This window comes from Lissotriton helveticus, chromosome 1_1 (assembly GCF_964261635.1).
Source record: "Lissotriton helveticus chromosome 1_1, aLisHel1.1, whole genome shotgun sequence".
Taxonomy (NCBI): domain Eukaryota; kingdom Metazoa; phylum Chordata; class Amphibia; order Caudata; family Salamandridae; genus Lissotriton; species Lissotriton helveticus.
The window spans coordinates 2,089,139,780-2,089,259,202 of NC_136057.1; the positions used below are offsets into that span (position 1 = coordinate 2,089,139,780).

General features: G+C 43.3%; 1 protein-coding gene across 1 annotated transcript; it reads right to left on the minus strand.

Moving 5' to 3' along the window:
• Positions 1-25,222: 25,222 nt before the first annotated feature.
• LOC144756128 (vitellogenin-A2-like) lies at positions 25,223-105,577 on the minus strand. The gene is made up of 34 exons (XM_078645684.1): positions 105,453-105,577; positions 105,160-105,180; positions 104,881-105,032; positions 103,072-103,323; positions 100,290-100,451; positions 100,053-100,201; positions 97,481-97,631; positions 90,393-90,550; positions 90,140-90,305; positions 89,547-89,672; positions 87,548-87,766; positions 85,646-85,869; positions 85,443-85,540; positions 76,699-76,823; positions 76,297-76,398; positions 68,097-68,216; positions 67,816-68,005; positions 67,590-67,683; positions 63,231-63,416; positions 60,997-61,144; positions 59,973-60,192; positions 59,663-59,835; positions 55,991-56,542; positions 55,561-55,611; positions 54,741-54,848; positions 47,879-48,091; positions 47,617-47,759; positions 46,363-46,501; positions 46,139-46,274; positions 40,433-40,619; positions 29,630-29,718; positions 26,342-26,439; positions 26,067-26,248; positions 25,223-25,499 (listed from the first exon to the last, which is right to left on the minus strand). Exons 1-33 carry the CDS (start codon positions 105,490-105,492, stop codon positions 26,084-26,086), a joined length of 5,157 nt encoding a protein of 1,718 aa, XP_078501810.1. The 5' UTR covers positions 105,493-105,577; the 3' UTR covers positions 25,223-25,499; positions 26,067-26,083.
• Positions 105,578-119,423: the final 13,846 nt, after the last annotated feature.

A 119,423-nucleotide genomic window follows, 5' to 3' on the forward strand; every position in this document is an offset into this window, starting at 1 on the left:
GTGGTGTGACACAGTGGCAGTTGCATGCCTATGGAAAAAAAGAAAACGAAACCTTGTTTGTCCTTACTGTAGCATTACAACGGTTACGGTACGATCGAGAATATAGCAGGTGACAGTACACTAGAACAGTGCCATAATGTAGCCTAACAAATGGTAAAGTATTTGCTTGCAAGTATAACTAGTACTTGCGTTGAATTTATTTGACATTGGCTACTACTACTAGAAGATATAGTACTGAAGCTGAGTAAGTCTAGAAGATATCCTCGTATTCCTTCACCAGCCTGTTGCTATGACCTTATCCTCCCCAGCAAGTGTGTGGAATTATTGATGTCATTTTAGTCAGACATCAAGCAAAACAACACAGCCCGGGGGAAGAGGGTTAGGGTTTGTAAAATGGATGGGAATGGGGGTTTCTTTTTGGGTAGGTTTTGTTGAGAGAAGAAAAAAAAAGCAGAGCATGGACAAACAATAATTGAAGATAAAGACAATCTTTGGGTACAAACTAAAGCTAAGCACATGCAGTCACACTCATAGAATAAAACAATGGATACTGTATCTGTATTGCGTATGTTGTTGGAGTTGTCCTGTTGAATTTGGTAAGTAAGTTGCATGCAGCAAACAATTCCTCTTATTGGCGGCACTCCTCCATTCCAGCTGACGCTTCGTCCATCAATGTTGGTGACCACTGACAGAAGACACCCTGTCCACTGCCTGCCTGGCGGATGTTGACTGAAACCCGGCCTGTAATTATTGAACGGAAAACAGGAAGTGCTATTACAATACCACTGATAAATAAATAAAAGGTATGTACGCTGTGTGGTTCAAAAAGTGACACTTTGATTTCCCTAATAGACAGTACAATATTTTTGAAATTGCGTGCTCTGTCTGAGTCACCTTTTTAAGGATAAATAAGTATGGCCAAAATATTATAGCGGATCTTTCCCCTCAAGGTAGGTGTACTGTAAACTGTGTTTTAGAACAAAATTTGACCTTCCCAGCAATGCTCCCACCAAGACCCTTACTAAAGCCAGTCGCAAAAATGTAGAAGAACCCCAATCAGATCTCCAAAAACGATGCCTAGCAGAAAAATGGTTACAAAACGTACTTTGAAAGTAACAGTAGGCCCAAATACAGACCGTGGATTGTATTCAAACCACTTGCAAGCAAGCAAAAGTATCCATAGCCAGCATCGCTCCAACAGTGCTCTACAACACCAGAACTGCGTTGCAATAGAACCCCCCGAAACACATGCAATCCTGCTGCTAGGGCTAACCCTAACGAACCCTAACTTACAAAAAGTGCCAAAACTGGTGTTTCCTTATGGATTTTGTCCAAAACACTTCTATCCGGTATTAGACCTTCCCAGGAATGCCCCAGGCAAGACCCGCCAACCCACCCGGAAAAAACCACCCGACAACACCCCCAAACAGCGAAAAAGCTAAATCTCATACTTACAATATCTCTCGGCCTTCGGTCCAAACGCGGCGCTGTGCAGCTAGGTCATCATCATCAATCATCATAACTCCTGTTTTCAACCACGGATTTCCTGAAAAGCAAATGCAATCAAGATTAGATTGTTGCAGCAGTGCTTCGACAGAGACCCCGGCCGCAACCCACCCACGAACAGCAGGAAGACCCCCAAAACGCTACATTGAGCAAGATGACAGAAGAAATAGCCAAAAAAAGGCTGTTCCTTAAGGATTTTGTCCAAAACACTTCTATCCGGTATTAGACCTTCCCAGGAATGCCCCAGGCAAGACCTGCCAACCCACCCGGAAAAAACCACCCGGCAACACCCCCAAACAGCGAAAAAGCTAAATCTCATACTTACAATATCTCTCGGCCTTCGGTCCAAACGCGCCGCTGTGCAGCTAGGTCATCATCATCAATCATCATAACTCCTGTTTTCCACCACGGATTTCCTGAAAAGCAAATGCAATCAAGATTAGATTGTCGCAGCAGTGCTTAGACAGAGACCCCGGCCGCAACCCACCCACGAACAGCAGGAAGCCCCCCAAAACGCTACATTGAGCAAGATGACAGAAGAAATAGCAAAAAAAAGGCTGTTCCTTAAGGATTTTGTCCAAAACACTTCTATCCGGTATTAGACCTTCCCAGGAATGCCCCAGGCAAGACCCGCCAACCCACCCGGAAAAAAACACCCGACAACACCCCCAAACAGCGAAAAAGCTAAATCTCATACTTACAATATCTCTCGGCCTTCGGTCCAAACGCGCCGCTGTGCAGCTAGGTCATCATCATCAATCATCATAACTCCTGTTTTCCACCACGGATTTCCTGAAAAGCAAATGCAATCAAGATTAGACTGTTGCAGCAGTGCTCCCAGACACCAAAAATCACCCACAAACACCCGGAACCCCGCCAAAGAGCACCCCAAAGGCAAGCAAGTCAGCAAAAACGGCAAGAAATTTCCACCTCATATTTGGTCCAAAACACTTTTGTCCATTATTAGAGCTTCACAGCAATGGGCCCAAATCCGTCAACTCACCCGCAAAGAAGTACAACACCCCCACAAGTGCTGAGTCTTTCTTCATTGGGCGTAATCCAGCACTCTGCTTTGAGGGAAATCGCAGTCTGGAGGAGGAGGATAGAGGAGCATGTTCTTCAGAACTTGTGAACCTGAGGAATGTAGACTGCGGCACCTTCAAATCAATAAGCAAACAAGTGAAGACAGTTCTGCTGATGGTCTTGTTTTTGGGATTAGGTGATTAAAGTTTGAATTAAATTAACTGTGCACAACAAAGAAAGAGAGACAAACAGGAATAAAAGTGAATAAGGACGAAAAAGAAAGTTCTTGGTTCATTGTCTCATTTTCAGGGCTCGGTGTCAGGGAATAAGAAGAAGATTTCGTCATCATACTCTGCGAATTCAGGCAGGATGAGGTCAGTGCCACCGAACAGAGAACAAATCCCCTCATCTATGTTGCCGTCCTCCTCGTCTTCATGCGGCGTGCTTTCTCGTACTTTGTAATCTGGTGGTATGAGGTGCTGATTCATCTTGATCATTGTCAGCCGCTCCACATTTTTGGGCGAGAGGCGGCTCCGTTTGGGAGTTACAATGCCACCAGCAGCACTGAAAACACGTTCAGAAGACACACTTGCGAGTGGGCAAGACAAATAGTTTATAGCCAGGTTGGAGAGCTGTGGCCACAATTGTTTTTTGCCATGCCAATACTGCAATGGCTCATCATTAAGAAAGACCTCTGTTGAGTCATTCATATAGTCCTGCACCATCGACTCAAGGTCATCAACGGTTCCTCCACTTTGCTTACTTTTTGCTGTGCCTTTGACATTTTTTCGAGAACCATACCCAAACAAACTTAGCCAATCCTCCTCAGCAGCCACTGTTAGTGTTGTGTGTGGTGCAGATGATCCAGTTGCCGGTGTCTTTAACGGCTGAGAGGTCACTTGTGCCCCAGCCACAGGTGCAGAAGTGGATTCTTGTGACTGGGGATGGCCTGCTGATGCTGATGTACTGTCTTCTCCTTCAATAACCTGCCGTTCTTTTTCAAACCTCTTGGCGGACCAGGCTAACCAATGTTTGTACTTTTGAACATCTGCATCAGCAAAAGGAAAGAATGCTTCGCCTGCCAGCGCCTTTTTGTAGCGTGGATCCAGAATAGTAGCACAAATGTAATGCTGTTCTGACTTGATCTTTTGAAGACGTTCATCACTATGTAGGCGCTCTAATAATTTCTCAGACAAAATAAAATGGTCTTTTTTTTGTACATCTTTTTCAAACTCAGAAGACACCGCCATCAGTTGGTGCTCCAGCATGCACAACAATGGGATAGCTTTTCCCAAATTACAGTCCTCCTGGCTGACTGCACGCGTGAAGAACTCAAAAGGACGAAGCATGTCTGTCAGGCTTTTAACTATGTCCCATTGCGCCGCACTCATCCGCAGGTCCTCCTTCTGAGATGTACCCTCTGTGAAGAAATAGTGATCGAGTACCGTATACTGCTCATACAGACGCTCAAGCATGTAGAAGGTTGAGTTCCAACGTGTTGCCACCTCCTGGATGAGTGCTTTCACTGGTATTCGACTTTGAAGTAGCAGCCTCCTCAGATGCTTCCGGGCCTTAAAAGAATGGCTGAAATGGTTGCACATTTTGCGGCAGGTGGCCATTACCGCGAACGCTGCACTGTCTCTATCACTCAAGAATTTTTGAACTACCAGGTTGATACAGTGCGCCAAACATGGCACTCTGAAATAGCCACCCTCCGACATGGCCTTAACTACATTGGCGCCATTATCCGTGGAAACATAACCAATCTTGCGTTTTTTTGGGGATAGCATTTTCAAGACCTTTTTGTCAAACTCTCCCAAAATGTTTTCTGCTGTGTGACTTTTCTCCAAGCCAAACATGGCTAGTGTTGCATGTTTCCGAGCAGCTTTGAAAACTTTGTCCGGGTCAACACCTGCGTTTAGCTTTGCTTTAACACCTGAAAAAGAGACCCAGTGTGCAGTGATGCACATGTAATCAGCGCCTGTGCCACTGGTCCACATGTCTGTTGTCAGATGTATTGTGTGAACAGCACTCTTCTGCAAAGCTGCCCCAATCGCCTCCAGCACATCTTCATGTAGTGCTGGAACCGCAACTCTGGCAAAATAGAACCGGCTAGGAACCTTCCATTTAGGGCAGAGCGTTGCCACTAATTCTAGAAAACCTACCGCTTCTACAAAAGAAAAAGGGAGAAGGTCCACAGCTAGCATTTTAGCCAGCTTAGTGTTATGCAGACGCGTCAGTGGGTGGTTGCGTTCATATGGCACGTCTGAAGTAAGCATTGTTCTAATGTTGCCCTGGACCAAGCATTTACGGGCTGATAATGACTTCGTTGACCCAATTTTGCTCGCTGGTGAACTTTTGTGCGTTGGTGTCTCACTCGCTCCAACACTCTTAGTGTGCCTCACATTGGGTGTGCTGCTGACAGGGGTACTGGGTGTAAGGGAAGTGTTTGACACGTCTTCTTCCTCCTCGTCATCATCAGATGAAACATCAACGTTTCCTTGAATTCGGCCTTTCTTGATCGCATCTAGGTGCGCAAACCATTTGACAGTGTGCTGTCTCCTAAGATGACCTCTCTGGCCTCCGGTACCATAGTTGGTACCTGGCTTACCACGACTAACTGCAACCTTACAAAGGGTACAAATGGCAAACTTTGGATTTTTTTGACAAACAGTAAAGAAGTCCCAAACTGGGGACTTGAAGTGTCTGTGGGACCTGGAGGAGGCGGCGATACTGGTGGTGGTGGTCATGAAGCTAATGCCAGATGAAGTGGAGGATCTGGATTGCCCAACTTTTGTACGTTGTGCACTTTCACCGCCACTAATTAAGGTCGAGGTGGATGGAGGTCTCTTCTTGCCAGAAAGAAATATGGAAGCGGGACGAGTTGGTGTACTACTTAACTCCAATGATTGTGGTGTTTCCACTGCCTCCTCATTGACAACATCATCATCATCATCATCACGCTCAGCAGCTCTTCGGGCTAGGGTCAAAATGTCTGTTTGCTGCATGCCCGCTGGGGCTGCAGTGACCTTTATGATGACTGGGTCGTCGTTGGCAGAGTCTTCATCAGCAGCAGTATCCGCCACTTCTTGTTGAGCCTCATCACACTCCATAACTCTGAGACTTTGGACGAGCTTCCTTTTACGCTTAACTACCTTTGTCGGATCATGGTGTGCCTCACTCTCAGACGGCTGTGGTGCTGGTTCCCAAGTTTGATCCGTATCATCAGAAGGAGGTGTGCTTGAAGAAGATGTAGACACCACCCTTGATCCCTTCCTTGCTAGGGGTGTGGAAGACAATGAAGGATCATCAGGAGGAGTGGCTTCCTCAAATGATACCTCGCCTTGATTGTCGATTTCCTGATGTGCCCCTACTTCGGGAGGAACAACTATTGTGGGCACTTGTGACCCTCCATGCACCTCTGCTTGCGCATCTCCTTGCGCTGCCTCTCCTTCCACATGTACTTGGGCTTGTACTTGCACATGTGATTGTTGTTGCGGCTGTGGTTGTTCAACACTCGTCAGATGAGCTACAACAACCTGTGTTGATTGAGGGACATTGCTGCTGCTTTCTTGCGATGAGCCAACATCACTGGTCGATGGTGATTGAAGAACTATACTGGCTGCCTCTGCAGCACTCAAGGGCTTGGACTTAAGTTTGCGTGGTGGTGGTGGTGGCACTGAGCCCAATGGAGCGGGGGTGCTGCTGCGAGCTTGGTCCCCAGCAGATCCCGCTGCTACTGCAGGCATACTTTTTTTTTTACTCCCAAAAAAAGGGGCGGGCGGCACACCAGTGTCCGTGGTAACTTGCTTCTTCTGCTCCTTACTGGCACCTTTCTTGCTAGAGGAGCTACGGGTTACTTTTTTTGGGGCCATCTTCTTCAGAGCAGGTCAGCAGGCAGCAGTTGCACGAGTTGCAGAGGGTTCTGTGTCCAGACGTGACGTCGCGTGACGTTATGCTGCACACACACACCGCTGCAGGACTTCTTCCTGGCACTGGTGGTTCTCTTGAGTCTTCTTGTGCACCTAAAAGCAATGGAAGACAGAGGAACATCAGTTCAGTTATACACCCCAAAAAATCGACAAAACACAGAAAAATGAGCACAATCCCATGCCATTCATGATGTTTACATTGAAGACACCCCACAGAAAGACTAGGGACATGCAAGTATGCAACACTCACTACCCCTGGGCATAATGGATGAAAAGTAGGCAAAATAAGTGCAGGCCTCAGACACTGCCTCTCCTCAAAATGGCCCCTTACACCCCAAGCACATGTTGCCTGTACCAGCCAGCACTCAAGATGGCCACCACCACCACCCACATGGCCAGTCCACATCAACAGTACACCCCCAAAAACAGAAAAACAGCCAGAAATCACCACAATCCAATGCCATCCATGATGTTTACATTAAAGAGAGTGAGACCACACCACAGGCACACTCAGTCCATGCACCACCACCCCTGGGCAAAAGGCCACACCAGCAGCCCCCAAAAAACGACAAAAAACAATAAAATAAGCACAATCCCAGCCCATCCATGGCCTCAATTATGTTTAAATTCAAGAAGACACCCCACAGAAAGACTAGGCCCATGCAACACTCACCACCCCTGGGCAAAGGGCCCCACCAGCAGGCCCAAAAAAACGACAAAAAACAATAAAATCAGCACAATCCCAGCCCATCCATGGCCTCAATGGTGTTTAAATTCAAGAAGACACCCCTCAGAAACACTAGGCCCATGCAACACTCACTACCCCTGGGCATAATGGATGAAAAGTAGGCAAAATAAGTGCAGGCCTCAGACACTGCCTCTCCTCAAAATGGCCCCTTACACCCCAAGCACATGTTGCCTGTACCAGCCAGCACTCAAGATGGCCACCACCACCACCCACATGGCCAGTCCACATCAACAGTACACCCCCAAAAACAGAAAAACAGCCAGAAATCACCACAATCCAATGCCATCCATGATGTTTACATTAAAGAGAGTGAGACCACACCACAGGCACACTCAGTCCATGCACCACCACCCCTGGGCAAAAGGCCACACCAGCAGCCCCCAAAAAACGACAAAAAACAATAAAATAAGCACAATCCCAGCCCATCCATGGCCTCAATTATGTTTAAATTCAAGAAGACACCCCACAGAAAGACTAGGCCCATGCAACACTCACCACCCCTGGGCAAAGGGCCCCACCAGCAGGCCCAAAAAAACGACAAAAAACAATAAAATCAGCACAATCCCAGCCCATCCATGGCCTCAATGGTGTTTAAATTCAAGAAGACACCCCTCAGAAACACTAGGCCCATGCAACACTCACTACCCCTGGGCATAATGGATGAAAAGTAGGCAAAATAAGTGCAGGCCTCAGACACTGCCTCTCCTCAAAATGGCCCCTTACACCCCAAGCACATGATGCCTGTACCAGCCAGCACTCAAGATGGCCACCACCACCACCCACATGGCCAGTCCACATCAACAGTACACCCCCAAAAACAGAAAAACAGCCAGAAATCACCACAATCCAATGCCTTCCATGATGTTTACATTAAAGAGAGTGAGACCACACCACAGGCACACTCAGTCCATGCACCACCACCCCTGGGCAAAAGGCCACACCAGCAGCCCCCAAAAAACGACAAAAAACAATAAAATAAGCACAATCCCAGCCCATCCATGGCCTCAATTATGTTTAAATTCAAGAAGACACCCCACAGAAAGACTAGGCCCATGCAACACTCACTACCCCTGGGCATAATGGATGAAAAGTAGGCAAAATAAGTGCAGGCCTCAGACACTGCCTCTCCTCAAAATGGCCCCTTACACCCCAAGCACATGTTGCCTGTACCAGCCAGCACTCAAGATGGCCACCACCACCACCCACATGGCCAGTCCACATCAACAGTACACCCCCAAAAACAGAAAAACAGCCAGAAATCACCACAATCCAATGCCATCCATGGCCTCAATTATGTTTAAATTCAAGAAGACACCCCACAGAAAGACTAGGCCCATGCAACACTCACCACCCCTGGGCAAAGGGCCACACCAGCAGGCCCAAAACAACGACAAAAATCAGCACAATCCCAGCCCATCCATGGCCTCAATGGTGTTTAAATTCAACAAAACAGTTGTATCATGCACCCCTAACCAACCCTGGTCCTACTGGATACTGTGGCTACCCACAATATAATTTATTTAATGTTCTGAAAAAGTTCCAAAATTGTACTTGCAGCAACTGTAATGCCCCAAACAAACTTACTTGTGAAAGTTGATTTCTAATCCAAAAGTGATCCAAAGACAGTCAAAAAGGCCTCAAATCCAAATATCCAGCAGCACCCACAAAAAGTAATCCTTCCAGCTCCAGATCCAAATGAAAGTGACCAGGAGATGGACAAAGCACTGGGAGGAGCCTGCTGGACAGGAACAAGAAGTTGGAGACTGTGGGGCACTTCCTCCCCCCCCCAAAAAATGGACTCCTTGCAAAAAAAAAGGCCATGCAAATGTCAACCTGAGGAGTGATTCTGATAAAAATCATAATTTTCTGAAGGTTTATCCTGTTTGCTGGTGATTTTCTTGTGCAGAATTGCAAAAGCTCTATTTCGCGAGTGCGAGATTGTTCCTTTCCGCCGCAACTACGTGTTTGCAATTGCGAACTCTCGCGAGGTGTGCTGTGCAAGGTGGCAAGCCGCGATTACGTATTCGCGGGCGCCAAACTCCCGCGGGATCACGCAGCAAGATCCAAAATGGCGCGGCACTCGCAAAGAAAAACAACTCGGCAAACGCTAAATGACGGAAAGTGAACGCCGTGCACCACGCCGCGCGCCTCAACCAAGCAAAAAATACGCCGCGAGCGGATTCACGGATTTTCGACAAATTCGCGAGAGTTCGCGGATTGCGAATTTGCCGAAAATCCGAAAAATCCGCGATCGGAGCGGATTTTACGCCCATGCTTAGTCATCTCACAGCATTTATTACACCTCAGGGATTATATCAATTCAAACGGATGCCATTTGGTTTGGCATCGGCAGCCTCAGTTTTTCAGAGATCGATGTATCATATTTTTAAAGACATGAGTGACTATGTGAAGTGTTTTCAGGATGACATTTTAGTATTTTCTAAGAGTGATGAAGTACATATGGAACACCTGAGTAATGTGTGTAAAATGTTAAGTAAGTTTGGTCTTACCATTAAGAGTAAAAAGTGCAAGTTATTTCAAAAGAAGATAGAATATTTAGGGCATACTATTTCTGGGAATGGTGTTGCTCCTAAGAAATCGTTAGTTGATGCAATCCTGAAAGCTCCTGCACCCGATTGCAGAGATAAATTGTTATCATTTTTAGGACTCTGTGAATATTACAGTAAGTTTATAGTTGGTTTCGCAACTAAAGTGGAGCCGTTAAGAGAACTAACCAGGAAAGATGTTGAATTTTTGTGGGGAACTAAACAACAAAACGCATTTGACAGTATTAAACTTGACATGGTGTCAGCTCCTACAATTAGACCGTTTTGTTTGAACAAACTTTGTGTTTTGACCGTGGATGCTAGCCTTTATGGCCTGGGTTGCGTGCTTTCGCAACGTTCGGGTAAGGAGGACTGGAATGTTGCATTCGCATCTAGATCTCTAAATAACACTGAAAAACGATAAGCTGTAATCGAAAAGGAATTATTAGGATGTGTCTGGGCTGTTGAACATTTCCGGAATTATATTTGGGGTGCAAGATTTTTCATACGTACTGATCATAAGCCTTTGGTGGGTATTCTTTCACCCGGTGGAGGTTTTAGTGCGACTGCTCGTATTGCTAGATTGATGTCACGATTACAAGAATATAGTTTTGACATAGAATATGTGCCTGGGAAACTCAATGTGACTGCAGATTGTTTGTCAAGATTACCATATCCCAGTGTCAGTGATGATGAAGATACTGAAGTCGTAACTAGCATTTCAGAAATATTGTCTGAGAAATTCAGTATCATTTCAGAAGATTTATGGATGAAAAGCATGAGTGAGGATGATGTCTTGTGCAAAGTGAGAGATTATGTGAGTGTGGGTTGGCCTTCTAAGGAATTAATTCCAGCTGAAGTTATACCATTTTACAATGTTGCTGATGAGTTAGCCATAGAGGGAAATCTACTATTCAGAGCTGGAAAATGTATTCCACCTTTTGCGGTAAGAGATGTTATTTTGCGAATGAGTCATGAATGTCACATGAGCATGTCGTCCATGAAAAGATTAATTAGGTCAAATTTCTGGTGGCCAGGAGTGGATAGGTTTGTAGATAAATGTGTTAGAGAGTGTCCTGAGTGCATTGAAAGTGATAAGACGTGCAAATGTGATCCGGCACCTTTGACTCCTGTGAAGTGGCCAGATCATCCATGGCAGAAAAAAGGGAAATATGTACAACATTGGAATTTGTATTAAAAGGGAAATATCTGTAAACAAGAATTCTACAGGCTACCCTAGAGGTGATTGAGGAAGATCTTAGGAGAACCAATTGGTCATCACCCACACCTCCGAGCTTCATACTTGAGTGTGCCACTCTGGCTCTAACAGAGAACTTTATTGAGTTCAAAGGTCAACTGTACCATCAAACCCAGGGTACATCCATGGGTAGTACCTTCGCGCCCAGTGTGGCCTGCCTTTACATGGCATCTTTTGAGGAACGCCACATTCATGATGTTCTGAATCCATACCGCGACAACATCCAGTTATGGAAAAGATTCATCGATGATATCCTCATCTTCTGGCACGGTGACATCGAGACCTATGAGAACTTCTTTGAATGGGTCAACAACCTTGATCCCTACTTGAAGTTCACGATCCATGCCTCACCCTCTGAAATACCATTCTTGGATTTAACAATCAAACTGAAAGGAGGTCTCCTAACGTCAACAATGTACAAAGAGCACGGACCGTAATAGTCTTTTGCTCTTTAACAGCCACCACCCAAGGGCATTGAAAGAGAACTTGCCCTTTGGACAATTTCTCCGTATACAGAGAAAGTGCAGCTCACTGACTGATTTCAAAAGTGAATCGGCATCTTTGGAAGAGAATCTTGCTGACAGTAATTACCCTCTGAGAGACATCACTCTCGCAAGAAAGAGAGCACATAACAACAACAGAGAGAGCCTACTGGAAGCTAGAGTCAAAGACAAAACAGAAATCTTGATCTGTGTGACAACATACACACCAATGTCTAACCAACAGACAAGAGTGTTGAAAAAACATTGGGACATACTGAATACAGGTTTAGTACAATTTGATCAGCCACGTTTTGCGTTCAAGCGCTCCAGAAATCTTAAGGGCATGCTCATTAGCACCAGACCCAAAACCAAAGCAACTAACAGACAAGGAAGACTGTGGGAATAACCAGCAGTAATTGGCCACTATCCATGTGGCTCTTGCACAGCATGCGCATTCACTTCAGTACAAAAGAACATCACACTGAACAACAACTTTTTATGGGAAATGCGCTCACACACTAACTGCAATACAGCCAACTGTGTATACCTACTGAGATGTCCTTGCAACCTATACTATATAGGGATGACGACATGACCCAATAAACTACGAATTTCTGAACACCACAGCAATTTCCGCTGCCATAAAACTAACACAAAGATGTGCACCCACTACCTGGAGAAGAAACATATACCGGACTCCCTCAAATGGGGGATCCTTGAAGCATCTCCTAATATCTCCAAAAGAAACTTGTTCTTCCGAGAGCAGAGATGGATACACCGTCTGTCAACACATTATGTTGGTTTGAATGAGGATATACTATGGGGTGCTCTCTAACACACAGTAACCGAGAACTTGATATATTTCATCCAGAGGACCATATACACTCCAGAGAGACTGATTCCTCTGATCACTAGGTCTAGCCGCACTTAACTCAGCACACCTACTGAGTTTGTCGTACCTCACTCGAGAACTAGTGTTTCCCAATGCTTTGATTAGAGAGAATTACTCAATCACTTAGTATTGGCCGGCGCAGTAACATAGGTATGACCAAATCACCAATAACAGTTAAGCGGAAACATCTACTTCATTAAACTTAATTCAGAACGGGACATGTCCGTGTACCCAATTGAGGCTGTTTCCTTTGAGTTAATACCTCAGCTTACACAATTACATAGATCCATCTTCCTGATTTCGGGACGCATTGCCGTGTAAGACCACCCTTTAACAATGGCCACAACGGTAACAGAACTTTGCACCTCATTAACTAAACACAAGCTGCCCGGGACACGTACATGACGAGTCATGTGACCTATCACATGATAATTGTTTCACCTTGAAAAGAGAACTCCGCAGGCTTCCATGTTATCTCCCGGACCCGGTGGAGGAGGGTAGATCTGAGGAGGCCCACATTGAGCTACAACCGTAAGTAAATACGACTCGATGGCCCAACCCATTTGCTAGCTAGACCTTTGCTTCTTATATTTCTAGACCAATACTCGGCCTACGGTGCGCTTTAAATGTGACGATCAGTACCTGTCCACGTCACACGCCAGGCATTTATATCGAGTTAATATCACTTTTAACAACAAGCTAGGGTCTTGGGTAATGTTGGGGGATGTCGTCAACCAAGAAGGATTGCCCTAGGGGAGTGGGACATTACCTTGCGCTTTCGTATTTATATTTATTTTTACTTCTACGCTCCTTGCCGACCACCCCTTAGGAGCATGGCATCTAACTGAATCTAGCCCTGCTCTCTGACCAGAGACCGGCAATATTCCAACGTGAGCGCGCTGCACATGACTTAGCAACCTACACTGCCTCCGCCTTAAAGCAGAGCACTTGGGGAGAGAGCGTAAAACGTTTCACTATCAACACGAAATAGACTGCACAACAAGTACATCTCGGAATGGGGTAGTGATTGATGGAACACAGGATGGTGCTAACACAACTCACGCCCTAGTTTTTAGATGTTTAAATTATGCGAGAACAGGTTTCCAAATGCGCGCCACCTAGCAAGTGGTATTACACCCTCCTTTTAATAAAGATCTTGCGGAGAGCACGCACCTTCTTTTTTCATTAATACTAGACTGCATCACAAATCCTTATCACAATGGGGTATCGATTCACTGAAAACGTGACTGGCCTAACCAATAACATGCCCGAGACTACAAAGGATTAAATAAGGCAAAAACATTTATCTTATTATGTCACAAACCACTGCATGTAACAGTAGGGTAGTTACTTTAGAACATTATCCACAGTAACCGAACAATGGTACAGTAGACTGTTTATTACACTATCTCTACATATCAATGTCTTAAAATACCCTACAAGGAGGCACACCCTCCTAGTTGTGTCCATAATTAGCCTGCGTAGACTTATTGAATTAGGTATATGTTTTTGTATTTTTAATGCTCACACTTAAGTTCAGTGAAACTAAGTAAGGATTATCTTTTCCAGTGTCACAAGCAATGTCTGCATAGAGATATATGCCTCTCTTTTTTCCCAAATTACCAGCTTGCTCACACAGGAGCAGAGCCGTGTGTAAGGCTCCACCGGGCACTGTTGAAGCCTGGGGACCACAAAGAGTGGGTGAGTCCTTCATCAAATGACCTCATGTATTCTGTACTGTTTTTCCACAGGGGCAACATTCACCTTAGCTCACTGTGGAACATCACCTGACTTTAAACTTAAAGTCTTTCTGGTACCTTTCTTCCGCCAGTGGGCGTTCACACTAGAACATAATTAGCATGCTTTGGAGTCACCATGGAATGTTGTTGGTGTTGGTGAACGAACTGTTACATCAGAATCGTTTCCCCTTTAATGCTTTTTTCTCCCCCACAGGTAGATCCAGGCAGGTTTAAAGAAGACTTGGGGTAAAAGTGTTATCCCTGATTTACTCAAACTTTGTTTACCTTTTACATTTTTGTAGATAGCTCTTTTTCTAGGTCCTGAAGAATTGCAGGGTTAATACACTATTAGCGAGAAACATGTTGACCCACACACTTTAACAAGGGCACATAGGCACGTAAACTAGTCGTGACAGCGCCTTGTTATACTGCTTTTAATTAGGACAGGAGACCGCCAGAATAAAGTTTGGTCGTTCTAGGTACTCCCAGTCCTATTTTATTTTCACATCACAGCATCAACACTACAACGGCCCCACACCCGCACTTCACCATAAAGCAGTTGGATAGAAGATCTCCGACAAAGAGCCCCTCCCTAAGGAGCCCGTTGGGGATTGCACCACCGCCCCAACGAGGAGTAGCCCAGATGATGAAGCATGACACCTGAAAGGGTGTGTGAGGGCATTATGATCCAACATACGGATCTCCACTACCGCCCTTTCTAGGGAACAGTGAGATCCAGCCACTTGGCATCTCCAAACAGCTTCAGTTATTAGAGAGGAATAACATAGAAATCCTTTTTGTATAGAAATAGGGCCCTCAGACCCACTCTTCAGTTTACTTTCTGGAGCTGCACTAGGGCTCTCAGAGGAGTGCCTGCTGCTGTGGTCTACTGTGTAATTCAGAAGACTGATTTGCTGCAACTGAAAAGACTGCTTTGTGGCCGGGGCCTGCAGAAAACCCTCAGAGGCTATCCCTGCTGCTTGAGGCTTGCTTTATCACCTGACCCCAGGACTAGCAGAGTGACACCAAGAGCTAGTCTGCTAGCCTCCTGTTCACAGCTTCATACACATAAAAGGTTAAAACCACACCAAAACCCAAGCTGGGTGAGTGCTAAGCTCCCAAGTGTTGCCCCTCCAGCTCCTGGACCCTTGGTGGTGGTGTTAAGGGTGCCCAGATAGCAATAAAATCCAAACTCCTGCTATGTTCTTCTATGTGCATCACATCCTGATCAGTGGTCCTTCACTAAAGGGGTGTACAGCTTTGTGGTACTCTTGTCAGCTCCAACCTCCAGCCTTGTCTCGCTGGAGGTTTTTGAGTTCCAAAAAAGTAAATCTTCAATGCGCCTTTGTCCAGCAGCTCTCTGACGATGACACTCACTTCTCGGTCACTGCCTGCAGGCTCGCCCCCTAACGTTTACCTTTGAGTAACTTTTTTTTTAAATGTCTTCTCAATTTGAAGGTAATCGCTGACCAGACCCAAACTACTTGTATACGACACATGCTGTATCACGTTGGCCCATGTTTTTTTAAATTGAGCCAGTCTCGCGCAACTGGATGTCAGCAGTTGGTGCTTTGATCTATTAGGTGCTAGAATTTTATTTAAAATGTAAAAATTCATAACTATGGTTCTATCAACTGAATGAATTTCATTTTGGTGTCAAATAATGTATTACATTTTAGTCTATTTTTCTAAATTGGTGTGTGGATTTTTTGTGATGTGCTTTAAATTATTAGTATTTTTAGCTGCATACATATTTACCCAATTGCCTATCAGCTAAGCCTGACTACTTTTATTCCAGACTACCAGATAGTTGAACACAAGTGACCTTTGTCTTTCACACTGAAGGGGACTGTGGCTATTGCTTGACCAGGAGTCCCACCCATTAGAACGAACTACCCAATTTCTCATTGCAGGGGTGATTATGATGGTAAAAAGACCCTCACCGCAGGGCCGGCGGTGGCAATAGCCGGCCCTGCAGTGGCGGTACTTCCGCCATTAAACATATTTTTCCCATCACCGGATTATGATGGCGGTGGGTATCGCGGCAGACTTTTGCTTTTCCGCCGGTCAGCAATCATTACGATGTGGGTTCTTACAGGCCTTTCCATGGCGGTGATGCCACCATGGAAAGGCTTTGTACCGCTTTTGGCTGCCATAAGTGTGGCAGGGTATGCTCAGACGTGAGTCCCTTGCTCACTTTGCCACTGGATTCAAGCAAGCCGGGCTGAAGACGGCTGTAATGCCAGAAACCGGTCCTCGGAAGCTTGTTTCCGGTCCAGGGAAGGCATGGCTTGGCAGTTCGGGCTGGACTGTTACTATGAGGCACAGGGTCAGACTGATTTGCATATAGCCATGTCTGAACTGGGGTGGCAGAGTGGGCTAAAGAACGGTGATGGATTAAACCCAGATCTTTTGACTGGGTGTGAGTGTTTGATTGGTTCAGATGCTCCGTCCATTACCACCCCCTTTTGTACCACCATGGAAAGGCTGGCGGGGATTGGCTTTGGGGGCCTGTTGCATGCCCCCTGCGGGGTGAGGGGGTGCACTTGGGGGGTATCCATGCTACCCCCCTGCAGTTCCCTGCACCTAGTGGCAGGCACCACGTGGTGCCTGCCACGTGGTGTAGTGAAATGCTTTGCATGTCCTTTTACCATTGTGGACGGTGCTGCAGCCAGCGATTCAGAAAAGGGGGTGGTGATGAACAGAGTGTCTGAATTAAGCAGACCACTCTTACCCAGTCCAAAGATCAGGGCTTGATCCATCACCGTTATTTAGCTCACTGCCCCATCCCAGCTCAGAACCTGGCTATATGCAAATTAGTCTGTCCCTGGCCCAGTGCATCATGGGAACAGAGCAGACCAAACTACCAAGTCAATTCTTCACCAGAAAGGAGACAAGCTACCGGGGACCGGTTTCTGGCATTTCAGCCTCGTCGGCCCGGCTTGCTTGAATCCTGATGGAGCAGTGAGCAAGGGACTCATGTCTGAGTATACCCTGCCACACCTATAGTGGCCAAAAACGATTCAGAAAAGGGGGTGGTGATGAACAGAGTGTCTGAATTAAGCAGACCACTCTTACCCAGTCCAAAGATCAGGGCTTGATTCATCACCGTTATTTAGCTCACTGCCCCATCCCAGCTCAGAACCTGGCTATATGCAAATTAGTCTGTCCCTGGCCCAGTGCATCATGGGAACAGAGCAGACCAAACTACCAAGCCAATTCTTCACCAGAAAGGAGACAAGCTCCCGGGCACCGGTTTCTGGCATTTCAGCCTCGTCGGCCCGGCTTGCTTGAATCCTGATGGAGCAGTGAGCAAGGGACTCATGTCTGAGTATACCATGCCACACCTATAGTGGCCAAAAACGATTCAGAAAAGGGGGTGGTGATGAACAGAGTGTCTGAATTAAGCAGACCACTCTTACCCAGTCCAAAGATCAGGGCTTGATCCATCACCGTTATTTAGCTCACTGCCCCATCCCAGCTCAGAACCTGGCTATATGCAAATTAGTCTGTCCCTGGCCCAGTGCATCATGGGAACAGAGCAGACCAAACTACCAAGCCAATTCTTCACCAGAAAGGAGACAAGCTACCGGGGACCGGTTTCTGGCATTTCAGCCTCGTCGGCCCGGCTTGCTTGAATCCTGATGGAGCAGTGAGCAAGGGACTCATGTCTGAGTATACCCTGCCACACCTATAGTGGCCAAAAACGATTTAGAAAAGGGGGTGGTGATGAACAGAGTGTCTGAATTAAGCAGACCACTCTTAACCAGTCCAAAGATCAGGGCTTGATCCATCACCGTTATTTAGCTCACTGCCCCATCCCAGCTCAGAACCTGGCTATATGCAAATTAGTCTGTCCCTGGCCCAGTGCATCATGGGAACAGAGCAGACCAAACTACCAAGCCAATTCTTCACCAGAAAGGAGACAAGCTACCGGGGACCGGTTTCTGGCATATCAGCCTCGTCGGCCCGGCTTGCTTGAATCCTGATGGAGCAGTGAGCAAGGGACTCATGTCTGAGTATACCCTGCCACACCTATAGTGGCCAAAAACGATTCAGAAAAGGGGGTGGTGATGAACAGAGTGTCTGAATTAAGCAGACCACTCTTACCCAGTCCAAAGATCAGGGCTTGATCCATCACCGTTATTTAGCTCACTGCCCCATCCCAGCTCAGAACCTGGCTATATTCAAATTAGTCTGTCCCTGGCCCAGTGCATCATGGGAACAGAGCAGACCAAACTACCAAGCCAATTCTTCACCAGAAAGGAGACAAGCTACCGGGGACCGGTTTCTGGCATTTCAGCCTCGTCGGCCCGGCTTGCTTGAATCCTGATGGAGCAGTGAGCAAGGGACTCATGTCTGAGTATACCCTGCCACACCTATAGTGGCCAAAAACGATTCAGAAAAGGGGGTGGTGATGAACAGAGTGTCTGAATTAAGCAGACCACTCTTGCCCAGTCCAAAGATCAGGGCTTGATCCATCACCGTTATTTAGCTCACTGCCCCATCCCAGCTCAGAACCTGGCTATATGCAAATTAGTCTGTCCCTGGCCCAGTGCATCATGGGAACAGAGCAGACCAAACTACCAAGCCAATTCTTCACCAGAAAGGAGACAAGCTACCGGGGACCGGTTTCTGGCATTTCAGCCTCGTCGGCCCGGCTTGCTTGAATCCTGATGGAGCAGTGAGCAAGGGACTCATGTCTGAGTATACCCTGCCACACCTATAGTGGCCAAAAACGATTCAGAAAAGGGGGTGGTGATGAACAGAGTGTCTGAATTAAGCAGACCACTCTTACCCAGTCCAAAGATCAGGGCTTGATCCATCACCGTTATTTAGCTCACTGCCCCATCCCAGCTCAGAACCTGGCTATATGCAAATTAGTCTGTCCCTGGCCCAGTGCATCATGGGAACAGAGCAGACCAAACTACCAAGCCAATTCTTCACCAGAAAGGAGACAAGCTACCGGGGACCAGTTTCTGGCATTTCAGCCTCGTCGGCCCGGCTTGCTTGAATCCTGATGGAGCAGTGAGCAAGGGACTCATGTCTGAGTATACCCTGCCACACCTATAGTGGCCAAAAACGATTCAGAAAAGGGGGTGGTGATGAACAGAGTGTCTGAATTAAGCAGACCACTCTTGCCCAGTCCAAAGATCAGGGCTTGATCCATCACCGTTATTTAGCTCACTGCCCCATCCCAGCTCAGAACCTGGCTATATGCAAATTAGTCTGTCCCTGGCCCAGTGCATCATGGGAACAGAGCAGACCAAACTACCAAGCCAATTCTTCACCAGAAAGGAGACAAGCTACCGGGGACCGGTTTCTGGCATTTCAGCCTCGTCGGCCCGGCTTGCTTGAATCCTGATGGAGCAGTGAGCAAGGGACTCATGTCTGAGTATACCCTGCCACACCTATAGTGGCCAAAAACGATTCAGAAAAGGGGGTGGTGATGAACAGAGTGTCTGAATTAAGCAGACCACTCTTACCCAGTCCAAAGATCAGGGCTTGATCCATCACCGTTATTTAGCTCACTGCCCCATCCCAGCTCAGAACCTGGCTATATGCAAATTAGTCTGTCCCTGGCCCAGTGCATCATGGGAACAGAGCAGACCAAACTACCAAGCCAATTCTTCACCAGAAAGGAGACAAGCTACCGGGGACCGGTTTCTGGCATTTCAGCCTCGTCGGCCCGGCTTACTTGAATCCTGATGGAGCAGTGAGCAAGGGACTCATGTCTGAGTATACCCTGCCACACCTATAGTGGCCAAAAATGATTCAGAAAAGGGGGTGGTGATGAACAGAGTGTCTGAATTAAGCAGACCACTCTTACCCAGTCCAAAGATCAGGGCTTGATCCATCACCTTTATTTAGCTCACTGCCCCATCCCAGCTCAGAACCTGGCTATATGCAAATTAGTCTGTCCCTGGCCCAGTGCATCATGGGAACAGAGCAGACCAAACTACCAAGCCAATTCTTCACCAGAAAGCAAGCCGGGCTGAAGACGGCTGTAATGCCAGAAACCGGTCCTCGGAAGCTTGTTTCCGGTCCAGGGAAGGCATGGCTTGGCAGTTCGGGCTGGACTGTTACTATGAGGCACAGGTGCTAGAATTTTATTTAAAATGTAAAGATTCATAACTATGGTTCTATCAACTGAATGAATTTCATTTTGGTGTCAAATAATGTATTACATTTTAGTCTATTTTTCTAAATTGGTGTGTGGATTTTTTGTGATGTGCTTTGAATTATTACTATTTTTAGCTGCATACATATTTAGCCAATTGTCTATCAGCTAAGCCTGACTACTTTTGTTCCAGACTACCAGATAGTTGAACACAAGTGACCTTTGTCTTTCACACTGAAGGGGACTGTGGCTATTGCTTGACCAGGAGTCCCACCCATTAGAACGAACTACCCAATTTCTCATTGCAGGGGTGATTATGATGGTAAAAAGACCCTCACCGCAGGGCCGGCGGTGGTAATAGCCGGCCCTGCAGTGGCGGTACTTCCGCCATTAAACATATTTTTCCCATCACCGGATTATGATGGCGGTGGGTATCGCGGCAGACTTTTGCTTTTCCGCCGGTCAGCAATCATTACGATGTGGGTTCTTACAGGCCTTTCCATGGCGGTGATGCCACCATGGAGAGGCTTTGTACCGCTTTTGGCTGCCATAAGTGTGGCAGGGTATGCTCAGACGTGAGTCCCTTGCTCACTTTGCCACTGGATTCAAGCAAGCCGGGCTGAAGACGGCTGTAATGCCAGAAACCGGTCCTCGGAAGCTTGTTTCCGGTCCAGGGAAGGCATGGCTTGGCAGTTCGGGCTGGACTGTTACTATGAGGCACAGGGTCAGACTGATTTGCATATAGCCATGTCTGAACTGGGGTGGCAGAGTGGGCTAAAGAACGGTGATGGATTAAACCCAGATCTTTTGACTGGGTGTGAGTGTTTGATTGGTTCAGATGCTCCGTCCATTACCACCCCCTTTTGTACCACCATGGAAAGGCTGGCGGGATTGGCTTTGGGGGCCTGTTGCATGCCCCCTGCGGGGTGAGGGGGTGCACTTGGGGGGTATCCATGCTACCCCCCTGCAGTTCCCTGCACCTAGTGGCAGGCACCACGTGGTGCCTGCCACGTGGTGTAGAGAAATGCTTTGCATGTCCTTTTACCATTGTGGACGGTGCTGCAGCCAGCAGCACCTTCCGCAATGGTAAAAGGGCAGGATGTGCCTGCCAGTATGGCGGGCGCATGCTAATTGGGCCGGTGAGACCGCTGCACGTCTGGCTGTCGGTCCCATCACCGTTATGGTGGTGGACGGACTGATGTCCGCCTGACATCATAATGAGCCCCTGTTATTTCTTTTTCTTGGCCTCATCAGCACTGGCTCAAGCACCTGAAATATATAGACGTAGGTTGGGTTTATGTTAGATTAAGTAGATGTATGATATAAAGGAAAAAACAGTTTGTGTTATGAACTAAATAGTTAATAGACGAACCTAGCGCTTGTAGCAATGAGAATTTACTGCAGCAGCTGGTTGGGGTAAAACCTTGCTGTTTCTGAATCACAGACCGACTAACCCGGTACCCTGGCAAGCCGATGGACTTTATTTGACTCCGCGGCCGCCGCCACTCGATTCTGGGTGATCGCGTGCTATTCTATTGCCCGAGGAGCCAGCCTTTATCTCATGAGGCGTCCTGGCATTTAGAGGCTTAATTAACCTAAGGCTTTTCATTGTATTTGTCCTGATGATGGTCCCTGATATTTAATAGGGGTCCGAAACGCCGTCGACCTTTAATGCACTGGAACCTAACTGTGATTACTACTGAAATGTCAAGTGCATGACTGTTATACTCTGTACAAATGTACTGTTTATAGAGTAATGTTTTTTCGCCTTACAAAGCCCTTCTCTGCTGTCTACATCACCTCTTGTACTTGCTCTGTTAGTACTGGACACAGGCTTGTGGTCCACACTGGTTGATTGTTGGATGGTATCTTTATGTGATCTCAATACATAAATCCTGAGTAAAATCTCTGAAAGACCACTGTCCGGCTGGACATGTCTTTTTGAAAATATAGATTGACTCTGTCTATATTTTATTCATGTGGTGATATTCCTTAATGTTGGGGACATACATGCCCTTAGGGCATGTATGTGCAACACAAGGGCACACATGCATACTTCAGGGGTGCAACAGGGTGTCTTTTTGGCACCCTTGCACCCTTGAAATTGCATGCACAATTTGCGAGTACCTATTGGGTACTCGCAAATTGTGCATGCACTTCCCATTCATTTTTATGGGCCTAGAGGCCCATAGAAATGAATGGGAAGCCATTTCTTATTTGCGACTCGTAAATTGTGTATATTTAGTAATCTCCTTTTTTATTTGCTTTTTTTATTTTTATAACTGCATTTTTTGAGTCCATAATGGCGAAACGGTAAAATTCGCTATTAAGGACTCGCAAAATACAATGTTGATACATCTGACCCTTAATCATGTGGCTTAAAATGTCAGTCCTTCATATACTTTGACCTGAAATGGCCAAATATGGTGCCGTATCTAGTACCCTATTTTAATTTTGGCACTTACAATCTATGATATTTTTGAGATTGAGACTAGCCTGAGAAGCTTCAAACGAATTGCACAGATTGCTCTAAATGAGAGGGGCTGGCCTAGGTGAAAATCATTGACATTTGCTCTTCAATAAGACTGATTCAACCTCAGCCTTGTTTCGGAAGGGGTCTATTCCAGGTTCTTCCACTCTGCTGCTGTGTGGGATATTTTGGCACCTGGTTGCCAAAGGATGTCCCGAGGAGGCTGGAAAGAATTCAGCGGTTGGAACCATACCACTTGGACGATTGCTATAAAAGGATCTTTGAATTATCATAGTTACAGAACACTTTTTAGAGGAAAGTAAATCCATGCAGGGAATGGAGGAATGTAGAATATTCGGCCATTTTAGCAGTGGGGCTAGAGGCACCGGTAACAGGCACACTCGATATTTCCTTACCATTGCGCAATCCTGTTTGGCCATGGAAACTAATGAACGAGCTTAGAAAAGAGGGTGACTCCATGCAAGAAAAACATGGCCGCTATATTTATTTAAATCACTTTTCCAGGGCATGATTTTGAGAAATGAGAAAGCCATTTCCCTGCCCTCACCCAGAGGAATATTTAAACATGGCAGAGATGAGCAATCCTGGAATCTTAGGGAGAGCCTCATGTCCAAGAGTCCCAGCCCCAATGCCAATTTCGAGCACGTGACAATTCACACAGGATGGCAAATATGCGCAGCTTAGATCGATTCCAAAGTTCATGCCACCAAACAGAGGGGGGCCGCAGGGCTCAGCTTTAAGCCCTACCCTCTTCAATTTGTATGTTCAACCACTGGCGATGGTGACTAAGAACAGAGGGCTCAGGATAGTAGTGTATGCAGACGATACTCAGTTGGTAGTCACACTCTCCGATGACATCACTCGGGACACTTGTACGTTTCGGAGCGATCTCGAGGCCATCGCAGAGTGGATGACTGCCAACTGTCTCCAGCTTAACGCCAGTAAGTCTGAAGTACTGCTGGTAGGGAGAGACTCTGAGCTGTGGAATAAGCATTGGTGGCCTGCCATGTTGGGGTTGGCACCTGCCCCTAAACAGGTGGTAAAAAACCTAGGTGTTTGGATCAATATTGCCCTTAGCTTTCGGACCCAAACCAAGAAGGTGGCAGGGACCCGTTTTGAGATATTGAGGGGGCTCAAACCATTGTTAGGTGTTTTTGATTACCCTATTAGGCAGCTCATCGTGGAGGCTTTGATTCTGTCAAGACTGGACTATGCCAGTTCTCTTTATCTGGGGGCTAACAAGTCTGAAATTGTCAGACTGCAAAGGGTCCAGAATGTGGCGGCTCGAGCTCTCCTTGGCCTCTCGAGAAGATGTACTACATCTAGTGCCATTTGTTGTCTTCATTGGCTGTCTGTGGCAAAACTCTTGAAGTTCAAGGCTCTCTGTATTACATTTAAAATCCTGACCTTCTCATCCCCAGGTATTTTGGCCAATCTGCATACATTCTACATCCCTTCCCGCCAACATCGTTCTATGGGGCAGCATCTAGTGGTTGTCCCTCGGGTGAAAAGGGTCCGTTCTGGAGGGTGCTCCTTCGGTGTTTTGGCTTCGAAACTTTGGAATGCGCTAACTACATCCATCTGCAGCCGAAAGACCAATTTGACATTCCGTAAAGCTGTCAAAACATTCCTCTTTAATCCATTGTAGGCTGTCTCCTTGCTACAAGCTGTGTAGTTTTCTGCCATCAGCGCTGGGACGCCTCTTTGCTGGGGCAGTAGTGCTTTTACAAGTGCATATAACATAACATAACAAAAGATACAACCAGTGGCTATGTTGCTGGCAAATTTTACCATGGCAAATGTATATCGTTGAGAATGGAGCAACACCTGTGACCCACATTTCAAAAGTTATGGATAGTAGAAACATTGATTACATTATGTAGCACAAAAACATTTTAAACACATAGTGCAGTTTTTAACAAAGAAATATAAATTTCTTAGTATCTCTACTCGACCTAGCTCTCTCTGCGGGGTCACAGCAGATTTTTCTCAGCCTTCCTTTGCTGAACCTGTTTTTGTAGGCTTGTAAGTCCCTAGCATATATTATTCTTCATGTACCCAGGGCCTGTAAGTTAAATGCTACTAGTGGGCAGCAGCACTCATCATGCCACCCACTAAAGTAGCCTTTTAAAAGTATGTCTCAGGCCTGTTAGTGCAGCTGCAATGCAGTTTTAAACTGCCATTGCGACCTGGCTTATTAAACATTTTCCCAGGTCTACTCAGCCTTTTTAATATTTGTATGTCACCCCTATGCTAGGCCCCAAGGATCGTAGGGCAGGAGGCATGGTATTTAGAAAGTAAGTATTTTCTCTGGAGCACATAAAGGATACTTTTGACTGTATTATTTCCGAGAAAGTGTACAATATTTTTTCATTTGTTTGTAAAACCACACACAAATGAATTCAATCACTCTGATTTAGTGCAGAAGGTAAAATACATATTTCTCACAAAAATGTTGCTGTCAATGAAGTGAAGCCCATGTGGTTCTTTTTGAATGAATGCATTGTTTATTTTGAAATGATATATTTACAGGGATTTTTGTACTGATCATTTTTAAAGGTTGACTGGTAAATTAACGGTTTCTAGGCACATTTAGAACATGTTTTCTGTTTCTACAATGACACATTAATGAAGAAAGATGATGAAATCTAATCTTCTGAGTGGTTACTCTATCCCGCACACTGCAGTTCTTCAGATATGGAAAGCGAAACTTCATCCACGTCTAGTTCAAAATGACCATCAGCAGGAACTAGTTTAGAATCTGTACAAAAAGAGTACTATTACTAATATGGAACTTAGAGGTCAATTCATGCAGTGTTCACAGTCAAAGATCTCAACTTACTTTTTCTGACAAAACAATTTAAAGTGTTTGTTGCTTTTCTATGACAACTTTTGAAATTGTTTCAAACCATTTTATATGCCATCATTCATCCAACTGGAGAACAAGAGACACTGATGCATGTCTAATTAACAATCAGTACACTTTGTATCTATTTCAAACGTGTCCTGTATTTAAAGCTCTAATATTTATGTTTCCTAAAATTGAGAAAACTCTCATTCGTCATCTTTTAGTGCTATCTGTTGTCGTACCATTTGCTTGACTTGGATAAGTACTGGAATTAGGCTTATCATGTAGCTTTCTGGACACTGTCCAGAAATGAGCACAAACTGTGTTTGAATATTGAGGTAATATATTCACTAACGACATGTAAGAAACTTGGAAGGTAAATGTGGAGAAAGTGCTCCTCTGTCATTGGATAGGTGGACCCCCTATCACTCTATGGGATAGACTTGGTATTTAATTGATGGTCACATGATTGTCACTTACTGGTTGTGGACCTTTTCTCATTGGCGAACAGAACAAGATTCCTCTGTAATCCAAGACTGGACAAAACTCTCCTCATCCTTGGCAACAAATCCATCTGGCATCTGATATTCCTGTTCGCGCTCATCATCATGATGGCCACAAACGCCACAAGTCTTGCCCTTCATCCACAAAGCTGGTGTAACCTTTATGATAAAGCATGAAAGAGACATCTGATATAAATATATGTAATCTTGTCAATATGGTCAAAAATGCAATAGGTGAATGCACAAGAATACCTTGCATGTGACTCTGTCATAGTAAAGCTTCTCAATGCCAAAGTCAGGTGCGATCAAAACGAGCCCATCAGCCTCCTTTTCCATCCTCAATTGAGGCTCTGGAATGAAAAGAAGTGTCTTATGTTTAAAATTCAAAGGAACAGGGGAGAGGATGTGGCCTAACGGCTAGGGCGGTCCATCTCAAATCTGGGGAACTGGGTTTGAGTCTCGGGAATGACGCTCAACATTCTGTGATTCTGGGAAAATCACGTAATTTCCCCGTGCCTAACACAAATGAATGCGTCCTTGTGTAATGCAACTGGTGCTCATGTAAATCACTCTGATACCTTATACTTTCGGGTCAAGTTCGCGCTATATAAAAAAAGGTGGTTTATAATGTACTGAGGAGCACAAGTTGCAGATATCCAAGAAGTGCTAGAATTAGATCTAATAAGTAATAGAAGAAATGTGCATGTTAAGAAATAGGAGGGCTTGGGTCTTTAGGGATAATCGTGGTCCAGAACTGACTCATATTGTATATTAAGTTGCCCATGTAGTCTTAATTTGAAATATCTGTGTACAACTCAATGAGTTGGCTAATAAACACAGATACAAAATGGCAGGTGGTCTACTGATCTGCAAGGATTATGCATTTTCTGGGTGTTCCAAATATTAACAGTCCTTTCCTACCCCTAATCATCCTAGTTATACACTGAATGACCTGAAGTTGGACTGACTGAAAAATGGCAAAAATGTATTTTAATAACTGAGTTATGGTGTGGTTCTAGACATGCAACTCGACAAAAATAAGATGTTTCTTGGAAATATGATTCCCACTTCGTCCAGAGAAAAGCTGCTATTTTAGCATCAACAGAGCAAAATCAAATATAGACCTTGGGCTCAATCTCTCTGCTTTACATAAACCTAGATTAGCCATAAAAAACAGTGCTCAACATTTTGAAATTACTAGAATTTTAGGGATAAACATTTTCAGATTTGTTAACACTTCTTGCAAAGAGGGAAAGTAAAACAATCAAATGAGTAACAAATGAATATAATAAGTTGTTAAGTGCATATATTTACTCAAGCACATGTGTTGATTAGGCATTTTGTTTGTGGATTTTGAAAGCCCAAAGTGCACTTATGTCTGGAAAAAGTCTAAAGAGCTATTTATTTATTTAGTATACTTATAACGCGCACTACCACCTCGAGAGGCATCCTGGCGCTGGAGAACCCAGGGAAAGGTGTGATTAGTTACAGACTACAGATTAATCCCGGATGGGAAAGAGCAAGGTTTTTAACTGTCTTCTAAAAGTGAGAATGCAGTTGATCTTCCTCAAATCAATAGGCAGCGAGTTCCAGAGCTTGGCCGCAGCCATGCTGAATGACCTGCCACGCTCTAGATCTTCTAAATCTCGGTACAATCACCGTCCTAGCCGAAGCGGAGCGTAGATTGTGGACCGGCACATGCCATGAAAATTTCCTTTGAAAGCAGGCCGGGCCTAACCCATGTAGGGCTTTAAAGGTCAGACAAAGTGATTTAAACATCACCCGTTGTCTCAGAGGGGGCCAGTGCAACTGAGCCAGGGCCCCAGAGGAGGAGGACCTGGTTGGCCAATCTAAGGCGAGTTTTGCAGCTGTCGACTGGAGTCTCTGAAGTCTGTCCAGGAGATAGCTGGGAGACTCCAGCAGCAGGGCGTTACAGTAGTCTATCCTACTTAGCACGGTGCAACTAACCACCTCTATCCTTGCCAGGGACGGTAGCAGGGGTAAGATTTTATTCAAGAGGCGAAGGATGGCCATACAACTGGCTACCACCTTAGAAACCTGGGCCTCCAAGGAGAGGTCACTATTGAACATCACACCCAGATTCCGGACTACCTTCACAGGCTGGATCTGGGGCGAGAAATCCTTTGGACAAAAAGTGCTAGGTAGAGGAGAATGTATCCTAGGCCTAGGGCAATAAAGCACTTCAGTCTTCCCTGTATTGAATTGAGCTAGGGATGGCTAAGGGTTGTTATAATGCTCCTTTTTGTTTTAGCGGACTAATTCTGGTCCATATATTTGACCCATGCTCCATTGCCGTCCACCTGAACTTTTGGATTTGACCCGGTTAGTACGACCAGATAGCACAAGTTGGCACTTCATGCTTTTAAGCACTACATTTTCATTTAGCCTTTAAATATTCTTAACTCCAGTTATCCCCACTCCAGTTATACTTATTGGATTTTTGTCATTTTGATCCTCTTTTGTTAAATTAATTAAGCCTATTTTTCTCACTAGGTATATTTTTTGTGTGGTGTTTTCACTGTTTTACTGTTTGTAGTGTTACAAAAATACTTTGGGGCAGATTTATGTCGGACTTGTGCCACGTTTACGCCGCCGTTGAGTCACGCAATGGCGCGGAAACGTGGCGCATCCCTGCAACCTATTTACAACGTGACTCATCTAGGCAGATGCGTCACGTTGTAAAGCCCTGCACCACATGAAACCTGCGTCAGGTTTCATGTGGGCGTTCTGTCGCAGGGTGGGCGTTCCCTCGTAGGAAAGCCCCGAAAAACTGACGCAGTGAAATCTACAAGATTTCACTGAGTCAGTTTTACGACGCTGCTGGGTCAAATCCTTACGCCTGCTTGAAGCAGGCGTAAGGAGTGACGCACCACGTTATGTATGGGTGGCCTCTGTACATTGCAGGAGTTGCGTTGCACTTGCGACTCTACTGCAGCAATGCGCCGCCCGTAAACCACAAGATGTGTCACGCATCTGCCCTTCCTAGCACCATGGTGCGCCGCATTGTAAATTGAGAGCATCTGTGGTGCCGCAAGGAGGGAATTGCGTGATGCATCAGTTCTGGCGCATCCCTGCTGATTTGCAGAGATGCGCCAGAACTCAAATCTGCCCCTTTAAACTTTGCCTCTCAAGTTAAGCCGGACTGCTCTGTGCCAAGCTGCCAGAAGATGCAGAAAGGTTAATTTAGGGTATGTATCTCACTTACAGAGACTGGGGTTGAGGTTCCTTCCTTGACATGGTGCATACCACTGCCAACCAGAAACACAATTTCTAACAGTAGAGAAGGGAGCAGGGTCAAAAGAAATGATATTGAAAGTAGAAAGAGTGACCAGGAGACAGTTTGAATGCAATGATACAAAGCAGAGGGCTAATGGAGATCTACGAATTGTACGTGAGCATTATGCCCTTATATTTGAATTGATATCATACATGAATATAGTACACGTAAGCTATTAGTGACATTTCTAAATATAAGCTCACAATGTTTTTATCAATAGGGCAGGTTCTTTGATTACGTACCAGAATGAGATTCATATGGCAGGCTATTCACCTCAATACCATTTATGGTCAGCTTCAGGGAGTCAGCAGATGGATACATGTCAATATCGCTAAAGAGGGAAAAGAACAAATTATATATATATATATATTTGTTAAATAGCTGTTGTCTAGATAATAAAAATCATCCCTCACTTTATGAAAAGTTTGTAGCCATTCGGTACAACACTAAGGGTCTTATTCAGGTTTGGCAGATGGCTGCATTATCACAAACATGAAGGAGATCCTTTATGCCTCATTACAAGTGCCTTAGGATATAATGCACTTTTAATAAGACAGGCGGGACGGCCAGAGCATATTGTTAAGTACGCCGGAGTAATCAGAATAATTTAAGTAATTCTGTGTCTGTCTTTGGGAGGAAATTACCAATATGTACACAGTTACGCTTCTTGTTTGATAAGGAGTAATTTTGGGTGGGGAATTAGCAAAGAAACTAGTTTAGCAAGTGCTGCTCTTTGTGTTGCTTTGCATTTAGCACAATTTCTTAGTGTTACATGCATCCTTGCGTCCGTTTTGGAAGCAAGGGTGCATTTTGCCCCATGGAAATAAAGCTAAATGCAGCATTAAGTTGGGGGAGAATCCTACCCCAAAAGCACATTTAGCTGTGCACGCTGCTATTCTTGTTCTATTGCATTCAGCTATATTTCTTAGAGTAAAATGCATCCTGGAATCCACTTGGGAAGTGAGTGGGCATTTAAACACTGTATGCAGAATTACTCTGCTTTTGTAATCCTGCAGAATTTCATAGAATTCTTAGAGTAGTCGCATGATCAAGCCACATGGAATTACGGGAGTTTAGCCTTCACATACTCTAAATCAGGCACTAGGGGGGTCATTACGATAGCGGTGAATCTGCCACCGACAAACTGTCATTTGATAATGGCGGGCGGGTCCGCGGCTGGCAGAAAATCAGCCTGCCATGCATCTGACAGGCTCCTTGAGCCCACGGGTGTGGCAGAGGCCTTCCCATTCCTAAAAATGGTGGCAGTTCCTACCTGGCACCGCCGATGGGATTACGGCCTGCCTCCCCGCAAGCCTTTCCATGGCGGTTCATCTACAATGGAAAGTCTGGTGGGGATGGACTTTGGGGGCCCGTAGTTGGCCCCCTCTGCCCCCTGGCACTGTGATTTTGGTTTTGGGGGGTAGCTACTGTGCTCCCCTACATTTTCTTGCACCGTTGTGCAGGGAAATGCAAAACGTGCATTTGTTCCATTGCGGTGGGAGCTGCAGCCAGCAGCTCCCGCCGCAATGGAAAACATGGCACTTGCAGCCGCCGTGTTGGCGGCCACATTGTAATTCTATATGTGGGACCGCTGCCTTATAGGTAGACGTTCTCCAACCCCGGGACAATGGCGAATGGACAGACGTCTGTACGCCATCATAATCAGGCCCTTAGTTCTGATTGCAAGGTGGGCTTGCACTATGAATTTTAGAAAGAGACACAAAACCCTTTCATCAAAAACAAAGGTGCTGCTACCTCTGAAGCATCAACAAATTCAAAAGGTGCTCTCCATGAATTGCTGGGACCAGACTACTCACTAATCGAGGATTTCCTTTTGGCCTGGTGCACATTCCTATAAAAGAACATGTGCCAGACTGATGTTCCAGAAGGGTAAGTTGCATAATAGTGCCCCAGGATGTGGACTTCACCTACCTCCTACACCACTGAGGTAAACAATCCTGTTCGCTGACTCAGTATTAGGCAGCGTAGACAGAAGTACACAGGTTGGCTTGAAAGGACCTCTTGCACCATGTAAGCATTGTCTGTGTTCTTGTTTTTTTGTTCTTGTTTTTTTGTTCTTAACATGATAACAGTTTTCCTTGTGATGGCGTGGATCTTGCCTGTGTCTTCAGTGTTTTCATGTTGATTGTTTGTTGCAGTTATCTACTACATTTTTACATATGCTACATTCCTCAGTTCACATTTTGTCATGCTGTTAGTACTCATAAAAAGGCCAAATTCAGAGTTAGATAATTACAAATGTCAGATGGATGTCCTATGTCTGATTTTCCGGGCTGCAGTACAATCTACCCCAATCTGAAGCAGCAATGTATTTTAAGAATTCTCTCAGCCCATATCCTCTATTACATGACATTGAACTTCAGGAGGTATGCAATTAAATCCACAGATCAGTGCAGACGATGCTGGCAAAATCTCAGTCAACACTAAAAGATGGCGGGTTTGGTAAAGGGAAATATTGCTCTTTGGTGGCCTTTTTGGATGCCTCCACTTCATTTAGTATTAACCAACACAAATCATTCTTGAGGTAATAAAATGCAGTACTTTGGCACTATGTTCACATAAAAAAGTATGCTGTTGAAATAGTTTGGGTAACAAACAGAAATACAGCGCTTAAAAGACACATTATTTTTTTTTACAAATACATTTTTATTGTTGCACTAGGCGCATCGCCTGAGAATATATGAGGACACGGGCTGGCTTCAACATTCAGCCAGGATCCGTCAGTTCCGCAACTTTTCTTTTGCCCATGAGGATTACCCCCCCATCAACCGCGACAGTGCAATTCAAACCAAAGCATGTTACAACTGCAGATAAATGAGAAAAAACAACCCCTAAAAAACAGCTCCTGCATGCCCGCCCCCCACCCCCACCCCAGAGTTCGTCCATCCTTTCCTGATGAAATTACCACCCTCGAACCAACACAGGGTACCACAGTGATACAGTTTAACAGGCCCAATCTCCTCCCCCACTATTATGTATGGATCAATCATCAGGTGTAGCAGCGCTCTCCTTTAGAGCTCCTGTGAGTTCACTCTAGTCCGTGGTAGTGCCTCCACTTTGCCCATACTCTCCGGAACTTCTTTGGGCAACCTCTGGCCTTGTACGTCACTCTCTCCGCCGCCATATAGAGGTCGAGCCCCCTCCTCCACTCCTCCAATTCTGGCGGCTCGGCCGCTCCCCAGCGCCGAGCAATGTCTCTCTTGGCCACCACTAGGGCCAGCACTAGAAATATGGTCAAAGGGCGGGCCAAGTCGACTTCGGTCGTCAACCCCAACAGCGCTAGCTTGGGGTCACGTGGTAAAGTAGTTTCCAGGACCTCCTCTAATTCCCCAAATACGTCCTCCCAGTATGTCTGTATGATTTTACAGCCCCAAAGTGTGTGGTAGAAATTTCCCTCTGGCTGGTGGCACCTAAGGCATGTCGTATCCATGACTTTCCCCATTTTGTACAGTCGCACCCTGTCATAGTATGCTCTATGCAGCACTTTCAGCTGTATGAGACGGAGTCTGGACTTAATCGCAACCTCACGAGGGTGCATGAGAACCAGCTCCCAGTCCAGGTCTTCCATTTCCCCTATGTCTGCCTCCCATTTGTTACGCAAGTCTTGTAGAGTTCCTAATGTATTGTTGGTCAGCGTTCTGTACGTGAGGGACACCGCCCCCTCCCAATTTGCTCCTGCAGCAACCTACCCTCCAACGGGGCATATTCTGGGACGTCTGTCAGATCGATGTTCTGTGCCCTCCAGGCGTGTCTGAGCTGTGAGTATCTGTAGTACTGAGTGTTATGTAGGCCAAAGTCCTCCTGTAAAGCGCGGAATGTTTTCAGTTCTCCCCTGGCAATCACGTCCCCTATGGTCGAGATGCCGATGTTGTCCCACTGTCTAAAGCCTGTCGGTTTGTGGAGCTCACCCAGCCACCTACAGTGCCATAGTGGAGTCTGTCGGGTGGGTCGTTTGTCCCATCCCATGCGTTTGGTTGCCCTGTTCCACGCGGCCAGCGTGATCTTGGTAGCCGGCAGAAAGTGCCTCCCCGCTGGACCACCGTATAGGTAGTACAGAACGTTCGTGTGAGACCATTTTGATCTTTCTAGCGCATAAGTAGGGTGATCTATTGCTGCATGCAACCATTCATTTATCGGGGCGAGGTGTTCTGCCCAATAGTATGCCTCTAGGTTGGGAAGGGAGATCCCACCGCTGTACTGGTGGCGTTGCAGTGTGGCTAAGGCCACTCTCGGGTGTTTCCCCAACCATAAGAATGTTCGCATCACCGTGAATATTAGACAAGGTTGTGGGAGGGAGCGGGTAGTATTCATTTTGCAGGGCATAGAGGAACTTTGGCAGCAGAACCATCTTATACAGTGCTGCGCACCCCAATAGGGTGAGCGGAAGCTGCCTCCACCGGTCCATTTCTAGCTTCGCACTTGCCACGATGCGTGTCACATTGTTGTTAAGGGAGAGTGTTTCGTCTAGCGTTATGAATACCCCCAGATACTGGAATCCCTCTGTGGTGTGAATGAGGAGTTCCGGTAGGCACTCCCTTCGCTCTCGGCCTTGTGGGTCATATAGAATCGATTTATGCCAATTAATAGTATGACCAGCCCTCGCCCCGAAGTCATCCAACTCTTTGAACTGGACCGAGATCGTGGCATCCGGGTCCGTCACAAACAGCAGGACGTCGTCCGCATATAACGAGATTTTTTCCTGGGTAGCTTCCGAGTCTCCCCAGGTAAACCCCCTAATCCCTTGATTCTGTCGGATCCGGATTGCTAGTATTTCTATCGTCAATGTGAACAGGAGGGGGGACAGTGGGCACCCCTGACATGTTCCCCTGTTAATGCGGAATTCGCGCGACAGTCGTCCATTCACTCGCACTCGTGCCTTTGGGGCCGAGTACAGGAGCCTAATCCACTGTAAAAACTTAGGGCCAAAGCCGAACCTCCGCAACGTCTCAAACAAGAAGGGCCAGTGGACCGCATCGAAGGCCTTCTCGGCATCTAACGAGAGGAACCAGTGGGGCTCGCTCCTCTCTCGGACTTCCTGCAGCCAGTTATGGGTGCGGCGGAGGTTTAATTTGGTTGCCCTGTCTGGAAGGAACCCGGACTGATCTGCATGCACTAAATCAGAAATTAGCCTCCGCAGGCGCCGAGCTAGTACCGTAGCCAGAATCTTTGTCTCCATATTAAGGAGAGAGATCGGGCGGTAGGAGGCACACTTGTCTCTGGACTTACCCTCCTTGTGTATAGGGACAATTGTGGCCGTGGCTAGATCAGGTGGCAAGCTCGCCTTTTGGAGTGCCTCGACAAATAGCTTTCCAATATGGCGTTGCAGCAGGTCCGCCGTACGTTTAAAAAATTCCGCCGGGAAGCCGTTGGGTCCCGGCATCTTCCCCGGCTTCAGGGACGCTATTGCCTCTCCTATTTCTTCTAGTGTAATCTCTGCTTCCAGGTCCGTAGCATCCTCCTGGGACAGTTGTGGGACCTCCATGTCACACAGATAGTGGCTCACCCCCCAAGTCCCTAGCTCTATAAAAGTCCTCGTAATACGCTGCAAAGGCCTCTGCTATAGCCTCGTCTGTACAGGCTGATCTGTTCCCTGTCACTTCAATCCTGTCAACCCATCGTGCCGCCCTTTCTCTCTTGCTCAGCCATGCTAGGAGTTTACCCGATTTGTCACCTACGTCGTATAGGCGGTGGAGTGTCGCCAGAGCCTGTGTGCGCGCTTCCCCCGTGACAAGGTCTCTATAGTGCCTTTGTGTGTCTAGTAGTTTCCTAAGTATTTTTTTTACCTTTCCCTGGTGATATTCTGTTTCGAGGGCTAAGATCGAGGCCTCCTCATACGTAACCGCATGTTATAACTCCCTCCTGGCCGCTCCCAACCTGCTATTTATACGATCCCTAAGGACTGGCTTCAATGCTTCCCAGAGCGTGATCCCTGATTCTACTGAGCCCTCATTCTCAGCCACATAGACCTTTATGTCTGCTCTAATTCCCTTCAATAGATCCGGTGTTTGCAGGTCCCATGCTGCGAGGCGCCATTCCATGGTCTTTTCCCTCCTCCCTCGTCCCAAGTGTACATACAGGGGGGAGTGGTCCGAGATTCCCCTCGCTTTATAGTCCGCTACGTCATTGACCGTGATTTCTTGCCTAGAAGTAAATATATAGTCTAACCTGGAAAAGACCCTGTGAGCCCCGGAGTAAAAGGAGTAGGCCTCCTGTGTCGGGTGGAGCCATCTCCAGACATCAGTGAGGCCCAAAGTGTGCATCTGTCTAGCCAGTGCCGTACCATGTCCTGCTGCACGTGGGGACCCCGATCTGTCTCTTGTGGCACATATTACATCGTTGAAGTCCCCCCCCACTATCTGAATCGTATCCGCCGTGTCTAGAAGGATAGCAGTGACTGCAGTGAGTGTGCGTGCCTGTAATTTTGGTGGGGCATAGACTGAGACAATTGTGTACCTGCGCCTCCTCCATGTTCCCTGTACTCCTGCATATGTCCCCTGAGGGTCCAACCATGTGCGAGTGACAGCAAACGGTGTGGATTTTTTAACGAGGACTGCCGCCCCCCTGGAATCTGCCGTGTAACCTGCGTGCGCTAGCACCACGTGCCTGCCTCTTGCTATAAAAGCGCACTGAGTGCCTCTTAGATGGGTCTCCTGGAGTAATATAATGTCCGGCGCTAGCCTCTTAAGATATGCATTCACTAGACCCCTTTTGATCTTTGACCCAAGGCCATTCACATTCCAAGAGAGTATCGTGACGCCTGTGTCACCAGTGTGATTGTGATCTAGTGGGTCTGCCATTGTGTGTTCCCTCCGTATTTCCGGGAATGGCACTCGAAGTGGTGTAGCGTAAGGTGCGTATTGGCATGCAGTCGCTGTTTCTCAACTTCCCCCCTCCCCCAACTCAAGATAACTCCGGTCCCCCATGAACCCCCCCTCCCCACCACCCTCCCCTTCCAGACTCATCCCAATATAGGACCGAGCTTTCAGCAGGAGACGGTCTGTCGCCCACCCACTCCCCCCCTTAACTCAACTAGCCCTCACCTTTCACCCCAACTCGCAAGGCTGTGAGAGCACTAGGTCCGGTGTCGTTACTAGCCCAATGTCTCAACCAATTCAAGGAAAGAAAACATATACACTGGACAGGGGAAAGATAACAAACACAAGGGAGGACTGGCAACTTGCGTTTCCTCGTGCCTCCCGGCCGTCTTCTTCGGTATGCCACTCTGTAGTTTTCATGAGTGTGAGTCTTGCGTTGCGGAGTCAGTCCCGCTCTGTTTGCCGGATAAGTCCCGTTCCGGATGGTGGATCTCCTTCTCCAGCGGGTGCATCGAGCCCCGTTCCTCACTGGGGTCCACCTCCCCAGGTTCCGATTCTCCATCTTCCGCTCGATCCTCGTCGTCTCCTTCCAAGAGTGCTGAATGGCGTGGGATTTGTCTTCGTGCGCCCGCCGTGGAGGACTCTCCCGGCGATTCCGATCGCCCTCTTCTGGCCCGCGCGGGTGTGCGGGCTTGATATGGTGTCCCAGGAGCGCGGGAGTGGAGCCTCCTCGATTTCCGCCTTTGTGGTTTTGGGAGCCCCCAGCTAACTCTCTCTCTCAGTGACCTGTCCATTTCCTCGCGTCCTGCCGCCTCTCTGCTGTTGAGGACAGGCCTCTCCTCCAGCCACTGGCAAGCGTCGTCAGGGTGTGTAAAGAAGATTGATTTGTCCTTGTATAGAACCTTGAGTTTCGCTGGGAAGAGCAGCATGTAGGTGATCTTTAGTGTTCTCAATTTTGCTTTCACCAGGTCGAAGGAGCGACGCTGTTTCTGGACCTCCTGGCTATAGTCCGGGAAAATCATGATGTTGGTGTTCTCTAGCCGAATCTCCCCCATTTTCCTGGCCTCACGAAGAATTAGATCTCGATCCGCAAAGTTCAGGAAATGTGCTATCACTGGTCTAGGTCTTGCACCTTCCGGGGGCTTCGCCAGCAGTGCCCTATGGGCTCTTTCGATTACGAAGCACTCCGAGAAGCGTGCCGTAGGGAAGGTCGTGGTCAGCCACGTGTGGAGGAAGGCCGCCATATCGTTCCCCTCGATTCCCTCCCTAAAGCCTACAAAGCGTAGGTTATTGCGGCGTGCCCTATTTTCCGCATCATCCACCTTCCAAAGGAGTTGTCTGTGAGATGCTTGGAGTTCCACAATTTCTTTGCGGAGCGTGGTAAGGGAGTCTTCCGCCCCTCCAATCCGTGTTTCCGTTTCAGTGACTCGCGCCGAAAGGTTCCTGAAGTCCTGCCGGAGGAGGGTGACCTCAGACCCCACCTCGCCTATTTTAACTTCCAACGCCGCTCTCGACTCCTGGATGTCGGATCTTGAGGCTTGAATGGCTGCTAGGAGTCTATCGGTGTCCGGCGAGCCTTCCTGAGCTGTGTTGGGGTGTTCCCTTCCTGGGCGGGAGGTCGCGAAATTGTCCATAGGGCCTTGCTTCAGGGCTTTAGGGACAGGATTGTTTTTTCCCATGGTCGCCCACCGACGAGGTGTATGGCTCTGGTGCCAGTGAGTTCCACTCCCCCCCGCGCACTGGTGGATGTAGTCCGTATGATTCTAGAGATTGTGCGTATCAGCCGCCAGAGCCCACTCCGTGACCCGGGATAGCTCCACGCGTGCCCGCTCTCTGCCTGTTGGGTTTCCTCCACACCGTAGGCTGATGGTCAATCGCCACTGCTGCGTCACGGTATCCGTATTGCCCCTCAAGTCTCAAGGGTCACTTGGGTGTCCCCATGGAGGATCTCGCTCGGCTTCCGATCGCTCGTCGATGGTAGTGGGTGGGCAGTTGGTCATGAGGGATAAAGCCCACGTGGATGGGGGGACGGGCAGGTCCCCAGGACCGTGATCTGATACAATCCAGGTCGGGGGGCTGCACCGTTTTCTTCTGGGCCTGCCACCCCAGCAACACAGGGCTGTTTGCCGGCGTATGCGTGAGCAGCCTCCCCTGGACCGGCACCGACCAGCTCCAGGGTCTGCCGGCACCTCCGCCCGTTGCTGTCCGCCCCCTCTCCGTGCCAGCATCGATGTTTCTCCCAGGCGCTTCGCTGTCAGGCACGGGGTTGCCTCATTTGGGCGCCATGTTGGTAAAGGGCGGCCCCGTGTGAATAAAGTGAGCGGGCCGCTCGCCGCTGCGCCTGATCTTCTGCGGGCAAATGGGGAGTTTCTTCTGGCAGCGCACCCTGGTCCCAGGCAGGCCAAGTCTCCCCCAGGCAATCCCGGGCCCCCGACCGCAAGTCAGGCCGCCATGTTGGTAAAGTGCGGTCGCGGCCGAGGAGCAGTGCGGGGGGGCCGGGGGGACTCCCTCCTCCTACCTGGGGCTCTCCGTGGGTCGCCGCCGCCGGGGGTCTCAGGCTCCAGCCGGGGTCTGCTGTGCAGTGTGGTGGTCTCCCCCGGTACAGTCTGCCGGATTCCTCGCCACCCGCACCTCCTCCGACAGCCGCGGCTCCAGCGTCACTCGAGGTCAGTCCGCGTGGGAAGTCGGGCCGCAACACCCTCTTCTCCTGTCCCGCGCCCTGCAGCGCCAGTGCGAGCACCTCCCGGTAGCTACGCTACGCTCCCTGTCGTCCGGTGTCCGGCCGAGGCTAGCGCCGAACCCGGGGCGCCATCTTGGTTTCGCCGCCTCCTCCGTCTCTGATCAGGGGAATCACAGAATACAGGCTTCCTGCAATTCAGCGGACCACTCTCAGCAGCGTCGCAGCTTCAGCGTCCCTTCAGGAGATCCGTGTAGTGATTTTTAACTCTGTGGCATTGAATTTATGGCGGATTTAGGTAGCGAAGGCCGGGAGCTCCCGAGCCCTGCGTCTAGCTCGGCATGCTGCTAAGCCACGACCCCCTAAAAGACACATTATTAAAATTAAATTAAATGTTAAAAAATGCTTCCAGTGGAGGCATGCTAATCATCTTCTTGAATACATTGGTCTTGAATACATTGACCTGCAGAAAATGGTGGCAGATACAAAACTCAGCTGCGCCTAAAATTGGGTCATGTATTATATGCATATTTTATATTAATAACGTTCTCATCAGGAGACACTTTTGCCTTGTAGATTAGCACCACAAAAGGTGTGGACATATAAAAGGTCCTTAGTTGGCCCATCACAATCAGATCAAATTGTTAACTCCTTTGGGTTATTTCCATTGAAGGTGCACATGCGCCAATTGTGTTTAATTTTGGGTGTTGTGTTTGAGCAATATTTCATGTGTGGCACAGGTCAAAGCAATTTTGCTGCACATAGACCGGGTGAAATTCTAGTTCATGTACCTTCAGGTCCCCTGCTCCATGCTGGTATTTACATTCCAAATGACAGTGCTAAACTCTTGAAACTTGCAGCCTTGTTCAGCCAGAAGTATTGTCCAGAGAACATTGCTTCTGCCATTCTTACTTTTAATCTGCTGATCCTAATTCAGTATTACTTGTGCACTTTTGCAGAGAATGAAATATCCATTGAGCATTGCCCATGACAGATCTATGTTCTTCTGCAAGTTTATTTGTACCATTTTCATTTATGCTACTTTTTTCATAAACAAGATACCTCTGCTCAGTAATATTTCTGGATGAATTTTAGCCCACAGTAAAAAAAGACTCATCTATACATTTATGAAAGTAAATGGTGATATGACATTATTATGATTACTGTGTTGGTTTGCTGCATTTATGTGAATACATTGCTGCTTACACTAACGAGTGTGTCCATGCGCACCAATTATTTAAAGTAAACAAATGGCGAACAATATGCCAAAAGAGGTCAAATTAGATCTGCCATATATTTTTTAAGTAAATTCATTACATCCAATGCTCAAATGAAACCATATTATTTCATTGAGGTCATCAAACTGTAAAAACTGTATATTTATGTTTGAATAGTTGTGGCAGAAGGTTAGCTATTCATCTCTCCTCTCAATAGAATCACAATTATCCTTAGACAATCATCACAAAACCTCCAAAGATACACCATACACTTTCACGTTTGAGCATTCATCTTGTAAAACTGGAAAAACTCACTAGCTGCCCAGTTTGACATTGATGGCTTTCTGGTCAGGAGAGTCTTCCACTTTCTTCATCATCACCAGGAAATTCAGCTCAGGGCTACAGTCTTGGGCCAGGACATGGTAGCAGCTTCTGGCCATCGAGTAGTTAAATGCAACGTCATTGAATGTGGTGATTCTATCTTTGGAAACCGTGCAGTCACCTAAGAAATATTCAATTCAAATTCAATTAAGCATATCATGATCTCCCGCAAGAAGAAGAAAACGGAAACTCTAAATACACAGACATTGACTAACACAAACTCTAGGAGAATTCATTTATTTTTATTTTGAAGGTTTTGTATAGCGCGAACAAGACCCTTTGCGGGTATCAGAGCGCTTTTCAGGGCAGATGTAAACAACAGAAACCTGTGTAGAAAAATATAGTTGAATGTAATACGAACTAACATCTAATGCAAGCTAGCAGTTATATTACAAGAAATATACCTAGTTCGTGTAAATTGGAAGCAATATGATACACCATTGGGACCTGATCTCACCACCCTTCTACCACACTTAAACCATTAACAACTTCCCATTGTCTTCTGAAGGGCCTGCAGATGGGCTTTAGAGAAATGAATGGACTTTGGCATCCCTTTTTCTTTCTATTCTTGACACTGCCTTCCTAATGCTTGATACAAAGGATAATGAGGGTGCTGACCGGGGAATCAAAAATGAGCCATAGATAGCAATTGTTATCCATAACTGCCATCCAAATCTAAAGAGTATGGTTAACTGACAGAACTTAAAGCCTTATTTCAAAACCTACAATTGTATATGTTTATTATTCTGGTCTTCTAGAGGACAAAGGGCCAGATGTTTAAACATTTTCTTAATCACAAACACTCCAAGGTGGTCTTTTCAACCTCAAACATTTTTGCAGTGCGTGAATCCTGTTGTAGCATCTGGTAAAGTTGTACCGATTCCTTATGCTATTCTGGATGGATACTGGCGTGCTATTAGGAAGAAGCATGTTGTGGGCGTGGCTTTCAAATACTGAATCATTATGCAATGCTTTAATGGTTTACCACTGTAATTACAGTTGCTAACCAATGAAAAGATACCGAGCCTCCAGTTTCGATGGTAACCAAGTCACAAAATGTGAAAGTTGAACATTTTTCAGGGAGAGTAGACAGTTGTCCAGAGGACAGATGGTGACTCCATCGGAGTCAGACTTTTGCTAACAGATAAAATAGTGCATAGATCGGTTTGCATAATTGCACACTGGTCGCAAAAATCTGAGACTGGTACATTAGTGCATCTGGCACTGGTGATCCCTTAGAAGCGAGTGCATTTTCTTCTTTATAGACAAGCATGTGTTTTTCATCACAGTATCATTCTTTCATGAACTGTAATGTACCTCTTTGTAGACTGACTTGCATTGCACTATTCAAAGATGATGTTTTGAACCTGATGAGTCATGCGGAAATGTCTGTGTCTGTTTTTAACTTGAAACCACAGTTTATGATGTTCCAGGATCCACTCAAAGATTGCATCTGCAATTATAGCAATAGGGTGAAGCCTCAACTATGAACATCAGCCTCACATTGAAACTGAAAACATGTGATTGGTATAAACAGCCCTTAGCCCCACCATCCAGTTCCAGGAGTTTCTCTGCAATCAAACCCCTTTCCCTCTCTTAATACCTTTCTCCCAGCCCTCTTACCCCTTCCCTCTAACTCTTCTCCTCACTCAAACTTTAACTCTAGATGAGTGTTTTTAACATGAGGGGCAGGGCAAACGAATGTCTAGAGAGCAGGCATTGTTTACATGCCTCTCCATAGTGGTCTGTTTATCAAAGTATGTAATTGTAGTCACTGCATTAAACTAATGCCTCATCCCAAAAAAGTCTGATCCTTGCTGCCTTTAACTGTTGTTCTCGTCTGCACAAATTCACACAACATGGTCCTAAGTAAAGGTTAGGCCACCATCGAAACATGCATTCTCCTTAGAGGCAGAGCCTCAGAGTAAAGAGGACTTTTATGGGCAGCAGAGTTAAAACACAGGGGTTGCTCTGTGTGAGTGACTGTATTTTGATGCATGAGCATACATGCGCGTGAATCTCAATGAAAGTTTGTGTTTTGTTGTCTGTATGTTTGCCAATGTGTGACTGAGTATCTGAAGGAGTAAATGAGTATCCCTGTCTGAGGAGTGGTGGATCTCATGCAATGCATTCCTAGCAATTCATTGAGGCTCTTAATCCTACTGAAGTCAATTGAAGTCTACTGAAGAACTAACATTCCACCTCTTTACGCAGTCAGAGGAGGGGGGGCTCCTGCAGTACGGCTCGAGACCTGGAGTGAGATTTTTAGCTGCAGCTCAGAGGGACACGGTGGCGGAGAGCAGCATTGACACCGGCCGAGGGCGGGGTCAGGTGCTGGAGCTTCTCCAGAGGGCTTGCCACAGTGCACTGGGTGCACAAACGCCCATATAACATTAAAAAGAGGGTGCTAAGATCTAGCCATTGAGGCGGTCAAGACGGGCGGAGGACTGGAGCCCTTCAAAGGCTTGACCGCTCAGCTGGGCCCATCTCGGGGCAAGATGTCTACAACCTGTCTTGATTCCCTTAGTGCATACCAAGATCTACCTGCAGACTACCGCAGCCACCTATGCCCTCAGCCTTCTACCCCTACCGCCATCACCAGCCCAGGGATCCCTCCCGGCCCAAGAACACCGCCCCTGAGTCCAACAACAGCTTGAAGGCCAGGCTGAAAGCAAGAACCCCAGCAATGGTGAGAAGATCATGTTGAGTAAATATGTAATATATATTTGACCAACCCTTCAATCCCCTAAAATGTAACCATGAATGAATTTGCAACTTGTATATATGTAACTCTAACCACTAGTATCGGTAGTAGACGTATGTACTTACTACCATTCTTATGTGGGTTTATCTGTTTCTGATATTTATGTAATTCATGTACTCTATCCTTATTTAATGTAACTGGCTCTATTGTACAGCGCTCTGACACATTTGGGTAGAGTTTGCGCTATATAAAAACGTGCAAATAAACAGACAAGCTTTTTTCAGAAAGTGAAAGTGCTTTGCACGAAAGCCATATGAAGTCTTCAAGTAAGGTTTATCTTATAAATAAGGGTGGCAATGTATGAATTAAAGGTTTCAAGCTAGAAAACAGCCACACACACACACACACTCCTTTTATTTTGAACTTCTCTCTTGCAGCTAAACACCCTTCTTACTAACATCATTAAAGGTGAAAGCCTGACTCAAACCTTGTCTATAAGATGGTTTTTCATCTTTGTCATGACATTTGCATTTGAAGTTAGAGCAGTTTCTTATTTTTGCGAGTCTATAATATATATATTTCCAAAAGTGTTCCCTGCATTAAGAACGCACTCCACAGCAGGTAGGTTTCACACCCTTTATTTCCAAATGAAAGTGTAATTTCATTCCGACCTTTTTAAATCCTCCTGCCTGACGCGATTCAAAGCTTTCCTGCTTCTTTTTCAAAGGCATCCGTGAATTCATAGCAATGTTCCTTGAACACAGTATTCTATGTGCTCTTTCCTTTATAGGCCTCTGGGGTGCCTTCCTTAGTGGATTTTATTTGCTGTTGCACGCTGGTACTTGTAGTCACGTTTGGCAATTAAATTATACCTTCCAGTAGGTTCTGTGAACTTCAGTAACTTTAAAGGACAGATTAAGCCTCGGAATGCAATTTCACTTTCCCAATTCATTGCGCTGCTGTGTCTAATGAGGGGCTGCAGGAGGGGAATTTTCCTTTCCGATGCAGACCCAGCAGCGCAATGAATTAGGAAAGTGAAATTGCATTCCGAGGCTTAATTTGTCCTTTAAAGTTACTGAAGTTAACAGAACCTACTGGAAGGTATAATTAATTGCCAAATGTGACTACATTTGAATGCGTGTGACTCTCTTATATATACGATCAAATCATGGGCCCTTGCCGAAACGCGTCATAGCCCATAATGAGTAAATAAAGGAAGATATGTGAAAATTTAGACTGCACTGTCGTTTTCTGGCAAAGTGATTCGGAGCTCCAGGCCCACTGGAGGGCTTAATTTGTCCTTTAAAGTTACGTGAAGTTAACAGAACCTACTGGAAGGTATAATTAATTGCCAAATGTGACTACATTTGAATGCGTGTGACTCTCCTATATATACGATCAAATCATGGGCCCTTACCGAAACGTGTCATAGCCCATAATGAGTAAATAAAGGAAGATATATGAAACTTTAGACTGCAGTGTCGTTTTCTGGCAAAGTGATTCGGAGCTCCAGAAGCGGTTTTGGATATATTCTGTGCACTTCAGGATTTAACACTAATGGCCAAAAATGAAAACTAAAAAGCATGGAGATTAGCATTTTTTTTCAGGTCAGTTGGTAATATCTGGGGCTGAGCTTTCTGGAAAATGTCAACTGAGATGTGCAAAATATAATTATGAGGAGTGTTGCCCTTTTGCTACATACAATGATAACAGGTGCCACAAAACTATGAACACAATTGTGCTTAGCGCCAGGATAGGGTAACAGTGGACAATCAAGTACTGAGAAGTTAAAAAATGGTAATGACAGGAACCTTAGAAATCATTCTAGGCCCTTTCCTTGGGAATAACGATGGGTCAAGATCAAAATGACATAGGTGCCCAAGCCAACAGTGGCAGTGGACAGGAGTGACAATACAAATTTTAGTGACACAATTAACCCCTTAAGTGCGGCGCACGTTCAGCGAACGTCGCGTGCACTACCTCGGTAGTGCTGCGCACGTCAGTTGAACGTTCCGGCCCCGCCCGCGAAATAGAACGTTCTGCACCAGCGCGGAACGTTCAGAGCAGCGAAGGTGTTAAAGACTACAGCAAGTTACACAAAGATTAGCCATGAGTGGTACAAAACTTGTCTAAAACTATTATAGTCAATATCAGTGAGCAGAGGTGTGACCGACAGATGAAAGACATTTAATTTTAGCCCACCAGTAGAACTGTCCAGGTATGAGCTTTTACACGTGTCAAACTATTACAGTTTATAGCACATTAGGAGAGGGGAGAGGGAGCCTGAACATGAGAAAGGCATTACATTTCAGACCTACAATGTGAATGGCCAGAAGTGAGACCACTTGGGTTTGAGTCCATTAAAGTCTATAACATGTAGAAACATGTAGAAACAGGACAGGAAGGAGACTGAACTGCCTAGGCCAACAGTCTGAATGAAGAGATTTGACACAATTAATGACGGTGTGATAATATTGTGTAAGCACTGAAAAACAACCAGTGAGAAATTAATGTGACTCAGAAATGTATAAACACGAATACCCACTGACTTTCTACATTTTCTAAAATTTTAAAACACTGAAAAATACCCACTGTAATTCATAAAAAATAAGCACTGAAAAAAGGGCACCCTAGTCATACATTATTTATGCGCATTTGAAACTTAGAAAACCTCTATGTGAGTAAATGAATGAATTGTATTAGAAAAGGCACAGCTTTTTTTAGGACTTTCACTGATTTAATTTATTGATATTCCAGTGCCAACAACAGGTGTCAGAAGAGATCGTATATTTTTCATTTTGCAAAGTTTGTATTTTATGATTTTAGCATACATATCTGATATTGTCTAATGTGAATAAACCCTAAAGCTAACTCCAATATGATTTTTACATCCGAGATCAATAGAACATGTTGATATGACTACTGGTCATATTCACCTCTCAGTTTGTCTAGGAGGTGTTCTGGGGCTTCAGCGAAAGTATTCCAGCTGGGCGATTGAATGTCGGAGGTCTGGATGGGGCGACCAGCCGGGATCGCAACAGGGAGCTGAATGGATCTGTAATAAAGCGTGACCTGCAGAGGAAACAGTAACAAAGCATTACATTTGATCAGCTTTCTACATAGACAGGAATGTGCTACTATCAGCAGTTGCAATATTTACCCTTGGAATCTGCATAACTGCATCAAAGGTTCTTGGGGAGCTCAGAGAAAGGATGATTTTTGCTTGCTTAGAGGGATTTTTCTGTAACTTTTCAGAGAATCCAGCTATAAGAGCAGCTCCTGGAACAAACTGTGCAGCCCTGTAAGTGAAATAAATCATTAGTTTCTGATGCAGACATGGTACATGGGCTGAGGTGTCAAGATTTTCATCATGGGGTGCACTGCATTATAAACAATAAACTTGGCATAGTTAATGTAGGTCTTTGTTGAAGGCAAAAAAAGGGCTGATAGTTTCCATCTTTGCTTCTGACTCATGCTTTGTATGTAGAAATGTATGTGTGTGTGTGTGTATATATATATATATATATATATATATATATATATATATTATATTTATAGGAAGAACAAAGGCCTGTAAATTTTAGGAATGATCATAGATAGGCATACAGAGGGTGCCAATCTAATGGCGAGGGAGCGTGGTGTAATGTCATGGTGGATAGGTAATGGATGAGTGGAAAATATTCTGTGAAGATGCATGTCTTCTGATTCAATATCCTGAATGTGAAGGGAGTGAAGGATTGCCCTCTGGTCTTTACCCATAGTTTTCAGTCTAGTGATGTCTTGGCTCCTGGTGTGACATTGTCTACTAGAGATAACTAGATTTGTAGCAAGCATTACTAAGGAAAGTGGTGTGAGACATTGGGGCATCTTATTGATAGGGACCATGATTAAATAATTTTCGGTATAAGGCACCAATTTTGCTGAACGAATTTGATTAAATATTGGAAACAGGCCACTAGAGGCAATAGTACAAACAACTATATATGTTTTGTTAAAGGGTATTCTCTATTCATTTAAAGGAAAAGTAATTGGAAACATTGCTCAAAGAAAAAGGATACAGAGAACTGTAGAACTAATCAGTAAGCACAAGAGTGTGTTGTTTTGAAAAAATATGCAACTTTGTGGATGAACACAATCTAAACTCTTTTGGTTTTGAGAAGACAACTTTCTTTTTGTTTGCACTGTTGCAATACGCTTATGCTTTCAACTCAACATATTTTACCCGCAGAGCTCACAGCATGTTCAGCCCTAGTTAAACCTCATGAGACATGGAGCGGACTTACTGATAAAAAAAATGTGCACGTCATCCAAGGGAAGTTATCTTTATGCAGCGCATCTACAACATAATATGTAGTACTGTTCGTTTTTGAACATGCACAATAAGTAATTTACAATTACAAAAAGTAAATATTACCATTTTCCAGCCGATTTCAGTTTTGATGGGATTCTTGGCCACTCAACCTTCAGCCTCAAGCCCGGTTGACTGCCAAAGTGACCAGTTTCAGCCTTTGCTGCAATTTTGTAGTCTTGGCAATTCTGACCCCATTTCACATAGGCCTAAAATCAGGATGTAAAAGACACCATTTATTATTAGAGTTGAAGCTTTCAGAGGCAGAGTAGATATTACCCTTCTCTGTGTTTTCTGTTTTTTTTCTGGTTGTCTTTGAATACCTCACCTGTGCCTCATGAGAGTTGACAACAACCGCATTTGCACAAGCGCGCCACCTACTGGCGGCAGCGATTTCGACTGCATAGGCCTGGATCTGGGGCTTGGAGCTGCGGTAGTCGGCGTACACGATCACCTGGTATCCTTGTTTCTTGTTGTCATTTCTCACCGCTTGAGCAGTAACTGCCAGCACTGGAGGTTTGTTGTCGCCCATAAATGCAGGCTAAAGACAAGTGACAAAAGTTGAAAGCAGCAATTTACTTGGAGCACTAAAACCCTGCATCAGTACTTTTCAGGCATGTTGAACTGTTTCATGCTTCGGAAGAGGTTGTAGAGCCCTTTAGGCTTCTTTAAATGTCTCTTGTACACCCCTTCTGAGTTCCCTAGTTGGGACTTGCAAAACGATTTGAGTAGCTTTTTAGTCTCTACAATACACATGAAACCGGTCACATACTTGAGGATGAGCAAAATCCCACGAATCCCTATACCCTACTTCCAGGCATGCCACGACATGTGACACAGTCTCTTTGTCTTTCAAATAACCATTGGACACATTTTGGTAACTTTACTACCTTCTGTGGATCTCGTAAAAACTATTCCAGATGCCCATCACCTGTTTATGTTGAAAAGCAATACCACCCACTCTAGTTTATTGTAAAGAACAGACAGGCCTCTTCTTCTTTCTTTCAAACTGCAATATTGATTCTCTTACTTGTCATAAACAACAGTAATTTATATTTTAAAGTGACTCGGAAAAACGAATTATTTCCATTATTTGTGCTACCCACACACCTCTAACACATCATCTAGATTATTAACAAAACACTAATGCAGTGCTCAATTAGGTACAAAACACCGATGTATTGTCTTCATGTCATTACGAAGAGTAACACATCATCTAGATTATGCACAGAGCAATGTGATTTTGCAGGCCTTAGGCCTTTGTGCACTTTGTTATGGCTAGCATTGTTCTCTCTCTGTAAAACATGGTAAAATTGGTTTTCACCCGATTAATATATTTAAATTACCTATAGGTCCATAGTAAAGTGGTTAGTGGTAAAGTGGTGGCTCTCAACTGCGCAGCCCATGATTCCCTCCCAAATGGTAATGTGTGTTACAAATCTACATAACATCTCCACCATCTGATACGTGCACATAACACTAATAATGTGTTCTGACTATACTATATAGAACAATATTAACTACACTGGTTGTTATTAAGAAAGGAAGGTGTGAGAAGTTGGCCTGGTATATGCTGTCCACTAATTAAAGTGGGCACCTTGCACCAGCCTAACGACCCTTATGATGTATGAGGTCAAAGATAACATTTAGAAAATTATCCTAGTGGTAGCTGTGGATAGCAGCCTTCAGGCGTAATGTAGAAGGAATATATAGCAGCTTGTCTTACCAGAATATCACCTCTTGAATGACTAAATGAAGGAAAGCCACACAGTAGTTATATATAAAAATATGTATTTATAAATATAACACTCTCTACTATCCTCTACACGAGGATTGAACACAAAGCACACAATACGAGAGCAATAGACCAGTTGTAAGTAGCTCAATACACAGTGGGCTCCAGGGGGAGACTAGACCATGTACTAAAATAGTGGTATAATAGTTACAACTGAGGGACTCCACAGAGGCCGGGTGCAGTGTGGGAGCACAGCGGCGGGCTCCATACAATTCGATGGGGAAGTCGCGGTTACACTTTTAAAGTGTAAGGACCCTTCTAGGAGGACTTCGAGTGAACCCCTTGGAACTTAAGAGTTTGAAGAGGCACCCCACCCATGGATACCGAAGTACCAGAGTTACCTATCCCAGAGGAGCCGGGTGCTTAGGTCTGAAGTGGCTTAGGAAACTGCTGTTGTTTTCAATAGAGAGCTGCAAAGAAGTACTGCTGCCGTGAAGGTGAAAAGGGTTCGGTGGAATCCAAGCCTGGATTACGGATGAAAGGAACGTGTTAGCAGGGGGGACAGAGTCTGGGTCACTTCAGAGTGATGTGGGGCTTGGGAGACGAATGCCAACTGATGTTGGGTTCTTCAGGTGCGAAGAAGGGATGCTTGACTCTGCAGCCACAGGGACCAGGAGACGACGAGGACAACCAGGAGCCGGATGCAAGTTGTCCCATGAAGGATGTTGAGTGCTGAGAGATCGGTGTTCGGCGGTGTTGGACTTGGCCCTTGGTGGCTAAAGTTCCTTAAACATTTGCCTTCCTACTAGACCTTTTTCTGACATTATGTTGCCGACTTAGATGCTTTAGGCACTTTGCCACTTCTGATCAGTGTTAAAGTGCAAGTGCTCCCTTTATAAAGTGTTATGGTAATTGGTTGTCCATACTTGGTATGTTTGCCTTACTAGTAAAGTCCCTAGTAAAGTGCACTATGTGTGCCAGGGCTGGTAATGCAAATGCTACTCGTGGGCCTGCACCCCAAATTGTGCCACCCACACAAGTAGCCCTAAAGAGAGAACTCAGGCCTGCCACTGCAGTGCCTGCGCGCAGTGTGCTAACTGCCATGTTGTCCTGATAAGTGCACCCACTTGCCTGTCCTTACCCGTCCCTTTCCATGTACATCAGACACCCTTTTGGTAGGTCCAAGGTACCTCCCCTGGGCAGGGTGCAGTGTCTGTGAAGGGTAGGACATGTCCTGAGGTGTGTACCATGTCCAGACAGTGAAATACTCTCCATTTAGTTTTTCCCTGTTGCAAGGCCATCTTGCCCATAGGACAGAATGGGGAAGGCTGTGTGAAATGTTTCCATCCTATCTTCCCATAGGCTTAAGATGGGGAGGTGAAGTTTAGTGTGCCTAAACTCTTAATTTAATAACACATCTTTTTGTTAAGGGGGTTTCTTTTTGCATTGCGTGTTTAGAAACCGCGCTTTTAGAAGTGGCTGGTTTCTTTGTTCTAACAATTCTGTGTGTCTCTGCTTGATTGTGGGTTGACTGTCTGGATTTGAATGTGATATGATCTGCGGAATATCTTGACCCAGGAGGTGAGACAGCAACAGGCTGACTTGCATCTGGAGTGTAGGGGGGAGGAGTAGCCCCTGGAGGTGAAGAGGCCTGGGCTGCTGCCATAAAAGAATTGCTCCACCTTCTGCTGAGTGATTGAGGAAGCAGACCCCCAATAATCAAAGGAAGAAGGTGTCACTGGCAGGGAGACATCCAGAACTCGTTTGGACATGGGTCAGTGCCCCCTGAACACAAAGACTTCAAAGACATTTAGGGGTATAACTACCAGAGCTGAAACCCCTGAACGTTGGACTGATCAAGACTGAAAAGGATTGAAACTACGTCATGGTCAAGAGGAACCTCTGCCAAGGAAGAACAGCTTAAGAGACTGAAGAGAAGGACTGACCCTTGCTTTGTGTTCTGGGACTGGCCTGCAGTTTGCTGATTTAACTAAGTAGAGCTAAGGGACTTTGCTGTGTGCTGTGTCCCCCTGCTTGAAAGGACTTTGCCATGTGCTGTGTCCCGAAGTAACTTGTCCCCAAGGGCCTGAGGAGAGCTGGCTCCCGGTTGTGGAAACTCAGGAGCATCAAAGTTTCCAAGTGTGTATCAGCGGCGCTGTGTGCCTGTGCTTTTTGCAGCTTGAGACCTTATGAAGCATTGCTCCAGGACTGTGTGGCCCAAAACTCAACTGAGTCTCAGCAACGCTTTGTGCATGTGCGTTTGCAGTCTGAGACTGCCCTTGGGGTCTGTGGTGCTGGTTGGAAAGTGCCCCGTGACTGCAGTGACCCAGCAGCGAAATTAGTGCCCACGCTGCTGTGAAGTGCTTGTAGCCTGAGCCTCTATCGTAACGAAGGCTGCGGATCAAGATCGCCGCAGCTGACCTGTGCCGCAAAGTGCTGAAGGATTTTGTTAAGATAAGAAAGTCCGAAAGTAATCATGATCATTGTTCGCAAGAGGAATCTGCCCAAGATGGTCAGCAACGGAAAAGGCAGCAGGAGCGCAGGAGCAGCAGGCCAGTCAGTTGCGGTTAGGTGCCGGCAATTGCAGGGGAGTGATTCCTTCACTCCAAGAGAGATTCCTCAATCGTCTTAAGTGCACCACACCACAGGACCTGCACGGAGCCTGTATGGAGCAAAGGCATGAACTAAGCTTCGGACAGAAAGAGGGACGAAGCTGAGGTCGAGGTCCAGAGTATCCAGACGGTCGAAGGTCAGTGGTTTCTTCTTGTAGACTCTTGTCCACATAAAATCTAAAGTCTTACAGACAGGTAAGCCCTTTTGTACCCACGGGAGAGGGTTGGAAAGATTCGGGGGACCCTCCTAGGTCAGGACAGAGGGGTGGTTACACCCATGTCCTTTGTCCAGTTTCATGCCAGAGCAGGAGCCAATGGCTCCCAGAACTGGTTTGAGCTGGACTATGCACAGGGACACCAAATGTGCCTTGAGTGCAGACTTACAGACACTCTCAGAGTGCACCCACCCAGCCCCAGTGCACTAAACCCTGTCTGGGAGGTGGTCACACCTCCCTGTGACAGGATGCCTATTGTGCTGCCTTCCCCTGCTCAAGCTTGGCGCAGCAGGAGGAGGACAGAAATGTGTCTCTGGTCTGCAGCATCCGTTTTTTGCTGTTCGGGATGAGAAGGCTGGCACCGGTTAGACCAGTGACCCCACGAATCTTGCTTCTGAAGGGTGGAATCATACATCCCACACCAGTTATTGGTGTGGAGGTATGATTCCAAGGTATTTGATAGCACCATTTTACACAGGCTGCAGTAGCAGACATAAAGTTCCATTTTGCATAGCCTCTCATGGGTTGCATATTAGATGCTTCAGCCCATGGGAGGCCTCTGGGGTACCTATGCCCTGGGTCAAAAACAGTGAGACATCAAGCAGAAACTGGGGGTAACCATGAGAAGCAGATCCTACTTTCCTACAGATAGATTAATCTTGACTAGATAATGCATCACTTATATTGCCCAAAGCTTTACCATTCCAACCAGGTGCACAAACTGCCCAAAAATAATTAAGTGTGGGACTAGCGCTAGTGTACAAAATCTCACTACTAACAGGCCATGGAAAGCTTACACATAACTGGAATTAAAGTAGATTAGTATATTGTTCATCTAGCATGACATTCATCCTGCTTATCTGCCAATGAACCACTCACACGCTGCAATTCCAAACATTCTCCTGAATTCCATTTAGAATATCACAGTTGGCCACTCAAAGCTATGCGAATATGTGATGTTACAATGCCACATATTACATCGCGGTAGCCACGCATGGCATTACAACGCAAGTTGTTTCTACGACTTGCACTAGATAGCGCGCTGGACTTAAGAATTACTATTCCTACTCCAGTTAGCGCAACAGCAGTGAATGTGCTGGACTTAAAATGCAACACATTCCCTCGTGTTGCACGCCATCTAGTGCAGGTCGTTGAAACGACTTGCAATGTAATGCCATGCGTAGTAACAACGCGGACGATGTAATGTCCGCGTTGTTACCAAAGCATGTGGTACTGACATTGTTGTAAACGCTGTCTCCCAAGCTATGCATCTTGAAGTTTGAACTTCCCAAATACCTCATCAATGATCACCAAACTTTAACCTCTAAACCTCCACCTTTTTGTTACTGGACAGACATATACAGCTGGTTATAATGTTGATGGAATAATGAACTCAAAACTTTTTCACATTTACAGGCAAAAATCACTTTGAGTGATCATCACATTATCAAGTTCAACCTCAACCTGCCCATTGTACCCTTATCCACCACCCTCTTTTGCAAACATATCTACGATGTCATGGAACACTATAGTTGTGTTCTATAGGGCCTGTGGACCTCTAATGGTTGTCAACCAATTCCACCTATGCCTCCCATACGCCCTTGATAAAGTGTTTCTCTTAAAGGCTCACAAATCCAAAAATACTGTGGCTGGCTTAACCTCATTTTAAAGTTACAGATTACTACAACTAAAACTCACACAATACAGTGGAGAATATCAGATGCCTGAATGAGAAAATACCTCTTCAGCTTTAGCACTCTAAAGCAACTACCTTGAAAGAAAAAACAAAAAAGATTACTCGCAACTCATCTACGATGCAACCAACATGCCAAACCAAAATTATCTCTTCCTACCTATTAAAGCCATTAATCAGAATGTAAATCAAAATGTGCAAATCACATTCAGGAGCACAGAACGTGATGGAGACTTACTTGAATCCAAATAACTAGCTGCATCCTCTTATCAATTAGATTGAGTTCCATAGCCTATACTCTGCTCATTTAACATACTTTCCCTAGAAAGAATTTACCAAGAAAATAAAGTCTATCTCAGGATCACAAACTGTACTGAGGCTACTAGATGTATTAAAAAAATTCCTCTTGGTGCTGCTTTCTACCATAGCTCCCAAAGTTATCATTAAGTTATTCCTATAACCTGGGGAGTTCAGAGAGAGTCGTACTAACTACTGCCTTATTGATATATATATGCTATAGGGGTCCCTCTTCTGAAAATGTTAATTCAGTGACCGGTTTTGGGAGGAGTACTCAGTGATCCCTTGAATCCAAATGTTGTCAATTACCATTCTGCAGATGGAAACTGTATCTCAGGGACAGAAGCCACGTATTGAATACCTTACCCCCCCTGTCAACAATCACAAGTAGATCAATGTTTTGTAGCTTCAATTGCACATTGCATAAAGAATTGCAAAGAAGTGGGTGATTTACATTACCTTTTCTTTTGTGATTCATTATTAGTTGTGCAACAGAAAGACTCTCTATGTGCCTTTTGTACACAGAGATCAGCATTGTTGCCGTCACTAGCCCAGTGATATTGTAACTTGCAAGCTTTATGACTGAAAACTTGCTTCATACATCGGGCCCTTAGTTTTATGGTGCATACGGCAGTTACCTTCTGAGATCTTCTGGCACTGGAGCCACTGCTGCTACTGCTGCTGCTGCTCCTTGAAGAGCTGGATTGGGAGGAGGATCTTTGTCTTGAATCCCTCTTCTTAGGATTCTACATAAGAAAAATATGGTTTATGAAAATGTATGGCTGTAGTGCAGTCTACATAAATGCTAACTGTGATATTATTTGCCAAAAGCAAAACTTAACTTTTGCAACTTTGATAGTTGTCACTTACAGATCATGGCTATATCTAAGCCGTAAGAGGTAAGCCCTATGGCAGTGTGTTTCTGTATTTGTTGAAAATGAATCAGCTTTATTTCATACTCTCCTGCTAAAAGCAACTTAGCAGAAGGCAGACAGTCCCTCTAGAAGCATGGGAGAGCCTTCCTCCCACCAGAATCATGTTCTGTGGAAAGTAGGATAAAGCAGGTAATGTATGAATGTCCAAACTGCACCTAAACAAATCTAAGAGCTTGCACCCTTGGAATAAACCGCCTTTTACAATTGTAGCTACACCCTGCATTTTTAAGCCACATGCTAACAGAGGTAAATATAAAAGGCACTGGTAATTTTTATAAATTATTTCGGCAATGAGGGTCTCATGCTTTTTTAGACTGCTGCCCCTTGGTGCTAATCTTGGAGAAAAGGAGTAATGCACACATTAGAAAAGAAAGCCCTACAGGAAATCCTGTCTTCGGTTTTTCTTTTGGAGGCATCTGACACTGGATGCTTATGCCTTAGCTCTCTAGAGGTGAATTGTGAAAATTGAAATGAGGTACTAAAGAATGCACCTACTTACAATCTTATTTTGAATACCACTTACGTAATTTCTGTTTGCTGGGTGGAAATGAAGGTCATAAATATCAGGGTTCGTCTGTGGTACAAAAATGAGAACAGACACAGTAAAACACTAGTCATTCCACTATACCTATAGTTGATGCTACACAAAAATCAAATATCAATTCTTCAAGCATAAAATTGAAGACCAACTGCATCATCTACAAGGTTATCAACACCCACAACATCCCAGAATGTTCAACTAAAAGCACAGCCTTCCGCATCACATGAACAGCAAAGGTGGTTTTTAGCCGCCATTACATTTACAGGGTGATAAATCCCCCTTAAGTGAGGCTATGATATTAAATATGTCATCAGCACAGCAGCAGGTCTTCAGTGTGATAATTGAAGGTTAGCATTGTAAAATGATTTGTCAAAAGTATATCATTCATATCATAATTGAATTGGTATATTACCTTTTTCCTGTTGGACTCGTTACTACTTCTGCTGCTGCTGCTACTGCTTGCGCTGCTAATGCTCCATTGTTTCCTGCGATTCTGTTGATGCTGTTGTTGGCTTCCCTGGTGAGCAGCATGTTGGCGTCTGTTACTGTTTTTCCTACTGCTGCTGCTGCTGCTGCTGCTGCTACTGCTGCTGTGACTCCTGCTGCTACTACTGCTGCTACTGCTGCTACTGCTACTGCTGCGGCTGCTACTGCTGCGGCTGCTACTGCTGCGGCTGCTACTACTGCTACGACCCTTAATTCTCCTAGAGTTTCTACCTTCTTTTTGCTCGCTGCTACTTGAGAGGCTCCTTGAATGCTTCTGTGTTTGGTGCTCTCTCTTACTAGAAGGCCGGGTACGAGACGCTGATGAAGACGACGATGAGGAGGAAGAACTGGATGAACTAGATGAACTAGATGAACTTAGCAGTTTTTTGGCCTTTGCAACCTCAGCAATGTCTTGATTCGGCTTCTTGGAATGTTTATGTTTTCTCTGATGTCTTGCACGCAGGCTTCCATTTCTGACCTAAAGATTAAATAATCATATAAATGCATAATCTTTTTAGCAATTTCGAATAGCATTGTGATAGTTTTAACATCTCTGTATTTTTTCTTTGATGCTGAAATGCAAATATTTCAAAATCTCTTTACATTACACTTTTACCAATGTAGAAGCAAAAATCTGAATGTACACTTTGCTCAATATGAATAAAAAGAGACAGTAATAGCGACAAATGAAGTAACAGCACCGTAAAAGGGTTCGTAAAAATGTTAGAAAAGGAAAACATACATAGTTAACTAGTTATAATCCTTATATATAGATTTTTATAACACGATTATTTATTAAATGATGTTTTACTATTCAAGTTCTGATGGAAACTAATGAATCCAGTTATGAGGCCTAACAGTTCTATTCCCTTTCATTGAAAATGTATTATGAGTAGATTGTGGTGCAACTATACTATGAAATTAGTTACAAATTGAAACTTGCAGATTCGATCATAGAGACCCTAATGATTACAAAAAGTAGGAAATAATTTTAGTAAAATGGTTTTTAAGAATAATTTACATATATGGATGTTAGAAATGTGGCAGTAGGCCATCGCTTAGGCTAATCAATTTCATGTAATAACACAATGGTGAAAAATGTATAATATATTATGAAATAATGATTTGATGCATTATATTTGATTTCAATTAAGTTTAATAAGTTTAACCCTCATGCATGCCTTTTAAGCTTTCAACATGTTCTTTTTTGAGCTTCAATTTTCCCTTAGCAAGAAAAATTATTCATTGACATTTCTGCAAGCGTTAGGCTATTTGTTCTAAGCATATTTAATTTTACATACAAAGGCAAGGCCTGGAAAGCTAAGTCCTTCACAATGAGTGCTTGGGATAGAATAAAGGAGTAGCTAAGGTTATTGGGTGACTACATATCTAAACAAACAATACGATTAACGGACTAGTGGAGTGACACCACATCATTAAGGTGTCATAAGGACTATATAAGAAGAAACCCCAAAGGAGGGGCAAAATATATATATTTTTCATCTCAATGCGAGGACCTCCATCTCACAATGCAATGATAATATTCCTTTTTTATGGGACACACCTCATCATGCTTTGGATTTTATCTGTTTAGAGCAGCGCCCTACCTTTTCCTATCTTATTCTACTTTTTTGCTGATGCCTTTATGCAGTAGACATGGAATCATTCTTTGCCAAACAAATTGATTTTTGCCTCAAATTTCCTTTTTGCCAATGCTCATGGACTTGTCCTTACAGGATGTTAAAACTGATTCCATTTCCCTTTTGATTTACATGTTAGGTGCTGTTAAAAAGGACTGAACTATCCTTTGGTCTTTAATAATTGTAGAAGTCCATAATCTAGTATCTGACGTTTGTTTTAAACCATCCTCTTTAGATTTGAACCCCTGACTAAATGCGTAGTCTTTCACGACATTCCTTAAAATTCTTGACTGAAATGCTTCAGAATTGCTTATCTGTATAGATTTTGGAACATTAATACAAGGGAAACATCCAGAACTATATGGCAAGAGCCACGCATTCCGGTAGACTGCAAGTGTAACAATGTTTGCCTGAACAGCACATTTGCCGCATAAGCGTGATTAAGGCAAATGCATCTAGTATTCGGTATGGGTGGGGACTATGAACAGGAGCATTGAATGGCAAGTGGACATGGTCACGTACAGGTAAGTGGAGCTGTGGCCTGATATGGGGATTGCAGGGGGTCGGTGGCAAGTTTTTATGGCAGGCTCGTGGGGGCTCACTATCAGAGGACGCGGTGGTGGCAATTTTTTTAGGACTCAGGGAGGGAGAGAGAGAGGGGGAGGGGGTCAGGGTACTTTTAAGGAGGTAACAAGTTTTAGAGTTGGGGCTGGGAGTCGTTATCAGGGTGTCAGTGGTATGTTTTTTGGGTTCAGGGTACTTTTAAGGAGAGGGCAAGTATTAAGGCTCAGATCGTGTCATTACCGATGGGGCGGTGGCAAGTTTTTAGGCTCAGGGATGGGATAAGAGTACTTTTAAGGAGGGGGTAAGTTCGTATGGCTCAGTTCCTCAGGTTAGGATTTGGGGTAACTTTAAGGGCTGGGTTTTTGGGAAGTACTTAAGGAATGGGGTATTTGTAGGGCTCAGCACAGGGGAGCAGGTAAGGGGTTGGTAATTTAGGGCTTAGGGCAGGGAGCTTGTAATTTAGGCCTTAGGGTGGGGGGCAGGTAGGGTTTGTAATTTAGGGCTTTGAGTAGGAGTCAGAGTAGTGGCAAAATTAGTAGCACATACATCCTTGCCATTCATGAAATTGCATGATAAGGGTATTTATAGTAAGGTGATGCATGGATAAGTTGCATATGTGATTTGGGCTGTGTGGTAAAGGCATGTGTGGCGGAGCCTTGCGTGCCTCTATCATACAAGCTTAATACAATAACTAAACTATTAAAAATTGCCTGAGTATAATATTGTGTCCTAATGTTCTTTATTTGAAACTGAGTTATCTTACTCTTTTGATCTAAATGTGTTGTAGGGAGAATCAACAAATCTTTTCAAAATATCAACTGCTGCTTCTTCTGTTCTGGGTCCCAATATCAGAGCTTCTAGTTTGTATCATTCTAGTTGGACTTAACATCTTTAAGAGATTAAGTCTTCCCAATGCAATACTTTATTTTTACAGTATAGTCCTTAGAGTAGTGTATTTGACCTCATCTCAAATCTGTGAGTTGGTCACCAATTAATGTTCCTCATTGGGTGGCTAACGTATGTTTTTGACATCGTAAATCCCACCCCTCATATTGCTGGAAAAAGATCCATTTGAGGACCATCTGCCTCTGCAGTGAGAGTAATGCTGATATCTGTATAGCTGTAAGGACCCCAGTGCAGTTAGAGGTATAAATAAGTAGTGATTTGAAAGTTTAATCTAAAAATATTTATACTGTTTACACTGGATCAATGCACTACTACACATACAAAAAGGTCTTTGGTATGTAACACCTTATTTTGCACTATGTACTCTGGACAAGGATGCAAGATATTTTTCAAAACAATCATTGTGAATTTATTTTTATAAGATAGGCAGTTGATATTTTCAACAAAAACATTGCTTTAGGGAATGGTTTAGAATAGTTATTAGTTACCGTATATTCCTCATCAATTCCCAGAATTTTCTTCAGCTTCATTTGAACCACAGAGTCTTCATGTTCTTCTTCCTCATTCTCTCCCACTGTTGCCATGGTGATTATTTTAGAAGCTGATTTTGGTCCTGCCTGGATTTCCAGCAGCAGCTTTTCTATGGCTGCATCTGTATGAGCTGCCAACAACATCAGTCATTAGATTAGTTTGTGCAATGTTTCATAATCTTCAAATATTATTTATGTTCACCATTCTGTAACTAAATAGTTACAAACTACTCAAAAAATATTGATTACTTTGGAGAAGTATGTCTACCTGGTTTTATGATGATCTTGGCTTCATTCTCTCCAACTAATTTGTACAGAGGTGAATTTCTGAGGAAGGCAGCATTTTGTGATTTGTACTCAAGGCAGACTTGGAAACCAAAGGTTTTGGCCTTTGCACAGACTTGATGGGCATTTGGACTACTGACAGCAGAGTGGCGATCTTCTGAAGAGTAGGCGTACTTCTTAGACAAAAGTTCTGATGACACTTCCTGATTTAAAAATACAAAGGACATATTTCTTACATGTGTTAGTTCTTACAGTGTTTATCTTGTTCCGTTTGTGCATCATTTTATACATTAGGTAACATGTTTATTAATCTGTTTGTCTGTTTGTCTTTCCAGCTACCTGCTCCTAAATGTTTCTCTATGGCTCTCTGTGTCTGTCCGTCTGCCTAAGTAGTTAGGTCACACTCCACTGGAATCAGAACTTATTTTGGAGATATTAAGAAATCAATAGCTCTTCTGCAGTGCGGTGACCAATTCTCATATCAACACATGGCATGGTTTTATATAGAATTCAAATCCTGATCTGAAATCAAGTGAAACTTACCAGTGAATCGATATACGTCTAACATGTCTGAAATGCTTTGCAATTAATCATAAACAGGGCGGCAACATTTCTAAGTGCAATTTAAACCACAAAATCTCCCAATAGAAGTAGAAGTAAAATAGGTTTCTTTTGAGATACATAGGTACACATAAATATCACAATTACACCAAAAAATGAACAATGCAAACTCTGTGTTTTAGATGTAAAAATCAGATGCAAGTCGTACTGCACATTTGTTTACTTTCCAGATTAAATACCCGCTTCAAATAAATCCTATGCTCTTAAAAATATATCAGGCAGAACAAAAATATGTAAGGTGCTGAATTTGCCTTTATATTCTCACTTATTCTAATCGACCTCCAAAGATTTTCATTTATATTGAGCACCCTTGAATCACATTAGTACATCTTTACTCACTTTTGAAAAAAGGAACACTATTCATTGAAATAATAAAGTAATATTACCATCATGCTCGCAGCTTCTCCGGAGGACTTTGCAGTTGTCTCAAAATGCTTCTTAAGAATGCTTTGCACAGCTCCTTGTGTCAATAATGGGGTCTTCTTTGCTGCATCCTGGTCTTCGACATTCCTTGTGACAGCAAACACCTGTGCTCTAGGGACACAAAGATGAAATACTGTGATTCTGTCAAATGGATTGGGGATAAGCAAGAACAATTAGGTAAGGCCTTCAATACTCATTTAATGTATACATGATGTAATGCAAGTGTACGTTTCCAGCATAAAGGAGAACTGTGCCAAAAAAAAAGTTGATATGGCAGATGCTCTGATCCGAGTCAAGCTGTGCAGAAAATAGGGCCCTAAGCCAAAATGAAAGTGGTTCCCATTAGCTAAACAGATAGGTAAAGAAGCAGCTCAACGTGTAAAGATAACCCATTTAGCTGTTTTGCAAGGTAGAGGAGACTGCATGCATTTGTGACTGCTGCAACCAATGTTTGTGGGGTCATATTAGAGAACGCACCAGTAAAAAGTGGCCCGCCAAACAACAAAACAGGTCCACAATCAACCAAAAAGCCATGCCAGAAACTAGTCTGTAAAACATGCCCTCATCGGACTGCCAGATTGCCCTATCAGCCAGTTCGACCCTGGTTCTAATTGACCTTTCTTTACTTTCATGGACTCTTCCATAGATATACATGTACAGATATCGAATGCCCAAATTTACCTGTACATTTTACATGTCCACCTGGTGTTCTCTATGGGATGATCCAGTATAACCAAAACTAATAATAACTTTAACTTGATGACTTATCTCAAGGATAATGTACTGTGGTTCACATATTGGGTGTTCCTCAGAATGTTTTAGTGCATTTCTAGTTCCAAAATATATCACAAGACAATCATGGCTAATCAAATTATTTTTCAACTGAATTGCACTAGTACATATATAACACATATCTTCTGAACTCCTAATGAACTGAATTGACAATAAAGGGTAGTTTGGAAAGCCTGAACTCTCTTTATGTTTGATATACACCAAATATGTCCAAACACTTACAGCATCACACAATGACAGCAATAGTGGCGTAATGAATCTTGAGGGGGCCCCACTGCAAAGTTCATGAAGGGACACACCACGCTCCGGACCCAGTCAGGAGCCCCCAGGCCAGAGGCACACTGCCTGTGCATAGTGCTGGAGCGGTCCTCCCTGGACCTCAGGGATTCCCCGCACTGTGCGAGTTGCAGGGAGAATTGTTATGCCACTGGACAGCAAGACTGAAAGTGCCAAAGAAACACTGCCAGGTGTCTTTGTGAAATGAAAGAGATCTGCTTGAGTTTGCTGTTTCAACAAAAAAATGCTCCAATTCCAAAATGTAGGAACCTGCTCAGTGCAGCAGTTAACCCTAGAGAGGAAGTTTCAGGATCTGTGATAGCATGTAGACAAATCTTACCAGAGAGTAAAGGCCAGGCAGCCTTAGAATCACAGGTTCAGATATTCAGCAGATTGCTTAAATCATTATATGTTTCTAGGTCCCTGTATTTAACTTTATCAACACCTTGTCTGGTAGCAAATAAAGCTTTTTGTGAATTTGCGACAAATGCACGCTTTTAGTCCTGGCTTCACAGCTCTTAAGCCTGATTAATGGACTTCTTCTATTCTCATCATAGGGTAAAGTATATCACCTGGTGCCGTTTAAACACTGATGTTTGCTGTGTGTTCAGTGACTTGTGCCTTTTTTCGGTTTATTAATACCATTTAAACATTGGAATGTTAGTAGCTGCACTAAACACAACAGAGTAGCAGAGAGCAAACAGTGGCTGGCATAGATCGTTTGCCCCCAACTTTCCAGTGCATTTTCTTCAGCTTCGCATTGTTTAATTTAGAAGATTCTACCCTCAGTGCACTGAGTATTATAACTACATTTTAGTCCATGTGCTCATGTGGGCACCATTCATGAGTGCAAGATCGTGTTGTAAAACCTTCAAAGTCTTCCTTATAGAGAGTTTTTGAACAATTCAGATCTTTCTAAACTTGTGAGATAATTATAATAATAATTAGAGTTCTTATAACCTTTTGCAATATCAAAGATGACACATAAATTCACAAGTTTGTGAATGTTAAAATCCAGTCAATGTTCAAAATTACTGCTGAATTTATAGTTGTAAAGAAAACAGAATCAAAGTGTGTGCTTTAAAAAAAGCACAATAGATATCAGAAAGAAACCAAACACATGTAATACCTTGTAACTAAGAGTTCATTCTCTTGTTGGCATGGTGTTGTCTCAACCTTGATGTTCATGGCTTTCATGTCAATCTTGGCTGTGAATTTCATTGGCGCATTTGCACGGACCTTGGCATGAAACTCTATTCCTGCCTGGATGAGGTGGGTGTTGATTCCCATAGTTGCCACTGTGTGCTTGAAGATACTGAGTGAGAAATTAAAAAAGCATAGCATATATTATCAATGACTCACAAAAATGTTGGAAAAGACACTGAGCGCAGCTGAAAGTGGTTTTGCTGATGTGTATGAACACACTAGGAAACTCTCACCTACCATGCACCGGGAGACCATGTAACTTCTGTTTTGTTGGGACATTATGGGTTACACTAGAGATTGAAAGGGAAAGCCAGGCAAAAGAGAGCCAATGTGCATTTATTTATGATATTAGCGCAAAAAGGCATTTCACCTCTGATATAAGCGAACAGCAACATGACTATGGGACATGCAGGAGGGTAGACCGGGGACCCCAATATTTAGAAATGTTATGTTGGCTTTCAAACCTGCTTCTTAGGATTGAACGGCAAGATAATGTCAAAAGTGTATGGGTAAGGTACTGCAATGGAAAGGAAAAACAAATCCTAATTTACACATAGTGTAAAAGTGTACATTAATTTACCAACTGCTCTTTATCTGTCCTTTGTCATGACTGATCCAGAGCCTTACCTGTGCTACCCTTAACAAACCTCACACATTGTATGAGAGCAGTTACCACCATTCTGTGTTATAAGCCACCCATAAGTCTGTAAACATCTTAAAGACTCTAGATGTGTTTGTACATTATGATGTTCTGCAAATACATAATTGTTTTTGTAGGCATTTGAACTTTTCCTCTAAAATAGAGCACATGCAAGCTACTGAGACAATGCAAGTATGGAACCTTGGGTTCATCACAAAAAGTTGGACAATTATCTAAAACACTTGGCCTCAATTACAATCATCAATTATAAGTATCTAAAGTAATTAGACACTTTGAAACAACTTTATAACAAAATGTCAAGTAACGTGAAATGTGCAACTTTAATAAATCATGGTTTTAGAATGTTGCAAAATCAAAGAAAATAACCTTGTAATTGACAGTAAGGATGTCAAGCACACAGTAAGCACATCACCTGGTGTCAAAAGGTCCCTAATCAAGTGGAACCAAGAACTTTAAAAAGAAAAGCACTTCACAACAAGGATCCTACAATTATGCTCCAAGGTTCTATACTGACATTCCACTGAAATTCGCACCTTACTGAATGTATTTTTCAAAGAACTCAGGAAACATCAGTTCCAAAGCAGCCAGGCCAAACTTTGATGTACAAGTTCACATCACCGGTCATCAAATTCCTCCTTTTCACCATTGCTTGCAGTGCTGCCATCTCCTTTGCTAGAATTCCTGCTCATCATTTGTGATCAACATTCACTCCAGGATTTTGGGTCATGTTACAGATTTATATCTACTGTAACTCAGATCAGCACTACCAAGTTTTAATGTATTCCTGTTGATATATATTGGATACCATGATCACACGTGTACACTCAATTCATATTGCAAGTCACTGAGGAAGACTTTATCTACATACAGCCACCAGCCCTTAATGCAATTTTGTTTACAATGTTACATGTGACTTGCAATATTTGCTTAAAAATATAGGGGCCGATTATGATTGTGGATAATCCGCGTCCTCCGGGCCCGCAGAATCCACCACCGGCCCGGAGGATGCGGATTATCCGTTGCGGACTGGAAAAAGCACTAACATGGCTGGCGGTGTCTATCAGACACCGCCAGCCATATTAGGATAGCTGCGGTCATATGCCTTTCCATGGCGGAATTTCCGCTGTGGAAAGGCATACGGTGTTGTCTTCAGGGGCCCGTTGCGGGCCCCCAGGGGTGAAGGGGGGTGGGGGATGCACATGGGGGGTACCAATGGTACCCCCCTGCCTTTGCGTGCACGAAGCGGCAGGCACCATGCGGTGCCTGCAGATTCGTGCATGCAAAGGAAAACATGCATTTTGTAACATTGCGGCGTGTGCTGCTTCAAGCAGCACCCGCCGCAGTGTTAAGAATACAGGATGTGACCGCCAGGGTGGCGGTCACATCCTAATTGGCATGGAGGGACCGCCGCTGCCCATGCGGACGGTCCCTCCTCCTCTGGGGTGACGGACAGACGCAGGTCCGTCCGCCATCCCAATAGGCCCCATAGTTAGGACTATGTTACAGGTGTTGCATAGGCTGTGAAATTATCTGCTCTGCCAATCAGAAAGGGGAATGTGACAGACACTAGGGAGCAGATTTACAAGAAAGTGCCGCAGCGTGGCTCCTTCCTGCACAAAAGCAATCACTGCAGGCATTTTCCTCTTTCAATGCGTGCTGTAGAATGCATTGAAAAAGGAAAAATATTTCTCCTCGTTTCGCTCGGCTACGTCACCCCTATGGTGGTGCAGCAAACTGACTCATTTCCAGGATTATGATTTCTCGTAAATTTGGAAGTGCATCAGTAGACATGGGTGTTGCGTGGGAACACCCATAGCAACACCAATGTCCCACCCTAACACACAATGTGTTGATTGAACAGGGGCAATATTTACAAGCACAGGTTAAGTCATGCAGGGTGACTTTACCTGTGCTTGTAAATATCCCTTAGCACCTTCACAACGCGGTCGTTACTCCACGATACATTTACATCGGGGTCATTACAACGCAAGTCATTTCAACGACTTGCGCTGGATGGCGCTCTACAAGGAATAGTATGAGTTACTATTCCAACACCTTCCCTACAGTAACACACACTTGAGTTAGAATAGTAAATCATACTATTCCTAGGTCCAGCGCCTCAAGCGCAAGTCGCTGTAACAACTTGCGTTTTGATAACCGTGATGTAACGTACCGCAATTTAAATGATCGCGTTGTAACATCACACATTCCTCTCCCACTGCCTAACTAACAAGTTTTTTTTCAGGTTTGGGCGATCACTCAAATAGAAGACAAACTCACAGATTTAAAATGATCTTTGTTCTTTAATTCAAGATTTCAAGAATTTCTTATCACAACAGTTTATTCAAGTGCGATATAACTTAAAAATGTCAGCCAACACGAGTTTCCTATAGATCAGCTTCCTCAGTTCCTCTTAGTTATGGCTCTAGTTAAGTGAAGATGCAAAATTTACAGGCAGTCATACAAAAACTGAATAGTATTGGAAGACATTTGGAAATGAGATTTTTGCTATCTAATTCAAACAGCTGCAAACATGTGAAATCGTAATATGGGTGCATAGTATTGACATTACTTAGATTAAACAAAGAATGTTACTCATCAATGATATTACTGAAAGTTGGCAATAGATATTGTTGAGAAGCTCTGAGGAGGCAGGTCTCCTCGAAAAAGGGGTTGGCAGTGATTTTGTCTGTGTTACGTGATACTTAAATACACTGTTGGAATTAGAAATACTTAACATCTTGAATAAAAGAACAATGAAGATTTGGGAACCCTGGGTCTGTGAATTTATCAAATTGACCTTTTTATTGAATACTATTGAGATTCCCTATTTATCATAATCTTTCTACATTGAATGTCACTATAGGGTATTATTATTGCTGGAAGAGATAGTGCTGGGCTAGTCACTGATATCTATACTTATTTGATACCTCAAGTGCAATACTTATTACTGGCTGGAGAGAAGTCTCATCCACCCACTGACTTCTAAGGGACTCACACTCAGCTAAGGCATCTGATAATAATTGCAATATTTTCTTATCCCTAACTTTCCTAAAGACTAGGGAGGCCATTAACAAGATACCTGCACCACTGGAGAATCACTTTTTGTGACGCTTTACTGGTGCAGGCCTCTCAATCATACCTATGAGGCAACGCAAAGCCACCCAGGCAAAATGGGGAGACATTTTTTTATTTCAAAACTTTTTTTCTCTTTCCTTGCATGCTGAATTCTGCAGCACATATAGAACGAGGTAAATGCCTCCATGTATTGTTTTTGGGCTGACGGGTGTGCCAACCACAGTGCAAGGGTGCCTGCATTGGCGGTAGGTACAGAATTGTGTGGCGATGCTGAGTGAATGGACATGATGAGCTGTTTTGACAGAGGCCAGCACAGCAAAATGACTTTTTGTGCTCCCCTGCACCAGAAACAAGTAAATGAGGCCCTAAATGTTATGTCTAACCCTTTAAGTACTTACCACAAATCTCTGGGTTAATTCACTTTATCTTACATCCAGCTCCATAATTTTCAGAAACATTAATCTTGGGTGTTAATAGTGCTAGTTTCTCACTCAATTGACTGCTCTATTTAACTGGATTATTTATTGTGCATTTTAATCTTACCTTGGAGAAACATCTGCGTGAACTTGGATATTAGACTCCAGAAGCTGCGCAAGGCTGAAATCCGAAGATGGAGAAGGAGAAACCTTCACATCAGCTGCAAAAGAAGTACAAAAATGGCAAAAAGATTATATGGAATCTTCATATAATTCTCTGCTCAACATGTGTTTTTGTTCTGGTCATCCTTCAAGAATATTAACATCTGTTGAATAATAGGAAAGAAACATACTGTTGACGGCAGCGGTTGCCACAGCAGCTGAATATATGCTTAATTCCATGGGTAGACCAACACAGGTGGGAACAATCTGTCGAACCTCAGCAGCCATAATCGGTTGGGCATATTGCCGAGTAACACCATTAAGAAGTTTGTTGATAACTGTTTTCACCATACTGTGCCTTGCTGCTGGTTCTTTGAGCGCCTGTGGTAAAATAAATGAACCAGAGGATCATTGAATGTGAAGTACTGCTGCTGAAGAGAACAATAATATTATGAAATAGAGCAGTGGTTACCGTAATGGCGGTCTGAATAAATTCCTTGTCAATGTCAACAAAAGCCATCTCCTGACCAAACAGCTTGATGTAAGCTGAAATTAGTGGGGAATCTGCAGGAAGCGCCTTAAAGCCCAGCAACTGGAAAACAGAGGACACAAGTTGTTAGAGTTAGGCAACAGCTTCATAAAATCAAAGTTCTTTGTTGAACTAAGTTCCCTAAGTGATAGGAAAAAGCTTCAGTGTTGTCACTAATAGAAAATGGCAACATCAAATGGTGCTCTGTCAATGGGGTTTTGAGGATCCCTTGTTGTGAGAGCTAGAAGTGAGAGAGAAAGAGAGGGAGCGAACGGTAGTGAGAGAGAATGCAGTGCCACCACATACATTTTGTAAAGTGCACTAACCACCTGTATAATCTATCACTTATTAGGACATTGCAATGTTGGGAGCTCCATTGCAGGCAATGGAGTTCTCCCTGCTTTTACGGGCCAGTAACGGCCTGCAAAGAAAAATTCCAATGTTGTTTTCAAAGGCCTCTCGGAGCCCGAGGGAATTTAAACCCCTCGAACTCCAAGAGGCCTTTGTTTTATTGGTTGGAACATTCTGCCCTCTAGTGGCAGAATGTTCAAATAGCCTTATAGACCTTCGTAGCTGGGCTGTACCGGCTATTAAAGTGCTGCCCCTTTGTTAAAGTCCCTCGCCTTTGGCTTGGGCCTTTAAGCGGGTTATAATGCTATATTAGAAGATTAATGGTACATTATACTACTGTGGGGATATCTTCTGATTGCTTTAACTAACCCCTCCATTACAAGCTTGCTAACAAAATGAGCATGTGGGCACCAATTTAGTGCTTTTTCACATGGGTTTTGCAAATATTCAAATGGAATCCCACAAGAATTCAGACTAGAGTACATATGTGGACTCATATGATATCCGTCATTGAGGAGTGCTTAATACAAAGTGGTTCTCTAATTGTCCCTGTGCACTGTGCAACTGCTCTATTTTTAGTAGCGAGCGGTAACCTCTCCACTTCTGCCAGAGGACTGTTACACCTCCTTTGTGTAAATGGATACCACCCGTTTAACTATCACCGCAGATGGAGCACTTTCTCTGTAATTACACATAAATAAATTGATCACATTGTAACAAGGAACAGAGAAATTAGCCAGTCTATGTAACTCTGAGGATGAGGACATCGCTCCTTTGACCAGGTAAGCCACGTTGCCCACCTGCTGGCTTCCTTTAATGCCCAATGCAGCATCGCCGCTGCTAATCCTTTCCCCTCTCCCCTAAACAGCGGATCCGGACCCGGTACCGCTTTTTTGCAACCCAGGCAATTCAAGCCGCGGATCCGAACACTGACCCGGCACCACTAGATTGTAATCCGGCCAACTGTGCGGTAGGTAATTTCTGCCTAGCACAACCCCCTTCTCACTTCCTTGCTGGAACCCTATTTAATCGAGCATTTTGGCTCTGTTTTTTAAGGAATTACGGAGTACCTTCCTCCACGTGGACAAAGACCACGGCCCCCAGCGCCGCCCGCTGACCTCGTGTGCGACGCAACACGGCATAACAGCTGTCTGGCTATCTCAAGCCACTTCAGTCCCCTCAACCGCACCTCTTGCTCTAAGAGGTAAATCCATATTTGCATGCCTCACCTCACAGAGTCACTACCTTTTTCTCAAAAGAGGTAATTTTAACAAACCGCATGTTCTAGTTTGGGTCACTCGATCACCAGCCTATGCCCGCAATATATTCCATAATCAATCCCTGCCATGCACAAACGCGCCCACACTGCGCCGAATTTAGTATATATATTTATTTTTTTCGAACGATCACCATAATCCAAAATCACTTGGAGTCCGTTCATTCCCTTGCAGAACACTGCCATGCATGAACGAGCCCACACTGCGCCGAAATTCTGACAAAAACTTTTGGAAACTTCACTCGTAAATGATCCTTAAAGTGTAAATAATCTTGTATTTTAATGCTCGCTAAGTCATCGTCTTCACTCAAATGTATTGTTTACTCACTTCACAAGCTGTCACCGTGAATCAAAGTTTAATCTTTATAAGATTGTGGAGTAATGCTGACTCTCTTTTTCCATCTTTTTCCATTTTTAAACAAGAAAAACGTTTTCCTTCCCTGTCTTCCCACAGGCGTATATATAATTTTCCCACAGGCAACTCAATTACTAAGTCCTGATGATGATCCCCATGTATCTCAGAGCGGGGGATCGAAACGTCGACCTTTTACAGTAGTTGTACGGTATAAAATATTGTGTATCATTGCGCTGTACATACTACTCTGGTAAAACACTGTTATTTTTTGATTACTAAAAAAGTGGCCAGTTTGCTCTTTTCCTTGCCTGAAAACCTTTTCCTATCCCTTACCTCCAATTCTCTCTAAACTTCTCTGTTTTGTGGTAAAGCACAGGATTGTGCTCTTGTATCTTTTGTAAATGATTCCCACATTGTGTAAATAAATTCCTTGTCCGGCTGGACTTGGATAAACACAGGCGGCTTATTACGGCTTTGCTTTCTTATATTTATGCACTGCTTTGGACCATTGTTTCCTTCAAAACTGTTACTAACCCTTGGTCCACAGCCAATTATAGGGTCCCCCTTGTTTTCTATAAAACTTGAAGCGCAATCGCTGGATTGCAGGGGTTTAAGCATAACTCCGAGACCTCGTCATACGAGGAATAGAGCCCCCTATTGCTCTACCATATCTCTAACTTCCCCCATTACTTTCTACCCCCTAAGAGATGTCAGCACATGCCCCTTTGTATACAGATGAATACATCAAGCAACTATGCTCACGTCCCTCACTACTATCTGACACAGCAGATACCCCTGCGTCAACCAACACTTCCTTACCAGACCAGTTAGAAAATTAAGAAAGAAACAAGTACGGCTTGAACTAATGATTCTTATGCTCACAGATTATTTAAAAGCAGAGATCATTCCAGTAGGCTTGCAGGTACGCAATATACCGGGGATCTTCACAGACAACCCCAAATACATCTCCAACTTCAGTTACATTGGTACCACATGCTCCAGGCATTGGCTCGTGCTCGGCATCGATATCGCCAGTGAAACCCTCAAAACCCTGGAAATAGAAATATCTGATTTATTCAAACAAATTAATGACTCCGAGCTTACCACTGAAACTAAAAAACTACTAGAACAGGTTGACAAAACCGTAGCCGAATTCCAGCGTATAGAGCAAAATAAAAAATCCAATAAAATAAAGAAAGACATAAAGGCCTACAACGTTGAGAACACCTATCCGTACTTGCAAAAAGATTTCTATACCAACCGATCCTACGCCAACCCCCAAAATAGAAGACCTTGGGGACGTTACAACAGACGTCAAAACTTAGTAGGTTTTTCTGATACCTCTGCGGATTCCTCGGAGAATTCAGACCAAGGTGAGGAACCTAGTACATCAAGGAGAGGCGGCCTAGCACAACCGAATTTTTTAGGAAGGGGCCAACCAAACACTCCCCAGAGAGGACGGGTCAAGAAACCCCAACGTTGGGTCAACCCGCCGGGAGAGCGCAAAACGCGGAACAATTATTACCAGTGGTAGAGAATACAATGTGTTTCCGCCCAGAGCAACCGCAGGACATTATTCCTATTTTCAACCTCTCGCAGCATACTCTAGCACACTCTGAGGTTGAACTCCTCAAGAAAGGCCTCTCCTTTGTCCCAACTATACGCCCCAACTATATGGAGCTGCATACCGAACTATTAAGGTTTTTTAGATTGATACGACTGAAAGCATTCTTCCAGTTGCATCCTGCTCCCGCCCTAACGTCCTATACACCTTTTCGGCCTCCCTCTACCTTCCTACCATCGGCAGGTATGGTCCCCTCTGAGATCATTACTTTTGAAAAGCTGGTATTGAAGGACTTATATGAATTAGAAAATAAAAAATGCTTTATCCCTTACAACATTACCCGAAAAGAAAAGGATGCCATAACCTCCCTGAAAAACAACTCCTCCCTTATAATTAAGAGTGCAGACAAAGGGGGCGGTATTGTCCTTCAAAACATTGAACCTTACAAAGCTGAAATTTTACGACAGCTTAACAACACCAATCATTACCAGAGACTACCTAGGAACCCAACCCAAGAGATTCAGGAAACCATATTGAGACTTACCAAAGATGCACTCAAGGATGGCTACTTGAGTAAAAAAGAATTTCTATTTCTAAATGTCAAAACTCCCCGTTTACCCGTAATTTACACTCTCCCCAAGGTCCACAAAAATTCCACCAATCCTCCTGGCAGGCCGATTGTATCCGCCTGTGGGTCTATCCTTGAACCCTTGGGAGCATATGTTGATTTTTTCATTAAAGATTTTGTGCCCCATACTGCCTGCTACATAAGGGACAGCACGGCCATGATAAATCTTGTAGAACATTTCCCATTTGATCCATCTAAAGATACCCTCTGTACCATGGACGTAGAATCGCTCTACACCAATATCCCGCAGACAACTGCACTTCTAGTAATTCAAAGAACTCTCGATTCCCGTCCCCGCCCGCACAGGGTACCTACACTATTTATCCTACAGTTACTTGAGTTATGCCTTTCAAAAAACTTTTTTGTATTTGACAACATCTTCTTCCAGCAAATCAAGGGTACATCCATGGGGGCTATTTTTGCCCCAAACCTGGCTACCCTTTTCATGGATGCCCTCGAAATGGGCTCAATCCTGACGGATGAAAACCCTTTCTGTTCAGGCATCAAACTTTGGCGTCGCTATATCGACGACATTTTTATTATTTGGACCCTCGATATAATCACACTTAACCATTTTTTGCATTGGCTTAACAATAACTGTGCCGACTTGACCTTTACCCTCACCCATGACAAAGACCAAATTGCCTTCCTTGATCTTACCATCTACCACTATGAGGGAGAACTCCTCACCAAGCTATACCGGAAACCGACAGAACGAAATACATTGCTTAGCTATCAGAGCAACCATCCAAAAGCATTGAAAGATTCGCTCCCATACTCCCAATTCCTCAGGATTAGACGGAATTGTTCCTCAAAAACAGATTACTTCAAAGAGGCTACCGTTCTGGCTAATAAACTAAAACATTGTGGCTATCCTCGTAGATTAGTCAAAACAGCTACCAAAAGAGCATGGTATTGCCCTAGGGAATCATTACTAGCACCGAAGAATCGTGAATCAAATGAAAGGATGGCGTGTGTCACCACCTTCTCACCAGTATCCAATAAAATTAGGAAATCCATCCTCAGACATTGGCCCACAATCAACGCAGAGATGGTTAAATTAGAAAGACCATTGTTTGCTTTTAAGAAAAGTAAAAATCTCCGTGACCACCTGGTTAGAGCAGCTCTCCCAGATCCCCCCCTCACTTCAACTCTTGAATCTGCATGGGGATTGCCACCTGTGATTGGACATTTTAAATGTGGGGCATGCAATGTTTGTGAGTACACTATCGAGGCACGGGACTTTTCACACAATGGCATCACTACCTCTATGAAATGTCTTAGTAATTGTAATAGCAGCAATGTTATTTATGCGATTATTTGCCCGTGCCCCAAAATGTACATCGGCCAGACCACCCAAAAGGCGAAGACCAGGATTTCCCAGCATAGGAGCCGGATCAGATGTAAGACCCCCAATGCTCCTCTAGTCGAACATTTCTCAGAAACAAATCACACAGAGGACAATCTAAGATGGACAATCCTGAAAGTGGTGAAAGTGCCACGACGTGGAGGAAATTTGGCTCAACTAATGAATAGAGAGGAACTGAAAAGTATCCTGCAATTTGACACAATTCGTACTGGCCTGAATCGAAGTGAAGATTGGACAACTCTATTATAGGTCCATTATCTTTCTTCCTTTTGAATGAATGTTCTGTAAAAATCTTTTAGACTAAGTGCTCTACAATAATGTGAGCTAATTTATTTAATTTTTTGTATTAATTCATGTCACTTTTCACTTCACCTCACCTTTGAAGAGTAATCCCCATACACAGAGGCTTAGTCTAGCCACTTAGAAATGGCCGCCATGCTTGCTAGGCTCACCTATTCACCCATCCAGACTACACGGGGCTGCGCCCCCATCGGCACGTAACTCCACCCACCACCGGCCGAGCACTTGAGCACCGACACTCTCCAGTCCACTCACGGACTTACTGCAGCATCGGCTGCGCCGTGTTAGATGAGGACATCGCTCCTTTGACCAGGTAAGCCACGTTGCCCACCTGCTGGCTTCCTTTAATGCCCAATGCAGCATCGCCGCTGCTAATCCTTTCCCCTCTCCCCTAAACAGCGGATCCGGACCCGGTACCGTTTTTTTGCAACCCAGGCAATTCAAGCCGCGGATCCGAACACTGACCCGGCACCACTAGATTGTAATCCGGCCAACTGTGCGGTAGGTAATTTCTGCCTAGCACAACCCCCTTCTCACTTCCTTGCTGGAACCCTATTTAATCGAGCATTTTGGCTCTGTTTTTTAAGGAATTACGGAGTACCTTCCGCCACGTGGACAAAGACCATGGCCCCCAGCGCCGCCCGCTGACCTCGTGTGCGACGCAACACGGCATAACAGCTGTCTGGCTATCTCGAGCCACTTCAGTCCCCTCAACCGCACCTCTTGCTCTAAGAGGTAAATCCATATTTGCATGCCTCACCTCACAGAGTCACTACCTTTTTCTCAAAAGAGGTAATTTTAACAAACCGCATGTTCTAGTTTGGGTCACTCGATCACCAGCCTATGCCCGCAATATATTCCATAATCAATCCCTGTCATGCACAAACGTGCCCACACTGCGCCGAATTTAGTATATATATTTATTTTTTTCGAACGATCACCATAATCCAAAATCACTTGGAGTCCGTTCATTCCCTTGCAGAACACTGCCATGCATGAACGAGCCCACACTGCGCCGAAATTCTGACAAAAACTTTTGGAAACTTCACTCGTAAATGATCCTTAAAGTGTAAATAATCTTGTATTTTAATGCTCGCTAAGTCATCGTCTTCACTCAAATGTATTGTTTACTCACTTCACAAGCTGTCACCGTGAATCAAAGTTTAATCTTTATAAGATTGTGGAGTAATGCTGACTCTCTTTTTCCATCTTTTTCCATTTTTAAACAAGAAAAACTTTTTCCTTCCCTGTCTTCCCACAGGCGTATATATAATTTTCCCACAGGCAACTCAATTACTAAGTCCTGATGATGATCCCCATGTATCTCAGAGCGGGGGATCGAAACGTCGACCTTTTACAGTAGTTGCACGGTATAAAATATTGTGTATCATTGCGCTGTACATACTACTCTGGTAAAACACTGTTATTTTTTGATTACTAAAAAAGTGGCCAGTTTGCTCTTTTCCTTGCCTGAAAACCTTTTCCTATCCCTTACCTCCAATTCTCTCTAAACTTCTCTGTTTTGTGGTAAAGCACAGGATTGTGCTCTTGTATCTTTTGTAAATGATTCCCACATTGTGTAAATAAATTCCTTGTCCGGCTGGACTTGGATAAACACAGGCGGCTTATTACGGCTTTGCTTTCTTATATTTATGCACTGCTTTGGACCATTGTTTCCTTCAAAACTGTTACTAACCCTTGGTCCACAGCCAATTATAGGGTCCCCCTTGTTTTCTATAAAAATATGTAACTCTGGAAGGCACAAATTTCAGACGAAATAAGTTGGAATTTCAAATAACACAAATCAGACTATTAAAAATGGATTTGCTATTGCCTTTGAGGAACATTTTACGTTCATTGGAAATTGTAAAATACTAATTGATTGCTCTGTGAGACAAAGACACAAAGATTTACAGGATTTTAAAATCAGCTGGTTCCCTGCAGATGCAGCAAATTGCACCAGACGAGGCATTATTGCATGCAGAATCAACATCAACATACAATGACATAGTAGCTGTGGTTCTACTGACGGCTTTCAGGCTGATGGTGGATGTACACCTCATCAACCATAAATCAGTGGATTTCAAAAAGTCACTTTGAAAACATTAGCAAAAAAATCCTAGGGAGCCTCGTGTTCGGAGGTCCAGTGACAGTTTTAAATGGTAAAATTAGAGACAGTGTATTAGAAATTCAATAGAAGTAAGTTTCGATTAGGGAAATGCAATGGTCATTACGGAACCCCTGCAATAAAATGCATTGCGTAAACAATCAATTAAAAAAATGTAAAGGAATTACCTTACCGTTTTAGCAATCTGAAGTATTTTTTTGCGCATTGGATATTCTGCAAATGGGATATTCTGTTTCTTGAGAGTTTGTTCCAGGCCTTCTGCTCTGACAGCAATCTAGTGACAAATACTTAAATATGAGTCTTGGTCTGACGTTGATCCAGCGAATCAGTAACATTTTTGATCACTGATTTTTTAAACTATATCTTCAAATAATTATGTCCGCACAGTATCATGCACAGGAGAGGAGGTGTGATCTTGTAAGTTGTATTTTGGTTTGCAATGCTCCACTGCGTTTCTTGATACATGATTTACTGTATCTTCCTCCACCTCAGTTCAAACTACTGCAATGAATCCATTTGTTTGTTACTGGTCTAGAAGAGTGGTCTTTGACTATGACATCCTAATAGTATTTACCTCTAGAATATCAGCCTCTGCACCAGTGATGTACCCTCGGGTTTTGGCCAGCAGTAACACGGGGAACATTGTGTTAGCGCTGTTCATGATAAAGACATCTGAAGTTGCTCCAGCCATTAGTGCATCTATAAACAAATAAATAAAAATGTGTTTTGTTGAAAAAAGTTACATAGATGGTTGATCTTCCTGGCGCTTTGTTATGGTACTCCTACATGCTCATGACAACTCAAGACAAAGCCTACAATTCTAAGTTTCTAATACACTTGCAATTATAGATGCAATGTTGCACCGTTATGGAAAATGGTGTTGAACATGCCATAAATAAAGGAATACGAGAGAACGTTTAGTGAGTGAATTTATATGTTCTGTTGTGCAAAGTGAGGAAATTTCTAGGTCAGGCTTGCATTTGTGTGTATTCTTGATTATTGCTTATATGAGTCTGGTGAAAGCCATGTTATCCTTATGTGCTGATCAGCCATATTGTTGTATCAGGAATGTGTCCAAGACCATGTTAGTCACACATCAAATTTACAAAGTATGTGGATGTCAATAGTCAAGGAAGTATTACAATTAGAAACAAGGTTATATCCATGGTCAGACCACTGTCCACTATAAAATGCTTCATTCTGTTGAATGAATCCCATTAGAATCAAGCGACTGTTATGAGTCTGGGTAAACTCCTATTAAAAACTGCATGTCACTGTCTAGATGTTTCTTGTGCTCCCAAAATCATGTTGGGTGCTTACATGAAATGAGTTGCTCTCGTTTGTGCCTCCATTAGATAATGTAGCCAAGAGTGCAGTTTCAATGTTGCAGCTTATGAACTGTGATGAGTATGTAACAGAAAAGGTAAGAAGGACTGAACTCTGATATAAAAAATCTGCTAAAATAATACCATTGAAGTTGAAAGATGCTCGTGGTAATTCTTTCCTTCTTTTTACATTTCAAGTCAGGCAGTTTCATTATCATCTTAATCACTGTATGATATTTTTTAGTTTAAGAATCATCTGCCATGATTTGACTTATTGGCTCTTCAAGCTAAGCACACTATATCAGCATTCTGTTATTTGCTTTTTTTAGGATGATATGACTTTATTGCATAATGTATATACAAATCAATACAATATTTTAAATATTAAAAACAACCTCATAATTCCAATTACATTTAGGAAGATATGATTTTATTACATAATGTATATAAAAATCAATACAATATCTTTCATAATAAAAACAACCTCTTAATTCCAATAACATAAAAATGAATATCAATCATTCATCAATCACAATTAAAATCCATGTTCATAATGTTATGTATAAAACCCCTAAAACGAGTTATTTGAACTGGGCTTACAGACTCAGCTCTACCAATGAAAAAAATGTAGCTAAACACCCAATGGATTGATTGGATCTCCCAAGAAAACAAAACCTTGTAGCGTCTTTTCTTGTAGAAGAGTTGATTCAGAAATTAATTTTTCAAGCTCAATACTGAGGGGCAAAGGTAAAGAATCTGTGGGAAATAAATTACACAAGCAGCATTGTCTATTGTTAGCCCTGATCTTGTTCCATGATCCCTCAAATTGCAATAACAGAATATGAAAAAGCCTGAAACGTAAATGGCTTTTTTTGACCATGTATTTCAGTTGGAATCTAAGTACGGTTGCCTCTTGTTGATGAAATTTGTGAATGTATAATGTTGTCAAAGCAAGTATGTCACTTTCATATAACACCACTTACATCTTCTTTTTGATTATTAGTATACAGGTCATGTTAGGAACTGCAGCTAAGATTTTTATTGTGGTAAGCAGTTGATTTCGAGGTAGAGATTGTAACTCCAAAACCATTGCAATCAGTTGGTTTCCTGGGTATCATTTCAGATCTTCTATGATCAATCCATTTAGATTGTGCAAATATAAATTTTGACAGTCACATTAATAATGATCTAAGTTTATGTTGTTTAATATAGTAAGCTGCGTAAAGAACACATTCCAATCAGATCATAGCATGTGTGGTTGAAGTCCTTAAGTAAAAAATATTTTGTAAAATTTGAATAAAAGCAATATTTAAAGCCCCCATGGTCTGTTTATTAAATCTTTTGCCACACATGTAATGAATGGCTACATTTTGCTGTTAGCATTGTTAACGTTGGCTCCATAGCATTCCCCCCAAATAAATGTGCAGAGTGTGCAATTGCTATAACAGTAGATTTAAGCAGTACCTATTGCTACGAGTCCCGGGCGGTATAGTGCAGGGAGAGGATGGGGGCCGAAGGACAGAGCAATGAAAAATTTAACCTGGAATGCCCTGCCCACCGGCCGGCTGACCGCTCCGTTGCTGCATCCTCCTTCATATTCGTGCAGACTCCCGGCCAGCAGTAGAAAGCACCCAGCTCCCAGTCTCTGGAATGCAGCGTTGTGATTGGTCTGAGTGCAGGGAATCGGAACTCAGACGGGGACAGGGAGGCTTTGTATGTTTCTCACCAGGCTGTGTAATGCAGCCTGGTCGGAACATGCAAAGTGCGCTTGAACTGTTTGGCCGGCCCAAGAGGGCCAGCCAAGCGGTCGTGTAAACCACTCCTCTCCCTGCTCTGCCAGCCCTGCCTTGCCGGGAGCCATGGATAGCTATAGGAAAAATAAAATGATACTAACAGTAGGTATTATCATTTTGTTCTTACTTTTGTTCAGTGGGGTGACGTTCCTCTGTCTTAGCGGAGGAGCTGCTACTGGATGTATGCCTATTCCAGATCTCTTTCAATTGTGATGGCCATGCAAGTTTATTGTCATAGTCCATCCTAAATTTGTATATTCCCTGACCTGTTCAATTTCCTTATCCAGTTGCTAGGTGAATCTTAACTTAGTCAGGTGAATCTTGACTTAGGTTTACCACATTACATTATTTTAGTTTGCATAATAATAATTAGCAAACCATGTTTGGTGCTGCACGCTCCTACTCCTTTTACCTGTTTTAGGAGGCCAATTTGGGTTGTTGGGATATAAACAAGATTGTCAGCATAAATAACATGTGGAATTTTCTTATTGCCAAATTTTGGAGGTTCCCCGCTGAACTGATTAAGTATTGAGGTTAGGTCAGAAATATAAAGTGCAAGTATCAAAGGTGACAATGTGCAGCCTTGTTTGAACCTATTATTAGTTTTAATGTTTGTTGTCAGACCTTGGGCTCTCGTTGGCTTCACTTGGATCTAGGTGTCCGTATGGAGATCAATTAATAAATGCAAAAGAGCACCATCTTTTATCCACTAAAATAACATTTTCCATTACCTGTCTTTAAACCTTATCAACAGCAGAAGAAATGTCCACAAAACAGACAAATAAATGAGTCCTTTTAATTTTAGTGCACAATGAATTATAGTAGTTAAAACACATAAATAGGAGGTGGTGGAACACTTAGATCTAAAGCCAGTTTGATTAACCAGAATACAATCATCTGCCTTAGCCCAAGCAAAAGGAAATAAATGGAGGTGCTTGGCAGAGAAATTACCATCAGCATTTACCAAAGCAATACACCGATAACTGCTAGATTCTGATCCTGGGCCTTACTTATATATCGGTTGAAGTTAAGAGCCTTTCCAATTTGCTGGAACATGACCATTTTAAGTGGTTTGATTAAAAAGTAGCACCAAGACATAGCCCCACATTTTCGGATCTGATTTGATAACTGTTATTGGTATGCAATAGGGCCGGGGTCCAGGAATCTGAGCTATTCCTTATAAGTAAGTCCACATCTTTAACAGAAAGCATGAAATGCCCAAAATCCTTATATCCAGATTAGGTCAATGGGGGACAGGTGGGGTTTTGTAGTGAAGGAAAGGCAACCATCAGTGACTCTGATGAACAAAGGTTGATCATTCATTAAAGGGGACTATTTTTGCTCAAGGGAGAACGGTTGCTGCCTATTCTCTTTTCTTGGCTGTCATAGGTTTGAGAGGCAGAGCATATCATAGAGATAGTGTAAGGTGTATGTGTATGGCAACCTCGCCATTAAAAAAGAGGACAATGTATGAGCATAAAAACAAAGGACCTGATTTATCAAAGTATTGCATTGCCCTTGCGTCATGACACAAGGGCAACACAATCCTTAAGTCAGATTTAGCAAACCACGCAAGACTATCTTGCGTGGCCACACTATGGGGTCCATTAGGATGGCAGACGGACAAAGTCCGTCCACCATCCTGTAGGGGGCCTGTACCATCCACCACAAGGGCGGAGGAACCGTGCCCCCAATTAGGATGCAATTAGGATGCATCCGCCACAGTAGCGGGTGCATCCCGCATTTTTTACATTGCGGCGGACGGTGCTTGAAGCACCGGCTGCCGCAATGCAAAAAATGCACGTTGTACATTTCAATGCACAACATGTCAGGCACCGCGCGGTGCCTGTCATGGTGTACATTGAAATGCTGGGGGGTACCATAGGTACCCCCCATGTGCACCCCCACCCTCCCTTAACCCTGGGGGCCCGCAACGGGCCCCCAAAGCAAAGACCGTATGCCTTTGGAAAGGCATTCCTCACAGGCCATCCTAATATAGCTGGCGGTGCCTGATAGACACCGCCACCATATCAGGCCTTTTCCGCCTCGGTCGCAAGCCGACCGCGACGGAAAAGCGGCCGACAGTCTTCCCCTCCGCCATGGTCCTCCCCGCCATCGTATATGGCGGGGAGAAGAAAGGTGGCGGACGGGCAGGGATGGCGGACGGATCGCCACCGCCTGCATGGCGATGGCGATCTGTCCACCATCCTAATGGACCCCATTGTTTGGAAAATAAAATTATGCAAGGAAGTGCAAGTTTCTGTGCTGGGAATGCATTATAGAAGTGTAACTTTGTGTTTCCTTGCAACCATCCATTTATTTTGCCATATTCTTAGATTTACCAAGACAGGTAAACCTAGGAATGCATCGAAATGCTATGTAATTAGAAAGAGTAAAACAACTCTCAGGATTGTTTTTGTGCAAGAAAGTCTCCCTTCCTGCAAAGACACAAGCAGCCTAGCACCATGGCACAAGGGGGCCTGCATTGGTCCTTGGCAGCACACAGTGCGCCATTGCAGAAAGGGAGCAGAGATGTGCTTTATTTTGGTACATATGGCACTTTCCTGCTCTTCCCATTTGACCCAGAAAAGCGCAGCAGGTTGTCTTCCTGCATCTGCTACATCAAATATTGATACATCTAGACCACCATGTGAAAGGTAAGCCACATGCAAAGCAGCCCCATTTTTGAGCTTCCATAGGCAACAAATTCAGCATTACAGTGGACAGAGATACATTCAGCTTGCATTATTCAGTCATTATCATGTCTTGGGGCCTAATTCACAAAGGTAAAATTACACTTTTGTCCAAGTTTACAATTTGTTTAGTATTCAAAAACTATGAGATTAATTTTACTAATAGTAATTTTATGACTGCTGAAACTCTGCAGTCGAGGCAGACAAGCCTTCACATAAAAAGATAGGACAGGCCTATATTTCTATGTGCAGTGTCCCTGCCATGAGTGTTGAGTCTCGGCAGTTGTAAAATTACTGTTAATAAAATTAAACTTTGTTTGTGAATACCCCAAAAATTGTTAAATTAGATAAAAGTGTATGTTTTCCTTACAGACTCATACTTGACCTACCCAAACTTTCACACATAATTACCCACCTCAGAAACCTCCAGTAGCTCCCCTTCCAGAAGAGGTATCAGTTAAGATCCTCAGGCAAGCCTACAAAGCCCTCCATTACCAAGGTCCATCCTAAATCAACCATCGACTGAAATTCCATCAACCCTCCAGACACCTGCGCTTCTCCTCACATGCCCTATATCACACCCCCTGCATCCATCGCAACAGTAGTGGGAGACGCTCCTTCTCCTACATAGCCACCAGGACCTGGACTTAATTTCAACCCCTCCTCTAAACAGCACCTTCCCTGGCAGACTTCAGAAAGAGACTCGACCTGGCTTTTTGACTGAGACACAGCATCCTCAGTGCTTAGATACCTCTAGGGGTGACAGTGCTGGGCTATACAAATACTGATTGATTGACTGAACTTTGTGAATGATGCCCTTGATCTGAGAGTTGGTGATCTGTATTCAAGGCTCTAAATGAGACCCTAATTATTTGGTAAATTCCAGATTTTATCTGCAATACAATAGTGCTGGTTTATTTACCATTTCAAGAGGTAGCCTCATACTAGATAGAATATACAAGCCACCTGTTTGACAGATTATAAGGCAGTTCTTTTCTGTCTGTAAAAGGTTTTGCTGAATCTGCAGACTGACAATCCAACCAAACTTTTGTAAACATTTTGGGTGTTTTTCCTGTACATTAACCAATTCCGTGCGGCCGCGATTCCCCCCGTGTGCGGCAGCCGCACGAACAGGGCGGGGCCGTGACGAACCCCAGCCGTCATCAGCGCACGAGCACCGTGTAGCGTGACGGCTGGGGTTCGTCACCAGCATGGAAGGGGTTAAATTGCCAGCACCATAGACTTTGGTTGTGTTTAAACGTACATACTGTGGGGGCTGGTAGCCTCATCACATGCTGTAACTCATAAATACAAAGAGTGATTCTTCCTGTTTCTTGAGTGGTAGCAGAGAACCCCCTTACACACAAAGGGTGTGAGGAATTATTCGTTATCTTTTTGAATAATTATTTCCCCCTGATTTACCTAAAAGGTGCTATTAGTGTGTTATCTTGTTGAAGAAAAAATATTCTACCATTTTTTCAAGCAGGCTTCTGGAAAAATGTCTATGTTGATAACCGATAGGTGCTGTTATTTCATGAAGGTGATGAAACAGTAATATAAAAAAAGGCTGGTAAATATTTCTGTTGAATCTGCTGAATGGCATTACAGCCAAACCAGTGGAAGAGGATTTACAACCAAGATGATGGACTTGTTTTTCACTATCATTCCTAAACTTCAAATTTTCAGCACCCAAGGCTTTGGGTGAGTCCTGTCAAACAATAGACTTAAATATAGCAGGGACTGGTATTGTCATCACATTTTGTTCTTGCCTCATGAGTGGTAGCACAGAAACCCTCGTACACTTAAAGAGGGTGAAGAATTATCATGAGACATTATTTTTTGGGCTGGGGCCTCCAGGGAGACCTCCTGACGGTCATCATTTTTCTTCACAGTGATGATGAGAGTGAAAAAGGGAGAAATGGTCACTTTATTCTCAAAATTCAGATTAAATATGGACTTACACTATGGAGTGCTCTTTGTACTTTTTGTCTACCCTTTCTATTGTGGAGCTTCAAACACAGCTCCTTCAAAGTCAATTTACTTCATTTTAATACAACACAGTACAGCAAAGTTTCTAGGCTGTGTTGTTTCAAAAGGAGAGAAGAAAACACCACCATATCTATTAAGATATGGCACTGCTTTTCTCTTCACTGTTGCTGGCATACTTTTGGCTACAATGAACGAATGCACAAACCCTTGCACCATAGTGCAGGAATATGTGCATGATGTCGCACATAGGTTTTATACTGAAAGGGGACCTGCAACATCTCAAAAAACTTGGACATACGTTAATAATTTTCCCACTATATATGTGTGCTGAAATGTGCAGCAACCACACAAAATCTGCACAGCTTTCAGAAAAGAAAACTTTTCTCAAACCTTCTGCCTACGTCAAGTAAGAATACCATTTTGGCAGAAATCGCTGTCTACCCTTTTCAGTTAACAGGGCTTTTTATATAAAACCCTCTGTGCATGCAAGGAAACTTCCATGTGCCACCCATCGAACGTCCCTAGAATCAAAGCAGTGCAGTGTAGTGCATAGTAGTGTACAACCATGTGTTACATTAGGCAACTTTCTAATGAAAAGCAGACATTGTGCAGCAAACATAAATCCCTGTACAAAGCTTTGCACTTGGTGTGCCCCACTTTTGTGATTCAACCCTAGCCCATAGTGTTAGTATAGTTTTGTGATGATGTTTGGGAAAGTGGCTAAACTCCAGCTTGACTCTATTATAAGTTATTCCACCAAACATCCTCTGCTAATTAATGTAACATACCATAATATTGGTGATTTGTCCGGTCCTAAAATGTATCAAAACATAATGTTAGCACTGTGTTGGAGCCCTATAAAATCAGAGATGGTACCTTGATCACAGCTGTGGAATAAGCATGACCATATTCACACTATAATTCTGTCTTTAATGTAGTCATCCAGTATATCAAATGCCATATTAACAAATTACACAACACTTTGTAAGTCTTCATGGATATAAAAGGGGTTGATGCTCTGCTTCATGTGGCTTTTTAACATAAAATTGCATGTCACTTTATTTACGGAGCCAAAATTTGGATGAAAATTTCATGAACATCCCAGACCACTCTAAGTCAATAATGTGACTCGATGGATCTTCCTTATTTACAATCACTCTGATATCCAGATCCTATTGGAATGGAGCTTGTTGGCTATGCTTATGAAGGCAGAAAAACTGTAATGCTGTGTTATTGTTGTATCAAGCAAGGAGTGAAGGTTTGGCGCTCATCCATAATTGTAGGACGACTTCTATCTGTAAACATATGACAGCCTTCTGAAAGCTAGCAGAAAGAATGTTGTGACAATCAGGGGTAATGTGTCTTTCCTAAGATGCATATTATACATAAATTGTTGGTGTAGTTTTGCACTCCACTGATAAAATGTTTTTATTAATGGTACTACTTGAAAAAATATCGCAGCTTTGGAAAGCAACCAAAACACCTCAAAATGATCTGAAGTACCCTTTAAGGACTTACGTTGGAAGGAACCCATGTGTAACGCTTTGCTGTATCGATAGCTCATTCTGTCGAGCGTCGGGTTTAATATCTTTACAGCAACACTGGAAGCAGCAGCCCTGAAGGAAATAATGTTACCTGTCATCATTGAGATCTTGTTACAAGTATGATTACATTTTATTATAAGTCTACGTTCAATTAGAACCTTGTACTTTGACACTTACACTTGATGGAGCGATGGGACTCGGTTTCTGGACAAAGCCTTCAGTTGTGAATAGACGAAACTCGCGAGTTGCAGGTTCACTTTGCTCTCCTTGGATGCTATGTTGGCGATGGTTGTCAATAAGGCGAGACCAGGCTTGGTTTCTAACAGAACCATGGCAGCCATCATCCGGACTTCAGTACGAACCTGACGGTCCATGAAGATCTGGAGCAGAATCTCCTGAACCTATAGAGAGAAAAAAACATATCTCTATTGTACTGTATGAACTCTGCTAGTTAAACCAGTAGTATCAGGTACTGGAAATGTACCTATGCATATGGTTATGTATTTGCATTGATATCAAGCTTAATACCCAGAAGATGCTGTACTGTATGTAGTTACTAAAGTAGTATCTGCATACCTAGTTATTTCTACTACTGTCTAAAGTTCAGGTCACTACTCAGGAAGTGCAGTAATATTTGATGTAGCTGATGTGCAGCAAACAGTAAGTCTCCAATATCTGGATTAACCACTAGCCAGATCCATGAAGATGTTGCTGCAACATACTATTTTATTAGTCAATAGTGACCACTGAAATTCAAGAATAAGGCAGGAGTAATGCACAAATAAGTCATACTCATTCATAGCAAAACCTTTGCAACCTGGGCCCTATGCCGTTCAATAAACTGCATCTAAATTACCAAGCCTTGCATTCTCATTGTACTGCATAAACTCAGACAAATTGTGATTTGAACTTGCATGTCAAACTTCTATAGTTTGCCCAAAGTCCTAAGCACTTGGCTACACATTGTGGGCTCCATCCACAAACATGATGTTAGCACTTACTCCAAAATTACAGGGAAAAGCTGCCAGGTGTAGAACAAGAGCACTCCTGGCCTACTCTTCAGATTTGTGAGCAACTCAGGAGTATTATAACAGCAAGTCACACCTACTCATACACCAATCTTTCTGAATCTGTCTCTCAGTTTCCAAGATGTACCATGGATGGGCATGCTAGAGTATTATTGCTCCTTTTAAATAGTCTCAAGTAGAGCAATGATTTGAAAAGAGTCCTTATTTAGATTGTTTGATGTGCTTCAACCTATTAAATGGTAGCTATGAAGTTAAGAAAACATGTCTTAAAATATGTATTTAAGTTACTATTCAACATTGTCTTGATGTCTAGCTTATTATATTGGTCTTGTTCGCAAAGCTAATCAGAATAAGTACAGAATCGCTGTATGCATTGCTTACAGTGGATTCACAATGCTGTTTCCACACATGCAGGTGTAATCTCTGTATGGAGAAGTCATGACGTTTCTGTGCATTATTGAGTATTACTGAAAGCCATTACAATAGAGTTGCGGGCATGTTGTTTGTACATAGCAGTGTGAGATTAACACTAACCAAGCTCTAACTGTGACCGTGCACATATATTTTCAATGCCTTTAGCACACTTTTTAGCACAACCATACCTTAACTGGCATAAGCTAGCCATAGGTGTATGGAAATTGCTTAGGATACCACAATCTCTTGAGGTGATAATTTGAAAGAGGAGGCTTCACACAAGAAAAGTTTGTTTATAAAGGAAAAGGGGATTAGTGTTTATTAGTGACCTTCTCAAAATACCTACCCTATGTGGAAGACTTTTTTAAAAGGCAGATAAGGATAAACAGGTGCATTCCAGAAATGTTTTACAATTGTAGATGAACGTTGGGCACACACACTCACGTGCATTGCCTTTTGTATGTTTTGTAAGTCCCGAGACAGCTTTCGAAGTGTTCTTCCCAGAATGTTTGTCAATTTCAAAATATAGCAAAACAGTTCCCACACATAGGTGTATACCCATTTTGCAGGTTTATTTGTTTTTTCATAAATACACTTTAGGATGGTTATTTGGTGAGTTTGCCTGCGTCTCTCTTACCCTCTTTGGATCCTCCTTGGCAATGTTCCTCAGGGACATCACTGCATCAGTCTGGATCCTCACTGGGAGCTGGGAAGCACTGGAGGAGAATCCTGGAAGGAACTTCTGGATGCGCTTGATACTGGCTGGCTGTCCTGCATTACCCATGGCTTTCAGAGCCAGCGCCATGTCCTCTTCATGGGCATTGTTGGCTGCTTCAGCTGCCAGGTCATGCAGGGGCTGCAAAAAACAGAGTTTTGACAGTCTTTCACTAGCATAATCTCATGTTTTTCCTCCTTTCTTTTTGATTTTTGTCTGTATGGTGAGATGTGCTCATGTTTTTCCATCAAAAGTATTCTTACAACTCCACTAGGGATCACTTATAGTTTAGAAAAGGTCTTCAGTGGAGCGCTGATGAGAATGAATGGGTAGTGCAGTAATATAGATAAGACTAGACCATGAATGAGAAGGAATATTTGTGATAAGCTTAATAGAGAGCAGATTATGGACATGTTGCACAGTAGAGAATGTGCTTTGTTTGGTGCTTAGTTGTAGCAACAGAGACTGAGTTGTTAGATCAAAGTGTCACTCCCACCTTGTTCACTGTTTTGATGGGAGCTATTTTACAGAGATAGTGGAAGAGGGATAGCTGTCAACAATTCAGTTGTTTATCAGACAAATATACAGAGTAACATAAAAAAATAGGAAACTCACTGAAATCATTGATAACAAACTTCATTTTTGTGACAGCTTTATTCATCGCCACCCGATGGACTCTAACCCTCTAAACTGATGTCTTGGATGAGCTGTACAGGCTCTATGGGAGAGCATCACAGCGAAATCACCATGTCCTCCTTCACTCTCCACATGTATAAAGAAAATGGTGTCCTGCCTGACTCATCGCCTTTCCATTTCTCTGTTTCTTCATTGCTGCATTCTACAACAGTAACTTGTTTTTTATTTAGCACTTCTTGCAAGCATCCATAAGCCCTGGAGATAAATGGTTCACTATCACCTAATGCTATTGCTTAACTTAACTTTTGAAGATATAGGACTGAGTTTGCCTTTGTGGGCTTCATCTTGCAACTTCCATAGCATTGACAGTAGCCATAAGTAAGCCATTAGCTCACTGAGCACCTTTCTGTGTTCTTTTGAAACTTTCTGTGACAAAAATACCCCGCTCCCTGCCACCTCTCCCAAAGACACTCTTAACCTTTCTTTCTTCCCCTTCCCGGACACAGGTTGTAGGAGATTGTAATGCTGGTGCACTGATGACAGTAACTCTAATCCACTGTCAGCATGAAGAAGAGTCGTCTGACACTGGCTATCGTGCATCATGGAGGCTTGAAAAACAAGAGCATCACCTGAAATTCACCCATCTACATTGGTTCCATGGAGGCCCGAGAGTGGCAAGAGAAGAACAGCGAGAAAGCAAACCATCATCTACCTTTCCTTTGCTTCCTTTGGGCCTCCCTAAACCTGGTGGAGGAGGCTGACCAGCCTCTAAATGAGAATTTGGTTCAAATCCAGTGTTCAAGGTAATAGCTCTTACGAGGGCCACCCACACCTACTCATTGTCAGTACTGCTGTACATGAAATGAAATTGTCCTTCAAACACATTTACTTTATATTATCAATTAAGAGAACACACTTAATCTGTGGGATATACTGACTGAAGGTGTGCCTAGTGTATATGGTGAATGCACACAGAAGGCATTTTCCTAGTGTGCATTCATTTTAGGTATCTTAACCTGGGCACTATTGTCAAAATGTAATGTTCCCTTCTTTTATCAATAGCACTTATACAGATATAAGTAAATGTAGCACATGGGCACTTACAGGCAGATCATACCTGATTGTAATTATAGTAATAATGGAAGCACAATTGTCACAAATACTGTGTCCACATAATTAAACACACAAGCATTAATCAGAAGCAAAAGCACACTGATTGTGTTAATAAACTAAATACATTCCATGCAATATAATATCCCTTCTCAGTGTTAAAAATGCTACTCACGGATAGGGCTTCCTCCGGACAAGAGGAGTGTGCACCACAATACTTGTTCACCATTGACCCATAAGCCAGGATCGCAGCCTTATAGATGATAGAGGATTTCTGATGTTCTGCCACTTTCACTAAATCCTGCAAGGTCACGGACAGAGGTCAAACATTGGCATAGAGAGTATGTTTTTTTATTCACCACTCATGTTCTTGAAATATTTACTACATTTTCATAAATACCTCAGTGAGTTGTATTGTATATATTTTGCCAGTCCACAAAGCAACCATTTTGTAAATGATGTTAAAATAATGTACTCAAAATAAATGACATTTTGGGTTACTTGTTGATATATATGGTAAAGTCTATGCAACCAAGATAATATTGGTGAGACCAATGTGAAATGGGTGTGTCATAGAATTGAGAGGGTAGCACAACAGAACTAAAATACAAAAAATGTTTTTGTTGTGCAAAGTAGCATAAAACAGAAGAGTGTGGAATTGAAAGTGACCAGGTTAGCATGCAGCTAGGGCTTATTGTTATAATTAGAAATTGCAGTATTTTGGGAATTCTCATTGAAAAAAATACCTATGCAGAGTGCTACTCTTACTTGAGCTACTTGTAAGGTCTGGTGGTCTGCTTTGGCAAACTGGACAGCTAGAGTGGCAGCCTGCGCTGCCTCCCAGGGGCTCAGCTCCTGGTTGTGGATCTTCTGCTTGATAACCTTCAGTGCATCAATGGTTCCCACTGCTGGGATGGTGTTCAGAAGCCAGCGCCTGCAGGTAACATACCAATGCCATGAGTTACACAGATACAATCCAATTGACACAAGTCATTCATGTAACATCCTGAAAACAAATCACCTGTACTGAGGTCGGTCTGCAAACTGCTTCCATATGGCCTGGATGCTCTCATAGCTTGCAGCACGTAGAATCTGGGTGAGCTGTAGGAATCTGGCTGGAGCATCAGCATGTACCTGCTGTTGGTTATTCAGCACTAAGTGCTGCAGGGTTTCTGCAACCTATCACAAAATGTAAAACACTTAAGTAGAAATAATAAAATTTGTTTACAATCAATAACTCAGAAATAGAACATGAAACATACTATACAAGCAAACTTTCAGGAACCAAGACGCAGGGAATTGATTCTTAATTTGGAAGGTTTAGGTTTCTATAGCTAATTATTTCTGCCCACTCCCTTAGATTAGCTCTCTAAAGCCATTTCACCCTGTATCTTTAAAGTTGGGTAATTTCCAGTTCAGTAGAATGTATTACGGAAAGATTCTTGAGACATCCAGGAACATATGCAACACATAAAATTTATTACATAAAACCAACCAGAAAAAGACAAAACATCGAGCATTTGATGATAGTTTTAAATGTTTGCCAATTTCCCCATTTGTTCATACCTACATGTGAAAGATTGAACTCATAGTACAGCAACAATTCTTTATTGAAACCCTTTTGAAAAAAAGCCTTACATGGGGCAGATCAAATGTTCACTAGTCAAAGTATGTGGGCTAATTAACATTTTCAGGAACATTTGTAAACCTTTTAGAGCAGGTTGCAAACATAATGAAAGTTTAGTGTATGTTTGTGATTCTAAATTTGGATGACTAAATTTGGATGACCAATGAAGTTCTATTTGTTAAACTTTGTAAAAATTATTAGCAGGAGAGGCGAAAACAATATTTTGTCTGTTATAATTCCATAGATTTTAATTTGTGAATCTTTGTTCAGCCAAAATTGCGTGTAGAAAACACTATGTGCATTTTGTATTCTTGCTGTTGGTTTAGTGGGAATATTGAAATCATATAACTTATGGAATACTTTAATGTGTTGCAAAAATCGTGCATCTGATCTTAACAGTGATAACCTGCTTTCATTTTATAACTATTATTTATAAAAAAAAATTATGGACGTTTCTTGATTTACATGTATTTGTTTTTCCTTTTTATGAGAGGTCAATAAAAAGTGGACGTTTTCAGTTTTGAAACATGACATGATATGTTCATACTCGTGTAGAGGGATGATTTAGAGATGGGCAGTAACATTTGTTACTTTCTTTCTTCTCACGTAACCGCTGTAGAGGTTTCAATTAGCGACCTCTAAAGGGCTACAGATACTTGCAATGCGGAAATTATAGGGGACGTATATCTCAGAATAACTTTATTGCAAAACAGCAATATCAAAGAATGTGCAGATTGTTAAACCCTAGGAAATCAATGGCTTCTATGACATCAGGTAATGTTAGATATACTTTTTTTCAATTGATAAAAAGTAAGAGAAATTTGTTGAACTTTTTTGCTGAAGACTGCGTGGTTCCACTGGCTTCCACAGTGCTTTAGGGAGTGCCATAAATGTGCTTCATAACTGAGAAGCAACTGAAACTTGTGTTTGTCAAGTGGAAATAGTGGTAATTAGATCTTCAAAGGAAGATGAAACCTCTTACTGTCCAAAGGCCCTTCTCTATTAATATGTTTGTTCTCCTGTGTTGCACACATATACCCTGATTAGTGGTCCACAAAACTTTAATATATAAAGTTGAGTGGGAGCTGGCTTTTTCACATCTATCTGTAATTGTTCCACAAATTAAGGCACCCAAGTGCTGTGGAGGCTTTGGTCACGTTAATCTGACCACAGAAAAAAACACTATGCTTGCCTGGATGCTAAGGAGCATCCTGTGGTTCAATTGATCGGTTTTCCTTCTGATCAATGCATTGCAACACAGTCTTTGATCATCTGAAGCTTAAAGAGTGTAAAGGTCTTTCTAACTTATAATAGGATCACACACGTTCGGAATGAGGCAAATAAAGCCAAATTTACAATTGATGTATAACTAGGAGATGCTCCTAAATACCACTTTTAAATGGAAACTGGGTGTTGACACTGTGCGGTAATCTTAGAGTTCTGTTTTCTGTATTCTCTTTCCCATGATGCTTATGTAGAATGTGGGTTATGAACAACTGAAGTGAGGGGGGAGACTTTCATACCCAGCAGTGTAATGTGTGAGTTGATTTAATAAACTGAGTTTTTTTTAAAGTTATGCATCCTTGGAATTATATTTTTGGCAACAAGGATGTGATTCGAACATAAATGTAGTCATGGAATGAGAGGAATATTTCACAAGGGCTTAACCCAAGTGTGACATGTTTATAAACTTTGTGGTATCTCTGAAAAGCTTTACCAGAATGTGTGAGCTTGTAGATGTAACGGATTCTCTGATCAGAACCCAATTGGTGCGATGAACCAATGAAATCAGAGTCAAAAGAAAACTGTTGGGTAGAAATCCCTCTCTTAAAAAAACTGTGGACATTGTGAAAGGGATGACCATACTTATAGTTAGATCAAGGAAATGTTTAGCACAATAACTCACACTCTTGACAGGTTTAATAGCTCGGACAGGGACAGAGATAATCTTGACAATAACAAGTCAACTATGCAGAGGAAACTGAGTATTTCAAAGCTCATCCTAATGTGGGGAAGGAGTCTAAATGTAAATGCTTTAAATTTGGCAGTCCCAATCACCTCTTCAATAGTCCCAATTCTTATGCTTTGAGTGTCACATACAGACATTGTGGAAAAAGAGGATAATTTACTTTGTATATGTAAAAACAGCAAAGTATATAACTAATGGGCCTGAGATTAACCAAAGTGCTGTTCTTCAGATAACACCTTTTATGAAGGGAGTTAAACAAATGGGTGGAAAGATTGATGGAGTGGGGTGCATTACCATGTCAGGTGGAGATGGGTGGAGAAAAACTAGTGTTTTTGGCAGATTCTGGTTTGCCGTTTAATCTGGTGGGCTATACGATTTGGAAGAACATTTTTGGATGTGAAAATATATCTCAGTTACCACTAGACATAAACCCATAAGTATATGGTGGTTGAAGAGATTGATTTTATTGGTTATCTGGTGATGGATTTTAAATTGAAGGGAAGGGAGACTGTAGGTACTGTTTATGTATCAAAACATGGTGACAATTTGCCTAGGTACTGTCACCAAAGAGATTTAGGGATTCCCTTAATCCTAATTCTCCAGATCAAGTACTTTTGGTTGCCACCATTGGTGATTATACAGGGATTGTTGAGATTTTGTTAAAGAGTTCAAGGATTTGCTTGTGTTGCTAAAAGAAATTCAGCATAGGAGCATCTTTAAAAATTGCTAGGCCTGTTGTGCACAAAGTAAGAAGAGTACCCAAACTCATGTTGTAACTGTTGCAGGAGGAATTAAACAGGTTGTTGCAAATGGGGATAATTGAAGAAATACAAGCTTCAGAAAGGTTGGCTTCTGTGTTTTTGGCTCGCATGGAGTTTTGAATGTAATAAGGATTGTGAAGAAGCTTATGCAAGTATAAAGAATGAGATTGCTAATATGCCTACATTGGGGAATTTTTATGTAATGAAAAAAGTATTCTGACCACTTACACTAGCTTAAAAGTTCTGGGTGCAGTGTTGTCTCAAGTGGTATACGGTGAAGCAAGAGTGGTTGCATTTGCCTTGAGATCACTCAATGTAGATGAAGAGTGATATTCGGTGATCAAGCTTGCATGTGGACTGAACATCACTTTAAGTTTTTTTTTCTGTGGGGTTTGGAGTGTTAATCGAGAATTATCGGAGACCTTTGGTCCAATCGTTAGTATGCAGGAATATTGACAACAGCAGTCCATGTATCAAATGATAGGTGGAATTATGGTGGAATTCAATTTTAAAGTGGCGTATATTCTAAGAGCAATGAATGTTCCAGCTGACTGTCTTTACAGGTTCCCTGTCAACAGATCAGTTTTGTCTGATACTGATTTGCCTGAGATGTAGGTCATGTTATTTTCTGTTAATAAGTCATAATGGAAATTAGCCGAGCACATGATGATGTGAAAAATAAAGTGTTGCTCTTTGTGGTCACAGGATGGCCAAAAATTACATTAATGTCTGAGGAGGCCAAAGCCTTCTTGATTGTGAGGGAGGAATTGAACATATTGGACGTCGAACTGTACCAGAGGAAATCGTTAATTCTCCCAGTTGCACTGTGGAGACCAATCATAAATTTTGCTTATAAGAAGCATTTGGGAAAACTAAAGTCAGTGTCAGAGAGAAGTATTGGTGGCCACATCTGGACAGACAAACTGAGTTAGTTGTCAGAGACTGTCTGTAAAGTGCAAGTATTGACAAATCTAGGTATGTGAGAACTGTCCCGTTGGAGGTTCCAGGTGAACTCTGAAACAAACTGGGGTTGGACATAATTGGTAAATTTGAGTTGTTGCCACTTAGAGAAAGATTTATTTTGGTATTAACAGACTATGCTTTAAAATGGGGCACTGCTTGTTGTGTGAGTTTGATAACCACCAGGAGTGTGCTTTCATATTTAAAAAGTGTGTTTGTATGTGAGGAAATATCAAAGACCACAATAGCAGCTAATGATGTCCAGTCTTGAGAGATGCAAGAATTGTGAGATGATCTTGCCATCACACTGTATCGCACTGCTTTGTATTCTCCTCAAGCAAGTTGTCTTGTAGAAAGTATGAATTGTTTGATTAGGGGCTGTGCATTAGAGATGATGGTACCATTCAAAGATGTACTGTGAGTCAAACCGTGGGCTTATTGCAAATCTTCCAACAATTTCTTAAAGGCAGGTTCACAGGATTGAAACTCAACCAATTGTAGTTGAAATGTAAGAGTGATGTGCAAAGGAGGGAGTTATTGCTCATGCATGGTGGGCTATCACCAAAGAAACTATAGGAGGGGATTTGATCTCAAACATAGACTATGTGACATAGAAGGGAGTGTAGAGGAGTTGGTGTTTGTAAAAAAGACCTGGTTGGACACCTAAGGGACGATCAAGCTACATGGAACCAAAGAGAAACAATAAAGATAACTAAAATGTTTGGCAAGGTGTTGGTCTGATTGTGGTTCACTAGGTGGATAATATTGTTCCTCGCCATCTAGGGTATCCTAAAGGCGCTACACGTTACTTCTATGGGCTAGGTTGCCTTGCACTCAGGCATGTCTGCAAGCGCTGGGACGCCCCGTTGCTGGGGTAGCCATGCGCTATACAAGCCAACATAACATAACATAACATCTTGAATTCCAGCACCTCAGTCAGATTCACAAAAGTACTGTGCTAGAAACAGTTCTTGCAATAATATTACTATTGCCAGATTTGTGGCTGATACTAATAGCTCATATTATAGAAGTAAACCTTCAAGCTTTAAAGATTATGTAATGACATATGTGTTTGTAATTTTTGTAGCGCGTAATGGTATTAAATTATAAGGTGCTAGTAAGGTAGAAAGTTATTTTCCATTGTTTTGTTCTTTGTGTTAGTAACAACTATACATTTTGTTTACTTTTTGGGTTTGTGTTCCTGTGCGCTGCTCAGAGACAACTTCTGCTTTCAGTTTTCTCTTTCCCATGATTCTTATGTAGAATGAGGGAGGCAAACTACTGAACGGAGGGAACAGGCTGTTGGACCAATCTGTGCACTATGTTTGTGGATTCAGTAAACCTGGGGTTTCTTTTAAGGATGAGCATCTATGGACGTATTACACTTGAATTGATTTAAAGTTGTAGAGCAAAATTTGTTTCTGGAAACTTACAAGAGGTTTTGAGCTTTACTTTGTTTTGTGAACTGGTTGATGAAGTGTTAGATTCAGTGGCTATAATGGCTATATATTTTCCAGAGCACAGGAAAGTGGGCTACAAATTGACCTGGATTTTGGAGACATTTCAAAAGAGTCAACTTTGTATTATCCAAACACATACCTCAGCCAATAATTTGTTAAAGCTCTTGTTGAAGTGCTTTGTGCTTCCAACTGTATTTCGAAAAGAGATTCTTGGAAATTTCTAGATGTTTATATACCTCTGAGTTATTAAAGCTTTTCCAAACACTGTAAGAAGATAGTATCAAATGTGGAAAAACAGCTGTGTTTACTAAATCGGCTAAACAATTAAAGATCTGACGATGTGATAATTTCTGTTCTCATTGTGTTTGGGGTAGAGAGATGGACTGAATGTGGCGGAAAGATGTCTCAGTAAAATAGGCATGGACTACTCAACATAATTGTGATCTCCTTGTAAGAAGTTTAAACATACTAATGTGTTAGATAATAGTAACTTAAGTTTTTTACATTTCTGTGAAATTGCAAAACTGAATGTTATAAATATTATATATCATTTTATTAAGCGAGGCTAGAATAAATAACTAAAACTAGCTACCCACTACAATCAAAGGAGACAATTTCGGACAAAAAATATAAAAGTACAGACAGATATTTACACCTCTACCTGAGCATACTTTCCTATTTATATATAAGTATTCCTGGAAAGCTGTGCCAGGTAAAGGTTTCTCAACATACTACTGGTATTTCCCGCATGGAGATCAACATAGAATAACACTCTACAAACAAGGAATGGAGCCTGCTGTGCAAAACCTTTCTCTTTAGGGAAAATATTTTTCCTTTTAGAGAAAGTTCTTTCTTTACATCCCTAGTACATCTGGGGTGTATTGTCCTTTACCATTCCAATGCTGAAAGGGGAGTTGCTTCCAATCCTGGAATGGGAATCGATCCAGCCCTTTGTTGGAGTAAAACTCTGACCATTTCCAGGGCAGGAAGAGATTGAATCTAATCTTAGGAATGACCACAAATGTTTAAGTTTAAGTTTGTACTTATTCCAAATTTCAATGGGAAACCACACCTTGGAAAAGACATTTCCAGTCCCTTGTCTGGAATTTACCACTGCAGATGTCTCCACAATAGTGGAGGAGAAATCCAAAGTGATGAATGCATTCATGCCAAGAATCACTTTGTGTATTCAAGGTAATTGTAAATGTGGTATTTTTGCCCTTAAACATATGTTAACTGTTGAAAATATGTTTAATAATAGGCTCCAAAATATTTTTATTAACATTAAAATAAATGTATGTGACAATCGAATGTTTACACTGAGTTACCTACTTGTGTCTCAGGACTCCTTATCTTCAGTAACTGAATCGGCATCTGGAACATTTCAGAAGCAAACTGGTACTGAAGACCACCCCGGTTTTGGAGCTCAGTCTCAGGAGCACTCACTCGATTGCTTTTGGTTTCCACAAAAGTGAGCACTTGTCTGAAAGAAAGGTGAAGAGAAAATGTAAAAACTTCCAATTTGCCTTGTCAAGGGCTGGAGCTTGCATAAAGTGAGTTAGACAGAGGACCAATGCACCAGCAATGCGTGGTGCCACATTAACATGAGAGATCAGAAAATGTCCCTTTTTCATTGATTGTGAATCTTTCCAGAAAGCAAAAACGCAATTTTTCTTGGAGTACTGAAAATCCTTGCACTGTTCTTAGCTTTGTCTACGCACATATTTAAATAGAAAAATTAACATTTTACTGAAAATATAGTGTTTCTCTACTGATATAATTGGATTAAGGCCAAGGGGGCAGAAGTGCAGTTCCTCCTGCTTCTGAATTACTCTTTTTGTGGGGTCAGATACTCCTGTTCTGCAATGTAAAGAATAATCTCCACTGACTCTGCTTAATGGTGGCATTAGTCTTGATCCCCTCATCATTTGCATGGTAGATGTAATGTAATGTAATTTAATTCTTATAAAGCGCAGCTTTAACTCCAAGGAGCATCTTGGCGCTGAAAACCCGTCACCTAGAGTGGAATAGGCCGGAAGACTAGTCAAGCATCAGTCTGCTTTTGCCTCTAACATTATACTTATATCAGAGCTATACATGCTTTATCTGAAAGATTAAAAACCCAGGTCTTCAGGGACTTTCTGAAAGGGTTCTCCAGAGGGATTTGGCGCAATTGGAGCGGAAGCTTATTCCAGGCCCTAGAGCCCAGTACACCAAGAGATTTTCCTCCCTTGGTGGATAGCCTGAATTTAGGAATCAACAGCAAGTTCAAGTTTGATGACCTAAGGTTCCGAGACGGCACATATCTCTGAAACCGATTTAGAAAGTATTTGGGTCCTTGCTGGTGGTAAGCCCTGAAGGTGATAACTAAGATTTTAAACAGCACCCGTTTGTGGATAGGTAACCAGTGCAAGGTCCTGAGTGCTGCTGAGGCAGATGACTTCCTTGGCCATCTCAGGACAAGACGGGCGGTGTCATTATGGACCATCTGCAGCCAATGCAGGACTGATCTATTTGATCCTGCGTATAGGCTGTTGCAGTAGTCCAGGCGAGATGTAATGAGTGCCACCGCCACCGTCTTCCTGGCTGCCAATGGAAGGAGGTCAAAGAATCTTCTTAGCCCCTTGCTTATACTAAAACAGGACCCTGCCACAGCCCCTGCTTGTTGCTTAAATGATAGGAAGGGGCAAGTTCTTAGTCTAAATTTCAAGTATGATGGTGTATGACTTCATTTCATTAGACTGGATTAATGATCTGAAGATGTGTTTTCTCTTAGTTTCTATGCACAGCTTTTGTTTGTGAAAGATGTCCTGTAAATGGAACCTGTGAACACATGGAACCTCTAAACAAATCATTCTCATTTAATCTATCTGATGCAGCTTAACATAAAGAGGTGATGCAGATCATACTAAACAGTTACAGTTATACGCTTGCAGAACTGGGAAAGAAGTTAACTGGGACATGCACTAGAAAAAAGTTAAATGAAAGTACTGTACGAACAATCAGCAATCAGCTAATGTCTGTTTGTAGACAGCACCATGGATGACAATTCACCAAAATGCCTGTGGTAGGGCGAGGGATATCAATTGGCTTTTTGTTTCACACTTCAAAAGAGTTCCATACAGCTCACTTTCTTTAAAAAAAAACAAAAAACAATGTGTATCTGAGAGTACTGGTTTGTTTTGTCTTTCTACAAGGCCTATTGCCTATCCACTGCTGAGTTTGGAAAAGGTAGTGTATTCCATAACTTGGCTGCTGAAATTAACTTGGCTGCTGAAAATGACGTGGGTGAACACCTCCCCCAGTTTATTGTTCATTTTTATATAGTTTAGATATAAGACAAACAGTCAGACCAAGGATAGATTTCATGAATAAAATTGTGTCCCTCAATGTGGATATCTCTCTCCATAAGCTGTTAACTGAATTGCCTGAGCACGTGTGGGATACTGGTAATTGTGGTTCCAAAAATCCACTGACACTTTACGCATACATCATAAGAGTTGGATAAGTTGTACAGACAGAACTAAACATGAGCGATTTCCATACCATGAGAATTGTACCTGTAATTTTCAGTGGATGAAACATGGACGTTGATATTAAATTACTTTGTGGTAGCCAAAACCTTAAGGGACAATATATATTTGTTTTTCAACTTTTGGACTTTCATTTTTGGCCTTCACATGTTTTTGTTGCTATTTACGTGGTTCTTTTGGCCTACTTGTCTGGATAGCTGTTTTTATGTTTGAAAATCTTCAATTAAAGCTGAAATTGCTGAAATTGCTATAGACATCATTATTGCTGATATCTTCTTTATAAGCACATGATATTTAACTATACTGAATAATGCACAATGATCCACAAGGTAGAATACAGGTAGTCCAGTGATTCTGTGAAAGGCACCCACCTGGCTTCCATTACAGCTGCACCATAGAGTTCATAGAATGGGGAGAATTGATACACTTGTCGTGCAGTCACTTCAGTGATCTGTGCACCATCTTCTTTGGGCTTCATTTTGTAAGTATATGTTGCAGCCCTTCTTAAATTCTTCACAATCTATTGCAAAAAACATACAATTATCATTGGTAGTGAGGGTCTAAGATTCAGTGTTGATTTCAAGTAGAGATATGTGACAAGGTCAAACCTTTTGACAAGATGAGCACTTCTCCACGTAAGCCATGCCAATGTTCTTCTCCACTTTATCCTGGCAGTTGTTCAGATCCCTGGATTTCACAACAATGATGCTGTTTGCCCTCTTGTCTTCTTGAATCACATATCGTGTATGGCACACACCAGTGACTCCAGACTGTGGAAATCAGCAGATAAAGTAAAACAATCTGCGGCTCCATTCTGGATATTGGTTTGTCCTTATATAAACACATTCCGAAGATATATATTTAATTCTATGAATTATTAACTTTTTATACAGCATTCATTGATTGATTCAACCTACAGATCTGCAGACTATGACACAGATACAGATAGATTCCTGATTCAAGTCTAGCCGTAGGTTCTATCAGTCATTTTACTGCTTCTTAACCTCATGGCTGCTGGAGCGATTCCCCTGCAGTGCTGGGCCGTAATAAAAACGGGTGTGGTCATGACGAGCTCAGCTCGTCATGAGCACTGAAGGGGTTAAGACTGGACAATATGTTGCTTCTAGACATATGAGTGTTATAAATAAATGTATCACACCCAGTCCGTCGTTTCTGCAATGATTATTCTTGGATTCCAAAATATGCAATCCCCAGTTTAGCTTTTAAAGCAATTACCTTTGATGTCAGATCCCATTAAAACACCAATTACTAGTTTATTCCAAGTCCGCTTGAGTAGTACCCTTTGGAGCATGCAAACACTTAACATAAGAAACACATTTCTCAAAGTTAGAGTTGCCACCTATTTCGAGGTCAACCAGGCCAGCTGAATCCAAGGTTTCGACTCATGTAATTTCTTTTCTGTGCACCACTGTAATCAGGTGCAGTAGTACTATTGGTTCAATGAACCTAAATGAAGACTACAGCTTTAAGAACACATTAAGAGGACAAATGGATGTCTGTGCTAATTTTAAGTCTACCTATGTAGGTGTATGCACATCACTCTGGAGCACTGTGGCAAGGTTTTTTTTACATTATTTTGGTATTTAGTCATTCAGTACTTCCTCGTCTGCGTCTGTTGCTTTCTTGTCACTGGGGTGCAGAAATAACCTTATAAACTGAACAATGTTTGAAAGAGTCAAGGTTTTATGGCCTTTGTGAATTGTCTAAGTGTAGAGGTGAGTTTACCTTGCAGGGCACAAAGTTGTGGGGGGGACAGAGAAACAATCTATCTAGGGAGCATGTTTTGAAACTAATGACTGTGAGCAATTTGAGAGAAGACCTTCAAACTCTGTTGGTCCAGTAGGGGGAAATGCTTTACAAATTAGTACGGGGGTGCCTATATTATGGCAGGTACATAGTACTGAAAACTATAATTGAAATCCACACAATAAATAATGGCCAATATAAGGCAATGGAAAGTAGGCTACTGCGAAAGAACCAATACATTCCTCTTACTAACATGTTTGCTTGGTTTTGAAGGAATGATTTAATGCATAACTAGGCAGGTCAAGATTAACTGAATGTGCATAATCCAGCCAGGATTCAAGTATGGCACAATCTGCAAAATGTATCTCCACATCTGTAATACATTGATGGGTGGGCTAATCCTCATGGCTTCAGAAAGGCTTACAATTGTTGTTCTGTAAGTGTACCACCATTTTTTCAACTTATTTTGAGGTGTTTAATTAATAGTAGTTTCAGTCTTTGTATTTTTCTAAATGCTGTAAAACCTCTAAGCAAATGTATGTAAAATAATGAATGGATTAAGTACATAGTTGGATTTTAAATCCTAAAGAAAAGAAACAGAATGTACTAATATGTATGGACCTTGTTGTGTGGAGAAAGTGAAAGAGAAATGAGGGACAGATTCACTAATATCTCATGAAGTGCTCTGCCACAACCAAAGTTGCTGTGCAGCATTGCGTGAGAGGAACAGAGGAGGATAGGATCATATCTGCTAAGTTATGATGCTGCAACTCTTGTCATAAGCGCTGGTGCACAGTTTGGCTTCTTTTTGCCATGCACACACATTTGCACAATAGTGCACAGGTGTTTGAGTGAGTCTTGCATAGGTTTTGTATTGGAAGAGTACTCTTCCCTTACAAAATATTATACTTAGACTTGCGCCTAAACTTTTTCCACTCTGTCTCCTGCACAGTACAGCCCACAAGCATAGTAAGAAAAGTCTGTAGAAAAAAACATGCATCTGCTTGGAGGAGGCACATTAATTTGGCAGCAAGCCCTGTCTACAAAGTTTAGTAGACTACATCTGTGTTAAACACCAAGGGTGGTTACATGGGACACAAAGTAACACAAAGCAGCTCATGACACTACTTTGGTTTAATTTTAGACAACTTTCCAGCGCACTGAAAATTAAGTTCCAAATCAACACTCTGCACTGATTTTTATCACTTATGGTGACTTTGCACCCACAGAAATTGTTGATAAATCTGCCAAATAATATGTTGTTGACCATATAGTCATTATTCTTTAAATAGTGTTTGGTAGATCTGAGCGTTGCAGAGCTGATACGTTTGGAGCACAGGTGTAATTTAAGTATACTACTTGGAGACTCATCGAGAATGAGGAGTGCATTATTGCTCCCTGCAGAGCAAAGGGGACCCCACCACTCCTCCCCTCTCCTCATTTTTATCAGTAAATGCTATTTGTGTATTTAAGAGGAAGCCAACCTAGGTGAAACTATAAGTTGTCTTCCCTGGACGGATTCCATAGTTTTGTGGTATACCATTTATATATACATATGTCAAGTAGAATTAATATTGGCTCAACCTTTTTCTATAACTATATTTTGAAATTAGTGAAACTAACCTCCTGTAAGTCGTATACATTTTGTGTCTTCTTGATGGTGACCTGAAGCATATTCACGATCCCTCTGAAAATGTTGAGTACAGTTTCAGACACAGCTTCTGGGGCATATATGGCTCCGATACGTCCATGGCTGTACTCAAACTTCACTGGTTTGCTGAGTTGAGCAGCGAGAGCCTGGGTCAGCTTTGACGACCGAGTGAATGGATCCTTGGGCCAGATGCCATTGTACTCTTTGAATTCAGGGGAAGTGATCTGGAAAAGAACACATTTCTATGAAGGATCTCTGTAGGTTAATTTAGACAAAGGCATCAGATAGGATTGGGTCTTAGTTACAATGTCATATGATGAATATTGATTATCAAGACTTGCAATCACAGAGCCTGTGTCTGTGTATCACACCATGGAAATTCTGTGGGTCCAGGGTGTAGGACTCAGCTATACCCAGCCACACATTGGTTTGTCGTAAGTAAGCAAGTCTCTGTCATTTCATATATGTCATTATAGAATTTAGCATTTGCTTTAGAAATATATCACAATTGCAAATCTGATTTTGATGAATTTTTTAGATTCATCTTTCTTGGCAAAGGGCCCGGTTCCACATGACTTGAATTGTAAACCTGCTTATAAAAATAGGTTAAAAAATAAAGATAGGTTAAGCTGTTTACTACTTTCCAAATTTCTAGCGCTAAGAGACACCCCTAGCTCTTCACATGGTTAAGCATTATTCATAGATTCATTCATGTTTTTTATGGCTCCATTGACATTGGTTGGAGAATCTGGTCTCCAAAAAGTACATAAATATGAACCCTTGCAGTGGAAGGCATGCAAGGATGATGAAAGGGAGGAATGGAGAGACCTGTATGGAGAGAGGGTGAATAGATGAATGGATGGATGCGAGAATGAATGGATGAATTGAGAAAAGGGTCATGAGAGAAGGATGGATGATGGTTGGATGCGAGAAGGATGAATGTAGAGAATGATGAATGGATGGAGACATAAAATACAGTTATTGGTGGAAGGAAAGACGTTTGCTTGGCTAGATTGAGATATGAATAAATGGATGGAGAGATGGAAGCACGGGTGTATGGATGGATGACGAGAAGGATGAATGAAGAAAGAAGGAAAAAAGACAATGAAGGATGAGAGAAGGAAGGTTGGACATAAAGGAAGATAGAGAGAAGGAAGGAAAGTGGATGGGAAAATACAGAAAAGGGGATGAATAGACAGAAAAAGTACAGAAATAATAATAAAAAGAAGGGAAATAGGATGGAAAATGATGAAAATAGAACTGTAGGGAAAGAAGTACAACAGACTGAAATGAAGATGGACAGAATAAAATGTAAACATTTTAGAATTCTCTCAATAGTTCATTATCCAGATAGTCTGTCTAGTATGTGCCTAGGTACTCAGAGATATTTAGGAAATGGTTCAGAATAGGGTTAGTATACTTTTTTGACAATTCCCTTTGAGAGGCAGAATAACAGATGCTTATCCCTACCCAACTCAATTTTACTCATTTTATTGACTTCAGAATGTTGAAAGGCTGAGTGGCCCAAACAGGAGTCATTGAGTTGTGCACATTTATGTAAGAGTTAGTTGAAACAAAACTATGTATCAAATAAACAGAATAAAACATATTTTTCTAAAATGCTATGGCTATTGAATGCAGAGTAACAGAAGTAGCTGCCTTTCCTGATCCACATACTAGTCTTTCATGTGTCTAATAGACCGAGGTTAGTGGAGGACTTGCGCTTGTGAACACCTTGCTGCATCTCATCACTGTGCGCTTCACATTGTATTCATTCCTACCTTGAGGAGATAGGCCTTCTGTGCGAATCCACTGATCTCCACCTTGCAGTTCAGTTTCATTCCAGATCTGGCCAGGCCAGCCTCCGGTAATCCATTCAGGATAATGGCCTCGTACTGGAAGACGTAGGTCTTACTTTCACTGAAGATAGGTTCTGGAAGAAGACACAGACATGAGCCCTGAGGCCAACATGTGTCCTAGCATTTGAGAACCAAACCACACACTCAACACAATAAGATACCATGAGATAAAAAACACACTTATAATTAAAAAATACATACCATAGTTGAGCTGCTCGCTGCCTGAGGGGAGAAATATCAAGTGGACAGATGAGAAAAAACTTAGAACAGAACTCATGCAGTGTTGCTGATCATTTTAAAACATTGAATTTAATTGAATTACAATAATTTAAATTACAAAATACTTCCTCTGATTGCCCCACAGTCACTTCTACTCCTGTGCAACAAACAAAAAAATAGCCATCTGGGTAAGCTATACAAAACATTAAAAAAATTATGCATTAACAAGATACTTCCAAATCTTCACAATCACAGGAGCAGAAGGACCATCTTACCCACAAGGGCGAGCAGAAGGGCTAGGATGATTCCCCTCATGGTGGCGGTGAATGGATGTGACCAGCGGCACGGCTGCTTTTATAGCAGGAAAAGGGGAGTGCGTGGCTACTCAGTCAGGGTATTTTTGCTGACTTGTCAATTTCCTTATCAGTGGACTAACATTGTTTCAAATCCTGAGGCATCGAAATATAGATTGTAAGGTTGTGCGTTAGTTATTGCATGGTTTCAAAAAATGTTACACTTTTATAAGCTCCATGTATTTTCGTAAATACTTTCATATTTGGAAAAAATGCATGAAAATAAAAGCACCTCATGGTCTGTTAATGGGAAGGACTTGTGACATGTTTGGCAGCTTCCACTGTACATCTATGAAAGGTCTAGATAACCTTTTTTTCTGGTTATTCCGACTCGACCCGAGAGATCTTATCGAACTGATGTGAATCCAAAGAGTTGTGCAAAGTCACACGTTGTCATCCACTGGGGCCGTTTCCGTCAGAACCATTTTCAGTATAAGCTTTCCATGATTTCTTTGTAACAAATTAAAGGCATTTATCGAATCTATCAGGTATTTATTTGTTCATCATTTAATATAGTACTTAGTGAACATGTTGTATGAAGGTACAATCTGTGTATTTTCATTAGTATTAATAATGTTAAATGTGATGTCATTTTGTACAATGTGATGTCAGAATATAAGAGCAGGTTGGATTATCCTGAGGTCTTTGTATAATAATGAGAATGTAACTACACCATGGTAATAAGTGCAGAGTGACCGGGGTCTGCATTCTTGGATTATGTTTCCATTGCCTACATGAACTCCATCCTAATAACTTAAAATGTTGGCACATTTTTGCTAATTATAAACATTTTCAGGTCCATACTTTGAACCAAATAAATTTTTGTGTGGAGCGTGCATCGCATGGAAATGTTTGTAAATCAGCAAAACTGTGGATTTTGAAATCCAGATCAAGTGCACCTATTAGAAGACGAGGATGCAGTGGGAAGTCATCATCTGAGCCCGCAGGGTGCATTAGTTTGCAATATGTTGCTATAATTAAGCATGATTTTCGATTGCAAGCACAACCCTTATCAGTAACCAGCAAAAACCCAAACTCAAGCTATTGGCCTTCGAGATTTGTTGAATACCATCTGTTTTGATCAAGGAATGTAAAATAAATGTCTGTCATCATCAGAACCCAAAGTTTTGTTTTTTCTTCTATTCTGACTTCAGCAATATTTCTGGCCCTGAACAGGCGATACTTATTTCTTTTATGTATGCAATTCTCTCAGTGGGCTGTGGTAAACCAGTACATTGAGTACGCTTCAGCTGAAATGCCTGTTTAAAGGCATTTATCCTACCTTAGCCAAAATTGACTTTGGGATTTTACTCCTATTGTGTTTTCAATTTACTACTGTCTGTGTGCTGGATACATACTTTACACAGTGTCTCTAAGTTATGCTTGACAGGTTACTGTAATGACTTTTGTCGTTTACCCTGACAAGGATTGTAACCTGAATGGAACTCACACTATCCTGGGACAGTAACCCAATAGTGCGCGCTCACAAGTGCAACTTGATGCGCCCCACTGCATCACTCCCAAGGAGATGGACAATAGTCGTTAATGTGGTTTAACCAAGGGCATAGACTTTTAATCACATAGACACAACTCCTTGTGAAATTATAAGTGACAACCTTTGTCATAGTTAAGTAAACATTGTTATGAGAACACCGTTCATAAGATCAGCCAGATCATGCATAATTGTTTTGAGAAGCAGGACATAGGGTAGAAGACCAGCTCATCGATTGGGCAAGCAACACATCAGTATCTCTACCTTCCTTTACAAAGGAACATTTCAGAAAGGTTAATGTCAAGTGCCAGGAGGCCCCTTTACCTTATCCATCGCCCACACCTTCAACCAAGGGCAAACCTTTTTTAGTAACTTTCAGGGCACTGCCTCACAGTCCATCCATGCCATGGGATACCTGCCACCAGGCAGAGTCCCCCAAAAAGTTCCATTTCTGGCATCCCGGGGTAGGGCAGAAAGGTCCAGGACCACCAGCAGGTCAGTCCCCCCTCCTACCTGCCCAGTGCCCACATCAATCAACCCCCTTCCAAGGGGAAGTCCAGTAAATCGGTCCACATTTGGGGTAGCCCCCATTTCTGATGCAAGAAATTCCGCCACATTCTGCCTTCTTGCCAGGGTGGGTGGGTGATTGTGCGAATCCGGTATGATGGATTCCAGTGCTCAGTGAAGGGAAAAGAGGCTGATCCCTCGCCTTGTGGACCTTATAGGCTGCAGACCCTTGAGCGCCCTCCGATGAAGTCATGGGCGTGACCCTCCGTTGTGGCGACACCAAAGAAGGACGACTCTCCACCTTGGCTGCTCCTGCCCGTGGCACGACTAAGGGCGCCCCTCTGCCGTGGCCGCCTTAGTTTCTTACACTGCCTGTAATGCAGACACTCTTGCATCATGGCGCAATAGTGCCTGCATAAGAGATAGACAGCCACAAGTGCATCAGAGCAGAGAAGGAGCTCAAAAGCTCCATATCTTCATAAATATGGTTATGTTCACCTCCCTCCCGACCACGCAATAATAATAATAATACTGAGATTCATTAAACGCGACAGCGGCCTTGAAAAGCCACGTCTTCAGTCTCTTTTTAAAGCAAAATTCTGACTTGGCATTTCGTAAGGAAACTGGTAGGGCATTCCACAAAGGGGCCGTTCTGACCGTGAGTGCGCTCCCACCTAGACGGGACTTCTCAAAACGTGGGGTATGTAGCAAATTGTGGGAATTCGAACGCAGCACCCGAATTTGCTTGTAGGGGCATAGTCTTTCCTTCAGATAGCTCAGGCAATTTCCATTCAGAGCCCGATAGGCCATTGTCATAGCCTTATAATGATTCTTTTCTCCACTGGGAGCCAGTGAAGTTTATGTAAATGCGGAGAGACATGGTGTTGAAAGGGTATATGGCAAACCAGTCTCGCAGCCGCATTTTGAATCATCTGAAGATGATGAATTGCATATTTTGGGAGGCCAAGGTACAGAGCATTGGCATAGTCTAGCCTAGATGCTACTATGGCATGTACTACTGGTTTACGGCAATCTTCTGGTTGGAAATGCAGGACTTTCCGGAGATTTTTTAATTTGCTAAAACAGGTCGCAGAGACCTGTAGTATTTGAGCTGAGAAGGCGAGATTTGCCTCCCATTTCACTCCTAAGTTGCGAATAGATGTGGCCGGGGATGGTGGGGCACCCATTTCAGATGGCCACTATAGTGCTGACTCTGGCACAGTTCTCTGCCCAAGAACGTTCCTTGTTGTGCTGCTTTGCAAAATGTATTAGCATATATGTAAGTTTAGGTAAAGATGCCCCGCAAATGTTTTTAATTGTGATTAAGAATCTGAAAGTTGTCATGATGCTCTGTTCAAGAAGTACCTTAAAGTGGTCCAGGAAACTCACATCGGAACATTTGAAACGGGACACTTACCTTTATGTGCACATCAATTAAAATATGTAACTTGACAGTAAGTTTGTTATTTGTCAATTTTGAGACCGTTTTTCTCATCTGCTCCCTGTGGCCGTACTGTTTTATAAGATTCTGTCATATGAATGGACTCTATCTCGTGGTCTTGATTCTGAAGTCATTTTATGATATCCGTATTAACATTGCCTATGAGAAAAAAAGTAACTTTACTCCTGTTGGAAATGTTTATCAGTGTTGTTAACAAGAATCAAGACGTGTACATTCAGATAGAGTCTTGATTGTAGTGAGTTAGTCAACCATAGAATGCTAAACACATTTTCACTATAAAGTTTGCATCATGCAGTATTGCGGCATTTGTATGAATTATGCCCAGATAAACCCCTATTTCATGACACTGCAAGGCTCCTATAAAGAGTGAATTATCCGATAAACAAGAATATTATAACTCAGAGTGGAGTTAGTATAGGGCTCTGTTTGTCACCTTGCCACTTATTTGGTTGGTAATTTTCCAACCCTAGTCTAAAATTAGGTTAACAAAAAGTAAGCATTAGAAGCAGCAGACACATGGACATTTTTCTAACCAGGATAGCAAAGAAGGGTGAGAGCATTTCCAATAAAGCACAAACGAAATAGATCTATTCTTTGCCCTAGACAGACGATGATTTTAGCATGGGGTATGGGGAAAGTGTGCAGTTCCTTAATGGGCCGGCACTGCAATGCCCAACTGGTCCCTAAGAAAGGGCTTTTTTGCCAGAGTTCTTTTATTCAATTTACTGTGCATAAAGCTATACATAGGTTAAGAGTTGATTTGGAAGTACATTTTGGTGAAAAAGTGAAAGTAAACTTAAAATAAACTAAGGCACACTACTAAGAATGCTTTAAGAATGCTTTATTCAAGAGGATAAAAACATTTTGAGATATGCACTAAATAAAATCCTTTTTATCCTCTACAGTTGTGGCAAAAATATAATCAGTGGAAGGTTAATATTAGCTCATTTTCAAGCATTATCGAACCACACGTTTGGCAGTGGGTTTTCAACACAGCTGTTTTCATGGGGTTCGGGAAAACATTTATCGAGGGTTTGCGAAAGCACTATATAGTTGTTTCAAAGAAGGAATTTTTAAAAGTTTTAGTCTGTTTTAATCCACTACTTATTTTGATAACTCACCTCGCACTTTATCAAAGGGGACTCAGTCTACCAGCCTCTCTCTGTGCTGCTCTTCCCGACAATCTTGAGAAGAACTGGAGAAACAGCAAATCCTCGGAATATCGCACCACCTACAAGAATGCCATGACAGAATACCACCAACGCATCAGCTCCACCAAAAGGACCTTCATCCAGAACAAGATCCTTGCCACTCCAGCAACTCAAATGAACTCTTCAGCGTCATCCAGGAATTCACCAAACTCCACAGGTAAGCCACAGACATCACCCCCTCCCAGGACCTCTGCAAAAAGCTCAGCTCCCATATCTATCTGAAAATCAAGTGCCGCTACAACAACCTCAATGACCAGGCACCTGACTTTGAAACCACTCCCGCCTCCAGGAAGCCCACCCTTTCCTCCTGGACCCCAGTCATGACCAAAGACACCATGTTGACCATGAAAGGCATTGACTCAGGAGCCCCCACAAATTCCTGCCCTCAGCACATCTTCCACAGAGCCACCGCCGCCGTTGCACCGGAACTACGAGGCACCATCAATGACACCTTCGAGACCGGCACCTTCCCCGATGACTGGAAACTTGCAAAAGTCAGGCCCATACTCAAGAAGCCCTCAGCAGATCCTAGGTATCTCAAGAACTACCAACCTATCTCCCTCCTCCCCTTCATGGCCAAAGTTACAGTCAATGTCCAACTAACGAAATTCGTAGAAGAGAACTCCATCCTCGACGCCTCCCAATCCGGATTCTGCAGCAACCACAGCGCTGAGACCGCTCTACTTGCAGTCACAGATGACATCAGCACCCTTCTCGGCCAAGGACACACCGCGGCCCTGATCCTACTCAACCTCTCTGCAGCCTTTGACACCATCTCCCACCACACACTCATCGCCAGACTCCATGAGGCCAGCATACTGGGAGAACCCCGGCTGGCTCTACTCCTTTCTCAAGAGCAGAACCCAAAGAATCGGATTTCAACCCTTCCTCTCTGAACCCATCGTAATCACCTGCGGAGTACTCCAAGGATCATCGCTCAGCCCTATGCTTTTCAACATCTACATGGCCCCCCTCGCCAACATCGTCAGACATCATGGACCCAGCATAATATCATATACCTAGGACACCCAGCTCATTCTCTCCCTCACCAAAGATCCCATCAGCAAAAGACTCCTTCCAGGAAGGAATGTAGGACGTTGCAGCCTGCCTTAAGCTCAACTCAGAGAAGACAGAGGTACTCGTCCTCAGACCCTCCCCCTCTGCATGGGACAACACCTGGTAGCCACTGCCTCTGCAGCCCCCCATCCCCACTGACCACACCCAGACCTCGGCATTGTACTCTACTCCTCCCTCTTCATGGACCAACAGGTCAATGCCATTGCTTCCACCTGCTTCAACACCCTCTGCATCCCTCGGAAGAGCTTCAAATAGATCCCCCGAATCAAGGCAGACCGTCACCCACACACTCATAACCAGCAGACTGAACTACGGAAACGCCCTTTACACCGGGATCAACAATTCTCTGCTCCCAAACTCTAGACCAGATAGAACAGCGCAGCCAGACTCGTCCTCGGCATCCCTCAACACGAACACATCACCCAACACCTCTGAAACCTCCACTGCCCATCCAGAAGAGAGTAACTTTCAAGATACTTACCCATGCCTACAAATGCCTCCACAACACCAGACCCCAATATCTTCCACTTACCCAAGAGAAACCTCCGATCCACAGATCTCCCCCTCGGTTGACCACCGCGAATTTGCAGAGCAGGAACGGGTGGAAAAACCTTCTCCCACATTGCTGTTAAGACCTGGAACAAACTCCCGATCGGCATCAGACGTGCCCCCACCCTGCACATCTTCAGGAAGACCCTAAAGACCTGGCTCTTTGACTGACCGGAGCTGCTCCCCCCTGGTGCCTTGAGACCCTCACGGGTGAGTAGCTTGCTTCAAAATCCCCTGATTGATTGATTGATTGATTCACCTGCGTTGCCCGTATGTTAGAGCGGGCCTGCCCGCAGCAAGGTCAGTGCGCTAGTTGTCCAAGCACAAATGAGATAAAAACAGTATGCTGACGTGACTGCACAGCTTGGGAGTGGGTTTTCAACTCAGCTGCTTGCTGCATTGATTGAGGATTTGGGAAAGCACTTTATAGTTGGTCGAAAGAAGGCATTTTTAAAAGTTTTCATCTGTTTTAATCCATTACTTATTGTGACATTGCACCTCGCACTTTATCAAAGGGGACTCAGTCTACCAGACTCCCTCTGCGCTGCTCTTCTCAATGACCTGCGGTGCCCGTAAGTTAGGGCGGGCCCGCCCACAGCAAGGTCGGTGTGCTAGTTGTTCAAGCGCAAACGGGATAAAAACAGTATGCTGACGCAACTGCGCAGTGGAAGTGAGCAGCGGGGGTGCTGCTGGCACGCCAAAAGGGCCCGTCAAAGGCCAGAATGCCCCTTTGTGCCACTACCAGTGGCCGTATTTCCCGCCAGATCTACACCAGGGAACAACTACTGGTACTTAATGAAGGTAATCGCTGTAGTGCTACAACTTGGGCTGGGAGAAGGGAGCAACTTCCATTTCACACTACAGCATGCAAATTTCCCTTTATGGTCTCAAACCTTCCCTCACGCCTAAATGCCCAGAATCTTTCTAGGAGGAACAACAACTCACCTGATGCAGCTACCTCTGCCCCTAGCTCTCCACATAATAGCACAATAGGGAAAAAACAGCCACTCTAAACCTGCTGCTATAGTGCTAAATGCTATACTGCGTAACACTAGATCGGTGATTAAACATAAGTACAAATTGGAATTGCTGTTGCAGATACCTCGGCCAATGAAAGGTCAGAGCCCGATTGGGTTATCTCTCTACCAACAGACTACGCAATGTCCAATGTGGGTAGAATGGGGCAAAAGAGTGGTGGCAAAGCAATTATCTACCGATCCAGGCTCAAAACTTCTTTCGAGCCCATTTAGCTGCCTGGAGCAAAAGCTATGTCCTTTAACATTAAAATTTCTAATACCATATACTTATATACAGGCCACCAGGACCAACAGACCACTTATCCAAGGATTATAGACAGTTATGGAGTCCTGCTTGGAAAATCCTACCTTCACGATACTGGGGGATTTCCACTTTCATCTGGAGAGTGACAGTAATGTGGATACTTCCAATCTACTAGACAACCTGGAAGGTTTCAGACTAACACAGGCCTTCATACTTTAGATGGTATATTCATGAACAACCCCATTATCACAGTGGATAAAATATTACCAATTACTTGGACTGACCATAGGGACATTCACTTTAAGATTGCAGTCAAACGAACTGCCCCCTGCCAAAATAAGATTGTGGAGAAAAATCAAGAAAGAATATCTTATAGAGACACTAGATAAAAGCCCACCTCTAATAGTGGCAGAAATTAGCAAGGCGGCATACAATTTTGATAGCTGGATTAGATCTGCAGCGGATCAGTTGGCCCCAGTAAGAAATACCAAAGTCCAGAGGAATAGAGCCTCAGCTCCCTATTATAACTCAGACATCAAACTTATTAAATCTAAGTGAGCAGAGAGGGCATGGAGAGCATATTACAGTGATCAAGGTGAACACAATGTCAACCTTGCACCAGCAGAGTATAAGGCAGCAATTATAAGCATTAAGACAAACTACTTTACTAATAAAAGAGAAGCTGCCGAATAATCCTCAAGAGAGGTTTTCAAGACCGTTACCGCCTTGCGTAAATTGCAACCAGTGAATCAATTTGCACCAGACCAATCCCTTTTTGACAATATGGCTAATTTCTTTCAGGAAAGGTCAGAACAGTATACAATGAACTTCCTGGTGAGGTCCCAGCATTGACCGATCTCCCCCCACCACTGGTGGTGGAGGCCATTTCTGACACCATGATTTGCCAGTTGAGCAGTTTCTCTTCATTAAAGGTGGACAAAGTTAACAAGCTGTTATAAGATACAAAATCTGTCTCTCTGACTGATCCCTGTCTCCCGCAATATTACATCTAGCCTCTGGTAAAATTAATACCAATCTAACTCCGCTTCTGAATAATGTATTAGTTCAAGAACCTATCCACTCTCTTGGAAAAAAACCTTGTATTAGACATATTTCAAAAAACCCTCCCTTGACCCACTAAATGTGAAAAATTACCAGCCTAAATCCTGCCTGCCACCGGCAGAAAATATACTAGAAAGAAAATCAAGATCTAAGTGGTTATTTGGACACAAATGATCTTCTGGATTAAACACAGCATGGCTTCAGACCAAGGTACTCCACAGAGTCAGTGCTAATCATGGAAATGGAGAAAATACACAAACAGTTGGATGGAGAGGGTAGAGCCGTCCTGATAATTTTTGACCTATTAGCCGCGTGCAATACTGTGAATCATCTTGTATTGACGCAACAGCTGAAGGCAATAGGAATTCAAGAGACCACTCTAACCCTTCTCGCCTCGTTCCTTACCATCAGAGAACAGAGGGTGTGTTGGGACAATTTTACATCAGAGACGTTTTCACTTCCCCATGAAGTTCCGCGGGGCTCAGCCTTGTCACCAACCCTATTTAACTCATATGTTACGCCATTACCCAAGTTAACGAGGGCTCACTGGTTCTCGTTCATGACCTAAGCCATTGACACGCAGATTGTTATCTCCATTTCCTCAAATGCCGAATTGGTGGCAGGGAGATTCCATAAATGTTTGAAAGAAATCAAGGGGTGGATACACCACAGCTACCTCAAACTGACGACAACCAAAATAGAGGTCATGGAGTTTGGGAAAGTGCCTCCACTTTGGGATCAATCCTGGTGGCCGACAGAAGCAGGTCTCTGCCCAAACCACTCTATAAAGGTTAGGAACCTAGGATTACTGTTTGACGTCCCACTAAACTTAGTCGGATATATTAAAAAGCTGACATCATCCGGTTTTTCCTCTGGAAAATCTTGCATAAACTTCTATCGTTCATACATTTAGACCTCAGGAAAGTGGTTATAGTCACCACAGTCCGCTCTCATATCGATTACTGTAATGCACACTTCCTGGGAGTTGACAAGCGGCAACTGTTAAAACTTCAATCACTGCAAAATACAGCAGGAGGAGGGTTGCTCAACATCCCTAAAAACCAACATTTCTCAAATAGCATTAGGGTGCTGCATTGGCTACCGATCAAGAAGCGCATTGAGTTTAAGGCTTTGTGCCTTTTCACAAAGCAGAGTGTATTTGGGAGGGACAGGGGGCCTACATAAAGTTTTTCAGTGGAATTCGCCAAATCAGAAGCTTAGATCAGCCAAAAAGGATTAGTTCAAGTCCCCAGAATCCATAAGGCCAGATGGGGTGGTAGAAATCTCTCAGACTGAGCGTAGAGGCTCTGGAAGGAGCTAGCATTGATCATAAGGTTCCAGCACTCCAGACCACAGTTTAGGAAAATGCTAAAGACCTAACTTTCCTCTGCTAGGGAATGTTATGTTATGTTAGTTGGTTATTATATAGCGAGCGACTCACCCGGGGGCATCTCGGCACTTACCTAGAAGATAACAACAAGACGGTCAGGATGGGAAGGTCATGTAGAGGAGAACGGATTAAAACAAAAAGGCCTTTAGTTGTTTCCTGAAGACCAGATAAGAGGTGGATTTACGCAAGGCCTCTTGTAACGGGTTCCAATACTTGGGGGATTCATAAGAGAAAGCTCTGCCTCCCGTATGTGTAAGACGAATGCGGGGGATCTTCAAAAGAGCTAAGGAATTCGACCTTGGATTGCAGCCAGAGACCTGCTTACAAAGCTTCTTTTGCAGATAGGCGTGACCTGTTCCTTGCATAGCTCTAAACGTAAGGCAGCAAATCTTGAAGAAAGATCTTTTTGTCAATGGAAGCCAGTGAAGCTTTCTGAGCAGAATCTACACCTAACAAATGGTTCAAGAGGAAAATCGCTTAAAACATGCAATTCAACATATGAATATACAAATATTAGTGAATCAGAAAATAAGGAAAGAGAAGGAGAAGAAGGAGAAGAAGCCCCTAAGTCACAAGAATCCTGTATCAAAAGTTATATTTATTAAATATAATAAAAGCAACTAGAACAGTTACGCTCAAGACAAAGTGCTGGTATACAAACAAAACATATCACAAACCAGACAGGTGGCAAACAAAGAAATACACATTACAATGAAGGAACAACATAAACAAAAATAATGTGCTCTTCTATAGTTTTGGCCACATAAGCGTCTACGGCCTTTCGACCACTGTATGACTACACGATCATCATCAGGACTCCCATTTCACTTGAGCGTTATAAAACAAATCTGTATAAAAACAATCCCATCAACTTTCAATGAAATTCATCCACGAGAATTTTAAGATTAAGACAGCGGCAAATGTTGCTTGAAAAGGTCTCACTGTTGGACAGACAAATAATTGTATCTATCCATTGCATCAGGGAATAAAATTCTAACTATTCATTCTGAGGCGGAAGCCGGGGGATATGCTCGAGAGATCTGCTCTTGTTTTTTTAAAAACGCTACGCTTCTGTTTTAATGTTATTTTCTCACTTTTAAATTTAAAACGTACTTTCTGCTGATACCAATTCTGCCCCATCTCGAACCCAGCTCCTCGCGTAGCAGACTACGTGCTCACGCGGTAGGAGACAGGGGTGGACGCCATCTTGGGTGGACGCCAAGGACAGCGTTCTAGCTGCTGGCTGTCTCCCCCCTCCTGGCTACTTAAGTCGCGCTCCTCAGCGGTGCTTAGATTCATTGTGATATCTCCGCTGAGGCGGAAGCCGGGGGATAGGCTCAAGAGTACTGCTCTTGTTTTTTAAAAACGCTACGCTTCTGTTTTAATGTTATTTGCTCACTTTTAAATTTAAAACTTACTTGATGCTGAGACCAATTCTTCCCCATCTCGAACCCCGCTCCTCGCGTTGCAGACTACGTGCTCACGCAGTAGAAGATTGGGGTGGACGCCAAGGACAGCGTTCTAGCTGCTGGCTGTCTCCCCCCTCCGGGCTACTTAAGTCGCTCTCCTCAGCGGCGCTTAGATTCATTGTGATATCTCCCCTGAGGCGGAAGCCGGGGGATAGGCTCGAGAGTACTGCTCTTGTTTTTTAAAAACGCTACGCTTCTGTTTTAATGTTATTTGCTCACTTTTAAATTTAAAACGTACTTGCTGCTGATACCAATTCTGCCCCATCTCGAACCCCGCTCCTCGCCTAGCAGACTACGTGCTCACGCGGTAGGAGACAGGGGTGGACGCCATCTTGGGTGGACGCCAAGGACAGCGTTCTAGCTGCTGGCTGTCTCCCCCCTCCTGGATACTTAAGTCGCGCTCCTCAGCGGCGCTTAGATTCATTGTGATATCTCCCCTGAGGCGGAAGCCGGGGGATAGGCTCGAGAGTACTGCTCTTGTTTTTTAAAAACGCTACGCTTCTGTTTTAATGATATTTGCTCACTTTTAAATTTAAAACTTACTTGCTGCTGATACCAATTCTGCCCCATCTCGAACCCCGCTCCTCGCGTAGCAGGCTACGTGCTCACGCGGTAGGAGACAGGGGTGGACGCCATCTTGGGTGGACGCCAAGGACAGCGTTCTAGCTGCTGGCTGTCTCCCACCCTACCTCCCCTCCAATAAAACGACCTCAACCACCCGACCCCATTGCGGGCAGGCGCAACGGGCGCGCCAAAGGCGCGCCAAAGGCAAACCTGTCTGCGCCCGTCCGCGCCAGTACAGCACCAAGTGCCAGGACCCCTGGTCATTTTTCCCCAAACCATCAGTCCAAGAGAGTTTATAATCGTGAGCTGGTGTTGAGTCTAAGGGGAAGGGTGGAGGATGACTGCACTTGTATAATACCAGACAAGAAAATGCTGACTGAACCTATTGTTTGCCCAGCATGCTTCTCTCGCCCACCTGCCATTTTATGTACTCCTATTAAGGGACTCATCAGGTCCCACTATTTTAGGGAGGATAGGGAGGAGAATACAATCAACTGTATACTTATCAATGCTAGGTCCCTGGTTAAACATAGTACAGAATGCGCAGAACTGATTCAGGATAAAAATGCCAAAATTGCATTTATTACAGAGATCTGGACAGATGCGGCATCGGGACCGGATCTAGTCATTGCAACGCCGGCAGGCTATCATAGCCGTGTTCTGGACAGAACCGGTAAAAGAGGGGGTGGGCTTGCTATTATCTATCATGCCTCTATCCAGGGATCATTTCAGGCGGCGTCCTCACAGACTTATGAGGCACTGGGATTTAAGCTTTCTACATCAAATCATGATACCTTTCAGGGCTGCCTTATATATAGACCACCCGGATCGAGGTCTCAGTTCCTCGATACGGTGGGTACTTTGTTGGAGGAAGCCCTATGCACCAAGTCCTTTACCGCTCTAGGAGATTTTAATTTTCATTTAGAAGGAGGCTCTGTCCCGGACACTTTAGCTCTGGCCGAAGTAAAGCAGGCGGCAGGACTGACTCAGGTGGTAAGGGGAGCCACACATACAATAGGGCATACTTTAGATGGCATTTTTACAAACAATTCGGACTTACATTTTATCCATACAGAGTCCATGGCCTGGTCAGATCACTCAGTGGTGCTTTTTAACATTCAAATGCCCCAGTTGGTCAGGGCCAGGCAGGATAGGAAGTCTGCCAAGCTGTGTAGACCTTGGAAAGAGCTTGATGGAAGGGCGCTGGAGGATCGGCTCACATCCTCTATATTTACACTACCTACAGATGTAAATGAAGCTGCTGAAAAGTACACAGACTGGATAGACCGAGCATGTACTATTTTAGCTCAGCCCAAACTCTGTCGCCCTACTCGTACAGTACCATCTGCTCCCTGATTTACCCAGGAGTTACAAGACCATAATGTGATCTGCAAAAAACTAGAGCGCGTTTGGCGCTCAGACTACCTGCAGGCAAATAAAATTAAACTTAAAGCCAGTCAAAGGATCTATAAAGAAATGATCAGGAAGGCTAAAAGTGCATACTTTTCCGATCGGATTGAGGGAGCCAAAAACTCCACTAGAGAACTCTTTGACACAGTTGTCAGTCTGGTTACCCCTAAGTCAGTTATTATTCCCCCAAGTTTGGAACTTTGTGAAACCCTCGCCAAGTTCTTTTTAAACAAAGTGGAACTGATTTTCTCAACATTGGAACATCAAGTGGGGTTGTCTCTCCTTGAAGGGACAAACAGGACAACTTTGGATAATCCACACGCGGCAAAACTCTCTGGGTTCCGTTCTGTGAATTCGGATGAGATAAAAAATCTGCTTCAGGCAACTAAATCAGGCTCGCCTCAAGATCCCTGCCCAGC

Coding starts and splice junctions, on each gene's coding strand:
- LOC144756128 (XM_078645684.1), bottom strand. CDS start 105,492: ATGAGGGGAATCATCCTAGCCCTTCTGCTCGCCCTTGTGG. Junction 100,202..100,289: donor AGTGCTCATCTTGTCAAAAG/GTTTGACCTTGT, acceptor TTTTTGCAATAG/ATTGTGAAGAATTTAAGAAG. Junction 59,836..59,972: donor CAAGATCATCATAAAACCAG/GTAGACATACTT, acceptor TGTTGTTGGCAG/CTCATACAGATGCAGCCATA.